This window comes from Trachemys scripta, chromosome 6 (genome assembly GCF_013100865.1).
Source record: "Trachemys scripta elegans isolate TJP31775 chromosome 6, CAS_Tse_1.0, whole genome shotgun sequence".
Classification (NCBI taxonomy): Eukaryota; Metazoa; Chordata; order Testudines; family Emydidae; genus Trachemys; species Trachemys scripta.
Genome location: NC_048303.1, coordinates 92,979,115 through 93,088,235, shown reverse-complemented (window position 1 = coordinate 93,088,235; position 109,121 = coordinate 92,979,115). Strand labels below are relative to the sequence as shown.

General features: G+C 40.9%; 1 protein-coding gene across 1 annotated transcript; it reads right to left on the bottom strand.

Moving 5' to 3' along the window:
- Positions 1-26,625: 26,625 nt before the first annotated feature.
- Positions 26,626-105,929, bottom strand: TMC1 (transmembrane channel like 1). The gene is made up of 20 exons (XM_034774931.1): positions 105,843-105,929; positions 91,236-91,301; positions 89,232-89,616; positions 83,082-83,222; positions 71,077-71,167; positions 69,819-69,900; positions 62,456-62,562; positions 60,582-60,680; positions 55,963-56,105; positions 52,237-52,381; positions 49,887-50,081; positions 44,447-44,626; positions 43,588-43,740; positions 41,859-41,987; positions 36,588-36,655; positions 32,438-32,677; positions 30,540-30,665; positions 28,493-28,571; positions 28,262-28,385; positions 26,626-27,155 (listed from the first exon to the last, which is right to left on the bottom strand). Exons 1-20 carry the CDS (start codon positions 105,880-105,882, stop codon positions 26,881-26,883), a joined length of 2,868 nt encoding a protein of 955 aa, XP_034630822.1. The 5' UTR covers positions 105,883-105,929; the 3' UTR covers positions 26,626-26,880.
- Positions 105,930-109,121: the final 3,192 nt, after the last annotated feature.

The window sequence follows — 109,121 nt, the reverse complement described above, 5'->3', positions numbered from 1 at the left end:
GTTCTTCATCTCCTTCTCTCAGCCTCCCTTGCCCCTATTTTTACTCTCACACAATAGGGCTCCTCGTACTATGTGGTGGAAGCACAGTGTGTTGATATTATCATACAGCACCTCTGCCCACACCCTCCCACTGCAGGCTGCCTGCAGCAACCCCAGCAGGCACTAGCTAGACCTGGAGTTGCACTGTGCGGCACAGAGAGTGCTGCAACAGCACAGACCCACTATCAGAGATGCTTAGTGGTCCTAGACCCTGCTGAAGTCAAGACCCAGGGCAGTTGCACTGGCTCTCCCTCCCCAATGACAGCCCTACAACTATAGTCTGTCCATTAGCCAGGATATGGTACATTAGTAAACAGAAAATATGTACAATACAGAGGCTGTTGCACTGTACAGAATGGAAGAGGATTTTATTTATTAGGGGTGTATCTACATTGGAGTGTAAGCCCAGGGCCTGAGCTCAAACTCAAGCCTAACTCCCCTTTTGTCTATACACAAATCATGCTAACCCAGGGCTCAGACCAGGATTCTAATGAGGTGGATGGTCTGAGCTTGAATCAAGCCAAGACCCTGGGTTTGAGCCCTATTGCTTTGCACTGTAGACTCAGCCCTACTGGACTCTTGCTCTGGAAGTCTGCCAAAAGTATCCCACAGGTCAATTTTCTTTGTCCTTTACACAGTCAAGTTTGGTGTACTGTCAAGTTTTCCCACACTGCACCACAAACAAAGGGCTAGAGCAGCCATATTTTGGGAAGGCGCTAGGACATCTGAGATATGGATGGTTGGACTCGGGCCTGCATAATGCAATGTAGATTCTGGAACCCCAGGTTGGGACCCAGGGTTCACCAGTTCCTAACCTGGGGTTACAGATGAGTGTAGACACTGAAGCCCTGGGTTATAGAACCCAGAGTCTGCTAACTTGACTTCTACTAACCTTGGGCTTACGTTGCAGTGTAGACATAGCTTATGATTGGAACTTCACATCTGGCTCCTTCTCCAGATACTAACAAACTCCCCTGGACTTTGGGGAAGATAAGATCAGGATCCAGTCTTGGTGGCCAGACCTATCTCTACACAGGATTCTATATTATCCTTTTCTGGAAGATGATACCCACAAAATCAACTCATTCATGCTCCAGAACAGTCTCATCACCACCCACATTTGGAGAATAAGCAGGATCCACATTCCAGCTCCCATCAGCAGAAGACTAAGGGGCTGTAGAAGAAATTGAGCAGAGAGAAAAGTAGAGGGGGAATCAACAGTGATAGAAATGCACGGTGATAGTGGTTGAGGGAGATTGTACTGAGGGGGAAAGAGCAAGAGAGAAAACACTGATGGTAAAATAGAGGCCAAATCAGAAAAGAAAACCTTCTTGAAAGAAAGAAGGAAGGAGGGGTTCAGGAGGGGGAAAATAAAGCAAAACATTTAAAGATGAAAAAATTGTAGAAAAAATAGTCAGCGGAAACATGGATACTAAAAAGAATTAAAGATTTGGCAAGATACAAGGCAAAGTGGAGTCTAGAGTTAGGATGTTATAAAGCTATGATTGTTGGCTCCTACTGAAGTCAGTGGCAAAAGGCCCACTGGAGCAAAGTTAAGCCAGCAGTGACCACCTTTCTGAAATTTCACCCTAGAAAGAGAAAAAGAAAAGAAGGCATAGAAACAGAGGGCTTTTGGAGAGGCTGAAATCTGTCCTGAGATATATGCATATATCTCTCATGCCTTCAGTTTTTAAAAATTGTTAGAGCTTTATGCAGTATTTTGAATCTGGTTTTGTGGTTTGGCAGTTTCTAACACAAAAGAAATCTGAACATGTTTCCAATTTTGCAGATGAAGAGTGCCCTCTTTCAATGACTAAATATCATTTGAAAATTGGACATACAAAGCTAGCTGGCATCTCACACTGGCTTTACGCTCCTGTCTTTGCAAACATCTTGGGTCAGATGAGTGTGTGTGTTTATGTAAAGGCAAACTCTGCCCTTCAGCCAAAGAGGAATACACAATATTTTCCAGTGGAGGCATGTCTAACACTGGGTTAATCTGATACCATGCTGAAGTTGTTCTCAAGGACTGCTAATATAAAGAGATTAAATAAGGCTAAAAGACTAAACATGTTTGTGTTTGTCCAAAGTATTTGAGATATGTCTGAATGAGGCAAACCAAGGTACTGTAGCCCAGGTAACATAAGAAGGTCAATCAGGTCTAATTGTCTGACAAACACATTCAACTCAGGAGAGTTTCAGAATATATGGAAGCTCTTATCCATAAAGGTCCAAATCCTGCCCCAATATGCAGTTTGAGTAACTCAGCTGGGTACTGGAGGAGTCCTCTCCAGAGTACAGACAGGAGCAGAGCCACTTTGTGGCACTACTACAACTTCCCTAGCCCTTGTACTTGCACTCTCCACAGCAGGGAGAGGGGTTTAAACTGGAGGATATTCAGAGCAGTAGATCCTGCAGCTACAACCCACACTGCCTCTAAAGAGCTCCTAACTTCAGTCACACTAGAAGCCCTGGTCAAGGCTTCACTCTGTGAGCACATAAGGGGCACATCCCCTGAGTTGACTCCTGGTATTCTGTCTCTCCCCACCCATGCAGCAGAACTGCAGTGGTTACAATCTGTCTAAGGCTGTCCTCAGGAGCCTGGGGGAGGTGGACGGGGAATTGGGGGCTACATGTGAACATTTCATTGAAAGTGCTATGCCAGAGATAGGCAACCTATGGCATACGTGCCAAAGGCGGCACGCGAGCTGATTTTCAGTGAAACTCACACTGCCTGGGTCCTGGCCACCGGTCCAGGGAGCTCTGCATTTTAATTTAATTTTAAATGAAGCTTCTTAAACATTTTAAAAACCTTATCTATTTAACATACAACAATAGTTTAGTTATATATTCTAGACTTATAGAAAGAGAGCTTCTAAAAACATTAAAATGTATTTCCGGCATGCGAAACCTTAAATTAGGATGAATAAATGAAGACTTGGCACACCACTTCTGAAAGGCTGCCGACCCCTGTGCTATGCTCTAAGGGTCTCCTTAACTATGCCACGACGTTATGGACTCCATCCATCCACAGGCACAACCTTTGTCAATAGCATGTTCAAATAGGTATAATGGCTTGTACTTACTTAGTTTGTGCATGCATAAATGAGGTCTTATGCTTACAAGTATTGCAGATGCAATTAAAGAGACCCTTTCTTTCTGGCCCTCATTCACTACTGTATTATTCCTTGTTTTTGCCAGTGCAAGTCTGCTGAAGTCAATGGTATACAACAGGAGAAGGGCAATGGCTGATCAGGCCCTCTCACTGGCATCTGTTATTTAGCAGGTTTGTGAAGTTGTGTCCACCATTTTAGAGTAAGTTTCACAGGAGAGGTGGTCTAGCTGCCTGTTTTCAAAGCTGAAAACTGATTGCTCCTGAGGCACCTGCCAAATTTATTTTATATATTAGATTTAAATAATGAAAAGACACCGATTCAACTGTCACAGAACAGCTAGTCTCTCTGAGTAGACCTGGCATAGCTCTCGTGTGTCAGAGTTGGTAACCCAGTTGAGCTAATTAAAGGGGGAAGGGCTACACCTGGGGCTATAAAGACCTGTCAGAGAGCAGGAAAGGAGGAGTAAATGAGACAGGCTGTGCTTGAGGAGTAGAAACCACAGAGATGTGGAGTTAACACCTGTGGTGGGTGCCTGGTGCTAGGAGCTTAGGGAAGTAGCAGAGCTGGCTGCTACTGGGAAGCTGTAAGACTCAAAGCAGGATCACCAGAGACCCTGGGTGGGACAGCTGTGAACACTTCAGACAGTTGGTGAGTTAAGGGAATGTTTTTATTTGCTTATGTTTGTACAATAAACATTGTTAAAGGAGACTGGGCATGGCAGTGTATGCTCGGGCTGGCAAGAAGCCCTGCCATGTTACACCATTAGTAATGCAATAAAATTGCAGCAGCATTCAAGTAATCATTTGAACAGGAATGTAGCCAGCCAGCTACCTTCAAAGCTCCTTTCCACTCCTCTTTCATTATAGAAGCATACCCTCAGCCCTCTCAAATAGCTGTCTTTTGTAGTATGCCTGGAACATCACCAAATTCTGACTATTTCAGACCAAGTGGGAGAGAGACTCCCTGCAGCCCTGCCAGAGAACACCTTGCCAGCTGCCCCCTTTTTTTTTTTTTTTTTTTTTTTTTAAATAATGAGGAGGATATAGCTTGGCTGCTGCTGACCACAGCTGTGGCAGTATGTCATGGTAAGAGAGGCGGGCCAAATAAATGTAGCTCTTAGAATCCCCTGGTTACCGAGCACCCAAGCTGTTGGAGGTTCAGATCCTAAGATAAGGCAAGATGGAAAAAAACACTCAAGACACTGAGGGTGCAGGGGTTACTGGTGTGGCTAAAAAGATAATTCCATGATGAAGCAGGGTTTATGGAGAGATTTGAAGCACAAGAACTTGGCAGCCAAAAAGGGGATGGAAGGGGGTAACTGATCCAGGTGTAGGGGACTGCATAAAAGCCATGTGGGAGAAAAAGAAGGCAAGAGAAATTGCAGGAATGTAAGAAGCAAGACCAGCAAATGAGAACAGAGCTAAGGATTAGGGTGAGATTATATTAGGTTTTCAAGGGGAGGATGAGGAGCTTGAATTTAATGCTGTAAAAGATGAATCCACAAAATTTGCTTCTCAGCAGTCCCTAGTATCCATTCCAGGAGAGGTTCCTCCTGAAAAATCCACCTGTTAGACCTGCATGATTGTTGCAATGTCCCCTCTTTTCATTCAAGGCATGTACCAGTTCTGCTGGCTTGAAGGCTGCTAATACCCATTTACTAAAACCTGACATTTAAGTCATTCCTTTTAAGGAAAAGCCCACTTTAAAATAACTGTCAGAGTGAAAGCAGGCTCTCTGAAAATTGGGAATGATAGTTCTCTGGGAACTTAGTGGGAGGCCCTAAAGAACGTTCTCAGAGGCTGAATTATAGCCTTTGCCTGGCAGAGAAAGAAACAGGGGCTTGACGAATAAACTGCTCTGGAAACAAAAAATTAAAGAGCTGGAAGCCCAACATAAACTGATTCAGTCAAAGTGTTACACAGTCTTGTAGGAAAGACATAAATCACTTGGTGTATGAAATATTGGACAGGCGTACAGGTCCAATAAACAGACCTGGGAATAGAATGGGTTGACTGTTGATATTCCAGCTAATGAAACAGTCCTCAAAGGGCAGTGACAAAGATGATTCACCCACAGTATAATAAACTGACCTAGAAAGCAGAAGAGACCACAGCTGCTTTTGCACATTATTACCAGAGCTCATACAGTGAACAGGGAGAGTTAGGGGATGTGCTAGCCAAAATACAACAGGGGTTTTTAGGGGTAGAGAGAACACAGCTAAAGTAGCAAAAACTTTCCAAAGAGAAAGCTTTGGAAACTGGCAAGCTAGAGGAGACATGAGCAAGGGGTTTGTTGGTATGGAGTTGACTTCAGTGAGACTTACCTACCAGAAATGGCTTTCAATGTGTTGCAGGCTCTCTTTCATGTTTCATCAGAAACAAACATTACTCATAGACAGGACAGACAAACAGCCACCATTATGATAGGACTGAAGAAGAGTAAATATTTGAATTTATGTGCCTCCTGATGCACCAGCCTTTGTTCAATATAGGCTATTATTATTATGACTAAATAATAACTAACTCCTTGACAGTTATGACTGAACACTTGATGCACCTTGATCAAAAGAGGAGTCCAGTCACTCAGAATAATCTGGTGATTTTAGATAAGCATTACATGTTTTGAAACAAACCATTGAAACTGGGCAACTTCCTTGATGACTCCCTAATTGATAAGAACTCACCTTGCCAAATGATATCAGAGCCTTGCAAGTTGGCATCCCACTTGAGACTGTATCAGTGATGTTCTCAGTTCAATTTGTTTTTTGGAACAGAGATGTCACAAACAGCGTGCAGGCTGACTTCTCTTTCACAGACCTCAGCCCAAATGCCGATTTCCAGTTCCAAGAGAGCAACTCAGACCCCAAATTGACTTAGAGAGATTAAGGCAGGGAGCAAATTCTCTTGCTGCTTGCCACAACACCCCTAAAAAAAAAATCCAACATTACAGCATTTTTTCAAAAACTGAAGAGTACTCATGCATTAAGCAAAAGAACATGTAAGATGATGTGTAAATTTTCCCAGCAGTGCTTGCTTTAAAACTGGCAGAGAGACACAACTGCAGTTCTAACACAGACATGATATAACTGGCTGCTGTTTGCTGCATCTCTATCTCTCCCAGCTTGTCACAGGGTGACTGGCCCATTTAAGAAGGAGCAGGGCCCACTGCAAAGGTGACTCATTAGCTGCCTCTCAGCTGGCTTTAAGTGAAAGCACCAGGGCCTGTGAAGGTTTAGGTCTTAGCTGACACCCTAGGTGGGCATCTGGACCCAACATCAGTGAGATGGAGGATGGGGAGCAGGACATTGGATCCATTAATATGAGACTCTCTTTCAGGCTCTTTGAGAGAGTATAACTCGTAATGTTCCTTGCTCCAATTATTCGTCACAGTGGCCATAAAATGTTACCAGAAAAAGGGGGGAAGGGCTCATTCTGCGTCTCTTCCCATTTCTTTTTCATTCCTTTTTCTCAGTGTTTGCCCAGTCCTGCAAAAAGATCTGCACATTCAGACCCAGATCCCATTCAGTCCCCTTGGCTCCAGTGAGACCCTGTGTGGGAAGTGGGGGTCCATTCAAGAGGATCTCTTTGCAGGATCAAACCCATAGCTTGCAAGCTCTCTGGGGCAAGGATCTATCGGTTGTCCTATGTGTCTACAAAGCTGTGTCACACTCTAAGGAGCTATATAATTGATCAATAATAAACCATTAGTTATAATAAAGCAGCTGCTGCTGGAAATCTAAATTTGTATTAAGACCTGTTACATCGCAATCCTGCTGTGAGGTCCATGCAGGTGGATCCATTCCTTGCACTTGCCCAGAGATCCAGTGTAGTTAATGAGGCTGAGTATGAGGGAGGGGGGGGTCTATGTTCACAGCTCATTGCAAGATTGAGGTCTAGTGGTGAAACCAATACCTCTCTATCATTTATTTTTAGCACCTGAGGCCTCAACCAGGATCAGGGCCCCATTATGTGAAGGACTTTACAAAGAAGTAGTAAGAGACAGTCTGAGGCCTGAAGAGTTTACAGTCTAAATTGTTAAGAGAGGCAAAAAATGAGGTTGTGGGGGAACAGAAGCACAGAGAGGTGAAATGACTTGCCCAAGGTCACCTGAAGAAGAGCTCTGTGTAGCTTGAAAGCTTGTCTCTTTCACCAACAGATGATGGTCCAATAAAATATATTACCTCACCCATCTTGTGTCTCTTATATCCTGGGACCAACATGGCTACAACAACAATGCAAATGTAATCCCTTTAGGTCAGTTCCAAAAACTTTGAATCTAATATAAATATTCAGTTCATCAAATATCAGTCCACAATTGCAAAAAAAAAAAAAATCAAGATTAATGATGCACTTAAAAATAGCCCTGACCTCTGTTCATGTCCTAGGATTGCACTCATTATTTGAAGATCATCCTGCACTGAGGCTTCTCCAAACTGTATAAAAGCAAATAATGTACCTATAGTAGAGCTGGTCAAAAGTCAAAATTTCTGATATTCTGACATTTATTTACATCTCAAATTAGGATTCAACTTGAAATATTGACATTTTTCATTTAATGGAAAGTTTTGAATCAAGATTTTTTGGAAAATCAATTTTTTATTTTAATGTTTTCAGTCAAAATGAAACATTTAGACATTTCTGAATTAGAACATTTTCTTCTGGCTTGGTTCCAGCTTGGGGGCTCCCTGACTGGACTACATCTCCCATGATGCACAATGGCCATTTGACTTCAATGAAGCACCATGGAATTTCTACCAGAGGAGAGACTGCAGTGCATCATGGAAGATGTAGTCCAGAGAGGGCACTGCCCACGTCGGAGAACGGGGGCATGAGTCTCTCAAACTAAAACTTCTGTGAGGCACTACGGCAGCTCAGACACAGATTAATACTGAACTGAATTAATTCATTTCAATATGAAATTTTCCTGCAGAAAATTTTGACTTTTCAGAAACTGCATTTTCCACTGAAAAAGATTAGATGCAGAATTCTTAACCAGCACTAACCTAAAGCTTTTAGAAACAATTAAATAGGATAAATAATTGGATTATTCTTCCCTTATTTTCGATCAGGAAAAGTGGAGTGGTGAAAACAAATTATTTAATAGGGGTTTTATTTGTTTATCAAAATTTGCCTCTCTTGATCCACAAAGAAATCTTATCAATTGATAAACATCCCCAGATTCTTATGGGGCATGTGAGGAAGAGGTGGATTAAATATAGACTACTCCTGACAGAAAATGGGCTTGAGATCTAGCTTTTCTTAGCTCTGTTAAGTGCCATTAGACAGCATAGCTAAAATACCTGTTTGATTGGATTTCTAGTTCAGATGAATGGGCATGAAAATTTATTGAGCTAGTGACCTTTTCTCACTTGTACTTAGGTTCAGGTCCATTTATTGATTTTTTTTTTCCCCCTCAAAGATAAATGCACAAGCCCAATTTAATATCTCAGTTAATAGCACTAAGTCATCTGGCATCAAGAGGGAAAATTATTAATAACCCTCCATTATCCAACATAGTAATGATTTTTGTCATTCCTGACATCACTCCAGGGTTCTCATGTGACCTCAGAGTCAGAATGGAAACAAAATACATTACTTTTTCTAGACTGGTACTTTCAAGATGTGTATGTAAGATCTCACAAAGTGATTTAACAATTTAATATGTAGAGGAGAGACTTCAACCAAAATTTTCATCTGCAACATTGCTCATTCGTAGACACAATGGGAAGTGAAATGAACAAATATTTTGAATCCACATTGGGGGAAATCAGAAATTTGAGCAGGTCCAAAGGACAAGTTGCATAGATAGATAGAACATAGTTGGATGGGACTGAATAAACAAAGCTTTGAGCCAAATTCTTCTCATTTGCACTAGTGTAAATTGGAGTGTCTCCATTAAACATAGGAGACAAGAACAAAGGGATATAAACTGGCCATCAGCAAGTTAGGCTGACATTAGAGAGAGGTTTTTAACCATCATAGGAATGAAGGTCTGAAACAACCTTCCAAGGGGAGAAGTGGGGGCAAAAACCTAACTAGCTTCAAGACTGCGCTTGATAAGTTTATGGAGGGGATAGTATGATGAAACTTCCTACAATGGCATGTAGCTGATCCACAACTGCAAGCAGCAAATATCTCTGGTGGGTGATGGGACACTAAATGGGAAGGGCTCTGAGTTACTACAGAGTATTCTTTCCCAGGTGTCTGGCTGGTGGATCTTGCCCACATGCTCGGGGTCGACTGATTGCCATATATAAGGTCAGGAAGGAATTTTCCCACTGGGCAGATTGGCAGAGACCCCGTGGATTTTTCACCTTCCTCTGCAACATGGGGCATAGGTCATTTGCAGGTTTAAACTAGTGCAAATGATTTCTCTGTAACATGAAGTCTTTAAATCATGATTTGAGGACTTCAGTAACTCAGTTAGGGGTTTATTATAGGAGTGGCTGGGCAAGGTTCTGTGGCCTGCAACGTGCAGGAGGTCAGACTAGATGATCATGATTGTCTCTTCTGACATTAAAGTCTATGAAGTACCAGACTGGATCAGATCCATGGTCCATCTAGTTCAGTATCTGTCTCTGAGAGTGGCCTGTACAGATGCTTCAGAGGAAGGTTCAAGAACTCCACAGGAGGCAGATGTGGAATAACCTGCCATGCAACGTATGCCTAATAGTTAGAGACTACCTTAAACCCTTAAGCATGAGGTTTATTATCTCATTGAAATCAATGGAATTACTCCACATTAACAACAGAATTTGAGCCATTGTATATATAAACCAAAATAAGAAATGGATTTCTGAGAAACTACCATAGAGAGGGACTCGATACATTGTAGAGTTTAGAGAATTCCACAATAATTGCCTACAAATATTCAATCAGACTGAAAAATGAATACTATGGAGCCACAGTCACATCCCCTTTTTGTTTTTCTGTGAATGATCAGTTTTGCTCACAATAAAATGCATGGAAGTGTATGTTAAGGTCATGCACCTGAGTACTTGAAGACAGGCAAGGTAAACTCAAGCATGAGAATAGTCACACTGGATACTGTCTAATTTATGGGATTGGTTGCGGCAAGGGGGACTGGACAGGATTTCATGGAATGGAGACAGTCAACTGAGCCAGGCAAGGATCTGACTGTGTCCTTGACAGCTAGGACTGTGCAGGTACATGGAATTACTGACTGAAGCTAGAAAACTAGATTTGAACACTGCACCCAGCCAATACTTATACTAGTCTGATTTTTCTAAGAATGATGCCTCAGGGATGGCCTGATTGGCAAAGAAAGGAATCCTAATCCTGTTTATCTGCTACCTTTCCCTGAATGTCTGCCTCCCCTTGGAGGCCCCACTAGCTTCTTCAGGTGCTCTGGGTCATCAAATCAGGGAATAGAAACAAGGAACAGAAACAATGCTAGTTGGCTTATGCAATCCATCATTACTAACCAATAGAGCCCAGCTTTTCAGTATTGGGTACCAAACATGTACAGCATGGTTAATCCACAGGATAAAAATAATTTAATGAATACATTTGAATGATGAATAAATTAAAGGAAATCATGATCAGTTTACAGACATTCCTCATGAAGAGAAGGGCTCTAAATTCATAGAGCAAATTACTCGCTGCTAATTACTTGTTCAGTTCTAATACACTCATTACTATATATTCTCTATCATACCACTCTAACATTTCCCTTTTGGCAGGTGTTTTAGTGAGAGACAGGTGAGTGATTTTTGTCTCTGCACTACAGATTACCACAGTACCCATGATTTTTAAAAAAGGAGAAGCTTAAATTTAAGTTCCTAAATCTATATTCCGACACTTAAATAAAAGACCTGAAATTCAAAATTACTGACCACCCAATAGCTCCTGTTAACTTCACACTAGTCATACGTATGTTCAGACTAAGGTTTTTCTGATCCCAGGTGCACAGTAAAACTCAGGAAAGTTTGGGTGACAGGTTCAATAACATTGGTACAGGTAAGTGTGAAACTACATCTCCCTGCACCTGCAGAAGCCCATGTGCCCCAAAGGGAGATTCGCCTGAAGGAGCGTAAGTGCAACCAGCTGCCCTCAGGGTTATTACTGGTGAGGGGCGGAGGGGGGAACAATGCTGAATCTTGTCAGAGCTCCAGGCGACCTTGGTGGGTGGGAGTTATTGGGGGGAGATGTTGGATAAGAGCACTCCATGGACACACTGGCCAAACACCCTTCTCAACTAACACTGCCTACTTTTTAAACTATGCAACCCCAACATGGTCCCCATTGCTCTGGGGAAATTGAAGTCACTTTCTGCCACCTCATGTTCCCTCCCTGATGAGCTTGCTTCCCGTAGTCTGTCACAAGTAGTATATATTCCATAATATTCCATTTTAATGTGGTTGAGGAAAATAAACTATTAGTGTTATTAAAAGGGGCAACCAAGAGATATGCAGAATGTTAACTCTGACTGCACAAAATGCATTGGAATCACCTTACTACTTATGGCTGGGCAACTGTATGGCTGCTCTTGGTTACAGAAACTGCACAAGATCTAAGAAACACACTGTATCAAAGTGCATATCAGGTCACTTCAGGATTTGTTTACTAAAAGATTGATCTTCATTAGTTCTCTATTTACACCTTAATAGATAAATGGAAACAATCAACTGAAATGATTTGGAACCATTATTGTTAAGCAATGTTATCATTAATGAACCTAGGCTCTCTAATCAACAAAATATGAAGTGTCTCTTATGGTTTGTGATGTACCCCCAGTCAGTGCTCTCATCCTGTGCTGAGTCACCATGTTCCTCTTCAGATGTGTCCTAGTTTCCTGCAACAAAAAGAAACATGTCTGTGTATTAGACTATGCATTGATGTAAGACTGATCATGTCTGATCATATGCTTCTGTCTCAATAATTGCATGATGTTGCTTTCTTTTGCGTGGATGCTGTACTCACCATAACTAATCAAGCAGAACCCTTTTTAAACCTTTATGTTTTATCTGTCACTTCCCCGTACCTTGTTAAATACCAACCCTGGAATGATGGGGCATTGATGCCTCTATTGTGGTTCCCAGGTGGTTACTTTGTGGCTAGGGATAGTACTATTGGTTCATGTAGCACCAGAGATGTCTCAGGTGACTCTTTTTTTAAGATATTCCCTTCTTTAGCTGAAAGGTTTTTTTTTTTTAATTTAATGTATTTGTTGTACAATCTTGTAAAGGGTGCACATAGATGAAATGTAGAATAAGTACCGATTGCCTGTGACCCATATATACATCATAATGTATGTATCAATAATCCTATCCTGTTATATGGTATGTTATAGATACTGTGGAATCTATTTATCAGAACAGAATGGGATGACATATAATTTATCCTGATAATGTGGCTCTGGAAAAAAGGAAGTGTTTGTAATGATGGACAAATGGTGAGGGGGGGACAGATCTTCCCTTCACCTCCCACCGTAGGGTACCTATTAGGGCCATGATATTTACTGCAACCTCAAATTGTCATTCCTTCCCCTTTCCACTTCCCTAGCATCCAGATCAGCTGCTTGGAAGGAGAGCTGGGTGACTGGATTTGACCCAGAAATTTAAATTACTCTTTTTGAATTGGAACGCTTGCATAAAAACTATTACAGAGAATGTTCTCAGGCAGTGTACTGTGTTGAATGCTAGAAGTTCCCAAATTTGTTTAAAGCAGCCATTTCACCAAATGCCCCATTCTACACCAAGAGAAATCAATGGAGATACTGCCAGTGACATCAGTGAGTATTGAATTGGGTACCATCCCTGACTAGGCACATGAGTTGGGCTGATGTAGGAACATGGGAAGTGCCATACTGAAACCAACCCATGCTCCATCTGCCTCCAAAAGTTGCCAGAGCCAGATGCTCCAGAGGAAGCTGCAACAAACACTATCGTAGGTAGATGTGTGATAATCTGCTGTATAAGAAGATCTCATCTTAATCCTTAATAATTAGAACTGGTTTAAGCCCTGACACATGATGTTTTCTTCCCTTCCCAAACTGTTGTTAGAATTAAACTGTAATAATTCTGGATATCCATATCCTATGAATATCCAATCCCCTTTGAATCTTGATAAACTCTAGGCAGAAGAATGAACTGTCCACCACGTTCTGTTGCTTCGTTGACTTTGGAATGTTGTTGTTTTACATTCTAAGAAGCATATTTCATCTGAAAGGCTTGGAATAAGTTGAAATGTGAACCAACAAGATTCCAATTAGTTCTTTTTTTGTTAAACAAACCAACTGGTCATCTTTAAAATAAACCTTTCTTTTTGAATGTTGTGTAGAATAAATTATTTTGAAGGTGAGACTTTTAATAATGGCATCCAACCAGGGAAATGTATAACAAATGTGAGGGCAGAACAAAGAGCACAAGAACTGAGTGAATCCAGAAACAAGTTAAATATTTAAAACTAAAATTCTCATTGTATAAATAAGCCATTACATGATTAAACAGAAAATATCTGTTTAAATTTTACTCATTGCGGCAGTTGTGAAATCACTTGCTGCTGAAAAACCAATGCAAAAAGGCCATCACCCCGTGAGAGAGAAAGTGCACACATGCACTTTTACATCATAAAATGCACAGAACGAGGGCCAAATCCTGCTCACCTTATGCACACAAATAACTGGCTGAAGTCAATGGGATTTCTCACGTGGATAAAATACACAGGGCCAAATCTTGTTCATATTTTAACTGTCTTACTGGCTTAAAAGAATAAAGTTGCAAAGTAAAAAATAATAAACCGGATGGGTTGAAAGAAATCAAGACTCCCTACTGGCAAGGGAGAAGATATGTTTTCAGATAAGCTTTCAAATTCAGTGGGGAATTGATAAGGCAGAAAGATGCACAAAAGCTGTTCCAGAAGGTAGAAGATGCAGTAGAGAAGATTTACACATTGATTGTGTAAAGGGGCAGAAACGGAGGCCACTGGTGGTCTTTTTACGCGTGGAAACTCACACTCTCTCTCTCTCTCTCTCTCTCTCGCTTAACCTGCATTATCAGTGGTGTCATCGTTCAGATGTGTCACTAAATCACAAGATTCACCTATCCCAACCTATAATAATACTTCACATGTATCAACCACCTTCAGCCAAAAGCTCAAGACCTCAAGATTTATAGATTTTTCTCTCTATAATACCAGAGAAAACCTACATTAAATAGAAGTACAAATTGAGCATACATATCAGTAAACTACGGGGAGAGATTACAGGGATGTTGTAGTAATCTTCAAAACAAGCACTATAAACTTGGGAAATTCAGAATTAAGGTTAAACTTAAAAGAAATCCTGACATGTTAAACTATGGAAATGCATCCGGATAAGGCACCTAACCACTCTTAAGTGCCTTGAAGTGGCATCCTCCAATAGCCATATAGTTATGACAACAGCATTTTTTAGTGTGTGGTGCCAGTTAAGATTAAACTGAATTTTAAAGACACATTCACAGTTTGCATATGTCTTTCTCTGGCTGTCAGTACAGGAGAAATACCTTCATTACACAAGAGATCAGTTCATCTGCCACTAAAATGAAGCTAATACTATGGCCAGGTTGCAAGAGACACAATGTTCAGAGCACACAGCACTACATAGCAATGAGGCTTTCAAAGGGGAAATGAGCGGAGCAGTGACTTATCTCGTTGAAATTTGATTCCAAATCCAGGACAAGCTGATTTTATTACCATTTACTCTATATACTCTTGACTTTGCCATAATTCAGTAGAAATACATTGCTCAACAAAAATGCAGCAATAGTTAGAGACAGATCAGTAGACTAGAGGAATATTTGCAGAAGGATTTATATAAAAGGAGATCTTAGCCTTCCAGCAGGGGATTGTGTGACATTACTTTAACTCATTTGGTTTGTCAGCACAGGAGGGAAATGCCATGCATTGGAAATGGGGATATCATTACTTTTGGAGGCAGAGGAGGACTTTCCCTATATAAAATACAAATATATTTAATCCAATTATCTAAATTGGGGGCAAGTTTATGATGTTTTAGAGCAAGGGTTCTCAACCTTTTTCTTTCTGGCTTCCCCTCCCCCTGCCACTATAAAAACTCCACAGCCCACCTGTGTCACATCTGTTCTTCTGCATATAAAAGCCAGGGCTGGCATTGGGGGTAGCAAGCACGGCAATTGCCCGGGGCCCTGTGCCACAGGGGTTCCTGCGACGCTACATTGCTCAGGCTTTGGCTCAGCCCTGGCTGGTGGGGCTCAGGGCCCTGGACTTCAGCCCCATGCAGTTGGGCTTTGGCTTTCCGCCCTGAGCCCCAGTGAGTCTGGCCATGCTTGGAGGACCCCCTGAAACTTGCTCACAGCCGCCCAAGGGGCCTTGGACCCCTGGTTGAGGACCACTGTTTTAGAGCACAACGCAGAGCCACGCTACACCATTTAACAGAAAATCGTCATATGCAATTTTCCCCTTTTCCTCCCCCGTCCCCAAACTCACATTTCTGGATATGTGACCCCCCCCCCATCCCTTACATTCCATCCCTCATTGAGCTGTACCCCTGGGGTGAGGCAGATGTGGGGAAGGGAGAAGTGTGTGCACTGAATCTTGGGCCATGCAGCTGAGGATACCAACAGAATGGCTTTGTAGGGGCCTTGGAATGAGGAACAAAAATGCAAAGATACCTTCAAACAATGGAGGATAGCTTCAAAAAGGCTAGCCAGTACTGTAAACATGGTAGAAATGGCCACTGCTTAGGCAGAGATGTAAAAAAACAGGGTGATGGGATTTTGTGATATATCTCTGGCACATCATAGAATACTAAAATTACAGCCCCATGTAAAGACTAAAATGGAGAAAATAATAATAAAAGTTATCTTAATATCTGAGTTCACTACTTCATCTGTTAACAATCAGGCAACCTATATTCCACCTGCTGGGTGTGGGCTGCCAATCATACCTGCTTTCTTTGTCTCACTCACCCTTCTCTGGTGTTTGTTTTTGTGTTTTTCCTGTTTCTTACAGCTAGATTTCCCATTCTGCTCTGGATTTCAGCCAATGCCCTTTCGAGGGGCTAGGAAGGACCTTTTCCACGTTGAAGAATGACAGCTAGCTGTGGGGGGTTATTAGTCTTCCTTACAGCACACAGGAAGTTTGGCTAGAGGGGGTGGGAGGGATGTTTGTTTTTTGCAACTGTTTGGCAGGTGTCTTGTGTAGATTTCTGGAGATAGCAGGGAGTCAGAATTGCCATGGCAGTCCCTGTTTGGGTGGCATATGGCTGGACCCTTGCCATGACAAGGCAAAAGCTTCAACGTTCAGTTGCAAAAAGAGGCACTTCACATTTCAATACTTATCCCTTGCATGAGGGAAGGGTAAGGTGGAATGTGGGGGGGTCTTGGTCCTGATCCCTGGATAGATTTCATAGGAAGGGGCTGGTAGCTACTTCCTCTTTAGGATTTCTTTGCCTTGATGGTGGTTTGTTTGGAAACTGGACTGGACTTGTCTTTCTGGGTAGTTTGTGTGGGGAGGAGCCACCTGGCTGTTCTTCTCCTAGCTTTGTTACATCATTCCTAATAGAAGTTTCAGCCTTCACTTTAATCAATCTCTTTGGATGGTGTTTGTTTGGGCCACTGGAAACAGTTAACTGGAACTAGAACACTGCTGTGTTCTTTGTAGAACTTGGTGCATAAGTCATAAGGATGACTACATGATGAATTTTATCTTTTTCTGGTTATGAATTTTCTGAGAGCAGCTTAGTTTGTTTATTTGTTACTGGAAACTATTTGCTAAATAGTTTCTGGGAATGATTCTTAGTCTGTAGCTGGTTGGAGATGAGTACCAATGTTAGTGTGCTGGTATTACACTGAACACTGTCAACAAAACCCTCACATTTCTGTTAATTAATTTATTTGTTCTGGTTAACAAAAGCATTATTAAAAAAACCTCATAAAACAAATACAAGGTATTGAACATAAATTATTTTTAAATGGTCAGGTTTCAAGTAAACAAATCACACCGGTTTTAATATCGTAGCTTCTATGCTATGACTACTGTAATGGGTTGTGTTGCTGTGACCTCTGCTGGCAAAAACACCAATGCACATGTATTTTCACTCTGAGCCAGATGGGTTTTTTTAATCAGCAAATATAAAAGGAAAAAATACAAGGATTTCTGCTGTATTTCTCTCCAACATATATTTTCTCCCAGTGCTTTCTCCTGTGGATTTAGTTGTCTCTGTCTTGGGGTTGCTATGCACACTCTTAGGGTGCAAGTTTAGCACCCCTTCCTGAGGATACAGACCATGCCCAGCACTCTGGAATGAGTGCTGACCCCTTAGATACCCCTGTAGCATAAACACACCCTCTCCCAGAATCCTACCAAAGGTGTGAGCCTTCTGGGTTACACTTTAACATGCATGTGATAAAGTGTAGCACGTAACACAGACAGACAGGCAGACTTTGCACAAGATTCTAAACCATCATTGCTCTTTATTAAATAGCAAGAGAAACACATAGATCTATACAAAAATAATAAACCCTGTATACATTTCCCTTCCTCAGTTTCCTCAACATTCCTGAGAATTCTTTGGGTTGGACTCAGAGTTGTCTGAGGCCATGCAGGGTCTTTCCGTTCACAGGGTCTTTCCGTTCACAGTGTTTGGCTTGGGTTTTGAAACATGGAGCTTTCCTCCCTCCAGCTCACCTCCCATACCTTGGCAGGTCCATCCCTCTCCCAAACAAACTTCCTGTGTGGTTCTCTGAGTCTTCCACTTTGGAGTCCTTTTATATTTTGTTGCTTTGGTCCCTGTATCTTTTGTCCTGCTTGAAGAACTTTTGCCCCTAATCCCCTGGTGAGGGAAGATGGAGAACGCTGGTTTCCCCTAGGATGCAGTTACTCTTTTTCATTCTCCCCAGGTAAGGCCTATGCAGGTGTTGAAAGTACTAACAAAAGGCTGTTGTCAGCTCTGTATCCCTACACCTTGGAATTTCAGTCCAGCGTGGAAGCAAGGAGATCACGGAGAGGGTAACTAGCCCACACATTCAAAAGGGAGTTTTCAGTTCACAATCTTACAAAGAATTCATAAATTGTACAGATTCTCAAATCATCACACCATGCTTCAAAGAGTTTACAATTTAGTTTAAGACAAGATGTAATCAATGTGTTTAACAAACAGTAGCAGGAGAGAGAGAGAGTGGAAAAGGGTAACAGAATAAAAACGTAGGTGTTCATAGGCTAGCATAGGTGTTCATAGGCTGATTCAGCAAAATATGTAAGTATGTGCCTCACTTTAAACACATAAGTAGTCTCACTGAAGTCAATGGAACTACCCATTCCTTACAATGAAGCACATGTTTACATGCTTTGCTGGATTAAGCCATAAGGCTCTATTCACAAAGCTACAGAGACACCTTAATCCCCCACTGTGATCCACAAAACTCTCACCGAACCTATAGGCACTGAAACATGTGAAGAGGAGAGACAATAGTTTAGCCACCTAACTAGCCCAGGGGGCCAGATCTAAAAGTTAGAAGGTGGGTACCATCTCTTTCTCCTCCTCCTCCAGTCATTTTATGTGAAGCAAGGCAGGTGCCTAACTCATTCCTGAAAGAAACTACATAGGCACCTAAGTCAGGAGAGGAGTTCCTGTTCATTGATAGCTAGCAGAATTAGGTGCCTCCCTGCAGACTGGACTTAGGTGCTTATCTTTGAGAAAGCGGGGGGTGGGGCTTAGCACATGGGCATCTCTCATTGGCTAGCTTAGGTGGCTCCACACCTAGCTTGTACTGGCTTTTGTGGATCACATTCTTAGATACCTATCTCTCCCCAGTGTTGCAATGCCTAAGTCCCTTCATGGAATCAGGGCCAGCTCCAGGATTTTGGCCGCCCCAAGCAGCCCAAAAATAAATAAATAAATAAAGCCGTGATCGCGATCTGCGGCGGCAATTCGGCGGGAGGTCCTTCGCTCCCAGGCGGAGTGAGGGACCGTCCACCAAATTGCCGCTGAATACCTGGACCTGCCGCCTCTCTCCGAGCGGCTGCCCCAAGCACCTGCTTGAGAAGCTGGTGCCTGGAGCTGGCCCTGCATGGAATCTACCTTGTGTGTCTGACTTGATGTGGATGGGGTGGAATCTAGGTTGTATCAATTTTCTCGTGAACAAATCAGCAAGTTCTTGGTAAAAGGAGACGAGAGGAATGGGAGAGGATTTAAGGAGAGAGTTACATGTGGAGAAAAGCCAACAGGGGATGTAAGAACAAGATTCAACTAGGAAAAATAAGTACAACTTATGGGCAAGAAAAATGCAGTATATATTTATACTTCTTTAATTTAAAATAGATGAATTCCTGAAGAGAATTAGAGACCACATATGAAAATGTGGGCCTTCGTGTGCTATTTAAAAGGATGTGAAGTTTGAAGGAATCAGAGGATTAGGTCTAGGAGAGGACATTCTTTCTCAACTGCTTCTGTTTACTAGCTGTCTTGACTTTATTGTTGGATGTTCAACAAAACTACAGGGCTGTCTCATCTTACGCGGGGGTTCCGTTCCGCAGTTAGCACATAAAGCAAAAACCACGTATAGCCAAAACCCCATTGAGTTCAATGGCAGGCAAAATCACCCGCACTACAGGTATAGTATTAATACTGTTGTTTTTCTCTTTTTTTTATTTGTTTTTGCCAACCGCGTAAAGTTGAAATCGCACATGTTAAATGTGCATAAGATGCAACAGACCTGTATAACACGGTTCAAAAAAGAACCAGATAAGTTTCTATAGGATAGGTCCATCAATAGGTATTAGCCAGGATGGGCAGGGATGGTGTCCCTAGCCTCTGTTTGCCAGAAGCTGGGAGTAGACGACAGGGCATGGATCACTTGATGATTACCTGTTCTGTTGATTCCCTCTGAAGCACCTGGCATTGCCCACTGTTGGAAGACAGGATACTGGGCTAAACGGACCATTCTTCTGACCCAGTCTGGCTGTTCTTGTGTTCTTATGTTTGTTGGTTTGGAGATCATTTCACTTTGCTCCTCACAGCAAATTAAAGCACTTATTGTTCAGACAGAACTATTTGTCTGCTTTCTGCACATTGGCTCGGGCTACTGCTGATTTCAACAAAGAAAATCTGGCTAATTAAAAAAATCAGATTTTAAATCTACTTGCAGACCAAGTATAAAGAGATTGAAAGACAATTTTTAAATACCACCACCTTCTTTTTAAGAGTGGCCACCTGAGATACTTCAAGGTCTTGTGGCTGTTGTTGCTCTAAGCTAAAGGAAGGGTATTGTTGTCGCCTTGATTCTGAGAGAGAGGGTTACCTCCATTTTTCTGTATGAATTATTTATAAAGCAATATGCAGATTTGTAATTGGTTACATTATTCCATCTTTTAAATATGACACTTTATACCAAGGGCCTTTAGCACTCTCAGCATACAGCCTGCTGTTGCTGCATTTCCATCAGAATCTCCTACAGAAAGCAGCCCAAAGTTACTACCCAACTCTTAGGGTGCTGTGTATGACAGTTCATTTAAAAACCAGATGTTTCTATTTTTAAAAAGAGAAAGGCATTCCCTCCTTTGTGTGGATCATTGAGAATATGTTTGCTGAATCCTGCCTAAAAAAAAAAAAGAGGAGGTAGTGAGAAAGTTTGTGAGAAGGATTCAAATTAATCAAGCCCATGCAACCAAATCCTCAAATGGCAAGTGCAAACTCATATTCACTATGTCTATCCTAAAATTGTATCTCGTGCATACATACTACAGTGACTGATGATTTATCTTACATAAGGTAGATATTAAATAGACAATAACTATCAACTGGATCCTGTGCTATGATTTACATCTGCTGAGGTGTTATATTTTAGAGATCTCTATAAGTGATTTAGAAGAGCTTCTCTGTATATCATTATGTTGCAATATAAATCTTTATTATTCCAGGACCTTCCAGGGCTAGAAGAATTGTTGTTTATCTTATCTGGTTGAGACTCTTTCCTGTTTAAGTGGTGTAAAGTCATGCTGTTTAATCACTTGTTACTAGCTTAGCCCCTTTTGTAGACAGAATTGGTGAGGAACTAATTCTGATTTCTGTAAGGGATAAGTTCCACAGATGTATCTAGACAGTTAGATAATCCATAAGTATTAGCAGAATAGCTTTGGTGAATAACTTTCAGCCTACAAGGTGTTTGAAAACTTTTTGCTTTCCGTATTTGGATTTTGGCATTTGCAATTTGTGAATGGTCGTGTAGGTCACATGGAAATGTTTCTGCATTCTGATTAGATAGAAACTTTTTGAAGAATAAAATAATGGACACGTTTTTGTTATGAAGTTTTGGATGAATAAACATGGTCACAGTACACAGCAGATACATTTGGATACTTGTGAATCATGAGCACTATGACCCCATGAACTTGTCATTTTTATTTGGGAAAATATTTGAAAAATAATTTTTATAAGATTGAATCAGCTGTAGAATAAATATTTTGTTGTATGTTCTGATAGGTTTTGAGATATTTCAGTTAAAACCATCACTGAATATTGTCTTTCTTGCATCTCTGATCAGTATAATTGTGGGAAGAAATTCTATACTTTGGAGAAGGAAAGAAACAGTTTTCTGGCTTTTTTTTTAAGAGGTTGTTTGAAGCTGCACAGACTTTTGAAATAGTATAAGTAATCCCAGCAGAGATGGATTAATGGGCAGAGTATAGATGAGGCAATCAAAGGTGCATAATAAATGTAATTTATCACAAGGCTCTGTAACTTATTAAAATGAATATCACCCCATGGGAGATACAAATGGATTTAGATTGAAAAATCAACCACTGAATTCTGTAGGAGCAGTTAGGCCAATACTGATCACTTTTGAAAATCCACCTTTATTGCACTACTGAAATATTAAAATAAAGGCACTTCTTAAATCACAAATGCCTATGAAGTTAACTGTCTTACCTGATCCCAGTGAAGAATACATTTAAAAAAAAGAGAGAAAACTAAAGCCAGGGGCAAAAGAAAACCTCTAATATGGCACATTTGTGTGTGCAATACTTAGAGCAGATATTAATCCACCATGTTCTATCACTGTCCTATTCTGAGATGCTGCAGGTCTCCATTGATCTCCATTTCAACTACATGGAAGGAAATTCTGCTGCAGTGTATGAGCTTTGTTTTTCAGATTTTTAGGGCAAGATGGGTGCAGGCTGTTTATGTATGGGTCACTATATACAGCTGTTCTCCAGACTAATGGCTGGCTGACCTTTATTGCTACACTGAATTCTTGCTGTTAAATGCCAAATATTTCTCTGTTGTTGACATTCACCTAAAAATCCTCTCTCATAATGTAAGTGCAAGCAAACACGTCTCAGTAAAACATCATTCTGCAAGGATGATGGAGCCACAACTCTGAGGAGAGCTCTCCACTCACCCTCCTCCAATAGGATCTACAACTTGTGCCTTCCACTCTTTACACATTGATTAAGGAAAGGAACAGAGCTCTCCCTGGACATTGACATGGGTTTTTCACACACTCCTGTTAATTATTTCAACCACTCTGCCCCTAATTAGTTACCAACAACCCCTCTGGATAAGTTTATTTAGAGAGTTATTTAAACTGGCCCAAATCCTCTCTCCTGTACAAAGCCCATGTAAACAAGCTTTGGCACAGGTACAACAGAGTTCTATGGGGATCCAGGAGGACAAAGTCTTTCTTCCAAGCTGTGGAGTGTTGGCAGAGCTGCTCTGCAATTGCTAGATGAGGAAATAGGTTGTAATAATCCCATCAGCTACAGTCAGCTCCCCTCCCCTAGCCCATCTTGAGCTGAATTGCATCTGTGGGCTTACTATAGAGGGTGTAGTGCTAGCAACAGGGAATATAACCCTTTATGTAAACTCACTGCATAAGAACTGACTCAGTTCTGCTGGCTATGATTAACATCAGGCTTAGACAGGTTCTTGGGGTAATCTTTGCCTATTCAGGACTATATCATGCCTGGCTTTGTACTGGTGTGCAGTTGTGCATTCAGGGCTGAGCACAGATTCGCTGGGGCATGGAGGAATGGCTCATGGCTTGCATTACCAGGGACACTAACCTCCCAAAGGGGATCAGGGAGAGGGAGGGTGACTCTATCTTTCTGCACTGGTCTGCAGAGCAGGGTTGGCTCAATTGAGAGCACAAGCTGCATCTTTTCAAAGGAAGGTGGAGCTGCTGCTCCAACATGGGCAACTCCGAGTGAAGTTATGAAGGAACCAGAATTCCTTCTGGTGCCCCCGCCCCCCTCCATGGTGCAGCCCCTTCAGAGACCCCAAAACGCAGCAAGTGGCTTAAACCCCACAGGCTGGGCCTTACTCTGCAGAATGGTACTGAGTTTTACACAACAGAATATTTAGGGAAAATCCGATATTTAGTATATATAGTATAGCAATGAATCCTAATATTCATGTTTCTCATAAGCTATTGCTGTGGAAGCATGACATTGAATCAGTGTTCTTCCCTTACAAACCTGAGGGTTCAGTCATGGCTTAGACATCGGCCCTGAGCAAGAGGCGACCTCAGAAGCAGCCCAAGAAGCAATGACTCTGAGAGATACCCTCTGCTCTGCAATTTCCCCCTGCTGCATTCAGGGGAAGTACCCCTGTTCTTCAGTGCCAGTGTACTTGGGGGGGGGAGAGGTCTGCCTACACCTCATCCCACCCTACCCACTCCTGCCACTCACATGGGGTGGGGAATGTACCCTCTCATAGAGGCTGCTCTCATCCCCTACATGTTACTGCTTGCTCCTGCTACCTGGATTATGGGTATTGGGGCATCCCTCACTGTGCAAGCCAGGTCACAAGCTGACCCTATGGCCAGGTCTACACTATAAACTTACATTGGTATAACTACCTCGTCCAGACCTGTGAAAAATCCACACCCCTGAGTGACGCAGTTATACTGACCTAACTCCCAGTGTAGACAGCGCTATGTTAATGGTAAGACTTCTCCCGCAGACATAGCTACCACCTCTTACAGAGGTGGATTAACTACGCTGATGAGAGAAGCTCTCCCATCGGCATAGCACAGTCTTCACTGAAGCACTGTAGCAGCGTTGTAAAGTGTATGTTTCTTAATACAGTTACAGATATTGCTGGCAAATGCATGAATTTTTTTTTCTACTCCGTGGACATTAACTAGACTCAGGAATGCACCAATAAACACAGGTGAGGGGTCCACAGAAATAGCTGGAGAAAAAAAACTATTAATAGAAATGTTAAAATGTGTTTGCTCAGAGATCTTTTTACAGCCTTCAGTCCAGATAGCAGAGATCAGGCTTACAGCCCAGGAAATAATATTAGCCCACTAATACTACTAGGATCTAGACTGAGACCTAGTCTGAGAGGGGGAGAATTGCAGGGTTCCACACAAGGACAATAAAGTCAAGAAGCCTGTCAGATTATTATTACTAGTTTATGAGGAAACTGAAGAACAGAAAATAAAGGACTTGTCCAAGGTCATGCAGAATGTCTGTGGGGAAAGAGGAATTGCAACTGGGTCTTCTGCGTTAGCTCCTGGATAACCCTTTCTTCCACAATAATAATCACTCCTATAGAAAAACCCATCAAAGGAGATTTACTCACATGAATTTGGAAATCTGAGTGTCAGCCATAATTGAACTTCATTATGTTGTTTCCTTAAATTATTCACAGAATGCTAATCCAGAACTGCATGAGTACAGCAATACAAATGCACAAATACAGTGTCCATTCCAAGACCTCTGTCTTCATGAGGGGGGGAAAGGAGCCAGTTTGTAGGCAGGTAAGAGCATGAGGGAAACAAAGTAGAAAGACAAAGGGTTCGGCTGGCTAGAAGGGTTGATAATTATGATATAGACTTTCACCTCCAAGGTCATTATTCACCTCTGGTATGAGGCCATCCGATGGCTGTTGAAGTCAATGGAGTTATGATGAATTACACCAGCTGAGGATCTGGCCCTTTGTTGCAATATTCCAGAACAAATTCAGCCCTGGGACAAGGGGGCACAGCTCATAGATTTCAAGGCCAGAAGGTACCATTATGATCAGACTTCCTGATTTAGTTACACCATAATTAAGGGGAGCCTAAATTGTTTCATGATATCACAGATTTCCCCCAGGCTTTGCCTTATGAAACAGAGTTAACATTCCTTCTACACTACAAAACAGCTGCATTGACTAACCTTTTCTACATTTTTTTTATGGATATTGTGGGTCAAATTCTGGCCAATGCAGTAAAGCTGTGTAACTACTCTCAAACAGGTGTATGGAAATACTTGGGCAGAGACCACCTTTTTGTTCTGTGTTTGGATAGCACCTATCAAAATGGGGTCTGGGGCTCCCAGATACTACCACAATACAAATAATAATAATTAAGCGGTAATAGCAAGTGCCCATTATCTGTCCATAAGGCCCCCATGTAGAGCACCCCAACCTTGGAAAGCATTTTGGAGGCAGATACCAAAGGACAGGGCTGAACTGTTTTGTTCAAATATGGTTTCTTTTTGCATCTGAAATGCTTTCTTAAAATGTGATGTAACAGGGCAGCTTGCCCCATGGGCTGGAGAGTTTATGGCTAAACCATCCCTGCTTACAGGGTCAGCTGCAACTGGGCTGAATAAGGTGATTCCCAGGATTTAAAAAAAGAGCAAGAAGTTTCTCTAAGAGAGCAGGGGCTGGGGAAATTGTAACTGCAGAGAGCCAGCAGATGTTTGTAGGTCCCTGATTTAGCAGTGGAAAAAAAGCTGTAGAAACAGGAGTAAGTGGGAGAAAGGCCTTCAGGGTAGAAGGCCTGTGAGGGACTCTGTCCAAGCAAAGAAGATCCTGTAAAGGCCAGCTGGGATGAAGACTCCTTGAGTTTGTGTTTTGTGTTATTTTTGGGTTAATCAGGGGAGAGATGCTGAACTGCTTGGGGCCTAGAGGGCCAGTATATATCAGAGGACTAAATAATTGGGACTCCTTGTGGAGTTGTTTTGAACTACCTTTGAACTGTGAGTTTTTAAAGGGTCCTGAAGAGATGGAAACAGGCAAGATGCTTCAGAGTGACCTCTGGCCATGAGCAGGTGCTTGGGGAGGTGGCTGTATGATATTGCATATGGTAAGAATTATTACTGTACTGACCGGAAAAATAGGGATATTAATAAAATTAAAAGCTCAGCTGCATAATGCCTCTGAACTAGGAAGCACATACTTCAAACACTAGGCTGCACAATATCTCTAGGTATTTAAAGGTCATGCTTTGGCTACTGAAAGGTAGTCATATATTTCCAGTCTAAACTAATCAGGCGAGTCTCACTCCTCTGCAGATGGCCAACACAAGCTGTGTGCGCTGTTCAAGTAAGAGACTCAGATATAATTTCCAAGCAATTATATTGACAATTACCTGTGGTTTTAAAAATAAATGAAGTAACAATGAGATGCTACAGAAACACACTGAGAAACTTATTCAAGAATAAACTAACATTTTCATTCTCATCATAAATATTTATATACTTAGAAACACTTTGACACTCATGACAACATACATCTTTCCAAGACATTCAGATTAACAAGAAGACTAATGCAGTGGTTTCTGTTAAATATTGGTACTGAAGCCTCCAATCCTGAAAATACACTGAGCAACTTCATGCACAGGAGGAGTCGCATTGAAATCAATGGGACACCTCACTTATTGGTTGAATCAGGGCCATTTTTTTTGCCAGGATTGTACCATATAATCCTGTAGTTCACTTTTACTAGAGGAAAGTGTAGAAGAGCCTTATTATCTATAGTTAGGAGTGCCCCTTGGCATTCTTGGGTGTCCTCCAGGAAAACCTTCAAAGCGTGGATTTCTGGGGGGGTAGCCGGGCATGCCATATCCTCTTGGCACTGGTGGTCGAGTCACAGCTATGTGTGGGGGTGGAGTAAGGCTTCCTCCTCTGCCATGCGAGGAATAATGAACATTTGGGCCAGGGCTGTGCTGCTGAGAGGGGCTTGCTTCGTGTTGGTGGCTGGTCTTTTTCTTAGACTCTTTGTCACCTTGTCCTTTCTGGGTACCTAAAATGTATTTAGAAAACCAAACTGAGCCATAGAACAGAGATTGCCTGTTAGAGCAGTAGGAGCAAGAGAAAGCTCAGCACTTACCCTGCCAACCCCATCTCTTAGAGTGAGGTTATGGGGAATGATTCAGCAGCTCCCCCCTGAAGTTTTCCAGCCAGCCCTTTCCATCCTCCAGGACCTTGAGTAAGGAACGTAGAAGCCCTCCCCCTTACATAAGGCAGCACCAAGTAAGTGGAGGCAGTTTCTAGGTTACTGGGGGAGTGAGGGTGGTGTGAGAGAGATGGCAAAACTCAGCAATTTCATTATAAAACTGGCCAATTTCAGCAGGGTGCACTTGGAATTCCCCACATAGCTCTGCTGATGTGCCTCATTCCTGACCTACATCCTCCCTAATATTCCAGCCCTGGCTTCTCCTGCTGCCAGTCATGCCAAACTGTGTGCTTGTTTTGTGGCATGGACAATGAGGACAGTAGTGCCTGAGTGTAGAGGGGAGAGCACACCACACCTTCTTTAAGGCAGGTAGGGCTGCCACATATGCAGCTTAGGACCATGCCTAGGAAGAAGTTTGGCTGACTGAGCCAGAATTCTTCCTGAGGATTCCTACTATATCATGGACTCGCTGCACCCCCCTCCACCCCTCCGCCCCCCTGCAGGAGCCTGGACTTAAAAACCACAACCTGGCCCTCAATATTCCAATATAAAAAATACTGTAGTATTCTGCAATAAAACTTCAGTCTACCAAAACACTTATGCACATGCTCAGTTTTTAAGCATGCGAATAGTCCCACTAACATTAGGAACCTGCTTAAGTGCTTTGCTGGATTGGGGCCTAACAGTCCAAAGTAATACAGCTTGCAGTTTGTTACTACTGTAGGATTCTGGATTGTTATTGAAAGAGCTTGTAATATTTCTTATAAGGGAAGGAGAAAGACCAATGCCATAAAGATTAACCTGGTGGCTGCAAGCTTCTGTATTGTGGTTAATTTGCACTATTTAATTTTCATGACTGTCCCTCTCAGGGTGTCACTGTACAGTAAGTAGAGAAGTTGAGACAGTGTAGAGGGATGGTAGCAAATATACAGACATCTTCAGAGCAGTCGCACCTTGATCTGCTGCGGAGTCTTGTTTGCTTCCTTGCTGCTTGGGTTTAGTCTCAAGGGAGTTTTCTTCCATCTCCCGTGACTGTTGTGCTTTTTGTTTGTTTCTCTTTTTGTTTTCCTCAGCTTGCTGGTCAAAGGGGAGAGAGGGAGACATACCTTAATTACTTAAATCATTTCTCTACTGATTCACAACAATAAAAAGTAACAGTTCTACCCTCTTTATGGCATCCTTACACTTTGTAGCTTCTTTTTGAGATCCAAGTTAGCTTCCTTGTAGGTTTTGGATGTAGCATTGAGATAATAGATACTCAATCTAAATTTTAAAGGAAAAAGAATACATTATGTTAGGTAAGAATTGTAAAATCTAACATCATTCTTAATAAATCCACATTACAATAAATAGGTGGTCCCTATCCTCTATAATGTGTTAATATGAAGAGTGGCTTTTACTCCACCACCCAGTCTTATTAACACTAACATTTTGACAGTTCAGTTATGTGCTCCCTCACAGGAGAAAGAAAGTACATTTCTACCTGAGATCCCAGAACAACCTAACTGAAAAATTCACTTTCCCTATTTAAGAACCTTACTTTCAGTTACGGTGCTAAGGAGGCAGTTCCATCCAGCTGTTCTTCCATAACATGGGTGTTCTGCAAAACTGACTTGTAAAAGATGTATAATGTATTTTTAAATGACCAAATGTTTATAAAATCCTTTAAACTTGCACAACAATAGGAAATTTAAGTGCTGTAGTGACAGGAAAGACAACAAGCAAAAACACGGAAAACTAGTTGATTTTTGTTCTAAATCATAATCTTCTAGCACACAAAATCACGACTACATGGCATAATTTTCTTTGTTAAATAACTGTAAGAAATTAGCACATTTTCACCCCCTACTCTCACCTAATGAAACTCTAACTGGAGATCCAGCTATGTGATGTCTTATAATGATATTAACAGTATGTCATGCTCCTGTTTGAAATAAGTGATTAATCTTCTCCCTGTTTTGTTGACTCTAGTTTGCCTTGTATTGTCTTTGCCTTTGTTTTGGGTCACAGTCCCCTAATACACAATATAGATAGCTCTCCTTGAAATCAATGGGAGCTACCCATATTCTTCAATGAGAGTCTTTCTGTATATAGTATGATTGTCAGCAAGTTTTTGCCAAATTTCATCTCAAAATTGCATTCTGCCTGTGTAAGTTCCTTCTGCAGTTTCTGTTACACTTACTGTTTTTCACTTTCTGTTCTAAAATATTTGGCAATATAACTGTGTGTTGTTAAATCATGTCTGAATTTTACCCAAGCGTAAGTGACCAGATGTCCCGATTTTTTTTAGGGACAGTCCTGATATTTGGGGCTTTTTCTTATATAGTCGCCAATTGCCCCCCACCCCGTCCCGATTTTTCACACGTGCTATCTGGTCACCCTACCCAAGAGGTAGCTGCACTTTTGTGTGTGCTAAGTGAGCCTATAAAGTGATCCTTTGTAAAGTCCTTTGGGATGAAAGGTATCAGGATTATTATTCTTATTCAGGACTGATTTATGGACAAACGTCTATTCCTAGTCCAAAGTCTCAGAAAGTGGACTTTGGACAGGGAACTTCTAGTACAAGGGGGTAGCAATCATGCCTTACTGCACACCACTTACATTGGGGTTTTAGTCAAAGAATCTAATTTGGAAGCCCTCTGTGTGGGTTCTCTGCTACATGCCCCCAACTCTTACCTCACACCTAGTTTAGCAAAATGATGGTAGTTCTGCTGCTTTTCAGGCCTCTTTATTATTACACAAAACCCGAGATGCCCAGGAACAGGCTTAAAGAAAGCTTTGTATCAGGGGAATAGCACTTCTGAGAGTTCACTACGAAACATGCTAGGTTTTATGATGTGCAGTTCTGCCCAATAGACTGATTAAACTCGCTCCACTTTGGACCTCATATAGTTTTTTTTTGGGGGGGGGGGGGTTTTTTTTTTTTTTTTTGGGTTTTTTTTTTTTTTTTGCTTCTTAATGATTTTTGGCACTATGGTAACAAAACAAGACAAAAATGAAGCCATTGAACAAAAGAGAGAGATTGGGGAGCCTGCCCTTTGTGCAACTACACATTAATTATGATCAAGCAAAAGACTTGTGAATTCTTCAAGTCCCTCAACACAAGGCAATCAGTGTTGTACTTGACTGTGTTTCCAGTGGACACCTACGGTTATGGAGGCTTGACATGAAAGGAATTGGGTAGAGATTCATATAGGAAAGCTTTGATCTGATTTAAGATACTGTACTTACACCATAAGCAATATGAAGGGCAAGATCAGTCCAGGGTTAGAAGCATAACTAAATACTTTCCCAAACCAGGAAGGGAAGTCATTCTCTAAGGTTTCTGAAATGACCTCAAACATTCTAGTTTTCCCACTGTTAAAAACAAAAATTAACACTGTATCACATACCTTGCCAATGCCAGTGTAGCATTGTGTATCAGCATACAACATGATTATATCAGACCAGGGCTGGGCTCAACAATAAGTTATTGTCATTCACATTATTTAAATGCTCTTTACTGAGTCGATTTTAAGAAAAATATAACTTTTTATGCATGTTAACAGATTAAAGCAGAACAGAAAAAATTAAAATGGGTAGCTTGTTCATTCCTTGGGGCATAGGGCAAAGGAAATCTTACTGAAGCTGTTCTAGTTTATCTAATCCTGAATTACACATGGTTTGGGATTGCAGTTACATAGACCAGTCCCCAGATGTCACCCTCTATGTCTTCTATGATCTGATTTACTAAATGAAAATTGGCAATCAGTATCACCTGCTTTGTACCAGTTCTGTGAAATCCAACCAGTTTCATGTCTCAGCAGATTTGCTGGTATTTCATGCATTTCTCCCACAAAGTGACAGTGAGTGTCTGGAAAACATCTCCTGAATGATTTGCCTATACCCAAAGGAACTTTTAGAGCTAAAACAGCAAGAGTTCTGTGCCTTTAGAAGATGCACTGGGATCACTTTACTAATGTATTTTTCAAGCCCTTCACTGGAAACCAGATCTCCATGTTACTGTTCTTCTCCTTTTACTCCATTAACACATTTTTGCTAGCAGATATCAAAGACTCAAACATGTTAAAATCTAAATGTCGTGTCTAACTATTGCTTGCTTACTAGTGTAATATGTCACACTAAATGGCAAACAGAGATGCTGAAGACTTCTCCCCTGATATTCCATTTCTGCAATGTACAGGGTGAAGAATAGGGCATGGGATCAGCTTTGTTCTTGGATGGGCAGGTATCTTCATAGCTATATCCCCCTCTGCTGTTACCTGCTTGCAGGGGAATGCAGGCTCATCTTTTTCAAAAGCAACTAGTGATTCTGGATGCCTAACTTGAGACACCTTAAAGATTATTGAAGAATTGGTGTTCAGCACCTTCTGAAAATTCTTTTTCAGGTGTTTCAAGCTGGGCACCCAAAAACTGAGGTGCTCACAATCACTAGTCCCTTTTGAAAATGTAGACCACGTTATCTGGGTTATTGTTTATACTTATTTCAATATGCATGGATTTACACACAAATTGCTGTCAACACGGACACTCTTTCTTTCCTTCATTACTGAGAACTCCAGAGGATGACTCTCAACACCAGAAATATATTATAACAGTGCTACTGAATCTAACTCCCTGAAGTACTGCAGAGAGTCTCAGAAATTTGAGATGGAAAAGCTCTATTCGGTCATCTAGTCTTCCCCTCTGCTACTGCCACATCCCTTTCTGCAGTACGTTTTCTAGTGCTTGCTGCAGCCTATTCTAAATGTTCTATCTCCCAAGCAATGAGACTATTCTACACTCTAACAGATCATCTCAAGCAGGTAGAGCATGTATCTCTAACAGAATGGTTCTCTCTTCCTTACATATAATTTCAGACTTGATCACACTAGTAAGAAACTTTATTTAAAAAAAACAGAATTTCTGTCTTACCAGTTAGTGAATACTTTTTAAATAGTTAATCATTTCTCTCACATTTAATTCATCTTCAGAGAGTATGGTCCTATGCACAAGTAAAATTAGCATAGTTTATAAAGTGCCAACACTTAGTAAGGAAGTTGGTTTTAGTTATGTCATTCACTGTACAGTAGTCATACCATGAGATAACCTATTTGTCAGGGAAGAGACGGATATAAAATGTGAAAGACCTGAATGGGCCGCAGTCAAAGGACGGTGGAATAGAGACAATAGTGTACACGGCAGGCAGAGTGGAGAGGAAGAGAATAAAGAGCAGCATGGCCATGTAGAAGTTATTGGATCTAGAGGCTTTGAAGACCCTCTCATGTGGGACATTGCAGCACATCACAGCCCAGCATTGCAGATACATCGAGGTGTGGAGACGAAACACATTGATAGCTGGCAGGCCTGGAGCGTAAAAAGAACCCATCCTAGAAACAAACAAGAAAGTGCTCTGTAAAACTCTGCAGCCTTAGATACACCAAAACTCTTCACCCACCCTGGGCTTTCATATCCCCTTGTTTTGCAGCCACATACAATGCACTCCATTTTGCAGCTTATGAAGCCTTGTTTAACTCTTTTTATTGGTCTTGGCTCTGTTCCTTCCATTGACTTCATGGCATATGGCTAAAATACTCTTTAAATCATGTCTTTCCAAGTCTCAAGGCTCTCCCCCTCCCCTTTTTCTTTCTCCAACTGAATTTTAACAACCAGTCAGAAAACTGTTATTGATTTCCCCCTTTCACTTTCTTCTTCTTTAAATGGTTCTTTCATTTTCAAATCCACTCAGATAGATTGTCATTCATTTATAGAACACATAATCCCAAACATTATACCCCATAATCTCTTACAGGCTTGATGAGTAGTTTGTTTTATCATAATCCAGCCTAGTCTTAATTTAATTTGCTGTTTGTTTTATTAATATTTTTGCTGTCTCCTGAGCTGACATTTACTTCACTTATTCTTTTACCATGGTGTGACCGAGAGCACTCCTGTATTCACACACTACAGGTTATTGTCATAATCGTTGTGTAAAATATGCCTTGTGGGGTATCATTTAAAAACTAATAACATACTGATCATTAAGATTCTTGTGTAATGTATGGAATGTGTAGTAAGAGGTATGAACATAAACTGAAATTATGATTACAATGTGTTTACCAGTCAAGTCTCACTAAACCGGTTTCACAAAGACAAAGGACAAAACTGACAGTCTAGCCTGGCATCATCAAAGCTGATTAGCAATCGCTGGTCAAGTGGCCATTCTTTGGCAACAAAGGGGGCAGGAACAGATTGATCTGTATTTTAGCAAACAATAACATGGAACCTCTATCACTCTATGGCTCTTTCCTCACAGCTGGAATGAACTTTATCTAGAAGTAAACCTCAGGAAAATGCATTTCAAAGGGTGATTAAACTATAAAAATGGGGGGCAAAAACACCGCAGGTTCGCTCTCTTTTTTTACCTAACACAAAGGAACCAGCCCTTTGACTCTAGGAGAGAGATTCTGACCTGAGAATTTGGTCAGCCCAGTAGCTGGAAACATATGTTAAGGATTTTACCTTGAACCAAATATAGCTTGTAAAGTTTTTGCTACTAGGAAGCATTTTGTCTTTATTATTCTGGTAACTATTTCTGACTTTAATATCTTATACTTGTACTCATTTAAAACCTCTCTCTCTTTGTAGTTGCATCCAAATGTGACACATAGTTATTTAGTGCCTGATTCTAGTTAAGTACCTATTGATTCTGATAAATGTTGTTAGTTGTTTATAGTTACATGTTTATGACTTTGAAACACTGGGCACTCATGTTCTTTGGCTTCACTCTTCTTGCCCCTCTGATTTGAGGATCTAATTCTATTTACCGGTGTGGCTAAGTGGATGGGACCCAGAAGACTTGATTCTATTTCCAACTCTGCCATTGGTCCACTAGGTGACCTTGGGCAAGTCACACTCCTTCTCTATGCCTCAGTTTCCCCATGTTTAAAATGGAGATAATGGTATTCCCCTCTATGGAGTGCCCCCTCTTGGAGATCTGTGGATGAAAATTGCTATATAAGACCTAGGTATTACTATTATATTGTAACTTTACCTCCTCTTCTTTTCATCTGTTCTTAATGGATAGAGACCATATAGACTCTGCTAGTTCTTGGCTAAGGGCACATACTACACCTTGTGCCCCTGATCATACTCTCACTGAAATCAGTTGCAAAACTTTCACTGACTCCAGTCAGTTGAGGATCAAGCTAATTTGTGCCCATTATCATCATTTTTAGGTACAACATTTGAAGCAATCCAGAGTAAATTTTGCAGATGACTCATTAATATGCAAATTCACATGAGAAGGTTTACATTCCATTCACTTTGCAGAACAGGAAGCCTTTCTATAAAGAGAGAAATGAATCTCCCTACATACACATGCAAATATACACAAATATACTCAGGCCTCTCAAATCCTCTCCAGATACAGGCTAGACCCAGCCACACCAAAAGCTCTCATGTCACTGCAGTTCAAGTGAGTACATGTGTGTGCAGCTCAAAATAATTCTAGAAATATACAATAACTCATTATATATTTTATTAAAATTGTAACAAATAGTTATTCATTATTTTATTGCTGTCATTTTTACTGTCTCTCTTAATTTCACTTGAGATGATCAAATGTTTATTATAAATGTTAAATCACTAAAAAACATAACAAGTTCACTGCTTGATATAGGCAACATTAGCTAACATGTTATGGTCTCGCTCGTGCAGTATGTAGCAGGCAGTTGGACTGCTGGGTCCATGTGGATCCCACATTGGGGACCATGCTATATTAGAAAGTGTATATTGTGACAGAGTATAGATGTGTATAATATTTGTATTTGAATGAGGTATTAAACATGAAATGTTCTGAAAGTAATCAAAAATAAACCCAATCTGATCCCGAAACCAACCTCCCAACTTTTGATAATGAAAGGCTGACTTTCAATCCCCTCCTATCTTCCTTCCCCCCAGCCCCCCAAAAAAGTGCTAATGATGGTGGTGGAATGACCGTGCCATTCATGGTGCATAAACTTGGGAGTGCATTTTATACTACAGCTGTATCATCTTGATGAACAGTGGAATGTGTGCAGTAGAAATGTTAAGTATGAGCAACTGGGATGTCAGTTGCTGCTGCCTTTATGATCACACAATAATATGCTGTTTTACAAGCTAATTTGTTAGTTTAACCTCGAGTGCCAGGTAGACACTGGCCCTGTGGATTTTCAATGTACCTAGGGCCAGATTAACCAAGGGGCCCATATTTCTGTGGCTCTGTGATGTATGTGATGAGCAGACTGGCTGCAGCATGAGGCTGCTGCTCCAGGCCTAGATTAGATGCATAGGAGGCTAAATACACATGAGTTCTGCTGTGAGTACCAGGGGCTGCTCCAGGGCCAGGAAAGGGGACATCCCCAGCTGCTGTCTGGGTAGCCAGAGGAAGACTAACTCCCCCTAATGCACTAGAGACTAGAGTTATATCTGAGTAAAACCACTGTAGAGCATAGTCGGTCCCTGTCTTTACAAGTGAGGGTTGAGAAGTATTCTCAGCAGGCTATGTCAGTGCTGTCCCAATAATGGAGCAAGAGATCATTCCTGAGTGATGTAAATCACTCCACAAAGGGACTTAGCATGTTGCCCCACAGTGGTCCCAGCGCTTACTAGTTCAGTTCATGAAGACCAGAAATGGGTCTCAAACTCAGTAGCACAGCTGAGCACTACCACTAAGTGATCCATTAGTTCACACTGGCAGATTTTTTTTATATATTTATTTAGGTATTTATTTATCTCTGTCATTTTTTTCCATAGGATACAGGGGTAAGGAAACAGCTTTTTGACTGAGAAACTCTTTGGATTTGTGCCACATTAATACATTGTTATTTTTCAATATAAAACCACAGATCAGAGTCTCCAGAATGCTCCGCTGCTCCAACAATGCTCGGCAGCTATAAACCTAACTTTACAGCTGCTGTGTGTCACCGGAGCAGTGCAAAAGATAGCAGAATATATTGCTGAATGTGGTCCCATAACCTTAGCCTGGGACTGACTCACCACTGTTACCCTAATTCTTTGCTGATTTAACTCCATTGATTTCAAGGTGTCCAGTTTGATACCTATTGAGCTACATTGGCATAAAACTGGAGTACTACAGTGGTGAATCAAGCCCAGCATTTCAGAAGTGACAAATATGTGAATTTCTGTGTTTCATGCTTGATTTCACAGGCAGTGTGAAAAAATTCACACCCCTGCTGGCTAAGCTGACCTAGTATACAACCATCTGTTAATACCATACATGTTCTCTGCCACACCTACCAGATCATGCCTTGGTTAAAGATCAGTCCCAGCACATTTCCACTTATATCAAACTCTGAATATGAAGGCTGAAAGAAAAGGCACAATGCTTCCATTAGGCTTGCAGATAATGTTTTAAACTGACACAGAGCTGTAGATTAAAACTGTCATCTACAACAGCAACAACATACTGGCAATGTCTTCTCAAGACTCTTCTGTTGCATATTAACAATGATTCATGAAACAAATGAATATGACTCAAGATCAATGTATTGCCTTCAGTACAGCCTGCAATATTTCATTATAAATCTTATTGAGCTTTTTGAAGAGGTGCAGGTACTACTGGAAAGTACAAAGAGTTCCATTTTTATTGGATATGCTTTGAACTTTTAAAACAATGATTCATAGATTCTAAGTCCAGCAGGAACAATTGAGATCATCTAGTCTGACCTCGTGTATAACATAGGCCATAGGATTTCCCATTTAAATTAGAGGATATCACTTTAGAAAAAATATTCTATCCTGATTTAAAATTATACAGTGATGGGGAATCCACCACAACCCTTGGTAAATTGTTCCAGTTAACATTTGCTAATTACTTTCACTGTTAAAAATGTGTACCTTATTTCTGGCCTGAATTTATCTAGCTTCAGCTTCCAGCCATTGATCTTCTTATCTGTTTGACTGTTCGACTGAAGAGTCCTCTAGAATCAACTTTTCCCCCCATGTAAGCAATTAGACAGTGATCAAGTCACCGCTAACCTTCTCTTTAATAAGCTAAAGAGATTGCACTCCTTAAGCCTATTCTAATCCTTTCATCATTCTCATGGTTCTTCTCTGAACTCTTTCCAATTTATCAACAACCTTCTTGAATTGTGTACTCCAGAACTGGACATAGTATTCCAGTAATGGTCACCTCTGGGCACTTATCTATGTATAAGTGTGTGTGAATTTATTAGAGCTAGTCAGAAAATGTTGGGGGAGGGGTGCAACTAGGGGAAGGCTGGAAAAGGTTGCACAGGCACCCTTAGGAAATACTATAACCTGTGTACTTGATTTTGCAACCTTAATGTTCCCTTAACATAACTTTTTATATGAAATATACATGTCTATATATATAGTGCTGTGATATGTATGTTGTTTATACAGCCTTTGCTCTAAAGTAAAAGAATACTGCCAGGCAATACAAATTCTTTTATGGATAAGTAAAGTGGATTTTAGTTTACTTCATACAGTATCAACAAAACTATCAGTTTACTACTGGTGATGATGGAAGAGGCAGAATGAACACAGCCTGATTTTTTTTTTTTTTTTTTTCAAATTAAATCGTGTCAACAGGGTTAGCAGTGGGAAAATTGGGGGCAGATTCACCAGTAAATTCTGGCTGCTTTGTGTGCTCCAACAGCATTTGTAAACCTGGCTTAATTAGCTTGGATTTTGTCTGCTTTACATTACTAGGGCTGCACAAGGTATCTAGACTGCACTGGTGAATCTGGGCCCTTAACTTTTGACTTGTAAACTGAGCAAATCTCTTAAATGTGACCTTGAATTATCCATAGCTAGTTCATTTAGCTTCATCAATCAGGAAATGTATTAGTGGCACTTAGTGAATAATAATCAATAACAAAAATAAGGAATCCACTTACTCCCAAGTAAACGTTCCATAACTTTCATTAACATTTAATCAGAGCATCCCATTTGCTGGCTGCCCCAGGATCACTGACAATGCATATTCCCAGGCAAGCAATCAAGAGTGTGTGACTATCCTGTCAAATGTAGCTGTGCTGTGCATGGCAGGCCTGCTCAAGCGTAAAAGGTATGCGACATGGTCTTGCTCTTCTAGTCCACATTTAATTAGAGCTCTTGTCTGTCCAACCTATGCTTTAGTGATTTATTTGTTATTCTTTTAACATACAAGAAGGTAGCTAAAAGCAATGGGGAAGCAAAAATTAGGCAGTGGTATGAAATACTAACTGGAGAAATTGAAATGCTAAATGGCTGAATAGAACTCCTGATTCAAGCGTAAAAACTAGAAACTAAGACCAGCCAGTTTAATACTTTACATCCAAGTGAGTAAAGCCGGGTCTATACTATTCTGAGGGCTAAATGACATCTTTTATGAGTCAGGGAAAGAGGGAGGAGGAGCATGGCCAAAGTAGCTGGATCAGGAGACATGATCTCTTGGTAGGGTGCAATGGCATTGGGTAGAGCACAATGAGCAACAGGACTTGCTTCAAGTTGAGGGCCCGTTCAGCAATGTACTTAAGCACACACCATTTTTAAGTGTGAGTAGCCCGTTGACTTTAGTAAGATTATTCCCAAGCTTAAAGTCATAGTTTGGCCTAAGCCTATATCACCTCATTGTCACTTGTTCTCAAACAGTACCTGTAACATCTTTCCCAGGAATCCGGGACAGCATTATATTTTGGGGTAATGATGATGATCTAACAAGTGACATTTCTTACTGTTTGCATTTGGCCAGGCTTTAGAAACCACCAGGAAGCAAATTGGCATTTTTTTTCATCTTTTTTTCTAAAGCCAACAATGACGTTAGCATTTCCTGCAGAGATCAATAAAGACGTTCCTGCCACTTTGGTTCAGGGACTGTGATTATCATCCATGCAGTAAGATTTACAGTACATCTGCTCCCATGGCCTTTGGTACAAGCAATATGCAGATGATACTCAGCTCTATATCTCCTTCATATCAAATTCTGGCATCTCCCATCTTTCCCAGGGCTTCAGAGAGATAAGGGCAAATCAGGGCAAATCAGAGGAGCAGTTTGTAGGAAGAGGGAAACAGGCCAAGCCTATAACATCACTTTAAATGGACGGCATCTGCTCTCCAATTATCAGAGTGGCATGAAGGCTTGGAGTCATTCTGGACTTTTCACTGCTCCTGGATCCCCTAATAGCCATAGTACCCAAAAAACACCGGTTGCTACTATTGGCTGGTAAGGAGGCTGTGTCTCTTTCTGTGCGATGTGAGATTGGCCACAATGATTCATGCGTTCCTCACCTCCAGGCTCAACTAGCACAATGGCTATGGTAAATTTGAAGACTGATGAAGCTCCGGCTGGTCCAACACGCAGCAGCCCATCTACTAAGTAGCACAGAGCAATGAGAGCACATCATTCCAGAGCTTCACATGGCACACTGACTCCCTGTCCAACACTGAGTTTCATTTATGTGCCTGGCTTTGACATTACAGAGGTTGTGCCTTGGTTATCTCAGGAACTGCCTTTCTCTTGAGACCAACCACAACAGCTCCATTTGTCAGGGGGGTGCTGGTGTTAACAGTGTGTGACAGACCCAGACGAGTAGGATACAGGAGTCTGGTAGAAGGCAAATATACTGGTCACAGGATGAGTAGTTTTCTGTTCCCTGAGTGACCAGAGAAAGGGGCTGCACTAGAGTAATCAGGAACCTGCTAGAACCAGTTAAGGCAGGCAGGCTAATTAGGACACCTGGAGCCAATTAAGACAAAGCTGCTAGAATCAATTAAGGCAGGCTAATCAGGGCACTTGGGTTTTAAATGGAGCTCACTTCAGTTTGTGGTGTGAGTGTGAGGAGCTGGGAGCAAGAGGCGCAAGGAGCTGAGAGTGAGAGAGTGCTGCTGGAGGACTGAGGAGCACAAGCGTTATCAGACACCAGGAGGAAGGTGTTTGGAGGAGGCCATGGGGAAGTAGCCCAGGGAGTTGTAGCTGTCATGCAGCTGTTACAGGAGGCACTATAGACAGTTGCAGTCCATAGGGCCCTGGGCTGGAACCTGGAGTAGAGTGCGGGCCCGGGTTCCCCCCAAACCTCCCAATTGACCTGGACTGTGGGTTCTTCCAGAGGGGAAGGTCTCTGGGCTGTTCCCCAACCCACATGGTGAATCTCTGAGGCAAGAAAATCCGCCAATAAGCGCAGGACCCACCAAGATAGAGGAGGAACTTTATCACAAGTGTTAAGGCTGAAACTTGCCACAACAGAGTGCTTTCTCAGTGGCTGGTTCATAGCTATGGAACTCTTCCACAAGAAACTAGAATGGCAAGCATCCTAACCATCTTGCATTAGCTGTCCCTGAATAATAACTCGACTAAATAGCTCAGTGTCATTTTTTTCCCTGAAGATAGCTCCTAATATAATTAATAATAAATCCATGCATACTTTCATGGCATAAAATGAGGAGAGAGGGATGGATGAGGAATGAAAGGAGATTAGTTTTACACACTGCATTCTATTTATTGTGTTGGTGTTAAATATTACCAGGATGGGTGCATTGAAATACCAAGAAATTAACTGTGTAAGGGAACTCTGTTGACACTTAAATTTTTTCTACATTATGAGTTCTTTACTGGTACTGTATAGCTATACCCGTATACTATAACAGCAAAAGCACTCCTAGTGTTGGCATAGCTTATATCAGCAAAACTATGCTTTACCAGTATACCCGCTCCCTGAACAAAGCAAGCTATATTGGTAAAAGCACAGTTTTGCTGGTATAACTGTATTTACACTAGGGGCTTTTGCGGGCATATCTAGTCAGACAGGGATCATAGCCCCGACAAACATTGCTGTTTCAGAAGAAGTCTTTAGTGTAGACACAGACTTAAGTTTACATCAAGTTCAACTCTGAATGCTTTCTATTGTTGAATACAACAAGGAGTCCGGTGGCACCTTACAGTCTAACAGATACATTTGGACATAAGCTTTTGTGGGTTAAAAACCTCACTTCTTCAAATACAAGGAAACAAGGAAAGAACTGGCCTTAGAAAACATCCTACAGACTAAGGATGAAATCCTTGCTTCATGGGATTTTGCCAAAGACTTAAATGAAGCCACAGGCTTTCATTCTAGATATTCCGAATGCACCTATCACCAGACAAATTGAGTTACTGATCTAATCAGGTGAATGTTATGTGATCGTGATTAATCTTAATTAAAACAGCGTTCCAGCTAAAACAATTTCTAATGTATCTAAAACCAGCCCTTCGATGCTTTTTCCTCATCCCACTGGCTGGCTTTGTCATATTAGAATCCATTTAAAGCCTGATTTACAGCTCACAGAAGCCTTTTCAGTGACTTCAGTAGGATATGTATTAGATCCTTTAAAATGGAAATGTGTATAAACAAAGCAAAGTAGCAAGAGAGGAGAAAAGATGATATTTAATGTTGTTCAGGGATTTTGAAGCTGATGGGCCTTGTCTTCTCTAAACTTGGGATGCTCAAGATGAAAATACAAATTACTACCAACATGTCAAGTGATAATCTGATAATGGAATTAAGAGAGAGAGAGAGAGATACTTACAAATCCATACTCCAAGTCCCAGCACCAGCAGTAATTGAAAAACCTGACAAAGACGGCTCTCAGGAAATCTCCAATTATAATTGTGATGTATGTTGTCATAGTGTCAGAGATTGTCAGTCGCACAAACTCCTGTTGACACAATGTTTTCTTTTAAGAGAACGTTTAGGCTAGTAATAAATAAATAATACTGGGAGACATCCCCAGATGTGCTCAGCACATTTTAGAAGAGAGGGGAACTTTCTGGCCCTTTACTATCCCTACTGATCCCTGGGGGTTGCCAGGGGCCAAATTGGCCCCCAGCATGTTAGAACAGTCCGAGGACTGCTGTAACATGGTGGATAACCGCCTGCTAAGTGACCATTACCAACTGGGACTGTCAGAGTGTAATCCAGTCCCCACTGTGAAAAACCTCCTATTCTGGAGGCAGAAGGGCTGCAACAGTGCAATTCTTAGGTAGATGATATCCTAAATCCCTTTTCATCCCTGACACTAAGCATTCAAACATGTAGGGTAGACTATGCTCTGTTCCCACAGGAATTGGAGAGGGAAGAAGATGGAAAATCCCAACATAAAAGTTTCTCCCTGCCCACATCCCACTGGGAAGCCCTAGTAGATGCTTCACCACTTATCAGGCCTCACCCCAGACCTACTCTTCCCTCAATTTTTGGTCCTATTAGTGTGGTTTCCAGAAAGTCTGTCACTGTCACTGATGGGTCTCAAATGCTGCTGAATTAAAACCTTTGTTCCTCTGAGACACACAACAGATTGAGTTTCACAGCTTGTAATTCTGCACCAGTGTGTCCAGCAGAGAGTCTGCTAAACTGTTAGTATCTCCCAGGCTATCTGCCCCCTACTGGTGACATCTCCAGTGGGCTTTTTTGTAAGGACTGTAAGATTTCCCAATGAAGATCCTGGTTTCCAGATAGGGAAATTGGCTGTGTGACTGGAGCATCAAAAGCTAGGATTCAATGGAGGATCTGGTCTCGGAGAGGAAAAAGCTGGAAGTTAAGAGAAAGAGGATAAGACAAGGTCAAAAGAAGGAAAACAGGTTGCAGGAAGATCACAGAAGCCACATAGAACATGGATAGCGAAGATGGATATGTATGTTGAACAGAATCAAACAGAACTGCTAGGTACATCCATCATTAAACTGTGCTGCCTGAAACTGCCCACAGTGTTAAATTGCAACACTTGCACCTGTTCCATAAAATATGGCGAAATAACTTTTTAAATGCAGTGATGGCTATTCAAAATGTGTACATTTGAATGTCTTACAAAATCTTGCCTTGTTGAACTACACATTTTGTACCTTTTGGTACACTCATTTTGCTGTCACAAATTGGTCTTGGGTGATCAAAATTCCAATCAAAATGATGCTACTCATCTTCCACATGGTAAATCCATCACCTTTCATGAGTGCTAAATATGCTGTACAAGACAGAGAGAAAGACAAGAGAATAGAAAAATAGAGGAGAAAAGAAATGTTTCCAGTCATTACAAGTTATAGTCAATGTGTGAGGGCACGGGGAACTGTGGGAGCCTCAGAAGATTAAAAAAAAGGAATAAGTATTTCTCTGCCCATTAGCAAAGGAGTGACATGGGACCCTGTCTTCTCCCAATCCCCAAGTCTTTTCTACTTTAGGGAAATGCCAGGTGAGAACAGAAACAGAGTGGTGCTGATGTAAAATCTTCTGAGAGATTCACTATTATCCTAAATAAATTGCATTACCTGCCCTACCATTGTTTCCCAACATGGCCCTCTAGGGACGTCTGCAGGATCCACCTGTATTGGAGGAGCAGTGGCATTTTCTGGTATCGTACCATTGTAGAGGCTGGCTTCCCATATTGTCATGTTATACTTCACTATCTTCTCTTCTTCCAGCTAGAAAAAAATCCCAAATGTGTTTTTAATAAACAGGAGATCAACTGTGTGAACTTAACTCAGTGGTTCTCAATCTTTCCCATTCCTAGACCATCCCAACCCCCTAGAATGTCCCTCCCTTATAAGTGGGAGGGAACAATATGGGCACAGTGGAGTGGTCACTGCTAGAGCTGGGGGGTGGGGGTTGGGAAAAGTTACCTATCCTGTGAATTTCTTTGAGATTTTGAAGAAAAAAAAATCCTGAATCACAATGAAAAGTAAACATCTTGGAGAAACAATTGCAAAACAAAAATGAAAAATAATTAGGTTTGCATCAATCAAAATGTTTTGTTTTGATTTTGGCCATTTCTTTAAATTTTTGACTATAACTAGCTTAATTTTCTTAACATGAAGTCAGTTTGAGTGAGAGATTTGTGTTCTGAAAATGTCAAAATGAAATATTTTTACAATTTCCGATTTTTTTTTTTTTTTTTGAGTTGAGGAATTTGTTTAAACCAACTCTTTTTCCAATAAGTTTCAGGTTCAACAAATCAGCATTTTTCTTATGGAATTTTTTTTTTTATTGAGAAATTCCTGCCTGGCTGTAATCACAACCTCTTAACATCTGTTTGGTCTCCCTGTAGGTCACAGTCCCATCTTGGGAACCCTTGACTTCAGTCATTAGATGTTTGAAAAAACACACACATTCAATTCCTGGTTAGCTTGCCTTGAGATTGATCTCATCCATCAGGGCAATGATGAATGTGTATAGATTGCCCAAGAAGAGAGCAAAGATGCGCCCCAGCTGCCATCTCAGAGCTATTCGAGGGTGGTAATTTTCCAGAGAACTGATTACATCAAATAAAGTTGGACAGAACATTCCCAAGAGAGACATGACCATGTTCACCTGCAAAGAATCGCACAAGAAAAAGTTAGAGAGGAGTCCTGGGCTTTTGCTCTTCCCCTGCCATTTTAGCTGGCATTTCACCCAGTGCATAAACAAAACTTATTGTGGGAGTTCACATAAGATGTTTTTATGGGGGATGAAGGTGGAAAAAAATCAGCTGTAATCTACTGTAAATGGATAAAGTTTTCTTAATCTCTGTTTTTAAAGTTCTTTTTACCACTAGCACTGAAAGGAATAATAAAACATTCGTTACTTTATTCTAAATGGCACCTATTTTCAGGCCAAATTCTGTATCCGATCTGAAGGATTTTCCCATTTCCAATCATCTTTCAAGTTATATCCACCCCTCTTGCATGTTAAAGCTAATAGATTGCCAAAGGGATCTGGGTTTAAACAAAATGAGGTATTTTTAGAACAATGCACCACTAATTCAGTATCTGGGCCCTTATATGGCCCTTAAATAATCTGTATTTGATTGTCCACATTGCAGGTGCAAATCCAGTCTGTCCTCTCCTTTCTGCCTTTTGTGATTAGCATTCTGTAGCTGCACTAACTTGTCTATAAAAAGCAACAGAGAGTCCTGTGGCACCTTTAAGACTAGCAGATGTATAGGAGCATAAGCTTTCGTGGGCGAATATCCACTCCGTCAGATGTCAGACGAAGTGGGTATTCATCCACAAAAGCTTATGCGCCAATATTTCTGTTAGTCTTAAAGGTGCCACAGGACTCTGTTGCTTTTTACAGATCCAGACTAACACGGCTACCTCTCTGATACTTAACTTGTCTATATAACTGTATGCAAGTGTATTGAGTTGAATGGTCCTAGAGCATAAAGATATCTGCTAATAATTTTGAAACTCAGTATGGATTATACATTCCACAAACTGAATCTAATTCCATTTGGACTCCTAAGGAGTTGGTTGCTGGACTGCAGGTGAAATAGATTTTTGTTCTTTTGTTTGACTTTTTTTACAGATATCTTGGGACTGCCCTGAAATTAACCTCTTCTGTGCCCACTCTTGCCAAAACTTAAACAGAATGTAATACATTTACACCATCCTAATAACAAAGGGTAGAAAGCTGAGGTTACACTTCTGTTTGCACATGTAATGTGACACCAAAAAGGGACTACGCAGGCAAGAAAAATTTACCCTCCTGCATTTGCAACTACAGAGCATTGGTGTCTCGTAGAGTTTCATCAGTGGAAACAGTGTAAGAAATAAATGGCATTTCTATTTGTTGCTTTTCTGTTTTTGGATTTTAATGAGTGCTAATTACTGGATTTTCATATTTATAGACAACCAGTGGCATATTCTGTATGGGGCTTGTAGCACCATGTAATCTCTCTGAATAGCTGGAGGTTTTATGATGATAGAAATTCAAAGCTGTTTCTATAAATATAGAAAGGTGTTCACTATTTAAACAACTAATTCTAACATAAAGAAATCACACTTACTTGTTAAACCTGAACAAACACAAAGTATGCAGCTGCCATCCCTTGCAGCTTCTGGCTTTATAATTGAAGAAGGCGGAATCTATTTACCACTGTGTACTATTAATTTAACAGATGGTTGTTCTTAGGTGCTTACCTATTTGGTTTACCTAAATTTGATAGAAATCCTGAACATTGGTTCTTATTGTTTTGCATTATTGTGAGGTGTCCTTACTTTTTATTGGTGATGTTGCTGTTGAACAAAACAGGCATGTTGATAACAGACTATCCAAGAGAATCTCAGAAGTGCTTAAGAAACTTTACACTCCTCTGAGTCAGTACGGAATCAATGAACTAATCTCTATAGATAGAGAAATACATGCAAACACAGGTGATAGGTAGATTGGAATTACCATATTGGATCAGATTGGTGGCCAGTCTTGTCCACCAACCTGTCTCTGACAGTGTCCAGCACCTGATGCTCCAAAGGAGGGTGTAAGCAACTCCCCAATAGGCAGTTACAGAATAATCCGGCACCCAACGGAGTCTCATTGTAACCACTAATAATCTGAGGTTGGCTTAAACCCTGAAGTATGAGGATTTATATCCCTTCCAAAATTCTTCCCTCTTTTTAGTGTTTATTATCATAACTGTGTGCTCTTATTAACATAGATGTCCAATCCCTCGTTTTAAATCATGCTAAAGCTGCTAAATCAAAATCTTTGCTAAATCTGACCTCAATGTCATTCTGTGCAATGAGTTCCACATTCCAGTTGTGTTCTATGTGAAAAAGTATTTTCTTCTGTCAATTTTGAATTTTCCACCTTTCAATTCCATTGATTTTTCCCTTGTTTCTCTATTATGAGACAGGATAAACAAACAGAAGTTTCTGAACTTCCTTCTCTCTACCATCCATAAATACTTTTATCATGCCCCCATTTATTAACCTCTTTTCTACAGTAAAATATCCCATTCTTTTCCATCTCTTTGCATGTCAGTGTTTTTCCATGCCCCTAGGCATTCTTGTTTCCTGTCTCTGAACCCCCTCTTATTCTGCAATATCCTTCTAGCTAATTGCAACCATCAATGAAACACAGCCATTTGTGGGATGGAAGGTGTAAGTCGTAAAACAATACACAGCAACACTATGACTATTTAAGTCAGAAGGTGAAGAATATGGTGGGCAATTGAAAATGCAAAAAGAGATTTAGGTAGAAGGATTTTAGGTTCACCAAAATTTAAAAATTAAAAACAAACAAAAAAAACCCCTCTCTAGCTGTCTGGAAAATGCCAACCTTTTCAAGTAAATTTCTTTGAATTTTTTTCACATTTTTTCATTGAAATTCATAATTTCATTGAAAACTTTCTTCAGAAACTCAAATCCAACGACATCTATGTTTATGGAGGGAGCAAGGATTCACTCTCGACATTTGCTCTGCTTCAGGGTCAGATACTGGGGCAGATTCTCCCATATTGTTCACACCGATATTACATTGGGGTAACTGCAGTAATTTAAGTGGAATTACACTGGCATAACAATAATGTAATGTACTGGAAAATCAGGTGTTTCATTCCTAGAGGTGCATGTGCACAAATGAATTAACCCTGATATCTACCCCTTCCCATATTCAGCTTCTCCATAGCTGCTGGATTTTTGCCAATCAATAAAAATCTGCAAAGAGCAGGAAGTGAACTTCAAAAGTAATGTGGAGCTGGGATTGTAGGTACACACGGAACAATAATCACCAGATACCCACTAACTAATGTGCAAACTGTAGCTCCAAACACATCCTTTCCCCTCACCGAGAAGTCAACTATGCTGGTGAGCAACCCTTTCCATGGCACTCTGAGGGCTAGAATATAACAGCTGCACAAGCAGCTCTGATTTTCCCGCTGCTAAGGGAGGTTATGAATCTTGTAAGTTGTGCTGTGACTGCGGTGAAGTGTAAACACAAGCCCCCAGCATCGTAAATCACACCAGCAATTAATATTGAATGCTGATTGCTTGCTGTTTAAATTATAAGTTTAAGAATAAACAGTTTAGAAAATATAAATCACTTTCCATTCTTGCTGAATGCAATAGTAATAGCCTTGTCTACTACTGAAGGCAGTAGTAAAGCTCTATTTTTCATGTATTTTCAAATATTGTAACAATTTTTTAACAATTAAGAGGAAGATTTATACTTTATAGTAGCAAAACCTTGAGATGTCTAGAATTAAAACTGAATGTTGACATAGTGATACCTTAAATATAAATGCAGTGATATACTCTATCCCCACTGCTGGTAGCTCTTACAACAGTTGGAAGGTATTTTTTTGCAAAAATCCATTGTGTTTGAGCTTGCAAAATCTTAAATGTAAAACCTATTTTTTGCTGCTGGAAAGACTTTTTTAATTTAACAAGACCTCCTTCTCTTTCAAGTGTTAATAACTACTCTGTTTTAGCTGAATCAGTCTGTCTACCCACAAGTTCTTTATGCTTTTATTATATGCCCTTTGTTAAGTAGTTTTATCGCTTAGGTAGTATGGACATTCTGCAAGTACATAAGATAAAGACACACAGATAGAAAGAGAGAATTTATGGATGTGGATTTTCCTCCCATTACCTATTTTCTACTAAATAATAATACTCAACTTTTATATAGGGCTTTGCATCAGTAGATAGCCAAGCACTTAACGAAGGAGGTAAGGATTATTATCCCCATTTTACCAATGGAGAAACTGAGGCACAAAGCAGTAAAGTAACTTGCCCACATCACCCACCAGGCCATTGACAGAACCAGGATTAGATCCCAAGTCTACTGAATTTCAGTCCACTGCACTAGGCAACATTGTTCATCACTCAATCACCCCTTGCTCTGAAAATTCTCCCAGTGGAGTCAGTGAGAGGATTGCTGTAATAAGATACTGAACCTTCCTAATAAATCATAGTTTACAGTTCCTTGCTAGGTCAGGTGCTGTTGTGTGAATGTGACCTGTGAGTTAAGCCAGACAACATTAAATAGAGTAAATGCTATAGAGCACCGACTGATGCTCTTCCCTTTTTGTGGCAGAACAAGAATTTTGCCTCAGCTACCTGTAACAAAATCTGTTGTTTTAATCTCACATACACCAGTGTAAATCAGGAGTAACAGCAAAGACAGTGGAGTTACACCAATATAGAATCAGTGTAAGCAAGAGGGCAATCAGGCCCAAAGTCTTTTATTTGGTCTGTGCTGTGGGGAAGTGTGCTACATTTGTTAGACCCAGACTTGTGTGTGTGTGTGTATGTTTGTGAATGTTACATGTCGTGTTTAACCAAAGACTTAATGGAACTCTCCTATGTCCTTGAATTTAGTTTCATTTTGCTTGAAACTGTGATTCATGACTTCTGTCTTTGCTTGTATTTACCTGCAGGAACCAATAACAAAGGCTTAACACAGAAACGTTAGTGTTAATATTCAACCCCATCCATCTTTTTGGCTAACCCACACAATGCCATTAACAGGCTGTATTGATAAAGTAGGTGAGGCCCTGTCACTAGTTGCTTTGAATGTGTACAAGAAATTAGACAGGTTTAGGTATGGAGGAGGAGGAGTTTATAGTCAGGGCTGGAATTGAAGTGGGGGAGCTCAGTGTGAAAAGCTATTTTAAAAAGCATTTTAAAAAACAAAACATGACTGTCTTAATGAATATGGGAAACAGAGAAAAGAAAGGGAAATCCCTTGTTACACATTTACCATCCAAGCCCTAATTAGAAGACTACCAGAAAAAAAGCACCATGGAGAGCAGAGAGAGAGACCTGTGACTTCAAACCACATCTATTTCATAACGTGTGCTGGGACTAACTTCATTTCTCTCCCACCAGCCATAGTTATCCAGGCCCTCCAGGGCAAACTTCTGGGATCTCCTCACAACAAAATAGATGAGGTAACCACTCCCGGCCAGTGTGCACAGGGCCAGGAAGTTAGCAAGAACTCTCAGGAATCGGGTTAGGTGAATGTTTTCTTCTTTTCGGTTCTCCTGCTCCTCCACAATAGCTTCCTGCACTTATTGGAAACAAAAGTGTAGCTGTAAGTGAACAGCATTAAAAGCATCAGGCTCTATATTGTCTGTGCAGCTACTAGATAATAGTCTTTTTAAATGAGTTGTGATGAATGGACTTTACTCTTGGGCATCAGGTTTCTTAAGAAGGTGACATTGTATCAAAATCTCTGTTGGAGCCAAAGGACATTGCTGGATTTGGCTTGCATGGGTATCGTCCGGCTCATTTTCTATGGCTTTGTCCCCATTGAGTTTCATTTTGAGTTTCTCTTACACCTGAACTCACATGCCAAAGCTGTGATTCAAAACAAAGTCAGCACTGACAATGAATTCACAAGGTGCTGTGAGTTGGGAGACCCAGAAGGATAAGTGTATGACCAGTTGTCAGAAATCTTTTTGTTAAGGAACTGGGAAACTTGAAAAATGTGTCTCTGGAGACTGCTAGGTTTCATTTTGAGGGTCTGCAATTCAGGGAGACTGAAAAGGGTTTCTGTATAGGAACCCCAGACTAGACCAAGACTGGATGATTTCAGATTTTGAAATGAAACATTTGCACAACATTACTCTGTGTAGAGTGCAGATGAATTTCAGGGCTCTTGAGTAACTAACCCTACTTCCACCCCTTCCTAGCTTCATCAGCAGAAAGAGCTCACACTGCCACCAACATGTCCTTGTGGAGGAAGAGTTTAGTTACAGCTTCTTACATTTATGTACAGAAAAGTATCTTTCGCCCAGTAGGGCAGCTGGATTACTGCCTTCTAATAGCTCTATGTAGCTCTGCTTCCTTTATTCCACTTTTGTCTATTACATAAGGGAAATGAGAGAGCAGAAATTCTTGAGTGGAGCCTTGACCCCACTGAAGTCAATGGCAAAACTGCTGAGCTCAGTGAGGCCACGATTTCACCTTTTGACTGTTCAGTTCCTGGCCTGTTCATAGAAATGAAGGTAGGATGGTTACATCATGGGATATCTATCAAGACCTTTACTCTCTCTCTCAAGTGATTTTCACTCTTTTCATGCCAGATCTTGGCTGCCCCCACGTAGGTATAGGATAATGTGAGGAAAGGACACAGGCAGACCCTTCACAGCCCTCTAACCCCCACAGGAATCTGCACAAAGAGCCACTGTTGCTTGAGTGCCTTGGGCCTTATTCTCCACCCACAGGACCCGAGTAACTTCCAGTGAAATTACTTTTATCCTTGTATGGGGGAGAGAGGCCCTTTATGTGTAAGGCAGGGGTGGGGGAGGGGATTATTAGCACCCTGGACAGTATGCCAGAAAGCACAGGGGCTGTGGCTGGCTGAGTAATGTGGAATTAGTGGTGCTCTAGTTTGTCTAATTCCTTAACACAGCCCTAGCCTCCTGCACTCTCCACACCAGCAATGGATGAGAGTGCATGCTACATCTCCCAAATGAAGTGCATGGTAGAAGCGGCTCCTGAATGTCCTAAGGTACCTGTCTCAGCACTCCAGAGGCAGAATGCCTCCAGCCAATGTGGCTGTTGCACTACCCCTCACACACTCATGAGCACGCCAGAGATCACTGAAGTCACCAAACAGTCCTAAGTCTAGAGTCCAGTCAGTGAATGTGCTGTATTGCACAGGGAACCGGGCTGTGTTTCCCTGTTCAGTTGAAAATAAAACATTTGTTGTGAGAAAACACAAAATGACCTTTTTTTTTTTTTTTTTTTTATCTTACTGAGATGCAGGTGTGGTGTCAAACTTCTGAATCAATTTTTTTTGACATGCCAAATGGGCCCTTGTAGCAATGACATTGCTGTCTAATGGTATCTCTTCAGAGTAGCAAGAGAATATGACAATGTCAGTGCTGCAAAATGTCACCAGCATTTTTCAAACAAAACGTTTTTTTTAAATAAAAGCACCATAGAAACTGGAAGCTAGGAAAGGTGAGGAGAAGAAGAAAAACATGCTTTGCACAGGAATCATTTTGCAAGTACATGGACAACAATCCCACAGAACACATCCGTTGCTACTAGTACTGCTTACCTGGAGTCCTAGAAGGAAAGAGCAAGTGAGATACCACAGTACCTAGTTTCACTCTCATCCTGGTTTTACAGCGATATATTTCCATTGACTGACTGACTTTGGTGTGAAGGGAGAATCAGGTTCCCTCTCTCTAGTGAGCTATATCTTACCTTAAAGCTTGTTGTGATTGAAGCAAATTTATTATCTGCTGTTTCAGGATTGCCGATCAGGTAATCCCAGCTAGTGAACATTTTCCAGCTGAAATTAAAACTTGTATCATCCCCACCACCTTCCTCATTTGCATTCCTTGCCATTCTGGAAAGGCCAAAAAGATGTACAAAGTACCCAGGGTTAGAAAGAAGCAGCTAGCTCTGTTAAATGGTTTAGATTTTCAAATGTTCCTAATGTCACATAATATCATTTCATGTCCCCCCCCCCCAAATCCAAGAAATACACTCCAATCCCATGATGTTGAAGAAATGATGGATAGAGTATATCCAGTGGAGTCAATTCATTTCCTCACCATTATAAATTATATTTCTTATTTGTTTCTTCAGTAGCACATTGGAGAAATTGAGTTGGAGGAGAAACTCAGGAGAAAACAAGATATCAAGAGGGAGGACTAAGTTATCTTAAACAGAAACCTATAGAACACACTACAGTGCTGCTAATCAGATCCTAGGTGTGACCAAGAGAAAAATAAATTCTAATAACTAGCCAGGGAAAAAAACCTGGTTGCACCGAATAAACAAATTACAAATGCTGCTTTTTTTTATGCTGCTAGTTACTATGTGCTTATAACTGGATTTATAATAGCATCCATCAATATCAAATTATTTCTTAAGTGGCTTGACTTCACCTTGGACTGCTAACTTCCCTATTTCAAGGTATTATCAGCCTTGTAATGTTGATGGTCAGGTTGCTGTAGATTATATTACTTAATTCAGCTCATTAAGCACAAGGAAGGGAGTACATTACTAGGGAATGATAAATTTGGCCTTGGATTCTTCATTAATTTCATGCTCTGGGGAAAACAATTTCTATTTTAAGGTTATGTTGTGGAGCAGAATCATATTATTAGACATAAACAATGTGAACCACAAAACTCCTAAAATGCACAAGAAAACATATATGCATTAACCCAGGTAATTGTCTACTATACAGCATTCCTGCTTTCTCATCTGTGGGGATGGCGTTGTCTCTGGCAGCTGAGCTGGTGTGGAGTTGATACCGCGGGTAGGAGTGGTGGAAGATACTAACAGCACAAATGGCTTCTGAGTTGGCCTTGTGACGCTTCTGCCCTGCTGCTGCTCTGAATCCTCTCACAACGTCTCATTCTCCCCAGTTCCCAAAAAGAAAGTTGGTGAACAACTCAGTGTTTGGGGTCTATGTAAGATGGAAGGATTTGGTCCAACATGCAGTTGACCAATGTATCATGGGAATTTGGATATTAAAATGCACCTTTTGTGTGTGTAATTATTGTTTTGTATCTATATGCATTATATTACATGTGAATCTAGGCAGCTAATTTTGAGTCTATTATCATATATGTATCTGAGGTGCAGATTTCTCGGTGTACAGTGTCTGCTAGTTGTTTGAAGTTGCATGAAAATAATCTGTTGTGAATATTTCTTCTGACACCTCTTGTCCACATAATCTCCTTCTCTTTCGGAAATCATCTGGGAAAATACTCTCCACTATCATGTTCCACAAGCATTTAAATAATATAGAAACACTGCATGGTCATTATTAAAGCAAGCAGCAACTAGATAGAGGATATATATACTCACTGTTTACCATTACAGAGAAGAAAAAGAGGAATGAGGGAAGGCACAATAGTCTCCCCAAATCCAACAGCTTCCTTGTGTCAATTTCTTGAATCTACCATACCTTTCTGTAATTTGATTCCTGACCATATGATCCAGATGGAGCATTCTTGTATAGAGACAGGGTCCCAGAGAGTAACATGGAGCTTCTGGGCCAGGGTTCATGCAGTTCTTGGGGCATCCTACAAGAGTCTGTGCAAAGAGCACCTATGGATTTCAGAATAGTTGTAGGTATGGGCAGCCACATCCACTGCCCACTCCTTGGACAGGCAAATCTGGCCTCAACTGCATGATGAACTGGAAACTCCTTAAGAGTTTGAAACTAAAATTATCTTAAATATGTGACTTCTGCAACCTTAAGGTTGTGGATTTTTCCACTTAGTGTTGGGTTGGTGAGTGAGGGAGTTGCTGATTTGTGCCCTAACTCAAAATGGTTTCTATAAATGTAATAGTCAACCTCTCTCTCTCTCTCTCTCTCTCTTCTCTGCCCTCAACCATCAGCAAAAACAACAACAATCCTAATGACACTAGGTTTTAACTTCTGTGCTTATTGTATTGCAATGAAAAAATGGCCTAAGCAGAAGATTATATAGGGTTACCTAAATGTGGACTAGCACTAGTATCTGTGGCCAGATGGAAATTTAGCACATATGGTATATGTTTCCCCAAGGATATTCCCTTTGTTTTGGCCTCGGAGAGCCTGTATTATAAGGATTCTTTTTTCTGGTTGACAGCCACTCAAATATAATTCCCTGAGGATTCAGTGAGAAGAATCTTCTAATCTTCAGGCATATACCATCAAAGAAACATTTTTAAAAGCTGTTTTAGGTCAAAAACTATGCCTGCTGCATCAAAATGTTTTGTTCTTTCTCCAAACACACACATTATTTTAAACAAAAAGAATGCGGCCATTTTTTTGTCTGGGAATTCTGCTTACCTTATCTAAGAAACCATGTATTGTTTGAGTTAATCTAGTGCTTGTGAAAGTGAAAAACAAACAACCTGACACAGCACATGAAGGATTTGTGTGAGTTTCTGCTACCCAGCTGCACTAGAGCACCAGATAATCCTGACTTGCGATGGTCTGACTTTTCCGATTCTGAGCTTGTTCTAAAGAAACACTTCAGTATGCTTGTTTAGTTATTGGTGTTTCTTATGTTAGGGGGTTTTCTAGTGTGAGCAAATAGGTACTATGGACAAAATCACCACTGGCAAACCACCAATGGAGTATCCCCAGTTAATACCAGGAGTGAATTTGGCCCTAAAATAAGACAACCAAACTCATTTTCACTCTGGATCTAAACCAGGATTTAAACCTAGAATTCCAGAGGTGGAAGTGTAATTGTTTAGTGCACTAACCCATCTAGTCTCCCTTTTCTTTCTCCCACTTACCCATAGTCTTCCTACTGTTTTTAGTATTGTGCTCTAAATATAATTTAATGGAGAAAGCACAACTGGAGACTACTTTGTCTGCCATAGGACACTAATCCTTTACCATGACCAATGGTATTAATTCTGCTACACGACTGTGTAAATGTGAACTAAACACTATAATCTTGCTGAGAATCATTTACTGCTCACTGTGACTTATACAGCTGAATTTTTTGTCAGGTGTTTTCCTCCTCTTTTTTTTTTTTTTTTTAATTTACTTCACACCAGATATGATTAAAAGAGGAACAACTGAATGGCCCGGACGTTATCTGACATTGTGCTAGATGCAGACTATTATAAAAGGAGGGGTTGAGAGCTTTGTTCCCTGAAATACACATTCATTTTACACCTTTAAGATGCAAAGGGAAAGTGTTATGTTATTGCAGTAAAGATTTTTTTTTTTCTCCACCTCTGCCAGACTGAGACACGCTTTCTGGTACAAATAAATAAATACTGGCCTACGAAATTATAAATGGCTTTAACATAGTCCAGCATTTCCTTGCAGCTTTGCCCCACCAGAGCTGCATCAATCCTGCTGTTAAAACTGCTACATTATCATTTCTGATAGTGCATCCTTTGTGAAGAGAATTGCATTTATTTTAATTCGTTCTTTACTTCCCAAAGACCGAAGGAACTTACGTTCGGATGACAACCATGTAGCTATAGGCAATGGTCCCAACTCCCACAAGGAAATAGGAAAGAGGCATCCTGAACTTCAGCCAGCCAATTGTTCTCTGGTTGTTGTAATAGCCATAAAAGAGCACAGAATACTGTGCAAGGCCCTGAAAAGTAAATAGCAGGTAACAGCTTAACTAGCCTGTTATGTCATACATACACACACTAAACCTCATGAAACTTCACCAAAAGCAGTGAATACCAAAGAGACATTCATTTTATGCCTTCATGACATCTCCAGACATCATTATGGTAAACCTGACAGCTGGGGCCTGACTATTCTGTGAGAATTCAGAACAGCCCTGTTTTGGAGCCTTTAAAGAGGATCTGAAAAATATGTCATGTTGATTGTCAGGTCCATAACCTGTCAGGTACTTCATAGGTTAGACACTTCATCTACAACGTAGCAGCCGAAAGCTTTTTCAACCAAGTGGTTTTTTTGGTTGGTTGTATGTGTGTGTTTTAACAGAAAGTGGCTTTTCAACAAAACAGAAAGTTTGGTTACTTATATTCTATGTTCTTAAAATTTTCCTCCAGTTCCAGTTTGGTATAAAAGTCTTCATTTCTGTCCTAAAGTATTGGGTAGTGTTGCTGTGTGCTGGTTAATAGTTGATAAATTTCATTCAGCAGATGGTTGGGTTTCATTGGATACTGAAATGATTCTTGTATCTACAGTTTATAAAACAAATTATTAGGTTGGTATTGAAAAAATTGCATTTCTTTAAAACAAATCATATGAATGAAGTTTCTATTGACTTGGATTGTTATTTTTTCAAAATAATTTAATAGGCAATTGCTGGAGCCTGAAAGTAATCAAGATAGTTGGCTTAGCCTGGTCAAAGACCATTTTGGTTAGAGGAGAGGAGAGCAGTGTATTTAAACCCCTTTGATGAACAGCATAGCACATGCAGAGCAGCAGCGAAGCTCCAAATGGGCACAATTAACTCAAATCAAACACTAGAGTTCAGCATGCCAAAGTATAATTTATTGATATACTGTTGATGAATATGAGATGTGCTGATTGTGAGCTAACAGTGCTAATGCAGACTGCTTTAGTCCTCCTAAATTACAAGGTCCATTCACTTTCTTTCTGTTTAGCTGCTGGTATTTCTTAGATTAAAATGTCTATAGATTAACATACTTCTGCTTTGTATAATCACTAACTATGCATTTGATTTATTGGAGTTTTTTAAATGTCTGAAATGAGTCTCACACAGTCTTCAGAACCTCATTTGCAATTCTTGTGAAAGTGAAAATGAAATATTAATATATGGTAACTAAAGGTAATAGTCACATTTCTTGGTTGGTAATCGATGTATTGGTATCAGAACAGCTGTAGAGATGCAGGAAAGACAATATTAAGCATCTAATTCTAGGAGAAAGGGAATATTATTATTTATTTGTATAGCACCAAAAGTGAGCAGGTTTGTCTTTAGTTACTATACGTCTATTAAGAAACGGTGTAATTTCGTGTAAGAATTTATACTGGGCTTGGATTGTCTAATCTGTAGTTGTACATAGCCTCATACATTTCTGGATGTCTGTTTAGATCACACTAAATATTAAAATATCTTTAAAGTCACCATGCTCTGCTAAGTCAGTGTTTGTTTTAAAGCCTTTAGATGAGCTCTGCACTGTGAGTAATTGAGGGTGTTGTTTCCTGGGTTTTGCCTACTGTATTTAACTGTGAAGCTTGATATATTTTTAGCTGTGAAGTGGTAGCCATAAGTATAGGGTCTCCCTCTACACTCTTCCCACAGCCTAACACAAGCTAGATGAGCATATTCTCTTTAGTAGTATGCATGATTACAATGAGCCTTGAGATTTTGATTGCTGTGGAGTAGGGTCTGAGCTGTAGATTATATAAATATAAAAAATTAAATTCAAGATTAAAATACAAAAGGCAACAGCAATTTAGCAATTTCTGCAGGATGAAAATAGCCACATTCTCAAGGATGATCAGGGCAGGCACAATTTTCCCCCTCATGTTTTGCTACACATTTTAGAGCCCTTTTTTTATTATTTCTGAAAGAAATGTTATTGGGGAATTACTCCAGAATACAAAAAAAAAATGTTTGATTAAATATGCACATTAGTTTATCATTTTATTTTGGACCTGAAAAAATTATTTTTGCCTCTAAAATTGTCTCAGCTATATAGTCCCCATTCCCATCCTTGTCTGGATAAAGGTTTCATTGTCCCTTGCCAGATCCTGTTTCTTTCTCAGTTACTAGGAGCCTCTCCTCTCCTGCTGCCATCTCTTTTCTCTCAAGTCTTCTCTCTTTTAACTTCTCCATACAATTGTATAAACATCTCTCCCCTTCTTCTAGGATCCACTCCTCTTAAAAGGGCCTCCACGTTGCTACAAGGCTCACTTTTCTCCTCCAAGGTCCATCTCTGCTGCAGTACTTCCTCTCTTTTTAAATAGGCCTCACCACTTGACTTCATTGCTGTGTCTCCTGCTACTACCATTCAACCATTGTAGCTCCTGATCATCTAAATACAACGGAGTTCAACTCTGTTAATTACTGACATACATCAGTGATTGCAGAATGTTATTGAGTTGCTCCTTGTAATGGACCAGGAGCTCACCCAAAAAAGTACCTTGACCTCCTTTCATGCATCTAAAGAGGGGCCATCACTTTGTTGCTAAAGGAAATCAGTTCATCTGGCCAGTTACCACTTTACATCAGGCAATGTGGAGAGAGGTAATGTGTTACTTTGAACACTTTATTAAACTAAAATTTTAAAAATTCACTGGGTTTCAGTGAGTCAGCCTGGAAGTACTGGATTAAAAGTCAGGAAGTCAGCATACAGATCAATGTATCCAGTCTGGTATTCTGTCTGAGAGTTTAAAAACTTGCTACCCTGCTGAAACTGTCCAAAGAAATAAACGAATGGGCCAGAGTTCATTCCAGGCCAGTGGTGCATCCCATCAGAGTAATCTGATTGCAGGCCGCAAGACATTTTGCTGACATTGACCATCCGCAGGCATGGCCCCCCACAGCTCCCATTGGCCGGGAATGGTGAACTGTGGCCACTGGGAGCAGTAGGGGGGCCGTGCCTGTGGACGGTCAACGTCAGCAAAATATCTCGCTGCCCGCAATCTGATTACCCTTATGGGCTGCATGCAGCCGGCAGGCCGCAGGTTGCCCACCACTGTTCCAGGCACTGTGCCAGAGGTAAGGTCCCTAATAAAAAAATCCACCTGGGGTTGAAGTGGCACAAGCCTGGGGCCCTCTCTAGGCAGCCAGCACATCCTTGAAAGTGGGCAATGTTGATGGGAGGAATGGCCAAAGGCTGAGCTAATTCAGTGAACCCCTTCCACAGCCTCTGTCTGCAGGGCTCCTAGGATACTCCAGAATTTACCTCTGCCCCCAGCTGGCAGAACTCCCTAGGGTGAGCAATGGAACACTGTCCACAGCCCTCATCACCCTTCCTGGCATCAGCAGTCCGAACCAAGGAGACTTTAACTCCTTCATCCTTTGAGTTATTTTTAACACTTCTCCTAGTGCTTATGAGTATGAAGAGAATGTCTGGCTGTAAATTGTTCAAAGAAACAGACTCCCAGTTTCACCTCCCACATATACCTACCTTTGCTGAAATCCATAACAAGTGCTTAAAGTTAAGCATGTTCATAAAGATTTGAAGGATTGAGGCCTAAATGTAGAAGGGAGATTATACAGAAGCTTCAGGCAAAGTCACCCTTATCTGAATGCTGTTCCCTATAACTGGATGATTTCACCTTTTTTGTTTGTGCAAAATCCTTTACAATGACCTCTGCAGCTGCCTGAAAGACAACGCGGAGACTTTCACTGCCTTACAACCAAGGTACCGTTGTCTGGACTCATTGTAATATGGAATTTATCCTCAATACAGTCATCTTAAATTTATTTCATGTTTACAAAAGTAATCACACTATGGAGGCATGCCCTGTGTGAAAAGTGGTGAAAATATTGTTTCAATAAATAAAAGTATTGTACGGTATTTAGAAGTCTACCTTCAGACTTTCAGTTAAGGAGGTTCATCTCTTAAGGATACGATGAGCTTCAAAGAAACAATAAGGGATTCAGCCATCCATCCCACTACAGCTAAAATATTTGCAAATTTAAAAACCAGAATTTTGTTTCCAGTCTATCTTTTAAAAAAGGCCTAAAGTACGAGGTTTTCTCTTACATGGAACTTATACAGCACCACCAATTTGAAGTCTAAATGCATATAATCCCAGAGGGTCAAATTCATCTATAGTCCAACTCTACTGAAGCAAATGGAATTACACCAGAGACTAAATCAGTCTAGACTCTTATTCCCAAATTCCTCTCCTTTTTTTATTCCCAAAGACACAGTAATGGACATGGAATTTTCATATGTTCTGTTTTTAGATCAAGACAACATCTATACTCAGAATTAATGAAAAGGGGATTTGAATTGGTTTCTATCCATTTGAATGATCTCCTGACATATTTCATATTAAACTACTGAAATTGAACAGTGAAGCAGTTCTTCACTGAGCACTGAAATCAAAGCCTTTTAGAGCCCAAAGAGTCATGATAATATGCAGTATTGCAATAATGTACACTTACACTAAAGTCCCACAAAGTTGCAAAATTCATAGCAGTTCTTTCTTCAGCTCTCGGGACAGTTTTTCTAGGTAACGTGCCATATGGTTTCCCCATCAGCACCTGTAGCCAAAATATGATGAATGTAGATAACAGCTCAAAACACAACACTAACAACTAAAAGTATAAAATGCAGATGCGAACAACTGCACTGGAGATTTTGCTTTGTGTTCTCCTTCACTCCCTACTGATAGCAATCCACCTCTCCAAATCTTTTGCCTTAATACCTTTTATTCATGATTGATGCTATTACTGATGTATATTCCATTGCAATTTTTTATTAAATGGTAGCCTACTAAAAATCAGTGGAATGTTAAGCTGTATCTTTTATATTCAGCAGCAACAAAGGTTAAAAATATTCATCAGATCAGTGAGTTCTTTCAGTGATGCAAATTCATTTTTCTTGTGCTATTGATTTTGTTGCTTTTTTTAATAGAAAATATATCGGGTCATTACATGCATATAGTTTTCAGATGATGACAACCAGGATTCTGAAAGTATCTGAGCCTCTGGTGAGATGTTTGCAAAACCACTGAAAGTACTAGGCCAGATTCTAGTCTCACTTGAGTCTTGATATTGTTCCACTGCAGTCAATGGCAGTTTTTCTCTTGACTTCAATGGGAGCAGAACCAGGCTCTTAAGGTGGTATAAATCCAAAGTAACTCAATTGGCTTCAATTACTCTACTCTAATGAAAGCAAAATTTGGCCCATTCATTAGAAAAATTTTGGAAAATGTCATATCCTAATTAAATCTTGTGAGCTTGAGGTTATCTGCTGCACTCACTTACATGTACACACTGGAAGTAAATGTAATCAAGAGAATATTCTCTATGACAGAAATTTAGGGACCAGCCCAAGACCTATGTATCAGTTAAATTCCATTTAAGTCCTATTTTGAGCCCTGTTTAAGTCTTATACTCATCCTTTGCATGGGATAATTTCAGTTTGAATTGAATTCCACCTTATGAATGAGATTCTGTGCTGCATGTCTAAGAATATGTCTATACTTCGAGCTGGAGGTATAATTTCCACTTGAGGAGACGTACCCCAGGCTAGTTCTAAGCAAGCTAGCACTCTAAAAATGGAGTCTTGCCATGGCAGCATGAGCAGAGGGAGAGGCTAGCTGCCCTGAGTACAATCCCATTCAACATGCTAGGTACATATGTGGGGTGGCTAGCTGTGCCTGCCCTTTGTGCTGCTGTGGCTGCACCTTATATTTAGCTCTTGATCACAGCTGCCATGGGGTATATCTCCTCAAGCTGGAAATAATAGCTCCAGCTCAAAGTAAGACATACTATTAGAAGTACAGCACAGAACTCACAGTCCAGGAGATGGGTGCTAAGGTAGCTTTAAACCACCTTGTGCTCCCCACCCCCCTCCACTGCCAGTCCTGGGCTGCTCCAGGTATAGAGTGGAGATGCCCCGATGTAATTTAGACAGACTTCATGGACTGCCCTAAGAGTCACAGCACTTCCTGGAATATCCCCAGCACTGCAGGATGCAGCCCTGCCTCCCACACTTGTCTCACGCTCAGCCCTGCTCTGGCATGCCCTCCCCCATGCCAGGGGGTGTTAAGTTCTTGGGAGGCAGCCTTATAGTTGTCTTCTGCAATGCCTGTGCCAGGAATGCTTCCCTGGGCAGAACCAGGGCGTTTAGATCTGTTTTACACTGCTGTCCCTTTTCATGGCTTAAAGGAGCTGGAGCATTGGTAGGGATCTTGCCCAAAGTGTTCTAGTAACAAAGGTAAAAATTTTAAGCAACATTTCTCAGTGACATTTTATTCCCCTATAGAAATAAGAAATGCAATTTAAAAAAATCCCAAATCATGCATTCTCACCTCAGGCACCATTACAAGGCCAAATGTCAATCCGAAGAGAATCATATTTATTCCATACATCCAGCGCAAGAATATGAAATAAGAAGCTACTGAAGAGCCAAAATGACCTATGAAAACATTTGCAGTGACAAAAAGACAGATCAGTCGATATTCTTGTCTTCTTACTTTGAGACAAGATTACTTGAACATTTTCATGAGTGCTTAAAATACAAAAAAATCAGATTTTTCTTTATTCTATATTAATACCTATAATTTTATCATTTTAGTAATTTTTCAAGATTACAGACTAGCATTCACTTCCTTGAAATGGTTTTCTTGGCTTCTGTTTTTTAAATCATTTACCAAAGATTATACATTTATATTGAAGGAATATAAATAACATGATACCAACACAATGGAATAGAACTTCAGGATGATCTCCTAGGGCCAGATGTTCAAAGGTATTTGGTTGCCTAAGGATGCAGAAAAGTGCTTAGTGGGATTTTCAAAAGTGACTAAACAGATGAGGCACCTAACTCCACTTGAAATCAGCAAAATACCTTTTAAATCCTGGTCTCTAGAGCTTCTAGTGCCTTTCTACATGTGCTTTGTTTCTGGCCTACTAGCCAGGGAGAAAGCAAAGTGTTGCTGGAAAGACAGCTTCCGGAATTTAAAAAAATACACGCACACTATTCTACAGCAGTGGTCCAAAACACTAGAATTTGCAATGGTGACACTACGATTGCTGTTATTGTATAGAATACAGTGGTATTTTTATACTAAATCGCTAACAGGCTGGTGTCTGTCACAACACCAGATGCAGAATACCTTGAGAACCAGGAGTATACAGTTACTTAATACAAAAGATTCTTCACAACAGGCTCATTAGTCTATGCATCACCAATATAAAAGTTTTAGCAATGACAACAAGGGATGGTTTAAGATTCAGGTTTAAGGAAACAAGTATATACTGTGTGAAAGAAATGGGAAAGATTTAGGTAGGAAAGAAGAGGGGAGGTTGCTTGATCAGGGGGACAGAGTATTTAATTGAGAGCTATGAGCTGTTCAGTTCTGCCACTGACCAGCTGTGTGACTTTGAGCAAGTCAGTTCATTTCTTTTGCCTCTCTTTCCCCTCCCACCCTTTGTCTGCCTTGTCCATTTTGACTGTAAGCATTTTGGGGCAAGAATTGTTTCTCTCTCTGTGTTTGCACCACACCTAGCACAACTGGGCCTTGATTTCAGTTGAGGTCTCTAGGTACTACTACTATATTAATAATAATAAAATAATAGCTGTTTAGGTCCTGATTCTGCAATACTTATGTGAAGAAACCTTCCACTGAAATCAAGAATCAAATGCTTTATGATTAAATGAAGATTTTTTTATCCCTACATGACTCTGGAGGTGTAGCTGCTGTAACCGAAAATATTGGTCATATGACCTTTTTATTTACTGCTAAAGTGGCTCCTGTTGGTTTGGGACATGTGAGCATTTATTGTGCCTGATGATTTCATGAACTGTTTTGTTACTATTTTCTCTGGTAATGGCCCTCTTGGTGCTATATCAGTTAAGATTAGCCTTGTACCCCAGTTAATTCTAACATTTATTGACCTGTAGTTATTCATTAAAGCTGTCACTAGCTGGGACTGAATTAGGGAGGGGAGAATCATCCCAGGCCCTTGTTGCAGAAGAACTGAAATACCTAGTCCTGTTTATGTAGACTTTGAGCTTTTACGTTAGTATTTCCAATTGGCACTGCTTGTCCAGCACATTGAACTTTTCAGCTCCTATGAGAGGAAGCCTTTATACCTTCTAATGTTAGTTTCCCATACACTTCCACTAGTTGCTCCATTTAAGTAGAAAATTGTAACAAGACAAAGGGAGAGGTTTTGCCTCTGACCTGATCTTGACCTTTTGTGCCACAAAACAGCCAGAAAGCTACCTTAACTGGTCCCGCTCAATATAGGAGAATCCTCAGCTCCTATGCCATCCTGTCCTATACTCCAGCACACCGGTGCATCACTAGGGTGACAAGAGCAAGTGTGAAAAATCAGGATGGGGTCGGGGGTAATAGGCATCTATACAAGCCAAAGCCCCAAATATCGGGACTGTCCCCATAAAATCAGGACATCTGGTCACCCTATGCATAGCTGCAGAAAAGAGAATCAGCGCTAAGAGTCATTAGGTGTGGTTGATTCCTGGCCGATAGAAAGGCCTTCAAGTTGCACATCATCTGATTCCCAGATGTTGCAATGGACCTAAACGCACATTGGGACTGGACAAGCTCCCAGTGGCCCCAGGATGGGTAGACGGTCATAAAGGTGCCTTAAAATAACTTCATCTCCACCTGTCCCCTGAGTTGTGCTAGATGGGGGACAGCAAGTTCTGATTAGTTATTTCATCACTGCATTATATGGTTTGCTTTGCTGATTTTCTAGGTTTAAAATTTAGACGTACAATAAAAACACATTAATTTGCAATATAGTGAATGTTGCAAAATAGCTTTCTTTTTGGTCTCTGTCCAAACTTGATTTTTTTTTACAAAGATAAAGTTCACAATCCTATTTATTGAGGGTCATTATAAAGGTAACATTTATACTGTGATATTCTGTGTGTCCAGGCATCTTTAAGCTAAGGAAAAGAAAAAGGAGCTCATTTCATTACAGGAGAGAAAAAAACTGTACATAGACACAGTATCAGTTAATTATCCTGGTCTATTTTTACATACTTGTCCTACTAATGTAACTTGAAACAGCTGTGGGTTTTAATGGCAAAACAACTCAGTCCAGGCCCATTTATTTACCAACTATAACTGAAGGATCACTCACATGGGTTCTCAGAATGAATTCTATTCTGTTACTAGCCTACCAAAAGAACCACCTGTCTCCTGCTGCTCAATTTGATTTAACTACATTTATTCAACAGCTTCTTCTGCGTGCTAAATTAAATCCCAGTGATTGCATAGCCTGCTTTGTTCTCTGCTGATCATGATGCTGTGTGTTTCAAGTTATTATGTAGTGAATTACCCTTTCTTTTTGGCCTAGTGCCGCCTTGTCTAGGATTGCTTTGCAACACAAAGTACAAATCAGCTAAAACTCACAGTTGACCATTTTCCTGGTCATGGCCACCTTGACACTGTCTACTGCATGCTCCAAAGCTACCTTCAGTAAAGCTATCTTGCACTATAATTAGGGCTGATCAGTGGCTAGGCTCCCACTCAAGACCTTGTGATGTTAAGCCAAGTTTGCTTCAGAGGGGATTTGTTGGTAACTTAGCTCATTACTGGAAGGCCTTTCTCCCTATGAAATATAAAGCTTACTTTATGATGAGACCGTTCTCAAATTTTGCCCCAACTCTCATCACAAGTACTTTGCACTTTTATATATGCACAGTGATATTCATGATCATATTCTCTTTTTTGTCTTTATTTTGTGATTTGAGAACACTTAAATAGCATATTATAGGTAAACAACAAAGCCAGTCTATAAGCTGTATCCCAAGAGCACTTTTCCAGAATTAATTTCAATACTGGGTAATGAAAAAGATTTAAACTTATCAGTGGCATCTATATTGGGCATTATTATCTGTAAGGTAACTAAGCCTTTAAAGGATATTTCTGATGAATAGCTATTAATGCCTTATCAAGCTAAATAACTTTTCACAAAAGAAGACTGTATACAATGTAGACATTTTACAATGATTTTTTTAAAGTATTTTAGTTGTACCTGACTGTGTTTCAGAATCTCTATTTAGTGAATGGGGCTAGTGACCCAGCACATAGTTCCCAGAAAGAACCCCATGCCCAGAATAGGTCACAATGAATAAAAATGCAACTCCCATTTGAAAGTAATGGACATTTCACAGTTGATGTAAAACTAAAGTACAAATAAAACTGTAAAATAATTTTAGTATTATCTTTGAAAAGTCATGGAAGATGGGTGAGATTCCAGAGGACTGGAAAAGGGCAAATACAGTGCCAATCAATAAAAAGGGGAATAAGGACAACCTGGAGAAGACAGACCAGTCAGCTTAACTTCTGTACCAGGAAAGATAATGGAGTAAATAATCAAGCAATTAACTGGCAAACACCTAGGAGATAATAAGGTGATAAGTAACAGTCAGCATGGATTTGTCAAGAACAAATCATGTCAAACCAACCTAATAGCTTTCCTTGACAGGGTAAACAAGCCTTGTGGGTAGGGGAAGAAGGTATATCTTGACTTTAGTAAGGCTTTTGATACTGTCTCGCATGACCTTCTCATAAGCAAACTAGTGAAATACAACCTAGATGGAGCTTATATCAGGTGGGTGCATAACTGGTTGGAAAACCATTCCAGAGAGTATTTATCAGTGGTTCACAGTCAAGCTGTAAGTGCGGTCCCACAGGGATCAGTTTTGTGTTCGATTCTGTTCAATATTTTCATCAATGATTTAGATAATGACATAGAGAGAACACTTATAAAGTTTGAAGATGATACCAAGCTGGGAGGGGTTGCAAATGCTTTGCGGGATAGGATTAAAATTCAAAATGATCTGGACAAACTGAAGAAATGGTCTGAAGTAAACAGGATGAAATTCAATAAGGATAATGCAAAGTACTCCACTTGTGTGCAACTGATTGTTCCTTCCTAAGTTAAATACGAGTCAACAGTCTAACACTTTTACCAAAAAAAAAAAAAAAAAAGACAAACATTCTGGGATGTATTAGCAGGAGTATAGTAAGCAAGACACAAGAAGTAATTCTTCCACTCTACTCCATACTGATTGGGCCTCACCTGGAGTATTGTGTCCAGTTCTGGGTGCCACATTTCAGGAAAGATATGGACAAATTGGAGAAAGTCCAGAGAAGAGCAACAAAAAGTATTAAATGTCTAGAAAACATTACCAGTTGGTAATGTTTAGGCTGGAGAAGAGAAGACTGAGAGGAGAACATAACAGTTTTCAAGTACATAAAAAATTGTCACAAGGAGGACAGAGAAAATTGTTCTTGTTAACCTCTGAGGATTGGACAAGAAACAATGGACTTAAATTGCAGCAAGGACAGTTTAGGTTGGACATCAGGAAAAACTTCCTAACTGTCAGATTGGTTAAGCACTGGAATAAATTGCCTAGGGAAGTTGTGGAGTCTCCATCATGGGAGATTGTTAAGAGCAGGTTAGACAAACACCTGTCAGGGATGGTCTAAATAATACTTAGTCCTGCCTTGATTGTGCGGTGACCAGGTGTCCGGTTTTTGACCGGAACACCCGATCGAAAAGGGATCCTGGCGGTTCTAGTCAGCACCACTGACTGGGCCGTTGACTGTCCGGTTGGCGGCGCTGCGCAGTGGGGCTGGCAGGCTCCCTGCTAGCCTCCATACATGCTGGCTTCCGGGAAGCAGCCGGCATGTCCTGCCTCCGGCTCCTACATGTACTGGCAGCCAGGGGGCTCCACATGCTGCCCTCGCTCCAAGCACCGCCCCCGCAGCTCCCATTAGCCGGGAAGCACAGCCAATGAGAGCTGCAGGGGTGGCGCCTGTGAATGGGGCATTGCGTAGAGTGTGCAGAGCAGCCTGGCTGCGCCTCCGTGAAGGAGCAGGAGGGGGGACATGCCACTGCTTCCAGGAGCTGCTTCATGTAAGCGCCGCCCAGAGCCTGCACCCCTGACCCTCTCCTAGGCCCCAACCCCCTGCCCCTGCCCTGATTCCCCCCCCTGCCACCCTCCAAACCCCTCATCCCCAGCCCCACCCCAGAGTCTGCACACTCAGCCAGAGTCCTTACACACACACCCCGCACCCCAACCATTTGCCCCATCCCAGATCCCTCCCACACTCCAAACCCCTCAGCCCCAGCCCAGAGCCCTCTCCCATACCCTGAACTCCTCATTTCTGGCCCCATCCCAGAACCTGCACCCCAGAGCCCGTACCTCCTCTCACACCCAATCCCCTGCCTCAGCCAGGAGCCCCCTCCCATATTCTGAACCGCTCAGCTCCACCCCCCAGCCCGGAGCCCCCTCCTGAACCCCAAACCCCTCATCCCTGGCCCAACCCCAGAGCCCACACCTCCAGCCGGAGCCCTCACCTCCTCCCACATCCCAACCCACTGCCTCAGCCTGGAGCCCCCTCCTGCACTCTTAACTTCTCATTTCTGGCCCCACCCCGGAGCCCGCACCCCCAGCCAGTGTCCTCACCCCCACCTGTACCCCAGCCCTCTGAGCCAGCCCGGTCAAAATAAGTGAGTGAATGAGGGTAGGGAGAGAGAGCGACAGAGGGAGGGGGAGATGGAGTGAGTGGGGGCAGGGCCTCAGAGAAGGGGCAGGGGCTGGGACAAGAGTGTTTGGTTTTGTGTGAGTAGAAAGTTGTCAACCTTACTTGAGTGCAGGGGACTAGACTAGAAGGTCCTTCCAGGCCTATGATTCTATGATTCTCTTGGTTAGATAAGCAGCTCTTTCTCTTACTATATTGAAAGAACTTCTCAACAAATTTGAAACCTTCTATTTTCCAGTTCTTTCAAGTGGGATTTGAATTCTCTATCTGATTCTGCACTACCAAATCATCAACATGACAATTTTATGTATGATCTCTGCAATTAGATGTAGTGGTGATAATACTGTTTATGGTACCCTGGAGGTGTCCTTGAAAATAAAGGAAGTGCTATACAGTCAAAATGACGGAAGTCATGGTTTGGGCATAGGCTATCTGAAAAATAACCTGTTTCCACATACATCAGCACAGCAGTTTAGATCAATTGATGTTCTTGAGGGAACAAGTTGTGTTAATTTAGTGATACTAAAAAATGCCAGATTGAGAGTCATAAACACAGAAGTCTAATTTTTTCCCCCACACAACAGGTGGAACAAACATACCAAAGGGCCTTACCCCTGATTGCAGAGACCTTTTTTAAGGGTCAGAGGAGTGTTTAGTCTTCAGGCCCAATCAGTACATTGCCTTTTGGCTTGCTTGGTGTGCTTCTTTGTCCCATTTCAAAGAGGACGAGATCAAAGCATGTTAACAAACTGTTAATACACATCAGCAGGGTCCATGTGGATGTTAGTCTGGGGCAGGCTAGTGCGAGATAGATTCACGCTCCAGCTTGCTGCAAGCTACATGTTTGTGTAGACAAGCTTTGACTGTGAAGATTGTTTCATGAAACATAATCTCTTGTTCAAAATGTGGCTGTGTCCTCTGCCATGACAGCTAGGAGGGGTGCCAGTGCTCTAGAATAATGATGAAGAGATCATTTTGGGTTCACTGATAATTAAGAAGGCGGGTCCATCTTCTCTTTTGAGGAATAAAACATCTGGAAAGCTGTTTTTAAAAGCAGTAAGAATATTCTTGGAATCAGGGGGGCCTCTGGGAGTACACCTGCTGCTAAGTGCTAATTTGATTGTTTTCCACAACTACTTACTTTCAATCTCTTTGATTTTCATTTCCCATGGTATGCAGGCTGTTTTAAAATTCTCAAAATCTCGTTGAAATTTCATCCATTTCTGTAAAGGATCACAAAGAAAAAGAGGCCGCATTCTCAGTGTTCTCATATACATTCTCAGTCATGACTCTGAGATCCAGCATAGAACTGAGTGAATTTGTATCAAATACTTAATTTGCTGTATTTTGCCTTTTTTTTTTCTTTTTTCTGTTTGTGGAATGTCTGAACAGATCGTGATTTTTTTTCTTGAGTATTATTTGACTTGAGAACTGTTTCTGATCATTTAACGTATTTTATTCCAAATCTGAAATTCGAACTATATTGCTTAGTTGTGGTTAGTCTAAATGGTGGTGGTGTCTCTGTCCCTCAATTGGATAAGAGCAAGTATTATAATCAGCAAAAACAATGAGGAGTCCTTGTGGCACCTTAGAGACTAACAAATTTATTTGGGCATAAGCTTTCGTGGGCTAGAACCCACTTCATCAGATGCATGGAGTGAAAAATACAGGAGCAGGTATAAATACATGAAAGGATGTGGGTGCTTTAACAAGTGTGAGGTCAGTCTAATGAGATAAATCAATTTATCTCATTAGCAGGATACCAAGGGAGGAAAAATATAATCAGGCTTTCCAGGCATATTTCAGAATGTGCAAGTTGAAAATTTGTTGAACATTAATGCTAGTAAAATGTGATTCCACAAATGTCTATAAAAAATGAAGCCAAATTACTACTGAACATGATTGAAGCAAAACTTGTTTTAAAATTTGAATAAATATTTGCAGAGATTTTTTGCAGTATTCTCTCAGCTCTGAGGCAAAGGGACAATCTGTCCAAGCACTATATAAGGGAGAAAGGAACCATTCCAATCTAATATGTAAAGTGCATGTTTGTCATATGCCATGAGTTTTTCTACTACAATGAGGAGACTGAAACATTCTGAATCTTCTCAAGGAGCATGATCTTCATTGGCTTTCTTTATTCTGGGCCTAACCCCAAACCCAATTTTAATCCCCAGAGGATGGAACTCTTGGTGGAACAGATTGGAAGGCTCTTGAAGATAGAGCCCAATCAGTAGGTATGGGTTTGGTTAATGACCTCTGCTTTGGGATTATTTGGAGCAAAGAGGGTTAAAAATGCACGTGAAGAATGGGATGGTATTTATGAGGATGTGGTGAATGATAATCTACAACACTGCATTGCTTTGCATTGTATGAAATTGATTAAATAAAATCCTTACCTTTGTCATCATCACTTTGTATGCATAAAACTTTTTCCCTTTTCCTTTTCCAAGTGCACCTTCAAATTTTTCTACAAAAAGCTGGGCTTCCCTGAGAAATAAGAACAAAAAGACATGCATGTGATGATATGGTAAAACTGAAATTCCTGCCACTTCAGGCTTGAAAAACATGTCCGACTACTCCACGTTGGATGTTCATATATCCCTGTTCTCTTAGTGACACTCTTATAGTTTATATTTCCCAGAAATTTTATCATAGTTAGTGCAACCAGAAGAAAACAACTTGTCATTTTGTCTGAGCCATTTGCATTTTCCAGAAGTGATCTCTACTTAATTCCTACTAATGTTATCTAGCCTGTTCTGTGAATACCTGAAGTCATGATGTCTTGTTTTGTAATCTAGCCTATTCCCCAGTAGTACTTCCTCTTAAGAATTATTTCCTTTTGTTCAAGCCATTGGTCCTAATCCATTCATCCACTGGAACTATATGAATTATTCTTCTTCATTTTAATTGTTACTTTGAAGATATTTATAGACTGTAATCATGGTTCCCTTGTGTCTGCTCTCTTCTAGGCTACATATATTTTCACTCCTCTCAGTGCCTCCACATATGTCTTGTCCATTGTAAAATCTATGAATCATTTTCTCATAACTGTGGCTTCAATTGGCTCCAGAAGATTAGAGTTTTGATTGACAACATTATTAAAGTATTCCCTAGTGAGACACATAGGACATAAGGGTGAAAGGAAAAAAAAGAGTGAAAGTTCCTTTAAAATGTTTTTAAGATTTTGTGTAACATCAGCACTTTTAAATGATGATCAGATGTGACCAGGCACTTACTAGAGTCTTCTCCACACCCTTTTTATTCTCCTTTGTGAGCACAAACTTTAAGACACCAGAGTATGTACTTTTATTGAAGTGAGGTGGCTACTTTAACTGCTGAATGACCATGTCTAAAGTACTATATAAAAGAAACAAGACTTCTTGAAATCCAATGTTTGCACAGTGGTATCAAAACCATTATATTGGTGGTAGTCACCAGATGGCACTAATACAGAGCACCTTACACATTTTGATTAATTGCCTGTATAGGCATTCAGAGACTGGTGGGTAGTTGGAGAAATGCTAGCTATTAGTTGTGGTGAAGTTCTTTTCTGGAAGCTGTGCAAACAGATTAATTGCCTGAGTCCCTCTCACTGGAATTATTTCTTATGCATAGATCTGTTGCCCACAGCTTATATCCACCCAAGCAAACAAAAACATTACAACATGCCAAAACATGACAAAAACTGCAGGTGATGCTTATGTAAGAAGAATACTAATAACCAGCTCAGAATTTCCATGTGAATCAAAGCTAATCTCTCTTATTCTTATGAAAAATATTGTGGGAATTTAATGACTGCAGTTTCAGAAGTAGCTCTGATCCTTCTAATACCATTTGTTCAAATCAGAAGGAAGAGTGTCACCTAGTTAATCAACACCATTTATTGTGGCACTAGTAGTGGAGACTTTACGTCCAAGTACAGGGCCTAGATTGTGAAAGGGCTGAAGAAATCACAACATGCAGTGGCATGGCTAAAATCTATGCTTTCAGCTGTTCATCCACTTTATTTTACTGTTCCAGTCTTCAAAATTAAAAAATACACTTCTCAAAGTGAAATGAGGAGATTAGAAAGTCAGAAGGATAATATTCAAACAAAAGCCTGACACAATGTCACTAACGTGAAAAAATTTCCTCCCTAGAATACACATCATACATCCATAGCTGGGCACAGAAATTCTCCAGAAACTTCTCTTTTCTGTTTATAAAATGATCATGAGTTTGGCTAAGCCAAAACAAAGAAATTATTTTCCACAGGCAAAGTTTATAAAAACATGTCTTTTAGATCATGAATTCAACCCCTCAATTAAAGCTAAGGATTCAAACTAGGCATGATTGTTTGCAATGCAATGAATGTCACATCAAATGCCTTTTAGGTGTTTTCCTCTGCATTAGAATATAGTTTTTTATTCCTCTCTGAGTTCTGAATTCTCTGGCAAGGATGGGTTTTCTGTTTCTATCTGCAAGCTGGTTGCAGATTTCTAGTGCAAACTGAATTCTTGCCCTTTGGATGTAGTGATCCAGGTTTCCTGGACTACTGCTGTATTTTCCCATGACTTCCCTCAGTGAAGTTCCCCTTCCCCTCCCTCTTTCATTTGTTCCCCTCCCCCCATTCTTATTGACTGTTAGGCTTTTCTTCCTCTCCATATCTTTGCAGGTGTTTGGCTAGGTCCCTGGTGGTTCTTCGTGTATGTTACAAAAATCCCTTATCTGCATGACAGTATTTAATCTGTCTATATTTTTAAGAGCTTTAACTTTACTAATCACATTGGGCCAAATTAATCATCTAGTCTAGTTACTATCCACTTGTGCAGATGTTATGTTTTAAATAGAAAGGGACCCTTCACTTTAACAGGGCTCAACTGTATATTTAATACTGAACTATCTGCCTATCGTAATTTAAGTACCTTTGCACAGTATGAGGCACTTGAACACAGTACTGATAGCACTCACCATTCCTGTTAAAGAACCACTCAAAAGCCTCTCACACATTCCACAGCAAATGACAGGAAATACTACCCCATGGTATTATTGGGTAGATGGAAGAAGCTTGCCATTATTCAGCATCTTTTGTCAGAATGAAAGCACTTTATGTGTCAAAGTTACACTTGATGTTCTACATATGTGCTTTCGCCTTGAGTGGGCAGTACAGGTTTGGTTGTAGCTGACTTTTAACAAGCTTTTTTGTACACTCATTACAGCTTTAGGAAGACCCAGTGAATAAGGTGCTCATGGGGGGGACCCTGCCACATGAAAACCTATAGTCAAGCCATTTTGTGCTCTGCAGCAGCCCAGCTGCATCCAGGAATAGGAATACTTGCATGACTAATTTCAAGTCCCTATTTAATTGGTAGTTGAGTGCAAGTCTCAATAACAATTTAATTCCATGAAAAATTCCCACTGCAGTATTTAACAAAAGAGATGACAAGCACACCTAGTGGTAGAGCAGAGCTTGAAAGAGGGCCTGTGGGTGATGAGGCAGAGAATATGTGTGCAGTTGCATTCAAGGAAACTAATAAGGAAAACATAAGCCCCATGTGATGCTGAAGCTATCAAACAGCTACTGCAAAGTGCTTTTTTCCTTGCTCCTGCTCATCCCTCCTCCAGCAGAGACTCTCAATGGATTTTTACTGGGATACACCCTTGAATTAAAATGAGTTACTTCTTATTTACTTGCTGTGAGATCAAAGTCAGGCCCTCGGTGATTTGTAGGTCAGAAACTAAGGAAATTTCCCCCACTCCCTCCTAAACTTCCTGTGTCCTGGCTGGCTCTAAATATAGAATCATAGGACTGGAAGGGACTTTGAGAGGTCATCTAGTCCATTCTCCTGCACTCATGGCCGGACTAAGTATTATCTAGACCATTCCTGACAGGTGTTTGTCTAACCCAGTGCTTCTCAAAGTCTGGCCGCCGCTTGTTCAGGGAAAGCCCCTGGCAGTCCAGGCCAGTTTGTTTACCTGCTGCGTCTGCAGGTTCGGCTGATCGCGGCTCCCACTGGCCGTGGTTCGCCGCTCCAGGCCAATGGGGGCTGCGGGAAGTGGCGTGGGCTGAAGGATGTGCTTGCCGCCCTTCCTACAGCCGCCATTGGCCTGGAGCGGCGAACCACAGCCAGTAGGAGCTGGGATCGGCCGAACCTGCGGACGTGGCAGGTAAACAAACCAGCCTGGACCGCCAGGGGCTTTCCCTGAACAAGCAGCGGACCGGCTTTGAGAAGCACTGGTCTAACCTGTTCTTAAAAATCTCCAATGATGGAGATTCCACAACCTCCATAGGCAATTTATTCCAGTGCTTAACTACTTTGACAGTTAGGAAGTTTTGCCTGATGTCCAACCTAAACCTCCCTTGCTGCAGTTTAAGCCTATTGCTTATTGACCTACTCTCAGAGGTTAAGAAGAACAATTCTTCTCCCTCCTCCTTATGACAACCTTTTATGTACTTTTATGTACTTTGAGAGGGGACATGATAACAATTTTTGTCTTCTCTTTTCCAGACTAAACTAACCCAATTTTTTCAATCTTCCCTCATAGGTCATGTTGTCTACACCTTTAATCATTTTTGTTGCTCTTCTCGGGACTTTCTCCAATTTGTCCACATCTTTCCTGAAATGTGGCACCCAGAACTGGACATAATACTCCAGTTGAGGCCTAATCAGCGTGGAGTAGAGAGGAAAAATTACTTCTTGTGTCTTCTTACAACACTCCTGCTAATACATCCCAGAATGATGTTTGGTGTGTGTATGTGTGTGTGTGTAAAAGTGTTACACTGTTGACTTGCTTTTAGCTTGTGATCTGCTATGACCCCCAGATCCCTTCCCACCGTACTCCTTCCTAGGCAGTCATTTCCCATTTTGTGTGTGTGCAACTGAGTGTTCCTTCGTAAATGGAGTACTTTGCATTTGTCCTTATTGAGTTTCATCCTATTTACTTCAGGCCATTTTGAATTTTAATCATATCCTCCAAAGCACTTGCAACTCCTCCCAGCTTGGTATCATCCGCAAACTGTGCCATTATCTAAATCAACATGCAACTATCAGGTGAGTACACAGATAATAAATGTATTTCCCTGTCCTCTACATGTTTGTATATTATTCACATTATTGTTTCCTAAGCAATGCTCTTTACCTCAGTTCTCAGTTGAAATGCTCTTTACCTCAGTTCTCAGCTTTGAGAATAAGAACTTTATTTGTACATCCCTGGAGAATCATAACACACCTCTGCACTTTGTGCTAAGAAAAGTGAGAAGCAGAGATGAACAGTCCTATCATTACAGCAGTTTATTAAAATCTCATCTGCACATTCTTGAGAAGCATCTTCAAAAATATCACACACTATATGCAAAGTGATACAACCTCACAAATATGAGGATGTGTCAAAAACAACACTGAAAGATGAAAGTGAGCTTTGTAATCACTGGTATCGTGTTATAGGTAAATTATCTATAGCACAAGATAGGCCAAAGTGTACCCCTTTAGCTAACTGTGAGAGCTTTTTTGGTTGAGAAAAAACATCTTAATCTAATTACCAACATAAGGAGCTAATAAATATTTCATGGAGCCAGGTAGTATTGCCCTTAAGTAGCCCAGGTTAATTATTAATCCTAGGTATGAGGTTGCAGCTTCCAAAGTGCTAGGTATATTGCATGTAGGGCAGTTCAGCATGTACAAAGTAGAGGATGTATTACAGCACTTAGAGGTTGCTGCTGGTGAACAGGATTCAAGTGGATAGCTCACGTTTTTCAGCAACAGTTCAGGAAGGTTTCAGTCACCAACATGTAAAAAGTCATTAAAAAGAAATGTCCTTTTAATATTGATCACTTTGAACTTCTCCAAGTAAGCCTTAAAAAGACTGGCTAAAAGTTGACAGCAACACAACTGTTGCCAGGTGGCAGCTAGCTTGGAAAGTGGCTCAACAGTAATAATGGACGAACTACAGTGTCATTTAATTTGGTTTCGGTGGCTGCCAATAAGTTCATAACAACAGATCTGCGAGGGTCTGAAGATAATAGTTGAAGAAGAAAATATTTTTCTTCATCTCACAGAGTAGTTTGTGATTTTTTTTTTGTCATGCTGCATTTATAGAATATTCTGTTACAATAAATCTATTTTTATGGCTAGTCTGGATTGGAAAGTAAAACAACTGAAGGAAAAAAAGACAAAGTCTAAACACCCCCCTCCCACCCACCTTTCCACCTACCCCTATTATTTAGAAATAATCCATTGAAAAAAATGTTCACAGGTGGGTACTCCACTTCCAGGGCCGGCTCTGGCTTTTTTGCCGACCAAGGCAAAAAAGCCTCCCGCCGCGCGCCTCCCCCCCTCCAGCGCAGCAGGGGAGGGCGCCGAGCCCGGCCGCGGGCCGCTCTCTCTGACCGGCTGGAGCGCCGGGGGGAGGGCAGCAAGCCGGCAGCAAGCTGACCAAGGTTCCGCTCTCCCCAGCGGCGAGCCCAGCCGGGGCTCCGCTCTCCCCAGTGGCCAGAGCACCGGGGGGAGGGCGGAGAGCCCAGCCAGGGCTCCGCTCTCCCCGACTGGCTGGAGCACCGGGGGGAGGGCGGTGAGCCGGCCGGGGCTCCACTCTCCCGGACCAGCTGGAGCGCTGGGGGGAGGGCAGAGAGCCCGCCACGACTCCGCTCTCCCCGGCAGCCAGAGCGCCGGGGGGAGAGCGGAGAGCCCGGCCGGGGCTCCGCTCTCCCCGACCGGCTGGAGCGCCAGGGGGAGGGTGGCAAGCCCGGCCGGGGCTCCGCTGTCCCCGGCAGCCGGAGTGCTGCGCCGCCCCCCTCCAGGTGCCGCCCCAAGCACAAGCTTGGTGGGCTGGTGCCTGGAGCCGGCCCTGGCACTGCTTCCACTGAGGTCAGTGAAAGTGTTACTGTTGATTTCAATGGAACCAAGCTCAGTGCCTATAGATCCCAGCACAGCAACTAGGCTCTACTTCCCCCGTTGCAGGATGCTGGGAACAGCCTGGGCTGGATTTCCAATTAGGCACAATAGGGACATGCCTAGGGGCATCAGCATTCTAGGGGCGCCTGACCTCTCTAAAACGGTGTGAAACACAAAGGTCAGTTGTAGACAGGAGGGGCACTGAAGATGCTGTGCCTAAGGGTGCATAAGATGTAAATCCAGCCCTGGTAACAGACTGAAGATTCTCTCCCTCCTCCTTTTAATTTTATATGAACCAGTTATGTTTTAGGGGCCCTCCCAAATATCCTTTGTTCACTGTCACTGTTCATACATCCACTCCCAAGTTGTCTTATGATTCTCTTTGCATTCTATATTTATTTGAAGCTACTTTGTGAATGATACAAGCTTGATCTATGTCTGCCATCTCCTTCATATTTTGTTGTCATTCATTTAATTGTAATTCATACATTGGTATTAACTTTATTGGGTAGCTTTAACATTTAGTAAGAACTTTAAACAAGGGAGAATTATAGTTACATGGCTATTGTATAATTGCAGGATTCCATGGTAATTTAATAGGAGTATGCTAATAGATCTGACTACATAGCAGTTAACTACCTCTGTAGATTATACAATGCATACTTTGTGTGTGTAAAATGTAACTGACCCATGTCAATAATGAGAATTAGAACTGTGCTCCAGAACCAAATACAGAAGCCCACTTTGCAAATGTGGTCCTATCACCCCAGGACTAAGAACCATTAGCTTGGAAAACAAGGTAGCTGGATAGATATGGATACACCCGTATGTCTCAGATCCTCAGGCGGTGTAAATCTGTGTAAATGTCAATAGAGTTACACCAACTTGCACCATCTGAAGTTCTGGCCCATAATATTTTATCTCTATCTCTATAAGCACCATTTGTAGGTTCAACTTTCTCCAAATCCAGTTCAGTAGATAGGAACTGAAGGTCATTACCATTGGAGTAGCCTTTGTGAAACATATTGGTGTCTCAGACCAGTTCTCAGAGGATAAGAGTCTATATCACAGAAAATACCACGCCCCAAAAAGAGAATAGGACAGAAGACAGCCTGCCCTATCTTCTAATCCTCAGCTGCTCTCCCTCCAGTTCAGAATTAATACACACTGGTTTGGTAAACTGGAGAAATTTATACAGACACTGCCCATGCTACAACTTTCCTAGGATAAACAAAGCGCTTTATTCCCCAAGTGTCCCATCTGACCTCTTTAATAGGCATTACACTCAGCAAAAGGAGTAGTGCACATCCTGGAATAATGGTTTGTCCTACTCCAGCTGAAACCAGAAAAAGCCCATGTAGTTAACCGAGAAGAAGGAGGAAGGAAATGCAAAATGTCTAATCTCACTAAAGCCAGGAAATTCAGAGAGAGGCTGAATCACCATCCTTCCCTACTTCAGTTATGCTGAGGTAGTACAGAGAATATGGCCTTCTACCAGGTAACTGAGAACTGTGCTCTTACATACCATATAGGTCAGATCCCCCGCACCCTACCGAGAAGAAAAACTTGTGGAAGTGGGGATTAATAGAGGAGGGGGTGGCAAAGGACAGATCATTCCATCAAAGGACAAGTTTTGCCCTCAAATAGATTAAGCAGAAGCTTCAGCCACCCACTATGGATCCCTTGAGATTCCCAAAGCCTTTACATAGGCTCTTATTGAATCTTACCCACATCCCAGCATGAATATTCCTTATGAGGCTGTTTGAAGGATGATGCACCTAGTTAATCTGTTTCTCAATATCTCTCTCTCACACACAAACTCTCTCTCTCTCTCCTCCTCCTCCATTCCCATCCTTGGCCTGCCCCCTCCCGCTTTGCAAATCCTCAAACTTATGAAAAGTTGTCTGTGAGATCTGAAGATTGGGGAGCCGTGCTACAGAAATGTATAACCCCAATTTCATCATAAGCAGGGATAGCTCTGCCTGCTGGAAGATCCTCCTCCACACATGGATCTTGAGAGAAAAATCAGGGCCATGTGGGGTGCATAATGTTAGGCACAAGGGTGTAAGTTAGGAATGGCATTTCAACCTATGATACATCTCCCTTGTAGGTGTAAGCCAGCCAGACCTTAACGTAAGTAAGTGTCTTTGTATGTGAATTCTAGTTCTGCAGCTGCATATTAAAATTTTATAGTTCACACATTTTCAGAACAAAACTAAAGAGCAAAGAAAACAATACACTTCCTTCTAAAACAAATGAAATTCTTTTCAATGTGATCACTTTTTCTGGTCAGTGTGATGCTCACTTATTACTCTAACTCTGTCATGATAGTATAACTAAAGCTTCTGCGTTAATGACTTTTCCCCTAGGAAAAATGGAAGCAAAGGAAACTGATGGAATGGTGAGACAACCTCCAATGAAATCTCACTTTGTAGAGATTGGAGAAAGCAGAATGGAACAGCTTGCCTCCCTCTAACTATAGAGCATTGGCGTACACAGCTTCTTGTTCATGTAACAATTATTTGATATGAATTGAACCAATCCGCTCCCAGCTCATGTAGTCAGATGGTGCAGCTGCTCAGAAAAGAGCCAGGGGAAGGATGGAGGAAATAATTTAATAAAAATTAAAATCTAAGAATTCTCAAACTTGGATTATTAAAATTAGGTACCCAGAGGTAACATTTTTCAAAAGCACCTAAGTTACTAAATAGCCTAAGACCCATTTTCAAAAATGACTTTGGCCAGTCTACATAACGTTTGTTCCCTTCCCCTCCCACCCACCCCCACCCCCACCCCCACCCCGAGTAAGCTCTGGTAATATAAGCACCTTCACATCAACATAAATGTGTCCAAAAATATTTTGGTTTCTAAAGTGACATAGTTAAAGCAGTGCAAAAACTGTGAGTAAACAAGGTCTAAGGCTTGTATTAAAAGTTAACGGGACTTGGTCTTCAAAGTGCCTAAGTCACTTTTGAAAATGGGATTTATACACTTTGGAAAATTTTACAGTAGGTCCATATTTTGATACCTAAATAACTGGCTTCATTTTCAGAGGTGCTGAGCACTCACTACTCCATTGATTTCAGTGAAATCAAAACACTTACGTAAGGGGGCCAAATATAGATTTAGATGCCTAAATTTAGGCACCTTCATTTGAAAATGTGGCCTGGTTATTAGCTTTTAAGTTCTAATTTTTGTTTGTTTTTTCTCTGCTGAGCTGAGATATGAATCTCTATACATAACAGTGACAATCTAAAATAGGATTGCCTGGTATAAATTGTTCCTATTTTTGGAATGTATTTGATGTAGCTAGATGGTAACAAATGTGATTCATTGGTTTACAAAAATAGATTTCAGTATAAAGAACTGATCTGAAGATCTGTCATTTCCACTTGGAACTCTGATATTTTCTGGGGTCAGCCATTAAAATGCTCCTAAGCCTACTTCAAAGAGAGCTGTGTGTTTAGCACAGCACAAAAGAAACCATTGTTTTGGAAAGACACAAGAAAACACATTGGTACATATTTGTGTATTCACATAAACCTTTTGATATGAGAAAATGAAGTTTAATACATTTCCAGTCTCCCAGTGATGGAGAATCCACCACAACCCTTGGTAAGTAGCTCCAATGGTTAATTACCTTCATTGTTAGAATATGTGCCTTATTTCTAGTCTGAATTTGTCTAGTTTCAACTTCCAGCCATTAGATCTTGTTATATCTTTTTCTGCTAGATTGAAAATCCCTGTTATCAAATTTCTGTTCCCCATGTAGTAGGTACTTATAGACCAAAATATTCTTTACTTAAGATAATTTGGAAGTACTGGACACTTGGTGTAGCTTTGCTGGTGATTCCCAAAAGAAGAAAAATGAATCGCAAGATTCAGAGGAACCTATATGGGTACAGAAGTACCTGCCTGGAGCCCTTAGTCAAAAGCATGGAACCAAAAGCCCTTCCTGGAAGATACTGGCAGAATGCTATCAGCAGTCAGTGAGGGCACAGGGAGAGGGAAGGCTGGCAGGCACAGAGGAAACCAGGTTACAAAAGCACACTGCACAGTTTCCTGGGGAAGCAGATTGTTCATTTCATTTCATTCATAATTACATTGACTTCTGGATTGCAAAATGTCACTTAACTCAACCAGGCCAAATTGCTTCCGACAGAAAGATCAGTATTTTGTGTGTTTTGCCAGTTTAGCCAAGGCATAAACATTCTAGCTTTTTCAGATGAATTTTTCAGATTGTTTCAAGAGAAAATACCTGAGATCCAGGCCTACCTCAGTTAAACAGACTCAAGTGGGCATGGAAACAAAACTATATACCCTGAGGGCTCTGAGTGGAACTATATAAATTTCTGCTAAGCAAACTAAGTAGCCAAAGCAGGGGCTGCTTCATTGAGGGGAGAGGAGAAAATGGGGCCCAGCTGGGGCCACCTCAGCCTCCTTTGAACTTCTAGAACAATCCACGGCAGGCCCCCACTACTCTGAGGGCACTAGAGCCCAGGTGGAGCCACCTATCTCTTCCCCTCACCATGTGGCCTTGGAGAAAAACTACAAAGCGGAACAACCAGCCGGAGACTCTAGAAGCAACCAAAGTAGGGATGTTTGGACATTCTAAGAACTTTGTATAGTTTTGACTGCACTTTCTCTGGCCTGTGACAATTGGCTGTTTGCTCCAATCCTGGCCCTCCCTCACAGTCACTTTTCCTGCCCCCTTACCACCTTCTTCTCTATCCTGTCAATTCTCACCCCCTTCCCTTCAATGTTCCCTCTCCACTTTTCTTTCCATTTAGCTGATCCCCTCTTAACTAACTACCCCTCCTCCCCAGCAAAAAATAAATAAATAGTGGAACTAACATGACATTTGCTGCCATCACATTGTTCACTCTGCTTGTGTGTTACATCCTTTCCCCCACCCTGTGTCCGTCTTATCTGTTTTGATTGTAAGCATTTGTTTCCACTGGAGACTTATTTGCTAATGAAAACAACCTTTTTGCTTTGGTGAAAATGGAAGTGTGACATTCACTAAGGCCAAAGGCAGTTTGTGCCTACAACGTACAAGAAAATGCATAAAATGTTCCCAATATTTTCTTTTTCCCAAATTCAATTAAATTTTAATTCATTTCCCTTGCAATTTAAGAGACAGAGAATTTTCCACAAATGTTGAAATATATGCTAAAATTACAGCACCAAGCGATCAGATGGCATTCAAGACAGCTCCAAAGATAGTGACCTTTCTAATTGATGGGAAACTATCATGATCAGAAAGGTCGGATCAGTGTGAGTAATGGAATCCTACAACAAAGATCTGACTCCTTCATATTTTCACCCCAGAGCTAAGGAGGTGAAGGAGCATTGACACACACGCCACTTAAGTCCCAAGGATGGGCTTTCAGAGAAAAAAAGAGCCTGATCTCTGGGACTGCTTGAAGTTCAACAGATATAGAAATAAAGATAAAATTGAGAAAAACAACGAGAGTATACAGTACAAACACCACAAGTGACAGCATTATTCATTATGAATCAGACCATACTTCAGGACGTCTAGTTTCTTTTTCATCTGCCATGGTTTGTTTCGTAATGTGGCAATTAGTTTCTTTTTCTCTTCAACCTCTTCCTTCAGCTTGGCCAATTCCTCCTCCGTAATTGGCTCCTCTTCAGAGTCGGAGTCAGAGCTTCAAACAAAAATGGAGGGATAAAGACAGTAAGTTTAAAAACGTGAGGGTAATAGAAGGTTTCACTGAGGCAGATGTTCGGTGCTAACTCCTTAACTTGATCCTCTAGGTCTGTGTCTTGCCGCTATAACTCTGAACTTGAATTTCCATAACCCCTGAACCCGAAATGAAGTATTTGGAGCTTGAAGTACTGAAACTGAGCTGGACTATGACAGAGACAGCGATTTTTCCATTGACTTCAATGGGCTGTGGATCAGGCCTTGAGAGAGCAAGAGATCTGCTCCTCAAGGGTAATCCAATCTGTTAGATGCAAAGGTTCATGTAAGGAAACCCAACTCGGAACATTGTATACGTTCTTTTTAAAAGAGTGTTTAAACCGAGAGGAGGGAGTTGTTTTTTCAAACTGCAATTTTGAGAGAGCCATTTCCCCCCTGTGAAGGCTCATCTCTATTGGCTAGTTTGGAGTAGGAAGAGCCATACCCTCACTCTCTCTTCCCCGACACCTGAACAGGGCTAGTCATAATCTGATCTTTAAATTGCAATAATGACCATCATCCATCTTCTTATTAATACAAAAAGGCAGAGCCTATGGCATTTTAAATTATGCTTGCTTTATACAGAGAGGGGCTAAAACCGGAATCTTGGATCTGAACCACTTTACATTTAGGGGGAGGGAGTGTTGTGTTCTAATCTCTGGATTTCAGCCCCACCCTATGACTTTGGTTCCAAAGCGGCTTAATTTCTGGGTCCAGTTTATACGTGGCCAAAATCTTGTGACAACACCAGTTCACATGAGAGTGTGGAAATTTTTCATGAGAAATTGATTTTGCAAATTTACATATCTCAGAACTCTCACAAGATCGACTAATTTCACGTGACTTCTGCTATTTAGGGGCAAAATGTCATGAGATTTCAGCACTATCAAACCCCTAACCTAGCCCTGAATCAAACAAATTTAAACCCTAGCCTAAACCCAATGAAGATGACAACATCATTGCAGTGGGCCATCTCCAATTATATAGAAATCCAGATACACTATCACAGTAAAGCTAGGCTGATACCATGCTGTTAGTGGGTAGCTCAGAATGTTCTGGATATGGGACTGGGTTGAGTAATATTCCCTCCACTACATGACTGGATAACATAGCTAAAGATAGTTGTGACAGATATGGCAATTTCCTGAAATATCATTGAAAGACCTTTTGGTATTAAGCTTATGTATTATTATGGGCCAGGATTGTATGTATCTTTTCTATGCGGGAGATGTGACAAATATTGCACCCATCTTTGGGGTCCATTGTTTTAACTGCATGGTTGATAATATGATTATGCTCTACTCCAAAAGGAAGGGCTACCACAGCTCTGCCAGGAACAAAAAACAGTGGGTGGTGATTAAGGCAAATCAGCCAGGAAACTCAGTAACTCCCCTACCCCACAAAGAGATACCACCTCCTGGGATAGCTCGCATATACTACTTCATACTAGATTGTCTAGAGACCAACAGACAAAGAATGGACTTTTGGATAAATAGCCTGAGTTTAAACATACTCTTTCTGATCCAGCAAATGGACAGAACCTTCTGTCCAAGGGTGGCCCCAATCCTTCTAGAAGGTTGGAAGGGGTGACTCCTATCAGAGTTCTTGTTGGAGTAGGGGGGGTGATCTCTGAGGTAAACTATTGGCATGTATGTAATTTTTTTAAATTGTTTTTAATATATTTTTCTCTGTAATGCTTTCACCTTAAGAATAAATATGTGTGCTTATAAAAACCTGTGTGTTAACATATAACTGCAGGCAGTTATAGCCTTTGAAGAGAAAGTAAAGTGCAGGTGCTGGCCAGTTTAGGTAGTCTGGCTTGCTGCGGATATCACAGTGAAGGCAGGAAACTGTTCAGCCTGGAAAAACCCTGGTCAAGAGTGGGAAGAGAGACATTTGTCTCTGCCCCAGAGAGGTGACTGCTAAGGAGCTGGGAGCCTAGAGTGGTACCCTTGAAGGATCATGAGAGGGAAATACAGGTGCAATTGTCCTGAACTGTGACAATAACTACCTACTGCTCTTCCTTATATGACTACAAACAGATAACCATCAATATGACAGAAAACATTTTTTGCAGCAGCGGCATGGGGGGAAATGATTAAAAATTGTTGAACTCAGTGATCAAATCAGTGCTGAGGATGACAACCAAAGGAATTTACAAAAAATGTATCCAGTGAATTTAGCTCTTTTTCCTGTTCTGAATGTTCTGTGAATGGACTGAAGCCTTTAGAAATTGTTTGCTATTTGAATTAGTTTTAGGAATGATTTGTTCATTCGAAGTTTAGCCTATGGACTGTTTGCAAATTGCTTCCTGCTATTACATCTTTGAATGCTTGATATGTATGATCTGATATTTGAGCTGTGTGATTAAGTCAAATAATGTGGTTTCTGTTCCCTGACTGGATAACCAAGGATTTATAAATTTCTTCGAATTACCTTCAAAACAAATTCCATTTGCTAATGCAATGATTTGTGTGACTAACCAGACCTCAGTTATTGACCTAAAAGATGCTTTCTACTAATACTTGCACCAAAACATTTGCCAGCATGAATGATCATGAAAAGCTATTAAAAAGTTACACTAACACAGTCAAAGTGAAATTCTTTTTAGAAAACATCAAAACGTATATTTTTTTCACTCTTCACCCAGCTCTAGCTTTGGTAACAAATGCTATGTGGGAAGAATATAAAAACAGCATTTGAGATGACTGTAAGAGACGCATTAGACTGAGTCGGGGAAAAAAAACAGGATCCTACAATTACTAAAGAATCAAATGCTACATACTAAAGAGAACTGAATGTTAAAGAACTTGAACTCATCATCCATAACATTTCAGCAAGAATGTGTCACAAAAAAATCCCTCTGCTGAAAACAAACCTCTGCAGAAAGAAAGAGCCTTGCTGAAAGCCAATCAGACATATTTATTATTTGGTGTTGAGATGAGCAAGTAGAAGAGCTATATAAAGACCTTGGCCAATGTACTGAAAATCAAAAGTAAGATGTCTCATGGATATCATGATGAGACACTTGAATCCTAATGTAAGGGAGTACTCTTTAAAAAACGAAAAACAACAAAAGGACTGACAAGGAATTGAATATTATACTATTTATGATAAAGGGGCTAAATCCTTTGCCCCTGTTCCAGCTGAGGCAGCACAAAGCAGCCAGAAACCTTTCTTACCAAGGCAGCTGAGGAGGGTTCCCTTTGACACTGAGGAATCTATGTGTTGTGTCGTAGCTAGTTCCAAGAGGAATGTGTGTGGGAGTATGAGAAATAAATTGTGATACTGTGGAGCCAGTAAGGAAAGGATGCTGTACAAAATGAAAGAGACACTGCAAACAAGGCAGAATAAAATATATATTAAAGCTTTTATTTGTCCTACTGCTCCTTATACGATGTAATGTAATGTCAGACCTAGCACTGGTTTAAAAAAAAATTTATTTCCTCAAAAACAAAAAATGATTTTTTTAAACAAAATTCAAAATAAAGCCAACCAATTTTTTTCATCTCTTCTATTTGGAATTTTTTCATAAAAAATATCAAAAATTTAATTGAAATCAAACTGTTTTGTGAAACAGTTTGATTTCAATTAAATTGCATTTTAAAAAATATAATTTGGGTCCAAAATTGTCAGAATTTTCCTTTAGCTCAAGTATAAGGTCTCTGCTTTTGGAACCAACAGATCTGAATTCTATCTTTATTTACAACCAGTTTAAATACTACTTAGTGAAATCAGTGGGACTACTCATAAAGTGCTATTCAGTATAAGAGTATCACAATCTGGCCCTATAATAATGAACAAGCTCAGATGAAAGACTTTCAGAGCTTTCAAAAAGACCTTGACAAGGTCCTTCACAGGAGGCTGCTAAGGAATCTAGGTAATCTTGAGGTGAAAGGTCTCTATCATGAACAGAATATGGACAGGGAAAACAAATAATTGCACAACATGGCAAAAAGTTAGCAGTGGATGCTCCAAGGTTCCTCATTACGTTTTTCTTTTCCTTGTTTATTTTTTCATTCCTAACATCTTATTTTCTTTCAGCATGTTTATCCACTCTGCCTGAAAGCCAGAAGCAGTGCATCACTTTTAAATCAGTAGGTTGATGGTCCCCACATTTGGTCACTCCCCCCCTTCCCTGATCCGTGCCTCCCTGGGAGCCGCGATCTGGAACCAAGGCCAGGAGCAGGGCTGCAGTTGGGGCCAGGGGCTGTGGCCAGGAGCGGGGCTGCAGCAAGGAGCAGAGCCACGGTCGGGAGCAGGGCCAGGAGCTGGTGGCCGAGGCCGAGGCCAGAGCTGCGACTAGGGGCAGGGCTGGAACAGAGCTGGGAGGACAGAGCAGAACTGGGTGGTGTTCCCTCTCCACCCACCATACGGGCTGGCCCAAGTCATCCCCCCCCCCCATGTTCCTCTGTGCCCTTAGCAGGGGCACACCCCACAGTTTGGGGACCATTGCAGTAGATAGCCTTTGTTGTGATGAACCCACATGGACATACTAAAGAGCTCATACCTTCCGGCCTCTCCTCCTGCCCCAAGGTTTGCAAATGCTCTATCATCCAAACTGATCATCAGCACATCATTCTTTGTTTGTACATTATTTGTGCTCGCCTATCAAAATAAACACCCTTTAAACACTCTTTGTTGTTGTTGTAAGGAATTGTCTAAACAATAAGTGATTTAAAAAACTTCCCTTAGCTCATTTCAACTTTCTTACAATTACTTTTTAAAAATCTTTAAAATGTCATTTTGTGACATACCTCCTAAGTTTCTGCTATCAGATGAAAGGACAGCCCCTCTACTCTTGGTGTCCCAGAGCTCATACCTTATTTACAATAGCTTGTTGGAAAAGTGATCTTGTTAGTTGTCCCATTTACTGTCTAAGGAGACAATGTTCTTGATGTACCTCCAGGAATAGATAACTATCTTTAGTTATTCCTCAAATGTTATCCTTGCTATCCCCATGAGCAATGTCCTAGCCTGTATAATGTTTCTAATTAATTAGCCTAAATGAATATATCCTCCTCTACTGAAATTTATCATCCAGTCCAAAAAGTTCTGTTTTCATTCAATTTTACATTTTTCCATGGGTCTTTTTTTATTAACATAACTATTTAATGTTCACAATAGACGACAAGAATAATACATGGAAGAATATCAATTGGCACAGTCAGGAATATGATTTTAGTAAAATATACTTGAGTGCAGGAAATCACATAAAGGAAGGATAATGCTATAATGGATTTCATAGTGAAGAGCTGGAACAAAGACAAATTCTAGGAATGCTAAAAAGTGGGGGAAATGGAGTAGCAGCGTATTGAAATGTGTTCAGGGACAAATTAATATGAGAGTCAAGACAACATGTCTCACATTATGGGTTCCTTTCCTTTGATGATTCCTGCTGTGTTCTTCTGGGGTGTCTCTGGGGGCCCCGACACCTATAGTGAATGTAAAAATGAGGGAAGTGGAATATCTCTCCCAGCTATGTAAATGTATCTATCTACATCTGCTCCATGAGACACTCTTCCCAGAGGGTGGTTCCTTTCAAAAAATGTGATTCAAAAACACAAAGCATGAGGTGGTGGAGAGAGAAGGTGGAAGAATGAGAGCATCAAGGCTGCTCACAGAACAACACAAAGGTTGGAATTTTCAGAAGGCCTCAGCACCCACACTGGGTGCTCAATTTTCAAAAGAGTTCAGATTCCATTTAAGCACCTAAATAAGTAGACTGGTTTGCAAAATAACTCAGCATACCTTGTGATGGGCTCTTGGAAATCTGGCCGTAAGTGTCACAATGGGAGCTGTGGGAACTGAGCTCTTTTGAAAATCTGGCCTCAATTGTGGGTCCTGAGTCCCTGAAACTCTGGCCTTGATCTTTTCTGAAAAACTGGCCCTTATAGCTAAGGGAGTTGTGCTGACTGGGGTACTATAACTATAGCCATAAATTCAATAGGTTTCAGATTACATAAATAATTACCTTGAGGAACCTTTCTTCTTTTTATCCTTCTTTTTCTTGTTGTCCTTCTCCTTTTTCCCTTTCTCATCGGGTTTTTTTTCCTGTTTGGTCTCATTTTTGCCTCTTCCTTTTCTGCCCCCTTTATTGTCATCTTCTCCATCCTCATTGGGCTCCTGCTGCTTGGATATCTGATTTGCCCTGTTCTTCTTGTTTTTGCAGGATTCCTCATCAGAATCACTGTCCTCATTCCCAGCCTGTTTCCTCTGTGCTCTCCTGTTTCTCTGTCTGCGTTGCCCAGCTGTCCTCGTCTCCTCTTCCTCCTCCGAATCCTTTCTGGCTCTCCCTCTGGCATTTCCTCTTCTGGTTTTGGCAGTTACTTTCTTCTCTTTTTCAGATTCTTCTTCATCTTCACAATCATGATGGGGGGTGGGAGGGACAGACAAAAACAAGAAGTTAATATTGTGTATCAGTACTAGCAATTCTCTCTCATACACACACATACAGAATTTATGTTATCAGTATGATATACTGTAGCTGCACGTGACATAACCAAATGACCTATGATGAAAGATTAAAAAAACTGGGCATGTTTATTCTTGAGAAAAGAAAACTATTGAGTGGGGAATGTGATGCGGTATATGAACTTACACTGGTGAAGTAAGGATTAAGGAGCAGCTCTGGTCCCAGAAAGCCCCGCCCCGCTGCCCCTGTTGGTGTGCTCACAGCGGAGGCTAAGCTCAAAAGGGAACAGTTTAGCTCAGTCTGGGTGGACAGTTGCAGGCTCCTGCCAAGAAGCCACTGAGGCTTCAGGCGGTAAGGCCCAGTTCTCAACGCCAAGCCACCACAAACCTATCAATTGCGGAGATTGGCAACGATGAGTCGTGGCTGTAAGAGGAAGACCCTTTGGAGCATGGACAGCGAGAGCTTCAGAAGGGACCCACAAGCAAACCAGTGCCACCAATAGAGGAACAGAAGCTGGGGTAGGAAGTGGCCCAGGGAGCAGATGTAGGGGGGCCTGCCCCTTAGGTCGCACATTTTTAAATTACTGCTTCATTGGGCCCTGGGGTGGAACCCGGTGGAGCAGGGAGGTCCCAGATTTCCCTAATCCCAGCCATTGACTCTTGCCAATGGGCGACGTGGCCATGACTCTCACCAGGGCAAAGTGGCCACTGACTCTCACTGCTGGGAGACATATCCCAGAGTACCACCAGCGGGTGGTGCTGCTGGGAGCAGACCTGAACCCCCTGTTCCCCAGCACAGGATCTGATAAATTTTCAGATACGTTAAGGGCTGTTATAAAGAGGACATTGATCAATTTTCTCCATGTCCACTGAAGAAGTAATCTGCGTAATCTGCAACACGGAAGATTTAGGTTACATATTTCGAAAAACTTTCTAACTATAAGGAAACCCCTGCTCCCCAGCACAGGATCTGATAAAGCTATGACAGTGATTCCAAAATTTCCCAGGAAATTCTGGAATAGCCTTCCAGGGAAATTTTGGAATCGCTGTCATTGAGATTTTTAAGAACAGATTAGACAAACACTTCTCAAGGAAGTCCTAGGTATACTTGGTCCTGTCTTGATGCAGGGGGTGGACTGGATAACCTCTCAAAGTCCTTCCAGCCCTACATTTCTATGATTCTATCATTACAGCTCACCACACTCCTATACCTCTGACAGGTTAAGATACCAAGTTCATTATATTATCACCAAGTTCATTATATGATAGACTTCCCTGCTGCCTTTCAACCACTGGAGTTATTTTCCAAATATATTAGTTTAAACATGAAATTCAGAGTGTAGTACATGATTACAGTAATTCATGAACTGTGGGATCAGGATGTCTCAAAAGAATGGTAGTAGGCTATAGAGCTCTTCACTTCAGCTGATTAGTTTAAATCCAGCCTGAGTCTCTTCACTAAAAACAGCCAAACCGGAACTGGATTAAGCCTCCATATCTCGTGTCATGCACTGCAACAAGAAACTGTCTGAATGTAGAATTGAAATTGTCCATCACCGATTACCTATTTTGCTGTCGTCATCTTCGCTCTCAGCTGCGCTGCCTTCTTCATTGTCAACTTCAATGCCCACTGTGAAAGAAATCATATTGTGCTGTACATTGAAAGATAAATAGTTATTAAAGACATTTTTAAAAGATATGCTTAGAAGTGACTTGAATGTGTCATATTTGGGCTCTTAATTACGTAAACCCAACATACTGGAACACTGAAGTTTTAGAATATATATTTTAGTGAGTACAACCAGGGAGGTATGAACAACACAGTGGCATGTGGCACTCCTTGTCCCCCTTTCTTTGGCCAGAGCACTGGAGCTGAGAATGGTGGTAATAAAAAGTGAGTTTTTCTTTTTCAAATAGGAAGAAGATGGAGGATGTGAGAGGTAGAAGTTTCATGGAGAGATGAGGTAACCAGCAGCAACCTCCTGTCTGGGAGAAAGCAAAAAGAAAATGAAAAAAGTGCTGCCACCCTGGGCAATTCTCAAACTTCCTTTAAAAATGTGCAAGACTAGCAGTGACTAGCGCTCTGTAATCTTCTAAGATCACCTGCAAGCTTTAACAAAGAGCCATTTCCTGGTAAAACTGAGTGAAGGGGGAATGAGATTTAGGAGTAGCAGCACAGCTGATGGGTAGAGGGTTCCAGAAGAGGGGAGAGGAGTTTCTTTTGAAGCTTCAGATTTAGAATTCAAAACTCTAAGCAAAGTGGCAAGAAATGATTTTGTTCTTTCTTGGACAGGGAATTGTCCTACCTCATAGCCCTCAAGAGATGAGATAGAGAGTGGAGACTCCAGGGAGAGGACCCCATATACTAGCCACCTTCAGCTCCCAGGACAACAATACTGAGGTTGGAGTGGGCTCCCTGGTCCTAAGTGGAGGGACATGGCTGCGGTGTTACTGTCTGAGGGAGTCCAGTAATGCAGTGAGGGAGGAAGCTGATGGTTGGCTTAATGAGAGAGGGGCACTTATGGGCCCTAGTTGTAATGAATAGAGGAGGTTGGCTGAGTTGCTCTGTTTACTGAGATGTGATTGGAGGGTGTAGATCTATGGTTCTGCAAATGTTATCAAGCCTATTACCTAAATGTTTACGGAACTGGGTTTACTATTCCTGGAGAGATCTAGAACACACAAAGCTACCTTCATTTTATGGGAGTTGTCATTCTAGTCAAATTATTCACACCACTCTAATATTGATTACTAATGAGTAGAGCAGGAGATATCCTGTACCTGCTAGCCACAAGTAACCAGGAGTATATCCCAAATAATCTATCTGGAGCACTTTGAACTGGTGGTGGTGGTAGGGAACACTATGTATTTAATTCCAAAGAAGTTCAGCTGAAGAAAAGAGCTATTTGGTGACCTGGTGTTGACCTGGTGTTGGCCAACTGGTGTCAACCAGTGATGTTCCCTCAGAAAGATTTCTACTGGTGTAAGAGGAGAAAGTTGCAGCCAGCTCCCTGAAAAGTTCTCAATGTGTCTCTGTCTGGGTCTGGAGGCCCAGAAGCATGAGGGAGAGGGCTTGAGGTATGCCGATGGAATGTGTAAGTTGATATGTGGTGGGAAAGAATTAAGGAGGAAATTAAGAAATATTGTCCCTTAATATAACTATGCAGTTGTTGTTCAATTTCTATATATCCTATATTTTCAGACATGTGCTACCTAACTTTCTCCCTATAAAGTCAGGACAGTAAGCCTATAGTAAGTTGTACAACTCAATTTTTCTAAAACAACTTTTCAGTCAAGAGGAAACTAAAATTATCATTATTATTCACTTCCTTGTGTGCCTTTTCACTTTTCCTCACTCTTGTAGTGGCTCCCCTTCCCCCACCAGTTTCTGTCATGGACTCCTATTAAGCAGCTTGTGACCTCTTAAACAATGATGTAGAAGTTAATTTATCCAGTGAAAACTGTAACCAAACAATCAGGCATTGCTGCTTAGCTTTGCTGAGATAGGAGATTATAAATCAAAAAATGGTAAAATATGTAAAGCTGTAAACAAGAAACAACAAAGAGTCTTGTTTCTGTCCATGTATTAACATGGAAAGGGTTATTATCCAGTATTTGACAGGCATATTAAAACAGGGATGTATGCACAAAATTTAAATTCCCTCCACAAAACATCTTTGTAATAGTATTTTCTGTCATTTGCACAACATCTGCATAATAATTTTTTAAGATTATGCAAAAATTTAATCATGCAATATCATCAGTGGGATATGAAAATAAGTGCTCTTTTGTTCAGCCTGGACATATGCCTTCTGTTGCTGGCAGTAACTGGATCTACATTTGACAAAGATCATTACATCGTTATTGAGAGCTTGCAATGACGAAGACAGACATCTCTAAAAAGATATGTTGCATGCAACGGTAGCTCATGGTCTTTTATTTGCAACTAATTCCTTTACTGAGCTCCTCCAGCCAAAGAGAAATTCCCAAGGAAGCATTATAATGATATAGGATTGGCCCTACTGCAGATTCTGATGAGTGCAGACAATAAGCAAACAGCTGAGGGGTTAGAATATATTCTGAATCATGCGCTGGAGCTAACAGTATATCATGCAGAAATTAACATTATATCTGGTAGAAATAAAAACAATGCACTATGCAGCATAGCAACTTAAATGCAATAGAAAGTAATTTATTGAATTTAATTAAATATAGTGGCATAAGCTAATAAATGTGCTAAACTGAATCCAGCATATCGGACAAGATAATATGTTGCACTAAATAATAGGATCACTCATCATTCTGACTGGGGAGGGGAAGGAGGAGGTAGACCATTGTCTTCCAAATAATAGAAAGTCAATGTGTTTACATGCTTGATTATCTATGCGACCAACAGTGAAAATGCTAAATAATAGAGATTTTAAACAACAAACAGAGAAAAAAACATAAAAACAAATGAAGTGGATATTACTGTGGAAAGGAGGTGAGAAAAAGCCTTGTATTAGCCTGGAAGTGCAAAGAGAGGATTAGAGGGGATCGCGCAACTGCTAGAGTAGTGAGTTCATAGTGCAGACCCTGCACAATCTTGGATTTTTTTGCAAAAGCTGACAATTTATAGCATTAGATTGAAAGGTAGTTGCTGCCTCCATGACCGCATTCTTCTGCAAAAACAGACCTTGCAAACCTGTTAAATCCATTTGTCCTAAAGATACCCTCTAAAACAGAACAAATTTACTGTGCAACAGAAATCATTGTGGCAACATTTAAGTGACAAATTATCACAAGTTCCTTTTATATTTTCTGGAATTACACATTATTGTGCTTCATTCCAAACACTCTGGCCTTCTCTGCACTAGATAAGAACATAAGAATGGCCACAACGAGTCAGACAAATGGTCCATCTAACCCAGTATCCTGTCTTCTGACAGTGGCCAGTGCCAGATGCTTCTGAGGGAATGAACAGAACGGGGCAATTATTGAATGATCTATCCCTAGTCAATCCAGTCCCAGCTTCTGGAACTCAGAGGATTAGGGACACCCAGAGCATGGGGTTCATCTGCCCTTCACAACATCCCCTGGCAACGAGTTCCATAGGTGTACTTGGACTTTCAGAAAGCCTTTGACAGGGACCCTCACCAAAGGCTCTTAAGCAAAATAAGTAGTCTTGGGATAAGAGAGAAGAATTTCCACATCGTGAAACATTCTGGGAGTTAAAGGATATCAGACTTGTTTGTTAATACCCCAGAATTCTCAGGTGCAGTCAGTGTCACCAACAACATGAGCACCAGCATAGACCGTATCCTGGAGCAGAAGTGACCATTCTTGACACTGCTTCCCCTGATTAGTTGCATTGCTGCTGAAGGTTGGAAAGCATTACAGGCAGAATTCAGGAACAGATAAGAGCTCCTGAGAATTCAGTTAATGGGCACAGTGCTTATAACTCCCCTTAGCACAACGTCCCAGGATCAGCTGTAAGATAATCTACTGGTGCAGCAGGCAGGCATTGAACACCTTGCCTTCTTTCAATCCATGAATGTTTCCTGAGTGGATTCTGGATGAGGCCTCTATTTTATGTTGGGATGATAGCTGGATGGGGTGATGGTGAGTGGTTGATAAATTTCCAAATGAAGATGGATGCCTATTACTAGCTCTTTGAAGAAACACCTCAGTACTATTGATGGTATTGGTATTGTTAGTTCTGGGATTCTTCTTCCCTCAAGGACAAACAAATGAAAAAGGCAATAAGGCACAATGACATCAAATAGAACACACAGTGTGTCTATTATTATTAATCATAATTATTATAGTAGCACCTAGAGGCCTCAGACAGGCTAGGTACCCATTGTCTCAGGCACTGTATATACATAGAGTAAATGACAGTATCTGTCCTAAAAAGCTTAGTCTGAAGACAGTTAGTTATGTCAATGTCCTTTCATCTTGTGATAGTTCATCTTCATTTCAGTCATACTCCTCTGTCAGCTGGCCCTTGGACTCCAGGACACTCTCCTCCTGATTCTTGGCAATTTTCATCAACCCCACCCTTACCCCACGCAAGCGCCAACAACCTGGAATGATTGCCTGGATGGAGACAGGATCTGCATAGAAGGGCCCAAGATGGAGGTGCCAGTGACTCAAGCAGCCCTGACAATGCTCTTTTATTATATTGGTCCTACAGCCTCTTGATGTTGTCTCAGCACTGGTTAGCACTACACCCAATTCCCAATTCGCCAAACTCTGTGACACCTTGCTGGAGACCTGCCGCTTGTGGATCAGGTAGGTGAGCTCCACCTGGAACACCTCATCATTCCATATCCCATGCTGGGCTCTCATATTGGTCTCAGGCCAGTTTTCAGCTCTAGCAGAAGTTTTCCCAGAGCAGGCATGGTAGGAAGCAAAAACAAGAGTTCATCTATCTCACAGAAATAGATGCTAGAAAAAGCAAAAACCCCCTCTTCCCCAGCTTTCCATCCAACTGATATAATTGATGCTTGCAAAATGCTTGGGCAGCAGTTGTATGTGTGTTGTGCAGTTGTTACCAGCTTAAGCCACTTTTATTGCAATGCTTTTACACCAAGTAGATGTGACCTAAACTGCTCTGCCTGATGAATGTGAAGCTGATGAAACTTGTTAGACCTGTTTTGGGAAACCATATTTTTAACTAAACGTTTTTTTTTTCCCATAAATGTTACGCAGAAAGTAACAAACGTGCTAAAGTATAAATAAGACAGGAATAAGCAGAAAGGAAAAAGAACTTCACAAGGATAAAAACGCTGGTCCATGCAAATATCGCTAGTAATTTTAAAAAGCGGGGGGACAGGATATATTGCATCAAAAATTCTAGAGCGGCCTGGACATGTTACATTTCTTATCTTTATTTCTTACCTACAGAGCTCACAGTGCGGTCTGGTACAAAGCGTTATTTATTCGGGTGGTGCTATTGGATTGTAACTCAGTACTGTATGTTGCTGAGCGGAGAGTATCAACTTCTGCAGTTCAATGATAATTGAAAGTATCAGGAGAGGAGCTGCAGCCAAAGAGCACCAGACTCTGGGACATGTGCCTTTCATGGTAATCAGTGTCAGCAACATTCGTACCAGTGCCAATTTTTAAAATACTTATGAGACTGCTGACCTGACATGGTGGACAATGCATATGAAGCAAAGTCACATGACCCACAGTAATTCCCTGTGGCTGAATGCAAAGCATTACTGTATGAGTAATACTAGGTCCAGGGTGTAGGCCTGGCAAGTGGCACTTGTTAATGAGTGCCAAAACTTTCTCTGCTCCACAGGAGCATGCACACATTACAGGATGTGTTCAGGTTCACTTGAAAGGCCAGTGAGATTTTTGACACACCTAACCTAAGTTTGGACTTTATAAAAAAGCAAGAAACCTGAAGTGTTTCTAGTGGCTTCCTTGCAAACATTTCACATAGCTCTACACTTTATTGACATTAAAAAAGCTGTGTCATAAAAATGATCATGAAACTAGCAAATATTGTACATGTTAAAGAAATAGATCCCTTCTCAGCTGCTGGAGTGACGAAGACCACATGAGTAAAAAAAACAAATAATTTTAAGATCTTTGCTGTATTAATAATTGACTTTTTGGTTTTGTTTGTTGGTTTTGTCACATATCTAAAAGACCAACATTATTGGTAGTTTGGACATTTGACAGATAGGCGCAATAAATTGTTAGAAATGTACTTAGCATTATTACCAGGAAGCTACTTCAGATCATTAACTCAGTAATAGTTTTCCAAGAGGAAAAGAAGGGGCTAAGCAGCCCACAATTCAATGCTACAATTATTCATGGCAAAACCTGTCTTGCTGAATTATTAGAGGAGCATTTCATCCATATACAAATTACATTTCATGGTGACACTAAATCTAAATGCTGTTTAGCACTAAACTTCAATGCACTTCTATATGACACAGCAATGGCAGAGAAGTATTCCTCAGACACTTTACTATTACCCTGCATCAAAACTGAAGGTTTCATGATACACTGGTTTTCTGAAGTGGTTATTTATAATCTTTGATGCAAGACCATAAACATCAGTATGTGGGATGCTTTTAGCTGAATAACTGTCACTTGTTTCCAGCTTTTTCAAATTGGCCTACACGTGATCAGACTTGTGAACAGCTCCAAGAAGCAGAGCAGAGCTAGGGAGCAACATTTAGAATGACTCAGTGTTAATGAGAAGGTTTGAAGAGGATCTCAAACATCTTGGGGTATGTGTTCACTGCAGTTATCTTGGGTGACCAGCACCAGGATCTGAGCACCCAGGTTAGCCTAGCCCAGTGTGCGCAGCCACACTGCAAAACTCTGCGTGAATTACTGGTGCTGCACCTGGATGTGTCACTAGGACTTCAGGATATGCCTCCTGTGATTCTTTGTGCGGTGGTAAGCTGAATCACTCTGATTCTTTCCCAGTGAATTGTGAGAGAACTTCTCTGTCCTTCTGAGTTCATGGAGGGAGTCATGGGAAGGCACTAAAGGACTATCACCACTCAAATGATTTAGCCTTCATCCTCAATGCAAAGTGATCAGGTTACGAACCAAAGACTCACTCAAGTTTTAGCCTATAGCCCCAGTCAGGTGAGCTAGCTTGGGTTGAAAGCTCCGCCAAACTCGGGTGAGAGGGATTTGTGTGTACCTGGGACACAGGATTGGGGCAACACCCAAGTCAGAGTTAATGCTGCAGTGAAGCCTGGCCCGTAGATGCCAATAGACTGCTCAGAGGGAAACCTGGAATTTTCTCACTTTGGTGGCCACAAGTGGAGCACTCCATGAGAAAAAGAGACAGATTGTGTGTGGGCCTTCACTGGCCATTCAGTGGCCTTGTTCACTCAGGTCACTCTGCCCTCATAAACCTGAGATTTAGAACTGTAGGTACTGATAAATTCCTACCTCATCCTCCTGCCATTGACCTTTGCACTTGATGATACGCCTTGCTGAAATGGGAGGAGTGGAGGGAAGCATTCATATTTAATTTTTGTTTTCTAGCTCATTCTATATTTTCTTACTGACAAACTTTCCTTGAGGTCTTATTCTGATAACACGATGCAGCATGCAAATGTTCCTCAGAACTAACCCATAAAATATGGTCCAGTTGTGTAACACTGCTGGCTGGCAATTGTTCAACAGTTGCCTGTCTTCCACCCTGGAGGAGGTTGCATTTCAGTAATAGGCAAAGTGGTTTGTATGTAGTTTGGAAAGTACTGTAAGATTCTTCAGGATAAAGGGTGACATAAAAAATGAATAATACGACTTTTTATTATTTAATCATTAAGACAATATACTGGAGCACAGACAGACTTTCAAGCAATTACCTGGAGTCAAACGCCCAGCATACCTGTGACAGGCTCCGCTGAAGGGAATGAGCCAACCCTGCTCCACCTGAGGGTAGTGAATTGCCTATGTAGCTGGAAGGCAGTTAATTAAGGAGCCAAATAAAAGGCTTAGGAGATCTCAGCTGAAAAAAGCTTCTGAGGAGAAAAGAAGCTCCAGAGGAGAGGAGCACCTATGGACCGTGAATTAGGCAACAGCTATCCAGACAGGGAAAGCCTGAGAGAGAACTTGAACAAGCTGGCAAAGAATGCAGCGCTATCTGGGCTGTGGAGAATCCTGAGGCCTTACAACATAAGAAGCTGCTTCTGGAACTTAGAGAATTTTGCTTTGGGATTTTTAAGTTTTATCTGGGCTCTGAGGTAAGAACCCTGGTGCAAGTGTTCCTTTCAGAAGGCTTTATTAAAGGGAGATGTACTGCTGCAGAGTTTTTGGCTTCTCCTTTGCCAGGCTGTTTTAGTGACCTCGTTGTTACCCCATTAAGGGATGGAAACTGAGGCAAGCCACAGCAGAGCCTCACTCCTCAATGAGGGAGCAGTCAGGAGGCAACAGTATCTCTTCTACATCTGGACCTGGTAAGTAGATCTGATAATGTAGGTGGGTCTCTTTCACTAGAAACTAGTGAAATTCTCTCTCCAATGCCAAAAAGATAGTTATCTATACCTCAGAAGATCTACATCCAGTTGCTTAAAAAAAATCTGAAATTCCCTTCACATTCTTCTCTGAACCTTGAATAGTAGACTAATGTCCAAAATAAGTAGTCCCAGACATCCTAAATTCCTCACCACGCCTCCATCCACTCACAATTCTCCCTGAAACCAAACCCTGGGGAAACCACTAGACCTTGAAGATGACCTGAAGGGGCCAAGTTAAGCTGAGCTCAATTATCCCTCCCCTAGGATGCTCTGCTAGCATCCCCATCTCATTTAACCAGGGGACTGTCAGTGGAAGCATCCCATCTGCCATAGTGTAGCACATGGGGAGAGACAAAGGCCTTCAAGTAGCCAAGAATCAATCTACAGAAATCAAGACATTCATTGTTGTTTTAAGTAAACATCTCACTTTTACTCAATTATAGATCTATACTGCAAATTTAATGCGCATTGAGAAGTTCAAGTTTTCTTTACCATTTTAGTATATTCTCAGATTTTGCTTGTCAGCTGTTTGATGTGACCTTGTATGTGAAGCTGATCAGATTACTTCAAAACTCTAGAAGGCTGATACAGGAACTCTGCAACCCCCACTTGCCTTCACTGTCCTTTTTTTCTTTTTCCAGGCTACATTTCAAATGTGCTAAGGGGAGCTAGTTAAATAGACATGTTTATACATGTCCAAAATGTCATCACTACATAAATTTAATGAGGTTCAGTTTTCAATGACTAGGCTCAGATAACTAAAGGAAGATTTTCTTTCTTCCCTTCCCTTCCTCCCCCAATATATACCTTCTCGACTGCCTAGTTGTCAGTCATGTGCCTCATTATTATCCATTCCCTACACCAGGCTTTCACTGAAGAGGATGTTTTGCCCAACAATGTGCAACCTTCTCAACATCTGAAAGTTATAAACAGGGAGATGTAGGAAGTAAATGAAGGACACATTCTTTCAACTCTGTTCAGCTCTGCAGGGTGGCAATAGGTTTCTGTTGGTAGAATGGAAAAGTGGTAAATGTTTTGTTAAAACAATAGGAACTGTTCTGATTAAATCAGGAGGGTTGGCATCCTGTCATGCACTTGTATGGTATCCTACAATCTGGCTGGCTGCTTCCAACTTCCTACTAGTCTGTACTTGTCCATCACAGGCTTCATTTGTTGCTTCTTTAAGTTTAGGGCAAGACTTAGAACTCCTTTTTCAGGCAAAGCTCCCTTTCAGTTCAAGGGTGGATAAGCCTATTGCAGGGCTGCAGAATCAGGCCCGTATTATTCCCCCTTGCCATTAAAACCCATAGAAGCAGGCGGAGGAGGGGAGGAAAATTCAATGAAGAACGCTTCCGAGTTCCTCCCTCCCCCATATTGTTCTGTCATGGGAGGCACAGGATTTGCCCTTCCCCAAGCCCTGTGGACCTACCAGAAGCCTTATGGCTCCTGGGCCTGCTTTACAATGAAACATTCTGCACAGCATCACCAATACCAAGATTGTGCTCAGCCCGGTCATTCGACATGCCATACGGACTTTGTTTAGAGCACATGCAGGGGAGTTAGGAGATTAAAATCTGTTTATATATGTGGAGTATAAGTCAGTGCCCTGCCAACAAGGGTTTTGGTTCAGACGACTGCTGCTGAATTTGGGACAAGTTCAGATCCGCATGTGAGTTTTGCCTGTCCAACCCATCTCTCCTGAGCAGACAGGTAGGCGGAAGGATGGTGTGACAGCCCTGCTTGCATCATGCTCATAAATACCTGGAAGAGAAAACCACTCATGGCTCAGTTGTGTTTTTTAATTAGGCCTCTACCTGAGAATCTAGTGTTTTGCTGCAAAACACCTGGTGCCATGTGGAGAGCAGGGTGCAAGCTTATAAATTTTTCTTGATCAAGTCAGGAAAAAAGAGTTAAAACAAAAATAGAGGGACCAGCCAGTGTTGTTCAGCATAGCTCCATTGTAGCCCTTGACTTCAGTGGAGCTATGCTGGCTTATACCAGTGGAAGAGCTGGCCTATAGTGCTTTACAATAGGTAGAAGTTGGGGTCTTTGAAGCCTGCAGAGCCCCTTAAATGACGCACATAAGACCAGAACTAGAACAGGTTACATCTGTATCACTTCCTATTTGTGTTAACACTTTGTCAATTAAGCAGATTGATCTAGGGCCATTTCCCATTCTTATTGCAATCTTTGTCCTAAGAATGTAGGATCAAAATATTAATGCCCAGTATTGTCTATGAAAATCAATAAATTGTATGTTTCTGACCTTTACAGTTTCCAAAGTGTGACTTGCTCATCTTATTCCCATTCTCTCATTTATAGCATTGGTAATGAGAATAACAGGTGGTACTGCTAGCTACTGAAAAGAAAGATTCTGTACAAGTTCCAAGTCTAGTGTACATAAAACAGACCTGGTCCCTATCCTACCCCCAATGCCTCACTATTATCAGGGTCATCTCAATCCACTTCCAGGCCCCACAAAGAGCACTCTGGATCAGTCAGATGCATGGGCTGGCCAGGACTGAGGGGAGGGGCTTCACTGATCCTCTAGAGATCAGGAAAGATAGGTTGTATGACCCTGGGTTACATTACCTTTCCACTGGGGCCCCTCCATTATGGAGATGCACTCGTGTTGAGTATTCCCTTAAGTAATCCCACTGGGTGACACTTCCCAGGGCTGTGAGGCAACCCACTACCAAATGCCTTTGGTGTGAGAGACCCTTATTTCTGCCTGCCATGAGTCAGCTGCCTGACTCCACCAGCCACGGCCAACACAAAGTCTAGGTCTACACAAGCCCCGCTTTCTCTCTCTACAGGTTACTGATGGGCACACCCCAACTCCGAGCATCTCCCTGAAGTATCCAGCTTCTGTTCCGCTGGAGGCCTGCAGTAGTCACTGTTGCTGTCCTGCCAAAGAAGCCATACACGCCCACTTACCAATTACAGCTCACATCACTGCTCTGCTTGACACACAGCACTGAGAAATGTTTATAGTGAAAACAAGGAAAAGCTTAACAAAGTGTAGTAATTCAAGTGATAGCAAATAGAAGTACTGGAAACAAATGGTTACATATAAAATCAGAACATGCATTCTAGAACTTAGACTTACTTAACTAGATCCTTTCATATCTTATAAAGCAATCACCCAAGTCCTACCAGTGTTTTACAGTCAGGCTTCGCTGTGACCTCCATTGATAAGATACATGCTATTCTTAACTTGCTTCCTCAGTGAAGGATCCAGGGTGTACCTCTGCAACCCCACTTACACCCTCAACATCCCATTGTCTATATTCATAGCCAAAATCCCCTTCTGTTTATTTCTTCCTATAAACTTCCTCTCTTGAAAACATTTTCAATCTCTTGATTAACTTTTGGCTCAGTATGCGCAGATGACCAGACAGAGAGAGAAGCATCTGTTACCTCCTGCTTGAAAGGAACCTGGCTGAAACATGTCACCTCCTGGTGACATGCCTGAATTTAAGAATATAATTTTCAGTATTGATACATAAATTCTTAAATATTATACATCACTGTAAAATATATGGATGGATGATGACGAGCAGGTTACTGGCTCTCACATGCCACCCTCTAGTGAATTATTAAGGGTGGCCTCACATGCCACCCTCTAGTGAATTATTAAACATGTATCTGACCCAGAGAATCCCTGTTAAACTATCTGCACCCCCTTTTCTCCTTTGCCAGTTGGCACCAAGAGGTTCCTGGGCCACAATTGGTAGCATGGCAGAATTGAGCCCTCTGTGGCTTAGTGGGGGCCATACACCAAATCAGTCACAAAGCTGGAAATAGAAGATGTGAGTCCTGACTCCCATGCCCCTGCTTGATCCACCAGACCATGTTCAGGAGACCACCATTTTCTGTACTTCTTACTGATTGATTATTTCACATCATGCAACATGACAGCAAATTACTGTGTTGCACTATCCTTAACATGCCCCAGGAACAATGCATCTGCCAAACATTTGAGAAAATGCTACACTTTTCTAAATTGTATGGATGTGATATCATGGATTACAGACATGTCTGAAGCATTGTTGCTCGTGGAAAGAGGTGGGTCAGGTGTCTTATACCTAGCTTTGAAAGGGTTAGATTTTATCGGTAGGTGTTGGTAAACTTCTATTTCACCATACACATACAAACCAATGAAAAAATATTTCTATTGATGATGATAGAAATTTACAGATATGCAAAATAAGAAAAACACTGCTTGGGAACTTATTAGAGTAAGTGATCTAGACTAGTGAATTAGGCTTATGGGCTAGTGAATTAATAGTAAAAACAGGCATGATTTGTTGAGTTAAGGATTTTTTGACATGTGATGTTGACAATTTGTGGTTTAAAGCTTTAACTTCTTGAATCTCAACATCTGCTGTCACTAAATAGTTGTCTGACACCCCACCATAATTTCCTGCAACTTTGAACATTTAAATAGCTAAAAATAAAAAAAACTTTAAAATAATGAATATATCCATCAACATTATAAAAATAATATTGAATTTTGCTAAATCTACTTATACCAAATTGTTTCTGACAGAGTTAATTCAGACTGATAAAGTACCATGACTGATACTATCAAACAGATTGTTACCAAATTTGGTCCAGCAATAAAATTAGAGATGAGCCTGAAACCAAAGCACCAGAATCAAACACCCCCAACCCTGGAGGGAGTATGAAATCCAACCATGGATCATTTCTCAGAGGGTTCCTAGATATTTATAATAAGATGAACTGAAGCTCTGGAACTAAACACAACCTAACTTTGGGTATTTGAAATCCAGATCCAGACCTGAAATTAGCAGCATGAGCCCATCTCTAAATAGAGTCAAGATAATTTCGCTATGACAAATGGATTTTCATATAAATTGTGAAGTGAACATTATATGTTACTAATAAAATCTGACATAAAATCTACCTAAAGTTTAATTATGATCCTATTATCCAATGCAGAAAAGATATAACACCATTCTTGTTCATCTCAGGAATGCTAATTCTGGTAAGAATCACTCTTTTTGATGGATGCTAACATAACTGAATTATTAGTCTGATATCTAGACCCAAAGGGCAAATGCTAGCTGGATTAAAATTTAGCACAGTACCCATTTTCTACAAATATGGGTAAATGCTGTAGTCCGTTTTTGTCCGAGTAAGAAATTATTAAAGATTAACAAACACCCACAGAAGTCAGTAAGAATTCCGGCTGAGTAAAGACTGAGTGAGGACATCAGAATTTGTCCCATACTAAGATTAGATTTCACTGATACATAACAACTTAGAGTCCACACAAGCACTCATTATTTGAAAATTATATCAATCAATAAAAGAGAAAAAAGACTGAAAAAAATTATGTGATGGTATTTGGAGAGGAGGGAAAGGATGTCAGAATATAACTCCAAGTTACTCCTTTTAGAGCCCTATCCTGCAAAGCACTGAGCAGTTCTTGGAGCTGCTGGTTATAAAAGTAGAATTTACTGCATTATTCCTGAATAACATGAGTTTGCTAAAAATTTGTTTTGTGGTATCAGCCATGATACTTAATGAGACTTGATGAATTCCTGTTAAAAGCAATTTGATATAAGATGCCTGACCCTTCCAGAAGCAAAATCAGATATTTCATGCCCACTACATTTAGAAAAGTGCAGCATTGCCCATGAGAGAAGAGTGCATGCCACACCTTCAAAAGCTGCTCAACACTTTGCAGGATCTAATCCTTAGATAATACAGTCCTAGAAAAACCATTTCTAATATCCAACACAGTGTCAACATGGAAATACTACTAAAGGCTTTTATTATTAATAATGTATATTACATTTAATATTAAATACTGAAGCAACTGGGATTTTTGCCTGAGTATGAACTGCAAGAGGCACCGAAAATTCTTTGTTTTCTTCTGCTGCCCCATCCGTTGATAGAATTGTGGGTCAAGCAATGGTGGTCGTTGCATTGTTTTGATTTATGAGCTAATGGAAAAACTAAATTGATTTCTTATAAGAAGCAAATTAAAAGCAAAGGTGCTTTCAAGTAAAATAAATTTCTAAACAGATAATGAATTACACTTTGAAGGTAAAGTTCTACCAGGAAGAATAAGGGAGAAATAGTTTTAAGCAATCCTGCAGAATGTTGAGCTGCATACAGTAAGTGAATACATGTATAATTATATTTGTAATTACCAGCACTCTCAACGGTGGTTGGCTTTTCATGTCTAGGCATCGTGACTGTATTTCACAGGGCTGTTCTAGCTGCTGCCTGTACAGGAGATTGCTTGAAGGATAAGTAGTTCAAGACAAAGTATCTAGCACATCAACCGAGTTTTGCCTGTCAGCGAAAAGGAGGCGCTGCTGCAGTTTCATGGACTGAAATATAAGAAGGTACTAATTTCCCAAGTGATTAACTTTTCATGAATGTTTAGTTTACCATTTAGGGTTGGAGTACTGGGGTCAAAAGGAAGGGAGAGCTTGTTTGCGCTTTTTTTTTTTTTTTAATTTGAAAAGGAACAAAAATTCTTTTGGAATATACACTCCTACAGAAGCTAGCGCAGTTGTTTAAATGATTAAGTGCTTTGCTAAATCAGGACCTCATGCTTTGGCTACACAGGAAAGTTTTGCCAATATAGTTATAACCCCCCAGCCCACCCCCGTGAATGTTCTTATTCTGGTACAGAGTGACTTTTTGGGTCCATGTTAAACCTCTTCCTAAGCAATATAACCTAAACCCCCCAAAAAGTATTCTTATACCAGAATAAGAGTGTCTACGTTGCGGGAGGGGAGAGCTTATCCTGGTATATTGGTTTAAATTCATAGCTTAGTTTATATTGAAAAAGCTTTCCCGTGTAGACATGGAATATAACTAAGTAGCCTGATTTTCAGTGGTGCTGGAACTAAGAGTGCTGGAGGTGCTGCCACACCCCTTGGCTTGAAGTAGTAATAACAAATACCAAATATATGGTTTCCATGGTTTCTATCATCAGCACCCCCACTATAAAAATTGTTCCAGCACCCCTGTTGATTTCTCAAAGATGTTGAGCATCCATGAGCTCCTAAATACATCTGAAAATTAGGCCACAGATTTAGATCCCTGAATATGGGTCTTAGGATCCTCTTTGAAAATCTTGGCTTCTACATTTAATAAGTAAGTACTTTTTTAAATTTTCATTACCCTCCAAACATTGATTGACAAAGCATTAGAAAAAAAGAAGCAAAAAGAATCTCACCCAATATAAGTGTCCAAAGGCTAGGATAAGAGTAGCAGAGTTCACCTTTGAAATATATTTGATGCTGTTTTTAATACAATCTTTGAGTGCCTGGAAATGAATAGTTAAGGGAACTATACGTTTACCACTGCCCTACTATTGTTTAACATTTAGAGTGCATTAGCACCTAAAGTCTTCAGCCAGGTTGGATCCCATTGTGTTAGTCATTGTACAAAGATATAAGAAATGACGACAGTTTCTGCCCCAAAGCATTTAAAATCTAAATCGTTCTTCATTCATGCTCACCCTGCCTTAATTTTGTCCCTAACATTTGCAAAAATATATACATAGCTCAAAATAAGAAATTACTGGGCAATTGCTGGAAACTGATTCCTTGCACAGGAAACAGGATTTTATAAAATCCTAGCAAGCTGTTGTTTTGACTTTTGCAATTATTTTTGCAAATTGCAGGGGCAAAGTTACATTTGGGTGGGTGGAGTAAACCAGGTGACTTGATAGTGAATGATGGAGGGTTATATGGCAGTGGAAACTGGCTGGATCCCTTCCCAGTTCATTTCCCTTGCCTGTCTATTGTCTTAAGGTTGTGTGTTGATTTGGGGTTTTCATTTTATTTGGTTTCTGGAAGTTGTGGAATTTTTCAAAAGAGACTAACATTTGATGTGCGTTGTTTGGACTCCACTGCAACACAATTTACTAACAAAATATGTAAAGATGTTCAGTTTTAATTCCACCCAGACCATTAATCTGCAGCAATACAAATGCTCCCAGTCAAAAAGATTAATTCTGCATTTATAACCATAAGAATTCTCTCTTTATGACAGTCTTACACCACTCCTGAAAATTTGTCTATAAAATTAGTTTCTTGAACTATTTTCACTTAACTTGTTGCAATTTAAAATTCATTACAGGGAAAACATAGCTTCTTATGATTTTTTTAATGTGATTAGGAAAAGATTTACAGTGAAATTTCCCATCTATCTACATTTCATATCATGGAAAATTATCTGAGATGAGCCTGGGAAACGTTTGTAGTTCAGAAAGAAATACAGGGATAGATTCTGATCCAAGCTACCCAGTGTAAATCCAGAATAATTCCATGTCCAACCACCCTAATTTTTAAAAAACTGTAGAGGGAATAACAGTACAAAGTCTTGTAAATTACCCTGTGGATTTAATTTAATATTCTATTCTTACTTTAAAGGAATCACAAGCATGACATTCAAATTCATGACACTGCAGGCATTTAAGAGAAGCTGTAGGCATTTAAGCAGAGCATTATAATCGTGCATGTTTTAATTACAATGCAAGTGAAAAACATCAATCTGTTATCCAGGAAAAAACCCTTGGCAGAGTTTTATATTTCATCCTGAAGAACTTCAGTTCAGTAATATCTTATTTCTGTTTGTCAATAACACTGAAAATATTTAATGAAATAAACCACTTATCTGTATGGGAAAGGGAAACTAAGGGACTATAAATGCAGACCTGGCTTGTCTGACTTCTCTTTTTTGTATGGAATTAACAATAACACTAAGACTGGAAAGTCAAGCGCTAAAAGTGAGGAAATGGCAGAACTTAGACTGTCCATGCCTGGTACGTATTCGTTATGATAGTCTTTAATTTCATGGTCACCTACTTTTTATAGAACCCCTGCCTCATTCAGAGCACAGCATGGACAGTGCTCATTTGAATAAGCAGTTATTCAGTATTTTGTTGTAGCCTTACTGCTCACGTGTGACCTTATGCTTTATTTACTGAACACTATTCAGACCCCACTCTGAAGACAGAATTACTAACTTCCACATGGGCTTTTCTAAAGCACTCATCAGTACAGTATCCAAGTGCTTCACAAACATTAGTTTATCTTCACTGTAGTATATTGAGGACTGTACTGGAATCAAAGGAAAGGTTTCCTGGCCCAGACTGCAGGCTAGGGGGCTCTCTAGCACAGTGCTTCTCAAAGCCAGTCTGCCACTTGTTCAGGGAAAGCCCCTGGCAGTCCGAGAGGGTTTGTTTACCTGCCGTGTCCGCAGGTTCGGCCAATCGCGGCTCCCTCTGGCCGCAGTTCACTGTCCCAGGCCAATGGAGGCTGCGGGAAGCGGCGCGGGCCGAGGGCTGTGCTGGCCGCCCTTCCTGCAGCCCCCATTGGCCTGGAGCGGCGAACTGTGGCCAATGAGAGCCACGATCGGCCAAACCTGCAGACGTGGCAGGTAAACAAACTGGCCTGGACTGCCAGGGG

What these genes read in the sequence shown, in the direction of transcription:
- TMC1 (XM_034774931.1), bottom strand. Translation starts at nt 105,882, where the DNA reads ATGCCTAGACATGAAAAGCCAACCACCGTTGAGAGTGCTG. An exon ending in GCCTTGTAATGGTGCCTGAG is followed by an intron (nt 60,681 to 62,455) that starts GTGAGAATGCAT and finishes TTTTGGCTACAG; the next exon opens with GTGCTGATGGGGAAACCATA. An exon ending in CCCTTCATATTGCTTATGGT is followed by an intron (nt 28,572 to 30,539) that starts GTAAGTACAGTA and finishes TTTAAAATTTAG; the next exon opens with ATTGAGTATCTATTATCTCA.